Raw genomic sequence first — 127,961 nt, forward strand, 5'->3', positions numbered from 1 at the left:
TTTGAGCAACAACATTTTTCATTATTTCCACACCATCCTAGCACTGTACGGTACACTAGTTTACGGCAAGGCATTTGATACTGAGTTAGAGACGATGAATAGTTTTGTGTAAATCTCTGAAAGTTATGAAGCTTCGATATCCGGTATCCTTAACCCATCAGGGGAAAACGCAGAGAAGCTAAATCTGGATGACCGGACGAGGTATGAGCCGTCGTCTTCCCGAATACGAGTTCAGTGTCTCACCTTCCTCGGTGATTTGTTTATTGTAAGACAGGACACTGTTGTTGAGCTCGAAGTGGGCGACTTGCTCGGGCAAAGTTCCTCAGAGATGACCCCCTTTCGCTGTGGGTTGTGCAAGCGTAATAGGCGATCAGTGTCAGTCGTGCCGGACAGCTCGTCCTAACGGCCCCACCGACGCCGCGACAACCTCTTCCACGCGCGGAAGCCTCAGGACTGCGCCGGCTTTTCTTACGCAACTAGAGGACGCGGATCAGCTGCTCCGACGCGACTCGCGCGCCTCTAGCGGCCAAGCTGGCAGGCGCCGGCCGGCGCCTCAGCGGTCCTGTCCCGTTCCGTGGCTCAGTGCGTTGTCAGACGCGGTTGCGATAGGGTGGTTATTGCTGCGCTCGCGATTTTCCCGGTCGCGGCCCGGCGCCGACATGGTGCGTAGCCTGGCTCAGTGGACCAAGACGCTCAGCTTCCCCGCGCGGCTGTCTCCCAACAAGCAAGCGACGACGACCACGCAGACACAGACGCCGCCCCCGCTGGACCTGCAAGTAAGTGTGGCGACGACATTTCTCGGCCGGCGCATCCGCTAACGGACACGCCTCGAGGAGCAGCAGCACAGCACCGTGTGCTCTTTGTCTGCAACTAACATCTCGCTGGCAATTCGCCAGCCGTTAGTTCCTCTCTCACTGCGGTTCAACGCTCTCTCGAGAAAACCTACGCAAATGGGCAGCCAGATATCTCCGATCTCTGGGGACCTGGTCGGCGCAGCGTACTTGCTAGGAATCTGCTTTTTGTTTCCAAGTTTACAGACCCTCCCTCAGCTTCAATTTCCTACATGTATTGAGAATGTGGAGTTGGAGCTTTCGCTAGCCTTCTTACGAATTGTTGTTGTGATACATTCAAATGCAACAATACTGCTGCTCACAAAAAGCACATGCGGATTGTAGTTTGATTCTGAATGGATTAACCCAGTAAGAAGAGTCGATGTGCAGCAAAGAGCTTCGGAGATAACCGTTTCTTTTTTTTTATTTCTGTTTTAAGTTCCATGTATACTTCTAATCTTCCGTTTCAATCTTGTGAACTTCCTGCTCGTCATTACTGCAGATAAATTCTCGTTTGCACAAATAAATATTCAGTGTTAGTAACACTATAATTTGCTCTGTTTAACATTCACACTGTCACATCATCGTCATTGAGGGGATTATTTCCGCTTTTACATTTTGAATTGTGTTAGTGTCATGCGGTGCTTTTTGAAGCCGCCAGTGGTACGAATAAAAGATTGTGAAGTTTCCCCTCGACTGTTAGAATACTGACGCTTGTTTCGTATATTGTCATACACATCAATAACTTAGTAGACCTGGTATTGCAATATTTCGAAGACATTACAAAATGAGTCGTTGAATTAATAAGTCTTTTCTTCGGAAATTTCGTAACGTATTAATGTCCCAAATTTATTGCTGCTGTACGTGTCAACATTGCATTGCTCCAACGTTCAGATGATTTATTTTGGTTTTTAACAAACTGAAGTATGATTAAAAAGAGTTCTTGGTATCATTCCGCATTGTACAAAATTCATGTGGTAATATTTTACTATCGAATAAACGTGCCTAGGATGGGTCACACGCTGCCGTGTAAGAGCGAAAGTATAACGTTTCGTTTCGTAACGATAAAAGATTCTCAAAGTGTGAGAATGAACGTGTACAAAAATTATGCTCGTAATTTACAACTTCGTTTTCAAGACACATTCGTCAGTAAACCAAAGTAAGACGTCTAACTATGAAGCTTTTCTAGACTAAAGTGTATTCAGTCAAAAACTGAGAACATTGTGCAGTAGACTTATTATTAATGCAGTCGTGTAATGAAATTTAAAACTGGTATTTGCTTACAACACCTGCAAGACACAGAAATGTTATGGAAACCTCATATTTGCCGTTGCATCTGTCTCGTCACGCGATGTGTCACACTTTAATGATTTGTTGAAAGTTCCCACAAAAGAACAGCGCATGTTGATCCGGGTTACATCTTCAGAACTAATCGCTACGGAGGAATTGGAAGTGTGAGTTAAAAGGTGGCTGCAGGAAGCTAACTCTGTATATGTTTCCCCGAGGACCCCTTTTTCAATGAAAGATTATTTTGGAACCCCTATCACTTACGAAGTTCTGGTCGGAGAATGCATAAATTATAACCGTGATGAGAATAACGAGGTTATTGTAGTGATAGTGGTACCGGACTGAATCACTTTGCCGTGGCGTGAATTTCGTGGACACAAAATGGGCTGAATCCTTGGTCTGCGCTCCGTGCACCGGTGTCACCTGCACTGCGAGATGCAATCTCTGCCACCCAGCGAGTTCTTGCGGTTACGAAACTGCTCCACAGTAATGTAATACGGCGCGGTCGTCGTCGTATCCGATCACACCGTCCGCACAACCCAACTTCGGATGCCAGCGAGTGAGCGTAATTGTATCAAGCAATTAATGTCAATTATGTCCATCTTACTCTACACAGCTACGCCTACGGCCCTGACGAAACTATCCAGGCACGTCACGATCCAAAGCACTATTTAGCAGTAGATAAAAATAGTTTTCACTCAGCACCCTGGCACAATGACGTGTTGGCTTTTGCAGTAAACGTTACTGATCTAAATCGCTACAGATTAAACATAATGTACCCAGCAGCAAACCAGAAAGGATTAATTGAACTGCGTCTTTTTTGTGATCAATTTGCAGCCAGTTGTGAGAAGTTTAAATACTCCTATCCAAAAAGATACGAGACTGGATTAATAAAAAATAGAGAAATGTTAAGATGTGTTAATACTTCAGATGTTCTACATTGCCCCCCCCCCCCCCCCCCCCAACGTCCACTCGAGTACAAAACACAGATCGTCCATACAATCATTGTGAAGCTGTCAGAAAAACCCTTTAGGGCGCTGTTCAGCTCGCACTTTGCTTTGGTTTGATTGTCGGTTGTGTCGTCAAAGGTTTGACCTTCGTGTGAATTTCTGCACTCTGTCGTTTTGTGGTCGGTTCGTATTAATAACACCAAGTCTCAACTCTCATCGCCCGTGACATCAAGTCGCAGCAAGCGTCGCTGTTTTCGTTTGAGAGTCAGGGTGTGGGCGTTGGATATTGACACTCGAGTGGCAATAGCCTCAAAAAAAGTTGAAGTGTCTTTATGTTGGTTCAAATGGCTCTAAGCACTGTCGGACTTAACATCTGAAGTCATCGATCCCCTAACTAACCTAAGGACATCACACACATCCATGCCCGAGGAAGGATTCGAACCTGCAACCGTAGCACCAGCGCTCTTCCAGGCTGAAGCGCCTAGAACCACAAGGCCACAGCGGCCGGCGATTGATGTTGTTGAGTACTCCGTCTTATTTCTATATATTATTTTCCTGTGCTTGTCAGTGGCAAATTATGAGCCTAAAGGACTTCCATCGAGTGCCTTTTGAATTTTGCAGCAATAATGAATTCCTTGGCCTCTAGACAGTGTCAGTGGGCAGACTGTGTGTGAATCCGTAAATTCATGAGAGGTTGCACGCAAGTGAATTTTAAACCAGACGCCACATTCGTGCTGTTGCCATTTGTAGTTTTATTTTGTTGAAACAGACTGCGAGAAACAGCAAAACATAACGTTTTCGTGATTTTGTAATCGTTGTTTTTTTAACGATCTGTTTTCAAACACACCACATCATTTATAGCTTGTCCGACACCTACTGTCTTTGAATACACAAAACGGTTTAGTTTGCTCATGATTATTTCTGTTTCATTAAATAAAATGTACCAACCTCCGTGGCCGAGGACGCGCGAAGTGGAAACATCCTTGTTTCGCTATTTCCATTCGAGTGGCAGTATCCACTGCCTAAAGTGTGCGTGACCTAACTATGCAAACAATCTGAAGAGTATCTTGAACATTTGATTTAGAGATGTTGCTCCGCTGCGATTTATGACCCAATAAGGTTGACACACCAGGCTACACGTCTATTTCTTAACACTGCCAGCGCACATCTGAATGATCGAATGCAAAACCGCTGTTTGTTGTTGTTAGTTAAAGCTGCCACCGTATTTACTGCTCTGACGTCGCTTATACCCCAGGTATAAGATCAGTCTCTGAACTTTTTGGACGGACAGTGTATATTTTGAGCATTCCACTTTGGGCAATGCACAGTTTCTCTTTTTTGTCCGTGAATGTTTCAGTGCTCTTGCACCACCATCAGTCTGTTCCCCTTCATTCTGTTGCCAGAACATTTGGTTGCTCATATCTACTCCAGTACAGCACGTATTTTAACACACCTTGCCATCGGCAGTCTTCTTGCTGGTGGTTATGGTTTCGACGTTGTCACAACTGCACTGACAAACTCGCGCTGTTCCATTGTTTACAATGGGTTGATTTGTTTGCTCAAGGCGGAAGGCTCAAAATAAATTTAGAGCTCAAGCTGACACGTACAAAAAATGTGGGCTTTCCGCGAAAACTTTCCGAAATGGAGATATCGTGCATAGCCCAAAACCTGGATGCGTGAGTGAACGGCTCATTCCAAAGACGAGTCAAGTGTGTGAACTGTCGCGCCAGGTAGCTCGGTCTTACGCAGGCGAAGCCGTGTGTGTTTCCGCAGTCCTCATCTTGTTACGACCCGTCACTGTGGTGTTAGAAGTGATCGTCGGTGTGAGGTCGCGCAGACGAGGTCTGCAGTCACCTCGAGGAAAGCCTGCGAGGATTACCCCCGGCGCTAAGTACCTGTCCCGCACCCACCCACGCCAGCTTTCCCGCTCCCGTCTTTACGTAACGAGCGCTGTCTGTCGTCTGTCTCCTTCAGTTATTCCTGCTGGCTGTTGCTTGGTCTGGCCTCGCAGGTTCCTTAGTGAAATGTGATGTTTTGTGTGCCAAAAGCGATCAGCGAAGTGTCTTAATGAAATATCAGGCGACGGACGTGACAAAACAAAAATTGTGCACTTACAAATTAAAATTATTGTTAAGACTCCCACTCCTTCATCGTGACTTACACTTTCAGGTACATCTGCTTAAATTGAACGATATTTTTCAAAAATCGAGTAATATAAATTCACAATACTGAACTGCTGGGTATTTCAAATATTTTTCTCCGGTTTCGCCAGACTATATCTTCTATACGAGTGAAGAGAGAAACTTGGAGCTTATCTAAACTTACGCTTACGACCACAAAGTTTTGGTTTTCAAAAGAACCATATGTTCAGATAATACTTTAGTCATCTGACAGATACATCTACATGACTACTCTGCAATTCACATTTAAGTGCTTGGCAGAGGGTTCATCGAACCACAATCATACTATCTCTCTACTATTCCACTCCCGAACAGCGAGCGGGAAAAACGAACACCTAAACCTTTCTGTTCGAGCTCTGATTTCTCTTATTTTATTTTGATGATCATTCCTACCTATGTAGGTTGGGCTCAACAAAATATTTTCGCATTCGGAAGAGAAAGTTGGTGACTGAAATTTCGTAAAAAGCTCTCGCCGCGACGAAAAACGTCTATGCTGTAATGACTTCCATCCCACCTCGTGTATCATATCTGCCACACTCTCTCCCCTATAACGCGATAATACAAAACGAGCTGCCCTTCTTTGCACCCTCTCGATGTCCTCCGTCAATCCCACCTGGTAAGGATCCCACACCGCGCAGCAATATTCTAACAGAGGACGAACGAGTGTAGTGTAAGCTGTCTCTTTAGTGGACTTGTTGCATCTTCTAAGTGTCCTGCCAATGAAACGCAACCTTTGGCTCGCCTTCCCGACAATATTATCTATGTGGTCCTTCCAACTGAAGTTGTTCGTAATTTTAACACCCAGGTACTTAGTTGAATTGACAGCCTTGAGAATTGTACTATTTATCGAGTAATCGAATTCCAACGGATTTCTTTTGGAACTCATGTGGATCATCTCACACTTTTCGTTATTTAGCGTCAACTGCCACCTGACACACCATACAGCAATCTTTTCTAAATCGCTTTGCAGCTGATACTGGTCTTCGGATGACCTTACTAGACGGTAAATTACAGCATCATCTGCGAACAACCTAAGAGAACTGCTCAGATTGTCACCCAGGTCATTTATATAGATCAGGAACAGTAGAGGTCCCAGGACGCTTCCCTGGGGAACACCTGATATCACTTCAGTTTTACTCGATGGTTTGCCGTCTATTACTACGAACTGCGACCTTCCTGACAGGAAATCACGAATCCAGTCGCACAACTGAGACGATACCCCATAGCTCCGCAGCTTGATTAGAAGTCGCTTGTGAGGAACGGTGTCAAAAGCTTTCCGGAAATCTAGAAATACGGAATCAACTTGAGATCCCCTGTCGATAGCGGTCATTACTTCGTGCGAATAAAGAGCTAGCTGCGTTGCACAAGAGCGATAATTGACATGCATGATAATTCAACGTAGAAGCACATCTTTTCATTCAGTACATGAGAACCTTTGACAATTTTGTGATCCAAGAGATGTATGAAGCCTTCAAAATTGCCATTGACGTAAAAGAAAATGTTAGGGCAACCACATATTTAAGCCCACGACAAGGATGTAGTTAGTCTCAGATACTTTTTAAAATATCCATGCGATGTTGAGGCAATAATTACAAGAACTAGTTTCAGTCTTATAGCTCTAAACAACAAAATTATCTAATAACAAATTTTGCTCCTGACCATCTTCGTATAGCTGACAATGAAGACACCTTTCAGAAAGACATCAATAAACTAAATATAACTGCCAAGAGCTGTGAATGTGAATCAACAATTCGGCCAAATAAAAGCAATGATTTTTACATGTCAAGATAGATCGTAAGTAAAACGACCAGAACACAAATGTGAATGAAACCAGTTTCTTGAGAAATACCACTTGTTTCACAAACGACGAAGACGCACCGAAATATTTTGAAAGATTCGGTAATGTTAAAGGGACCTAATAGGAAACATCAAATGAAACAGTAAGGAAAGGAACTCTAATAAAGACCAACAAAACGTTGGTAATAGCATCTATACTTTAAAATAGTGAGACTTGGACAACGACAGCTTGAAATGAGCGAAGACTACAAATTGCAGAAGTGAGGTTTTTAAGAAGAGCAGCTAGCTCTAAACCGATTAATACAATCGGACGAGAAGTTGCACTTAAAAGTATGAATGAACAAATCAAGAAATTGAAAAATAAATAGCGAGATCATGTCACAAGAATAAATGCAAGCAGCATAACTAAAATAATAGTGAATTTATTAAAGGACATTCACCCCAAGTTTCTATCTTAATTGAGGCAGAAGAAATAGTTTTGTGGAATCGGGTAACACTCTTTGAGAAATGCTTTATATTAAATGAGAAAAATGTGGTTGAGTGAGCTTATCACCGGCGGTTTAAGCAAAGAGTCACTGGAACTTGCTTGTCAATGAACTGCCAAAAGTGCTTCCCTATTGTTGTGGATGAGTATGGAACTAAAGGAAAGGATACTAAGAAACCTTGTGCCAGGGCTTGGCATATTCCTCTCTAATGGTGCGAAGAACGTCACAGAATTGGATTTTCCTATCCCACGGATAAATTATCGCCAACAGTACGCGTGCTTTCGCTTCAGAGATTTGCAATTTAACTTATGGTGTTGGCAGAATGTCTGGTGGATCAAGAATTATTCGCTACCACCTCTACTTCCATCGCCGGCGAAGTACTGTAGACGAAAATCGTTTCCAGCTTCAGTATACGAACAGCTGTCTTTAGACCTAGCACAGGCTTGCGTTAGTGACCTCGATTCCGGAGAGCTGATGATGAAATCAGGACTTAGATACATTCCTGGCGAACGCCGATGTCGCGAAAGCTGAGGCACCGCTGGAATGCCACGGACGAAGAGTTAGTTGTGCGATGATTCAGGACACGTTTCGCGTCTTACGAATGGGAAATCTATTAGAGAGGAACTTTCTGGTTGGAAGTGAAGTACCAGGAGTACTTTTAAATTCCCTAAGGAGTTAAGTATAGTCAAAGTCAGTGAAAGAGAAAAATCAGGGTCTAACAGGTTTCCAGGACAGACTCAGTCCCACAGCAAAATCATCTTCGAGAGAAGACCGAAGAAGATTGCAAAGTGTGAAAAGGAAAAATAACTAGACAAAGATAAAAGGCAGAATAATAGAAGCCGGTCCGAATTCTGAAAGGAGTAGAAAGAGAAGTAGTTAGTAACGCCCCATAGAAAGTCTACGTTTAGGGCGGTAAATATTAGTAGTAGCAAGAATTCTTCCATCTAGGAAAGAAGTCCTTTCGAGGCAGCCAAGGCTAGAGGCTTTTAAAGAACAGAATAGTACGAACAAGGACGCCATTTGTAAACACAAATTTCTACTGTCATCAGAAATCTCTCTGATAAGAACGTTTCGGACACTCTCTTTAGTGGACGAATGATCCACGAAACGAAGAGCTGTTAGATACAGTATCAAGGAAAGAAATCTGAGGGAAATCTTTACCAGAAGGAAACCTTAGATATTGGTTGAATTTGTGTTAAAATACTCAGGAACAGCTAGTTTAGTGATAGAAGGGGCAATAGTAGGGAAAAGCTGAAGACAGTCCGAGCATCAGAGTTTATCAAGAAGGTTGAATGTAGCAACTATTCAGAGATAAAAATATCAGTGGTGCCTCTCAAGACGCAATGAACATCATCAAATAAACCTTAGAGACGGGTGACAAATAGATTATGCAATATATTACGCACGTCACCCCTGTAAGCCTTCAAGTGTCTTTTCTCTGTGTTTCTGATTGTAATTAAACCCGATACGTTTTCCGTTTGCGCACTAGGCTCCAGATGAAAAATGAAATGACTCCTGAAAAGTGTTTAGTGCAACATCATGCTACATCGAATGGGGTGTTAGTGTTTAGTAGGTTGTAAACATGGATATCATATCTTTTGCACAGTTCTTTTACAGGTTTTGCTGCGTTTCTTCCTATTGGCCGCATTCTTCTTGGCTTTGTTTACACGCTACGTTCAACATTCTTAATAACATGTGCTACATAATGCAGCCTTTTACGTGCCCCTGTTCATTGTCTTTCTTCCTCACAGACACGTCTCATTTCGTGATTTTCCTATTGCTTTCGTTGCTTCTCGTTCTTAATGCGGATGAGTCATCTCATCAGATGTGAAAATAATTCCTGGAGCAATCCAAAGGAGTTTTGAAGGGCTGTTACGAAAGCTCCGTGACGCTTTTCGCAGATGATGCTCTTGTTTATGGGAGAGCCTTAATGTCAGAAAAAGTAGCGAAATGTGGGAAGACTTGCAGAGGATCTGTGCTTGGTGCGTGGGCTGTTAATCTACTTTCGATGTATATCTTAACTGCATCTTCATCATACTCCGCAAGCCACCTAATGATGTGTAGTGGTTAGTACTTCTGGCACCATTCACTGATCCCCCTACCTTTTCCTTTCGCGAATGGCTCTTGGAAAGAATGATTGCCTTTAAGACTGTGTATTGGCTCTAATTTTTCGAATTTCCCGTCGTGGTCATTACGCTCGTGATTAACCTAGAAAGCTTTATTATTGAGTATGAGATTGAAGATCACAAAACAGTCTCAGGGAAATTATGTGTCAGATTGACATTAATTCTAAGAATTCTTAGCAAAAGTGTTTCTCCCACAAAAGTGGTAGCGTACAGAATTTCCGCTTGACCGTTTCTTTTGAGTACTCTTTGTCAGTGTGGGAACCTTACCAGTTAGCAATAACAGAACAGGTATTGCTACCCCAATAAATTACGCTCACGAAAAAATAATAGGAGCTCATACGGAGGTTTTGGGGAGAAGATATGCCGAAGCATCCTCCAGCACATCCCATAAAATGCTGTATATAAAAGCACTTATTTTGGAAGTCCTCTGTGACAGAGTATATGAATACGTTCCAGTATCCTATTCTTTCTCAGTTATATGGATCGTATCAGAAACATATTTTGGATCGTATCAGAAACATACGTATTGTTGTTAATCCAAAAAGGTCTTGCGCAAGCGGATCCCAGAGTTACGTATTGAATCAAAAATAATACAGTTTATCTGACGCTGACATATATTTTTACTGGTGGAACTACTATAATTTACATCGTATTACTACATTTAATTAAACAGTAGGAAGCATCTGGTCAGCAATGAATGAAGCAATGAACGAGCTGAGTTTAGCGGGGGCCAAAGAGGAAGTTAGAATCACAGTCAAACTGGGTGATGTATCGTGATCAAGTGGCTTGCAAAGACATCAGAAACTAAGCGTTGAAAAAGAAAAGACAGAAGCGCTTGAGAAAGAACTATACTGGAATGCGCAGAGAATGTTTCAAGATAACAGGGGGTCAGTTTTACTGTTACGATCGGGTAAAAGGTTTTAATCACAGACATTCAGTTTTTACGTTTGGCCTTCGACGGCTACCGCAGTTAACCTGGGGCTGAGGGTTTGTTACGTGGCATTTATTTCCCGTTTGAGAACCACTGTCCTTTGTTGCAGCAAATGTCATGCATCATCTTCGAAAGCAGATAACAGTAGCACTCTGTTAGGCAGCAGCTTACGCAGAGGAGCGGAGAACGTAATTGTGTATTTACTCTGACGAGGATAACATACCCCCCCCCCCCCCCCCCCACTCCTTCCATCACCCTCTCTCACTCTCTCTCTCTTTCTTTCTGCGCAGAGACCCCACCTTGCAATACATTCGTCATGACTGCGTTGTCTCATTTACCGGTTGAGAAGTTCTATTGTGTTTGACCTATACTACAACAGGTCTTAACATGCGAAGGCTGGTGGTCAACGTTCTGTCGCGACATCGGGGTCAGTAGCAGTCGCGGATCCAAATTTCAAATAGGACTGTGAGTTATTCTATTGGTGTACAGTGTGAAGGCTATTTTCACTGTAGAACAATCACGTCCACATCTATGCCCCACGCTCATTGCGAATGTGGGGTCGGGCTGCACTGTAGTGTTTTTTTCCATGCAACTGTGAGCTAAATTATTGCGGCGCTGCTATTTCACCAGGGCCACACGCATTCACCTACAAAGAAAAATTATTACGTAATCATATTTTTTTGAGGCGACAGATTAAACCATACAGGGTGAGTCACGAGGTTTTCCCTCGTAATGTGATCAGATCCATAATTAACGAGCTACACCAGAGTTCAGAAACATGCCACTGTGTATAGAGCGCTACACTTGTTTGTTCACAGAACACACGATCGGTTCCAACCGATTTCTCATACACAAACAGCAGTTGACCGGCGTTGCCTGGTGAAACGTTGTTGTGATGCCTCGTGTAAGGAGGAGAAATGCGTACCATCACGTTTCCGACTTTGATAAAGGTCGGATTGCAGCCTATCGCGATTGCGGTTTATCGTATCGCGACATTGCTGCTCGCGTTGGCCGAGATCCAATGATAGCTAACAGAATATGGAATCGGTGGGTTCAGGAGGGTAATACGGAACGCCGTGCTGCATCCCAACGCCCTCTATCACTAGCAGTCGAGATGACAGGCATCTTATCCGCATGGCCGTAATGGATCGTGCAGCCACGTCTCGATCCCTGAGTCAACAGACGGGGACGTTTGCAAGACGACAACCATCTGCACGAACAGTTCGGCGACGTTTGCAGCAGCATGGACTATCAGCTTGGAGACCATGGCTGCGGTTACCCTTGACGCTGCATCACAGACAGGAGCGCCTGCGATGCTGTGCTCAACGACGAGCCTGGGTGCACGAATGGCAAAACGTCATTTTTTCGTATGAATCCAGGTTCTATTTACAGCATCATGGTGGTCGCATCCGTGTTTGGCGACATGGCGGTGAACGCACATTGGAAGCGTGTATTCGTCATCGCCACACTGGCGTGTCACCCGGCGTAATGGTATCGGGTGCCTTTGGTTACACGTGTCGGTCACCTCTTGTTTGCATTGACGGCACTTTTTGAACAGTGGACGTTACATTTCAGATGTGTTACGACCCGTGGCTTTACCCTTCATTGCCGGCCGCGGTGGTCTAGCGGTTCTAGTCGCGCAGTCCGGAACCGCGCGACTGCTACGGTCGCAGGTTCGAATCCTGCTTCGGGCATGGATGCGTGTAATGTCCTTAGGTTAGTTAGGTTTAATTAGTTCTAAGTTCTAGGCGACTGATGACCTAAGAAGTTTAGTCGCATAGTGCTCAGAGCCATTTGAACCATTTACCCTTCATTCGATCCCTGCGGAACCCTACATTTCAGCAAGATAATGCACGACCGCATGTTGCAGGTCCTGTATGGGCCTTTCTGGATACAGAAAATGTTCGACTGCTGCCCTGGCCAGCACATTCTCCAGATCTCTCACCAATTGAAAACTTGTGGTCAGTGGTGGCCGAACAACTGGCTCGTCACGTGTGGTATCGTGTTGAAGCTGCATGGGTACCTGTACACGCCACCCAAGCTCTGTTTTGACTCAATGCCCAGGCGTATCAAGGTCGTTATTACAGCCAGAGGTGGTTGTTCTGGGTACTGATTTCTCCGGATCTATGCACCCAAATTGCGTGAAAATGTAATCACATGTCAGTTCTAGTATAGTATATTTGTCCAATGAATACCCGTTTATCATCTGCATTTCTTGTTGGTGTAGCAATTTTAATGGCCAGTAGTGTATTAGGTGCAAGGTGTCTTTGAGCGTCAGTCATGATCGTCTTCCTGTTACATCTACTAAATCGTGGATCTTTTTAGAAGACTGGGAAACAGACAACTTTTTAAATCACTTCAACTTAACCGTTAAAGGCAGTGGGACCATACATCTATAGCCACGATCTTCGACTCGGACGCATCCACAAAACTTTCGTAATAAGTGAATTATGAACCACTGTCTTCAAAAAAATGGTTCGGATGGCTCTGAGCACTGTGCGACTTAACTTCTGAGGTCATCATTCGCCTAGAACTTAGAACTAATTAAACCTAACTAACCGAAGGACATCACACAAATCCCCGCCCGAGGCAGGATTCGAACCTGCGACCGTAGCGGTCGCTCGGCTCCAGACTGTAGCGCCTAGAACCGCACGGCTACTCCGGCCGGCCCACTGTTTTCCTGCGACCGGGGAGGCACCTCGGCCTGCGAGACATGAGAACTCCCGTCCTGACGTGGAATTATTATTGTGTAGCGCTAGTTACTTGGACAACACTGTTTTAAGCAGGTAACAGTGATAAAGTACAGGGAGTGAAAGGTTATGTGCAGAAAACAGACTGTCCAGTCACATTAATGTGACCACCCGCAAAAAGCTTAAATAACCACCTTTTGCAGTGCGGACCGTTGTAAGACGTGCAGGAGGAGAGACAGTAAGGTTCTGTAAGGTACCGTATGGGGTGTGGAATGCCGATTCCAGTGCCGTGACGAGCTGCGCCATGTTTCTCATTTGAGGATCCATGCGACGAACAGTCCAACCGAGGTGATTTCACAGATTCTCGCTTGCGTTTAGATTCCGTTACTGACAGGGTGGGTACGGTAAATTCATTCTGGTACTCTTCGGACCCCGAACGTAAGCTGTGATCTGTGACACGTTGCATTGTCCTGCTGGTAAATGCCATCGTATCGAGGAAATATAACTGCATTTAACTTATTTTCATACCTGCCGTAGAGTATCATACAAGGAACATGTTATCGAAGAAAGAAAAAGGAAAATCTGTATGCGTATGTTTTATCTGTCGACATTGAGAAACAACTTTTTCTTTCGTTATAGAGCACTCATAATGGAAATATCAATTTTTCGAAACACGTCTGTGATTAAAGATGAGAGAAAAATTGCAGTTGTTCCGAGACTCTTCTCCTTCTCCAAATTCTACAACAGTTCCTATTTTTCTCAGAGAATCCCGTATTTGGGTTTAAGGTTTGGCACATACCCATAGTAAACAGAGTTAAACATGACATGACGGAAGAGCAGCAGTTAAGTTACTCCCATACGTCACTGGGAATATCAGGAAGGCATTGCTTCCCGTCAGAGCATCCTGGAGTCCCGGAACGGTAGTGGAAATTTCACAGGGAATAGTGTAACACGGGAAATGAGATCAGTCAGGGAAGTACAAATATTTTGGCTGTCTATTGCCAGTCTGCAGTCTAGTTAATACTTCGGAAGTCGGAACTTGGTAACACAGTTTTACTCCAGTTTGTCTTTGAAGTTCTCAGGGTGTTTTCATCGTTTAATGAACCGATCTTTCGTGTCGCATTAGTTTCGCACTAGTTACCTTAATAACTAGTCAAAGAACGCTGTGTTACAAATACGTGACTTTAGAACATGTTCATTTAGGCGAGCGAAAGGAACATTGTGACAAAAGAGCCCAGCGGCATTCACCTCGGCTGCCCTTTGCCTCGCATTCCGATCTTTTATGGGTCGAGAGGCTCCTTTGGCGGCTGTGGAGGAGTGGGGTGGCATTCCAGTCCGCTTCTTAGAGGCGTCGGGGGTGTAAAATCTGACAGAAAAGGGAACTCCACATTACAGTCGTATGACTGTAATCATGTTTTGTACACCTGTTAACACACAATCCAACCGTACACATAAAAAAGTTAACTTAGACCGACAATTGTACAGAAACACCTTCTGAGAGATTACACCCTGATGAACCTACCAGCTTATTGAATGTACTCTTCTTTTTTTAATGTACATTCAGTCCGTGTGGGCGTGTAGTTTGTTAACCCGAAGTACGTTCCATAGACCCTCCATTCATGAAATGTGAATCGGTACGGTCCCAAACAGGCACTTTCCCATTGTCAGAGCGGCCCAAAAGCATAATTTAATTTCATTTGGTTTAAATACTAGCACGTTCCGTGTATCGTAATTGCGATCTCTCGATATGAGTCGATTACACAAGTAACTCTCCAAACCTCCAACTCTTTAAAGAACTAAATTCCCATGTGTAAAACATCTCCAAAGAAAGCTAGTTTTTCGCGCATCTGAATGTTTATGACGTCGTGTACCCGGAATTATGTGTCCTACAATGATATTATTTTGCAGGTAGGCCTAAGTCTTGGTGTTATCTGGGTACCAGTCTGCAAAACTGGTTGCGAAGAGAGTTCGTAGTGAAGAAACGACTTGCCTAAAGATGTTTTACTGCATGAACAGGGAAAATATAACAAGCGAGAAAGTTTCTTGCTTTCATTATTTTGTACGGGTGTCAGCGATAACAACTTTGGTGAAGGTGTCAAAATATGGGTAAAGTTTGTTGGAAGTCGCCAAACGCTCTCACTCTCAAACACAGGGTTAATATTGAGCAATCTGTTCGCAGTGAATTGCTCTTAATTTCGACGTCTGTGAAATCCACTACATCACTGGGTAGATTGTTAGAGATTTTTATTGCTGTAGACCTCGTTCCTTACGGCGCAACACTGAGGCAATGTTGTGGATGGAGAAAGCCATTTCTCCTTCTAGAATTATATTTACGAGTATTACTATTGTTTTCAAACTGAGATTGACTGTTGCCAAAAAAACTTCGTAAGGGAATGTACTGTGAGGCTATAGTCAATAGGCAAAACCGTTTAAAGAGCTGCATACTTGAGGTTCTAGGTTGGACACCACACATTGTTCTTGTAACGTGCTGCTGTGCGATAAACTCTTTAATGACGTGTTACCACAAAATATACCTGAAGACGTTACTGAACGAAAACTACATCAAGTTTTTCACATTTTAGTCGGCAAAAACTGAGTTTATCTGTAACGCAGTAGGATTGCAAAGTATAGACGTTTAAGATGTGTAACAGTTGATTGCCATTTCTGGTTCTTACCAATATAAACGCCCACTAATTTGGAATAGTCTGCTTCATTTGTTAGTTTACTGACATACATTATTTCAAATGGTGTGTCATCAGACCTTAATGCAATACAGTACTGCATGTATTCATAACACTTACATCGTCAATAAAGAAAACTATTTCAACTTTAATCTGTGGTAGAAGATCATTTATATTTAACAAGAACAAGAGCGTATGCAATATCGTTACTTTTGGTGATTACTTGCTGTTTTGAAGTGGCATAAAATAACAGAGGATTTTCGATGGCATCCCGAAGAAACTTTGACAACCAAACAGCCAACATCGCATGTGCAGTGTAAGCCAAATATAATTTACAAACGTGAACAATCGTCTGATGATGCACCTGTCTGAAACATGTACGCGTGAATTTTATTCTTAATAAATAGCATTATCAACAGTGGGTGGTTGCTGTTTTTAGTTTTATTGTAAAGATTAATCCATGTACTTAAAATACGTTTCGCACAATGAATCATGCTGAACATTGTCAAGTATGTACGTAAGATAGTGATAAATCATTACAAGCTAAAATTTCTCTATGAACGGACCCAATCAACCGCAAAATCATTTTTTTATGCCGTGACGTGCGCACAGATTAAACCATATGGAGAAACGTGACTAGCCTTAAAACTAAGTTGGTGCTTATGAGTGACATATTTTGGAAATATTTATACTGAGTATCCGCCAATATTTGGTCACATCCAATATTCTAGGATGTACCACTTCTTCGTGTTTCTGTTGGAGCTCACTATGTCTTTTAGAAGCCTGTTGGGCGATTTCCTTACGATACACCAGTGATCATTTCCAGTGGGTAATCCCTCGAGATCTGCACCTACGCGAACGTTGGGAAATTTGTGGTTTCAAAGTTGGACCTTGGTTTTGCTTACATTGCGTTACGTCACGTCCTGTTGAGAAGTACAGAAAACTATTCCTGCACTTCAATCATGTTGGAGAGGAGATGTAATACACGTAAGGGATGGTCTGATGAAATGGAAACCTTGAGCCTAACCTTGTCCGTAACAGGTTGTCAGAGAGCTAATCGTGCAAGGGAGTGTAGTTTTTTCGCTTTATTCGTCTGGGGTATTGATTTGTTAATAAGAAGAAGACCAAGCTGAGCTTGGTTCGAACTCTTCGTTAAACCGTGCATCTCACTACAACAATATGGGTATCAATTCAGCTGTCTTGAGGAAGGTAGGTAGCTTTTGGCGCGGGGGAGGATATCGACAACATTACTTTGTGCTACCCACTGCGATTCACTACACAGCGTTCAGTGCTTCGTGGACAACTTCGCAGTACCAGAATAGAGATTTGCAGCGATTAATGTTTTAAAATCTTCATGGCTGCAAATCAGCAACTGTATAAATCTGAAGAGGTTGAAAAAATGAGTCAACCAGTTGCTTTTTTTCAACCTCTTCGATAATGTCTCACTACACACACACACACACAGAGAGAGAGAGAGAGAGAGAGAGAGAGAGAGAGAGATGACGGAGTTGTCTCATCTTTGGTAGTGTAATAGTCTGTAGTTCCGGCAAGCGTTGTATTGCGTTGTTATGCTTTGTCAGATGACAGTCACCAGACAGTCAGTGTTTTGTTCTTAGTTGCACCTAGTTACTCGAGTAAACATGGCTGGCGCAAGGCTTACATTCCATGAAAGAAAGTTAGTTTTGAAGTACGAAAACGTTAATGAGGTTTAACGGAATGGCGAAATGAGTATCAAACAGAGCCATCGACACATTTAACGATTCGTCGCATTGGAGACAAATTTGAAGCCGAAGGCTGTGTTAAAGATGTACACGACCTGGACGACCTGTAACAGTGACAAGTCCAGCTAACTCCCGTCGTGTGTTAACAACAATTCACTCGCTCACCACACAAGACGGAAGAGTTTACTTTCAACAAGATGGTGCCCCAACCCACTACCAAAATCGTGCTAGAGCGTATCTCGACGAAAATCTACCAGGAAGATGGATAGGCCGTAGAGGTGCTGTGGAGTTTCCACCACGTTCCCCAGACCTAACTCCTCTGGACTTTTACCTGTGGGGAACACTAAAGGACGTCGTTTATCGACAAAAGCCACGCACACTGGATGAACTTCGAGAATCCATCGTACATCCATGTGCAAATATCCAACTGAACACGTTGCAGTCAGTAGTTCGTGCTGTAGTTCGGCGGCATCGTTTGTGTGTGGATGTATATGGTGAGCATTTCGAACACCTACAGTGATATCTTTAAGTTGGACTTTAAGCTACACTTTCACCAAAAGTGAGACAACTCCGTGAATTAGTTTGCAAGTTATGGACTTTTAAACAGTGGATACATTTTTTGGACCCGTCTGTATAATGCGTGGATTGCAAGTCATGGGTTTCTGTGTGCGTGCGCATTACTTTTCTATCGAGCCAACGCTGCCTGTATTGCAGGGCGCTATTCGATGAAACCTCTTCAGTTACGATTGCACAGTGGTTTCGATCCACATCTACACTTCGTAAGTTATGAAGTTTGTGGCAGAGGGGACTTTTATCGTACTGTACGTTAAGGTTTCTTTTCGTACGTTCACGGCCGGAGCGTCTCTGTGTGAGTCGTTATTCGCCTATCCGCGTCTGCTTGAACTCGCTGTCATAGTAATTGGATAGTGTGTTGTTAGTGGAGAGCAAAGTTCTCCACGTTTGTCGGGAGCAGTGGAACACCCGTGGCGCATCTGCGCTGACCGCTGCGTGGAATGCGTCCTTTGTTGCGCGCGCTGCCCCAGTAGGATGTCCCTCGGGTAGCTGCTATTCAGGGCCTCTGCGGGAGACGGGTGGTGCTTCCAAAGCTCTGCAGGCCTAGCTGTGCGGCACGTACTTTATGTGGAGTGCAGGAGTGTAAGTTGCGCTGCGCAAGTCGAGAGATACTACCTTTCTAAGTTTAATACTGTGTACCGTCCCATAGTTAACGCTAAGTTCTTTTGAGAACAGAATATAAGTTATGCAGGGTGTTCTGGTTAAACATGTGATACAATCGAATGTAATAACTTGAAGTAATTGAGATATTTATTCACGGTATGCTTCCACAACTATAGTAACTCAAAATGTTTTTTATACACCACGTACACCCCGACGTGCGCACCATTAGTACCGCGAAAGACATTTAATCTGTATTCCACCTCACTCCATTTTTTTCAGAATTGCAGGCGTGGTGCATGCGATAGCTGCACGAATGCGATGGCACAGGTCTGGTAGATCACGATCTGGCGTGAGGTACACTTGATTCTTGATAAACCCCCAACAGAAAAAAATATCGTGGCGCAGTGTCTCGACTTCTAGAGGACAAAGGAATCGGTGGTCTACCTCTCCCAACCCAGTGATATGGGAACTCGATATGGCATCGTGCGCCATACTGCTGAAAGATGACGTCATGAGGAAACTGTGGCACAGTATACAGCTCCAACATGGCTACGTGCGTTGTTGAATTAATTGTAGTCTCGGAGAAGAAGAATGGGCCTATAACCCTGCCCTTCAACAATGCACTCCACACGTTCACATTCAGAGAGCCATGTTTGCTTGCACTCTCACTGTGTGAGAAGAGCTTCAGTTACCTATACGCGCCAGTCGTGCATTTTTACCTTGCCGGAAACGTAGAATGTAGCCTCAAATAGCTCTGAAGACTATGGGACTTAACATCTATAGTCATCAGTCCCCTAGAAATTAGAACTACTTAAACCTAACTAACGTAAGGACATCACACAACACCCAGTCATCACGAGGCAGAGAAAATCCCTTACCCCACCGGGAATCGAAACCCGGGAACTCGGGCGTGGGAAGCGAGAACGCTACTGCACGACCACGTGCTGCGGACAATGTAGCCTCGTCCAAGAAACAGAAAAGATCGAGGAATGCTTCGTTTTCATACATTTTGGTCAAAATTGCCGGCCGGTGTGGCCGAGCGGTTCTAGGCGCTTCAACCTTGTCGGGTTGGTTTACGAGAGGTCCGCAGTAAGGACGCACGCATTAATTCAACAGTAGCCTCTGAATCGGCAAAGTGACCCGATATCGAAAGCAAATTCCCAGTTTCCCGAATCTGCTTGTCGCATTTCTCGGCAGCGTGGTAACATCGTCTGTTTGTCGCAGTCCATAGTCTCGCCGAGAACAACGTGTCAGTGTAGCAGGCACAGCCGACCGCGAGAGAAAGCATCCAGAACACTTGGTGTGAAGCCCACAAGGCTACTGAGGCGCGTTCACGTGAATAAGGGAGTTACCCGCATGCGCATGAGGTACCAACTGCCGCAAGCAAACATAAACAAACGTTTTTAGTTGCCACACTTGTAGAAGCAAACCGCCAATAAACATCTTCCTTACGTGTCAAGTTATTACATTTTATACTATTATATTTTTAACCCGCGCTCCCTATATATTTATGTACCGAATGAAATGAATTAAACATGAGTACAAATTAGAAATTAAAAACAAATCAACAATGTACTTGGGATGATAAGCATCAAAACATTCAACATACCGTCATCTTTTGAGTTCCTGTATTCTCAGAATCATGCGTCCATTCCATTAAACCAGAGCTCATCTGCCACAGTCCTGGAGTGCGGTGTTCGTCCGTGTACTCTCAGTGGCGTCGCATTCCTTCTTAAGTACACCTGCAAAATTCTCTTTGGGAATATGTGAGAGATGGTATTTCCATTTCTGAGGTAAGGTATAAAGGCCTCATGTGCAGTGATATACAATAACCACTGAAAATGAACCCAGTACCATTTCCTGTTATGGATATCTGTACTGTACTGATTCACATGAGTTGCTGCATTCACAACAGTTGTATTTGATGCTGCAAAAGGAGATGCCATGCCATTTACGCAGCAACCGACCATTTTTGTTTTGTATAGCAGAATGAACATGGCATGCTCCGTCTTTCCTTCTTCGGAAGGGATCAGGTTTGGGGGATACGATTTTCTCTCGCAGTCCCAGTTCTCCCTAATCCCACCCCCACCCTCCAGAAAACTTGTTCTCTGCAAAAAATTAACAAATTGAACCATATAAACAAGTTGTCAGAATATAAGTAAAAATTATCAAAGTAGTCTCATTAATGCTTAGCAATACTTTTACGTAAAGCTGAAAACATAAGATGTGTAGATGAATACAGATAATGTTGCATAAAATTAAATAAATGACGTTTGAGTGTTTGGCCATTTAGAAATTATTTACAGTTTTTGAACCTTAGTGATAAAATAGTTGAATTGTACTCACTCCAATTTACATTTAGTTGCCAATAGTTCCCAGTAATTGACCGCTTCTCACAACTACTAACACAGAACTGAAAGAACAGATGTTCAACAATCCTTAAATACGCATAAAAATATTGTAGAAGTTCATTGCTCTCAGAAAAAAAATCTGTGAAAGTTCAGTCATGTCCCATGCGCCATTAATGTCACACTGGACCCCATGGGGTTTTGGAGAATTTTTTCGACTTATTACTCAGTAGTTCCAAGACTGAACTGTTTCCGTGAAGTCAAACCCATTTTTTTAATACCATTTCCAATGTCTTACTATTGACCTACTACTATTAATAAAAAAGGAAGTATTAGCTACGAGCAATAAAAGGATTTGCTAGGGTAAAAGAACGAAATGGAAATGCCGTGTGGCCAGGGCCTCCTGTCGGGTAGACCATTCACCTGGTGCAAGTCTTTATAGTAGACGCCACTTCGGCGACTTGCGTTTCGCTGGGGATGAAATGACGATGACAAGCGGAGAAAATCCCTGACCCAGCCGGGAATCGAACCAGGGCCGTTAGGTATGACATTCCGTCGCGCTGACCACTCAGCCACCATGGGCGTACAAGAACGAAATGCTTTACTAGTGATGTATAAAATCTGAACTGGCGTCATAATTCAACTCAGTTCACGTCGTATGTTGTCGATCTGGACAATTTGGTTTTCGGTTAGTTGCTGCCACGACTTTTCCTAGTACTGGCGTTGTTATCGCGATCTATAAAGGATAGGATTATCTACCATGTGCACAATTTTGAATCTCAAGGTTTGGGACGCACTGCGTGCTACTCCGCAAGTACACGTGGTTGGGTTCGTTTGTGGTAGCTGTAGCGCTGCTTTCTTATCAGCGAAAGAGGTACACCAGCGGCCAAGACGACGGGAGGTTAATACCTAGTGGTGGTATCAGTAAGTGAACTGATCCCCTCGTGGGCTGCGGCGGTATCGGAAGTCCGGAGAGACCATCGCCGAGTGGCTTCGTTCCGGTAGAAGCGGGCGTAACACGAAACCGGACGGGCCACCCGGGGTTTTCGCCACTTCCATTTCCATCCCGCCCCCCAACCCTACCACCGCATCCACACACGCACGCGGCGACGCATTTCTGTACACGCTTTTGATCTGTTGCTGTGTGGTACCGCAGAAAGGCCAAGACGAAAGTGAGGACTTAAAGTTGCTGCAAGACAAGCCAGCCAACTGAGTGACTGCAGTGTTCTGATCGACCACGACGGCACCTTTGACAGGCCAGCAAGGCATCAACGGAACTGCCTAGTGACGAGGTGCAATAGGGAAAAGTACTGGACTTGTAAACCGATAAAGACGGGACTTGCATTTAGATGGAGGATTTCACTGAAATGAAATTGAAGTAAGTGAATCATTGCTAGGAAATTATCGAACTGAAATTACAATTATTGACACCAGTAAAATATGTTCAGGCGTGTAGAACATTTATTGTAACTAATAGGAACGCCTATGTGTTGGACGATAATTTGTGCCGAACCAGGATTTGAAGCTGAATCTGCAGTCATCTTGCTACTTTTAGGCCATCCTAGCGGTCCTTCAGGTACGACTCAAATTTCCAATGTCACTGATGTTTCACTCGTATTTTTTTCAGAATATTGCATTCAGAGGGGTTGCTATGTGAATAGCACCACGACAGAACCGATTTTATTGCGGAACCGAGCTCGAATCCCGATTTGGCACACAGTTTTAATCCGCCAAGAAGTTTCAAATCAGGGCACTCCGCTGTAGAGTGGAAACGTAACAAAAATGTTCAAATGTGTGTGAAATCTTATGGGACTTAACAGCTAAGGTCATCAGTCCCTAAGCTTACACACTACTTAACCTAAATTATCCTAAGGACAAAAACACACACCCATGCCCGAGGGTGGACTCGAACCTCCGCCGGGATCCGGCCGAAGTGGCCGAGCGGTTCTAGGCGCTACAGTCTGGAACCGCGCGACCGCTACGGTCGCAGTTTCGAATCCTGCCTCGGGCATGGATGTGTGTGATGTCCTTAAGTTAGTTAGGTTCAAGTAGTTCTAAGTTCTAGGGGACTGATGACTTCAGATGTTACGTCCCATAGTGCTCAGAGCCATTTGAACCATTTTTATATTCAAACGATGCAAGGCATCGAATACACCAACGGTTCAATGAATCTTTAGCCCGCCTCGTGTGCAGAACTGTGTTCAGACTGGAAGTGGTTGTGTGTGGCTTTGGGAATGCTTTCGTACAGTGACTTGGGGCCCATCACTCATGTTACCATAAACATAAACCACAATGTTTATTTTAACTTTCTCGGCGAGGAAATTTCGCCCTTTCTGTTACATCTCCCTTCTATCAAGATGACAACAGCCGTGTTCAGAAAACTGCATGCATGATGTGATGAACACTCAGGTAGCGTATCGCATCTTGAGTGTCCCGCCAAATCATCCTATCTTAATCACGTAGAAAATATGTGAAACCGTTGTTTAAAATAGCAGATGAAACGTTGCAGTCAGCATCCATGCAAATTGTTAGCTCTACAGGATCAGTAAATTGCTACAGCTGCATGTGACACACTTGAAAAAACTTTTGGACACACTCTCTCTCTCTCTCTCTCTCTGTCTCCGAATCGTGACCATTCAAATCAAAAATGGTTCAAGTGGCTCTGAGCACTATGGGACTCAGCTTCTGAGATCATCAGTCCCCTAAAACTTAAGAACTACTTAAACCTAAGGACATCACACACATCCATGGCCGAGGCAGGATTCGAACTTGCGACCGTAGCGGTCACGCGGTTCCAGACTGTAGCGCCTAGAACCGCTCGGCCACTTCGGCCGGATCCCGGCGGAGGTTCGAGTCCACCCTCGGCCATGGGTGTGTGTGTTTGTCCTTAGGATAATTTAGGTTAAGTAGTGTGTAATCCTAGAGACTGATGACCTTAGCTGTTAAGTCCCATAAGATTTGACACACATTTGGATACTCCGGCCGGCAATCGTGGCCACTATTGGGACTAGAGGGGGTATGTCTCCAGGGGACGTTTAATTTTTTTGTCCTGGGTGTTCACTAAGACATCGAAGAACCGCAAATCATACTAAAGCGGGCAGGCGCACTCAAAGCAGGGAGACAAATGTGTAACGGCTGTACCTGCGCGAGCTGAAGGAGACAGTCGTCGTCTGTACGTCAGCCGTATTGTCGTCCTCGCAGGAAGCTCCAGGTCTTTAGTGGTGCAAGACAACACCAGGCAGGCGCAAAAAAGAGCGGTGTTTGTTGGACGGTGCTCCCGCAACATCCTGTCCCTTCATCGCTCGCTGCTGGCCGCTTTTGAGTGTATCGCGGAAACCCTCCGAGACGCGAGAAGAAGACAGTCCAGGGTGCAGTGGGCGGGCCGTGCTGACACAACGGGATACCCGGCTACGGTTTCGCCTGTCCGAGGTGGCCCTACTCCGTGGGCCCGCAATCCTCCTTTAAAGGAACGCTTTGTGCGCTGTGGAGGTATCCGCTTACTCCGCTTCTTCAGACATTTAAACTATGTGCCCGGTCGTAACGGCGACGCTGCGTACGTAAACCCACTACTAACGTATGCTTACAACAAATTCAACTGCCGGAAACAATTTCCGTGACAAGACTGAGAATTAGAGTTATCATAACATATTGTCAAACCATCTGGAAGATCGATTAAGGAGACTCGTTTTCCAGTGCTCACTGTTCTTGCACATTCGATTGTAGTCAGATGGAACCTACAAAGATGTATGGAACCACCATTTTACCCAAAATTGGAGGTAATGCTTCGCGCTGTTGTGTGGGTAACATGCTAAACCGAGTAGTGAGATGGCGCAATGGTCACTCAGATTCTAGAGGATCAGGGTTCGGATCCTTGTCTGGTGATCCAAGAGTTATAGATCGCCGTCTTTCACTTACTCACTCCAGCTGATTACTGCGATTGTCCCTTTGACTAGATCGTGCGCAAATTTCATCTCTGTTGATGCAATTAAAGACATGAAAGAGTTAACGACTGTGTAGGAGGTGACTAGTGGCTGCATGGCACAGAGTACGTACCAACTATTTTTGTCACTGTACAAAGCCAGTCATTTATCTCGAGGAAAGCTTATGAAAACATTTAAAGAATTTGTAGTCTAGATGTACTCCGAAAATTAGGGTTCCCCAACGTATCTGGCGCAACGACCATAAGAACAAGATAAGAGATGACCCGCTTGACCTCCGGGGTGGCATCGACGCATTATCATGTCAGTTTTCTCCGTCCCGTTCCAAGCAGTGGCTCCAGCAATGAGAATGTGCCTGTGCTTCTGTTCACAGTGTAACGCGGACGAAACTAGGACAGCAAAGGCTCGCAAAACAGGGCTGTTACGTGATGTGGTGGTGCCATCGCTGCCGATATGCGTAACTCAACGAAGAAGTTCGCCCTTGCTTTGCCGTAAACTGCTTAGCATAATCAGATTTTGCGGTCGATGTTGGAGGCGTCCGACTTAACAACTCTTTCTCTCTCTCTCTCTCTCTCTCTCTCTCTCTCTCTCTCTCTCTCTAAACATCCTCCTCCCTTGTCGCCCTTCCCATCCCTCTTTTCCTAATCCTCTCTCTCCCTCTCTACATCCTCCTCAATATGTGCTCCCCTCTCGCCTTCCCCTCCCACGTAATACACATGCAAGCACAAACACTTTCTGTATAAAACACAACTGCGCTCTAAAATTCGTAATTCGTACACAGGCGAGTCAGCAGGAAACGTACATGCCCTGAGGGCTGATATTATTTAGCAATTCTGAGCAAAGACTGCCAGATGAACATATCTCGTGTTCTTTAGTTTCCAAGGGAACATGTCAACATTGGGGAAAAGGACAAATGCATGCGATAGTAAATGAAACATTGTGGTCTACTGTTTTATGTAATTCAGTATATTTCCTCACTGAAGATGTTCAAAAAGACGACCATCAACTGCAATAGATTTTGTAACTCTTGTTGACAGACAGCTGCTATGTTACTGATCGTACGATTCTTTACTTGAACAGTCGCATGTAAAATACGGATGAGAAGTTCATCCTTTGTATTCACTCTGCGCTAGTAGACTTTGCTGGTAAGCCAACCCCACAAACAGTAAGCTAATGGAGTAAGATCGGGGGACCTCGATGGCCAAGATATGACCCTACGGCGACCGACCCAATGCCCAGGACACGTTTCGGTGAGATATTGATGTCACTGGCCGCACGGAATGTGCAGCTTAACGTACTACGTCGTGGTGCCAAAGGGATATCCTTCAAGTAAGTTGATAACATATTTTGAAGGAAATCGGTATAACTTACTAAGTTATCAAGATTATCTAAACCACTGGAACAACGAGAAGGTCATAAATAGTACCACACCACATTACACTGAAATGGTCAGTAAAGACGAGACTACATAGCCTAATGTCCCTTTGGTTGTATTCGTATGTGAGTGCTAGTGAAGGAGGTGCGACTGAACCCCCTTATTTTCAAATAGCTGCCGCAAAACCTGGAAGACTATTTACAACACATCCGCCGGGAAAGCTTGAAGAGTCATATTTTCAAATTGTTTACAAAACAACCTTATCCCCTTCAAAATACTCTCTATTACAACTAATACATTTGTCCCAACCGTGCTTCCACTATTCGAAAAATTTTATGTAGTCATCTTTAGAAATGGCTGACAGCGCCTCCCTTGTTTTTTTTTTTTTTTTTCTCGACTTCTTCAGTGTTATTGAAACTATGCCCTTTGATGCCTGTTTTCAGCATGGAAATAAGAAAAAGTCGCACGGAGTAAGGCGAGTAAGGTGACGGGGTGCAGCGGAATCAAATCATTTACAGCCAAAAACTTTTTTTTTTTTACAGAGATGGCTGTAGGTGCGTTGTTGTGGTGGAAGACCCTGTCCTCTGTCTGCCACGAATCGGGTCTTTTTTGACGAACACTGTTGCGCAATCTTCTTAACACTTCCAAATAAAAAGTGAACACAGGCTCTCGCATTTTTTCAAAATTTTCATCGATTGTAGCAGTTGATGGGCGTCCATAACGAGGTTTGTCATCAATCGACATGTCGCCATTTTTAAATCGAGCAAACCAGTCGGCCACTTGAGTTTTTCCCATAGCATCATCTTGGTAAGCAGTATCAACAGCATTTTTACCGAGTAGGGAAAAAAAATTTAACGGATGCACGTTGTTCACTTAAGCTTGCAGTCGTAAAAAACGAAACAAGAACAAGACGGCGCTAGCAAAAACCATCATTACACGTTAACGGAACAAGCCAGGTTGACAACACAGGCGTTACTGAACTAACAGTGAATTGCGCTATACATGCCTAGCGGCAGAAATGCTTACTGCACAAGCCCCGCCCACGGCAATGTTGTTTCGTTCTTCTTTTTGCCGTTATATATAGTACAGGCTGTAATCATTTTTCTTTCCCGTCAGCTTTGTATAGTTTGGTTGTTTCCTCGCCTTTCGCTTGGGGCACGTCATCGTAGTTTTCTCATTTTCAAATGACTGACTTTTCCTTAAATGAAGCAGCCTTTCCCGGTAGCAATCTTCAAAGTTTCATCTCTTCGTTTGTCCATGAACTTTCCCAAAGAGAGACATACACGGATGCGCAACATAACATTCTCGCGTGTGAAGGCTAATTGGGTAGTGTGATTCCTAGCACAGACCTATTTTACTTTAAAACATATAAGGAAGGATGGATTTTGGCATCTCGTTGACTTCGAGATCGTTCGAGATGGAGTGTCAGCTTAGTTGGACGTGCGTCATAACTTATGACAAACCCAGGTGTACCAACTGACATTAACGCGACGACAGTGGCACAACATGTTTTTCAACACTGGTGGGTTTCTCGCCTCGGTATGTGTTTCGCGGCTGCGAGTGGCATAGTGATTTCGTTGTTGCCCGACGCTTCGGGCGTCTTATCGTTACTACCATACCGTATGTTCCGGCTTACGATAGAAGCGTATCACCATTTAAAATACAGACGAGAGATGTTGGACGATGGACGCTAAACATATTACAACTCATGTGAAGGAAATGTCTGTATTCGGACAGATGAAATAACGTAGCTTCCTAGTAAAGACAGGTGGAGGATTGTGATTCCTAACGGGTAGCAAGAAAGAACAGGACGTGCATTTTAAAGGATCCCATTGGCAGAGGGTTTGGGAAAGAAAGACTGAAAAGTAGCATAGAAGCATAATAGGTTGATAAGACCAGCTGTAGAGAGAGCCGTAAAAGGTTCAAATGGCTCTGAGCACTATGGGACTTAACATCTGAGGTCATCATTCCCTTATAACTTAGAACTACTTAAACCTAACTAACTTAAGGACGTCACACACATCCATGCCCGAAGCAGGATTCGAACCTGCGACCGTAGCGGTCGCGTGGTTCCAGACTGAAGCGCCTAGAACCGCTCGGCCACATCGGCTGGCGCCGTAAAAGGAAGTAAGTTACTCGAGATTACGACGTCCCATCGAAGACGTGTTCATTTGGATTAAAACTGGAGGCATCTGACTTTTAAAAAATAGCGTATTGACGGCGAGAGCAGTTATTGCGAACTAGTGTATTTTGATGTGCAGTATATAGGACTGACTTTGCACTCTTGGAGAAATTTGTCGTCGTTGTGAGTCAATTGAGCAGCCCTCCGTGAAATCGCCCGGTAAAAGAACAGCTGAACTTAAAGTACCAAGGTCAACGATGCATGATCACATAAAAAAGATTTGAAAATAATGGTATCTGCGTCGATCTTTGTGAATAATTATGGGACAACAACATAGAGCAGCGAGTTGCAGCATGTCGTGCTTTGTTGACACAGTATTTCCAAACGCCGTGTTTCGCTCAAGAGCGCAGTGTTCTGATGAATGTGCGATGTATCGCAATTCAGATAGGAATAATGTGGTTTGCTGTTACAAGGAAAAACCCCATTACGCGTAAGTGTTGGAAAGGAAGCCACCTCATGTTACATGTTATCACGATTCGTGACCGGACTTTAACATGGCAGACAACTCATATTGGGAATAATCAAGTCTCACGTGGCAGACCGTTGTAATATACCGAGTCAGTACTGTTCATGAAATTACATCTCCATGGAACGGATGTTTGTCATTGTTCTGGATATGATTCCATTGAAGGGCACATTCACTTTACTGAAATTTGGTTTTTATTTAGCTTATTGTCTTGAAGTTGCATTCGTTGTCTTCTTATGATTATACCGCTGATCGGCTTTGGACAAAGAATATCCATTGATGCTAGAATTCTAAAAGTCTGGTGCAACACTATGACATGAAAAAAAACCTGCACTTTGAATATTTGTATTTTAACTCTTCTTCCAGAAGCAATCAGTTCCAATGTCTGCCTTCTACCGAATCGCACACACGACTTCTCCATTGTTACACAACTTCCCGCCATGTGTTCACATAGAGGCGCGCGGGGTTAGCCGCGGGGTCTAGGGCGCCTTGTCACGAACCGCGCTGCTTCCCCCGTCGGAGGTTCGAGTCTTCCCTCGGGTATGTATGTTTGTTTGTGTGTGTGTGTGTGTGTGTGTGTGTGTGTGTGTGTGTGTGTGTGTGTTGTTCTTAGCGTAAGTTTAGGGACCGATGACCTCAGCAGTTTGGTCCCATAAGACCTTACCACAAATTTCCAAATTTGTTCACATAGAAGCAATTACAAAAATGATATTTAAAGCGTATAGGTTTATAGCAATTACAAAAATGATATTTAAAGCGAATAGGTTTACAGCGTTGTGATGTCTTTGTATATTTAAATTTACAGATTTTTATGTTAAATCTCCAAAATTTATTCTGAACATATAAGATAAAAGTAGTTATGAAATAACGAATTTTAGTGGGTTTAATATTATGCGAATATTTAAATTGATAAAATGAAATTACAGATACTCAAAAATGCCGAAGAATTCTGAATATGTCTCAGGTTAGATTACAACTTCGATACAAGACTAAGGCCGGTATTACACTATCAAATTTCTTTGTCAAAGATTTGATAAAATATCCATCAAATATATATGACAAAGATCTTTGACGTGGCGCTAAAAATGGGTATTACACTGTCGTCATAATTTTCGTCAAAGTTCAAGATGCCTGCCCACAACAACTTGTTATTAACTGCAGCATTTGCATGTACCACAACTGCCCTGTGTGCACATGCGGAAGAGAAGGGGGGGGGGGGGGGGGGAACGTACCTGAGTGAAGCCGTGGGTTTTACGACACGATAAACAGAACTTGTTACGTGGGCTTATATTGGAGGACGTGAAGTTGTACATCAATACTTAAGAATGGATGAGTATACATTTCAGTACGTGCTCAGTGAAGTGTATCATCATATCACAAAGCACAATACTCACTTCAGGAACTGCTATATCTGCAGAAGACAGGCTCACTGTAACACTCCGATACCTTGCTACAGGAGAGAGTTAGGTTAGTTTGTATTCAGGGTGCCTCACGTTGTAAAGCGCCTCATCAGCTTCATACATCTGTATTAATTTTGTAAATGTCGGTACACACCAACTATATTTATTGGCAATGTTTATAAGAACACTACAGATGACAGAACGCTGTAGCGATGCTAGCGTTCCACGTGGTAAACATGTCACTTTGCAGTGGACAGAAGACAAGCGACTTCTACAGCGACCCCCAGATTTGATCAAATTTATTTGACGACAGACGAGGTTTAACAAAGTTCCTTATTACACCATCAAATTTCTTTGACAAAGACATTTGACAAAGAAATTTGATGGTGTAATACCGGCCTAACGAAGAATTGCACGAAAGTGCTGAGGAAGCCTTTCGTACCGCAACTCCTGACATGCTCCGCAAGATGTGAAGGACATAAGACGCATAGGCCTCTGTGATGTGAATGAAGCACGATAGTGCACATATACACCAGTTGGATACCTAGTTTTCTGTGTAGGTATTCTAGTGTACAGTATACTGTTTTAAAGGCATCATGGCACTGTCAACGCAGGCGTACCCCAAGGGAGTGCTATAGGACCATTACTTCTCACAACATATGTAAATGCCGCAGTTGACAAAGACAGAAGTTCCATGAAGCTTTTCGCGGACGATGCTGTTGTATACAGTGAAGTAGCAATGCTCTAAAATTGTAGCGAATGCAGGAATAGCTGCAGAGGATCGATGTTTCGTGCAGGGATTGGTAGATACCCCTAACCATAGATGCTTTATTTCATGATTACATGATTCCACGGCAATCACTGGAAGCAGTCTAGAATGTGCGTACGAAGTGATTTAAAGTGGAAAAACCGCATAAAACTAATTATAAGTACGGCAGATGCTAGAGTGCGCTTGAATTTGACGACTGTGAAGATACCTTCCGTTACCTGATTTATGCGATTCGGGAAATGTATGGGATGGCTGGATTGCGTATTTGAAGCCCCTGTCTCCTAAATGCTTGTCCAACGGCTTACTACTGCACAATCGCCCTCGGTGAAAGGTAGGACGAGGAATAGGGTGACCAGACGTCCGGATTAATCCGGACATGTCTTCCTTTTTAGCACTTTGTCCGGAGTCCAGGGGTATTTTTACAGTGTCCGGCTTTTTCGCAAAGTTGAGCGTAATACAGTTAAATTTACAATTCATCCCGTTCTATTGCTCTTTTCTTTTAAACTATTGGCACAGCCTTCATGATAAACACTCACGAAGGCGGACTTAGTAGGTGGCACCAGGATCGTCGATGTTATCGTTGATCGACCTATAAGTGAATGCAAATATCGATTATTTAAAATTTTCCTTTCGTATCATCACTTTGTATTGACTTGGCTTCCTGTAGTGCACGTGTGATTTGTGAGTGTAATTTTTAACCTAGTGAGTTACGTAAAATATTTGGCTATGCCTAAACGAGAGTGTACATTTTCTGATGTCCTTTCCTGCAAATATATGGCTTTCAAGAAAGGGAGAAATGAATTTGAAGCGGAATGAAAGATAATGTAGAGCTGGAACGTACGTCTCAGTGGCCAATAAAGGTAAGAAATAGCTCGACAGATTAACTGTCATGGTTTTATTTTATTGTTTCATAGTCAGTCAGTTCATTTGTATTCGGAAGGGTAAAGTGCAGTTTACATGTCGTCAGCTGCTGCTGGAGTTGTAGATGTTGGTAGCGGTGCGTCGAGTGCAGGGAGTTGAATGGTCTTACGTTTTTCGCTTTGTAAACAATTCCGTGTTGTTGACATAACAAAACAATTGACGCCACACTGTCCCCACAATCAATGTTTTTAATTATTTTATATTGCGCAGTTAACCACCATCTGACCATGAGTAATAATTGACAACTGGTTTTGATTCCCGGCAGAAACACGCAATCTTATTGGCTGCCTGAACGCTATAAAACGAAATGCACGTTGCTTTGTTACTGAAATGTTAAATTTCTTGCATAGGTGGCCAAGATCTTGAGCATCACATTGATGTGTCCTCGTTTTTGTTCCTTTGTGCTCCTTTTTGAAGCTGTTTGTACTCCTTTTTAAACAATTGCATCTGGCCACCCTAACGAGGAAAAAGGAATTTATTGTAGAATACGTGAAAATAAGGCGATTGCCGCGCAGAAGGGAGAGGTGTTGATGACGAATATTCGTCGTTCACAGTGACGATCAGTCTGAGAGAGTCGTTAGCCGCTGGACTTTGGTGTGGCTAACGGCTGTGCGCGTTGGAGCGGAGTGTTTGTATCCGTCGCTCCCCCTATGTTTTGTGCGCCGTGAGGTGCGGTATGAGCAGCTGCGGGCTCCCAGACAGCGCAGCTGTTGCGAGTATTGGCCTGCCTGCGAGTCCCTTGTCCCACATCCCTTCGCCCTTCCGTCCCTGATCCTTCACGCCGCTGCTGTAGCAGCCACGTGTTCCTGCCCGCGGCACCACTGCATGCAACCGTAACAGTTGTCGCGTTCGCTCTTCATCCATGAAATGCACTGTTCCATATTCTCTTAAGCTGTCGCCCATCTGTTTTCGATAGTCACTTCTGCTGCATAGATTTTGTTGTGCACTATAGTTTGAATTCGAAAGTATCTATACGGCATACTTCGGAGTAGAATCTTGTCTGTAACAGGCAAACAATTTGGCGCCCCAGGGAGACACTAGTACCGCGTAACATTGCGGCCCATCACTGAAGACATTTCTACTTCAGTCAATGAGATTTCTCGCCGAAGCCGTGCTTGCCAAACCGTACCTTAGCCAACAATGTTGTCGGATCTCAACCCAATTGAGAACGTTTGGAATGTTATGGCCAGGACACTCCAACCAGCTCGGGATTTTGAAGATCTAAAGCAGAATTCGGCACTACAGCCATGGAAATAAGTATTCATACAGTTGGTGGTGACAAACAACGATGGTGTGTTGCGATAGTAAATCACCCACAGCGCCGATAGGATTAAGTACGATGGTGTAGCGTCAGATAACCATGTTCTTGGTAATGAAGCTTCCCGTCTGCCATGAATCTATTCTGGGAAAATAAAATATGTTATACTCGGCACGGTCTACGACAGGGCAAAATGCATTCATACAGCGGACTACATTCAACCAGACAGCTGATGCAGCCCCGGAATGCATGCCACACTTGTGTAGTCGTGTGGCGGCCGTGAAGCAACAGCACGTCGGACGTGGGTACCGTGGAACAGCAGAATGGGCCGCAAGGGGAAGGAAAGGACCATTGAGGAACGAAACATCGTTGTCGCCCAATATCTTCAAAACAAGTCGTATGCCGAAATTCCGAACATCATACGACGAAGACGAGCGACTGTACAGTCTATCATTAAGCGATATGAGGACGGACATGTAGTAATAACCAGTGAACGACACGGTCGTCCACAGAAGCTTACAACAAGAGAGACCAGAATGCTAATAAGAATCATCAAGAAAAACCCGAAAACGACAGCGTCGGCACTGTTCGCGTATGTACATGACCACTTCCGAAAGGACTTCACTCCAAGAGCAGTTCGTACCATTCTCAATCGTTCGGGCTACAGAGCCAGGGCTTTCGTTTTGTTATGTCAACAACACGGAATTGTTTACAAAGCGAAAAACGTAAGACCATTCAACTCCCTGCACTCGACGCACCGCTACTTCCTGTTCTTTTTGCTGATGCACCGCTACCAACATCTACAACTCCAGCAGCAGCTGACGACATGTAAACTGCACTTTACTCTTCCGAATACAAATAAACTGACTGACTATGAAACAATAAAATAAAACCATGACAGTTAATCTGTCGAGCTATTTCTTACCTTTATTGGCCACTGAGACGTACGTTCCAGCTCTACATTATCTTTCATTCCGCTTCAAATTCATTTCTCCCTTTCTTGAAAGCCATATATTTGCAGGAAAGGACATCAGAAAATGTACACTCTCGTTTAGGCATAGCCAAATATTTTACGTAACTCACTAGGTTAAAAATTACACTCACAAATCACACGTGCACTACAGGAAGCCAAGTCAATACAAAGTGATGATACGAAAGGAAAATTTTAAATAATCGATATTTGCATTCACTTATAGGTCAAACAGAACTTACAACAGAGTGTTGACGCCTTGGGTCTTCCTAGAAATTATTACTTCCAACGGAGCCGGCCGCGGTGGTCTCGCGGTTCTAGGCGTGCAGTCCGGACATTCCAGTACTCTTGTTCTACTTTTGACACACTATACATCTCATTCAACGGGTCCTTATAGTCCTTAGCCCTCTATGACCGGCGGCCGGGGTGGCCGAACGGTTCTAGGCGCTACAGTCTGGAACCGCGCGACCGCTACCGTCGCAGGTTCGAATCCTGCCTCGGGCATGGATGTGTGTGATCTCCTTAGGTTAGTTAGGTTTAAGTAGTTCTAAGTTCTAGGGGACTAATGGCCACAGCAGTTGAGTCCCATAGTGCTCAGAGCCATTTGAACCATTTGAACTTCCAACGGGACAATGATTCCAAACATACGGCACAAATTGCCCGGCTGTGGTTGCTCTACAAAACTCCACATGCTCTTAAAACACCAGCTCAAAGTCTGGACCTGAATCCCATCGAACACTTGTGGAGTGAGCTGGAAACACGAGTGAGAAAACACGACATCCGTAGTAAGGCCTCTTTGAAAGAGGCTCTCCTTCGGGAATGGGAAGGTATCACGTCGGAAACTACAAGAAAATTGGTCCATTCCATGCCACGGAGGTTGCGAGAAGTAATACATCGGAAGGGTATGCATACAAAGTATTAAACATGTTCTGGCTTTGTTATAAGTGTCATTTTCTGTTGGTGTATGAATACTTAATTCCCATCGCAGTAGAGAACTTGGCAGACATTTTTGTATTTTGTTTTGTAAAGGCTTGTTCATTCTCGTTCTATATACCAGCAGTGTTTTTGGTTTCGTAATGTCAATAAAGGCAGTTTTACTTTTCCACGCTCTAGTGTATGAATACTTATTTCCAATACTGTGTATCCCGCTGGAGGACATCCAACCGCTCTTATCAATCAATGCCAGACCAAACAGTTGTTTGCATAAGGACCAGAGGTTGACTAACGATTTAAGACTTGTACAATTTCTGAAACTCTTTCTTCTAAAATTGTAATCATTTGTTTGTATGCACATGTGCATCACGTCCACCGATTTCCCTCCCATTCGTGTAATTCCTTCGCGGTGCGTCGTTTTTTTGTCTTAGAGTGTGTCTGTGTGCGTGATTTTGTGAAGTACAGCAGTTATGAACACGGAAGTTGGCATGAAAGTTACATGGCCCTGATAAGCTTCCGTAGTCTTCCTCCAAAATATTTGCAGACTCAGCCACCCAATTAAGCGAACATGTGCAGTTAATACAAAATTTTAAGTTTGCCTCTAAAGTAAGATTCCTTTCCACACAATACCACTCGAGCAGCAACGGTTCTATCAAATTTCCACCTAGTTCGTTTCCTTAACAATTAATTCTTTACATTCTGCGGGACTTAGACAAATTTGCACCTACAGTTTGACGTTGTATCCAAAAAACTGGTACCCGAAACAGTTAAAGCTAATGACAGATGGAAATTGTGTGCTGAACAGGGATTCGAACTTGGGAACTTCGCAAAGAGCGAGCAACTGCTGTGCTGCCTGAACTATCTTCTACCAAAGTAACTATTTATAGAACTGGAACAGAATGAATTACAACGTTTTACAAGTGTTGATCCGTAGCTTTAACATCATCTGTACATCGTTCACGTAATTTTTTAAACACGAATTACTGTAAAAGTTTTATTGTTGAACCTTTTCTTTAGCTGTATTAATATGTTTTTTGAACTGCGTTTAGATGTAAATTAGAGAAATTAAACGGAAGAACTGCAACGATTTCTACAAGCACGACTCACGACTCGTCCTCACTAACCTTACTTGTGCCAGTACTTCTTCCCCTACCTTCCAAACAGCACAGAAGTGCGGCAGGAAATGACCTACTGGAGCCATAGCATTGCTCGGTAATGCACTTGCGAAAGGCAAAGGTCCCAGGTTCAAGTCTCGAAGAGGCGCACAGCTTTAATGTGCCACGAAGTTTCGTAACACACGCCCCTGCAGAGTGAAAATTCATTCTGGTAAATCTAACCATTTATCATTGACAGTAATTTTAGCTCTTTACACATAGTTTCCAATAAAAGCGTAAGATTTTATATGCTTCCGTCTCGTTCAGGCGCTATTATTGAAAATTTATCTTCCTAATATATATTTTATTTTAGGGGTCTTCATTTTAAGATATGTGGTTTTCTTAACTATTGCGAAATAAATAGACTCTTCTCGTTATAACGCAACTAGAGAAGACATGCTTACGATTTTATCACAGTGTGGGGGCGTTAAGGAGAGCGAAAATCCCATTGCGCCTTTTTTATCTTTACAGTTAATGTAATATTTACGAAATATTCCCGCTTCTGAGAAGGGTTACCATCGCCTAAAGGTTAAAAATCATTACATTTAACATACTTCAACATTTCTGTACTACTTCTTCCTAACGAACTTTACATTTCGGTTTTGTTTAGTTCATGCGGATACTTGATATGCTCTGTGAGACGAGAAATGTGTCAAAATCAAAATAGACATGCGACAGAACTTATCAGATGTCAGAAACTACAATACATACTTCAAGACAAGAAGTTAAGAGTGCGTTCTGAATATTGATAGAATAGAACAGAACAGAACAGAATTTCACCTCCGGCGGACACAGTGTAATAGCTAGTTCAAAGATTTAACCAGTTTCATTTAACAGTTTTTACTTTTGGTGGCCTCGTTTCGTTTCGGGACAGTGGACTACCTTATGACTTGTAAATAAATTATGTCACATTGTCTTACCTCGTAGTTGTGAGTAAAATACCTATCTTTTCAAATGGCATATTTCAAGTTACGTCAGATTCGATGAAAATAACTCATCAAAAACGTGTTGAAAAAAAACACCTAAACTGGCCTAAAAAAACTAATTCCAACCGGTGGACTCTGTACCGTTGAGGATGCACCCGTCACAACGCATGTTCAAATGTGTGTGAAATCTTATGGGACTTAACTGCTATGGTCATCAGTCCCTAAGCTTACACAGTACTTAACCTAAATTATCCTAATGACAAACACACACAACCATGCCCGAGGGAGGACTCGAACCTCCGCCGGGACCAGCCGCACAGCCAATGACTGCAGCGCCTTAGACCGCTCGGCTAATCTCGCGCGGCTCACAACGCATGGTGGCAAATGTCATATAGGACTAATATGTTGAAGCCTATCGAAAATAGGCGTAATTCTCAGTTTCAATGACTACTGTCGTCGGTCACTAAAATCAGCTGTAATTTTCCTTTTATGCGAAATTGGGCTTTGCTACGCCGACGTACGAACTAGTTACATGTGAAGCAATATAACAGGGAAATTTTGATGAAGATGCGACAAAATTCAGGCTACTGGAGCGCACTAGAGATGGCACATAAAACCTGATCTGTTTTCTTCCCAAAAGCCCCCACAAACCCCTAAACAAATGCAGCAAAGCACAGATATGATAGATAATGGCTTAAAATCATGTTGGAAGCAGCACTATTATGTTTTATATTCAATGAGTTGAGCACAAAATATATCAAATATGTCCATACACGCAACCCTGCTGAAGGCAGTGTCAAAAAATATCGGTCCAACGATGCGCGTTCCCGTTACACCGCACCAAACGCCGGACCGAGCGAGGTGGCGCAGTGGTTAAGCACACTGGACTCGCATTCGGGAGGACGACGGTTCAATCCCGTCTCCGGCCATCCTGATTTAGGTTTTCTGTGATTTCCCTAAATCGCTTCAGGCAAATGCCGGGATGGTCCCTTTGAAAGGGCACGGCCGATTTCCTTCCCCATCCTTCCCTCACCCGAGCTTGCGCTCCGTCTCTAATGACCTCGTTGTCGACGGGACGTTAAACACTAATCTCCTCCTCCTCCTCCAAACGCCGATTTTTTTCATCATGTAGTTGTTGCTGATACACAGTGTTAGGGTTCTCAGTTGCTAAGTACCTCGTTTTCTATGAATTCACATAACCAGAAAGGTGAAACCGTACTTCGTAACTCATGATGTAATGGAGAGTGCTTAAAAAACCATCTTTATATTATTCAAAAGCCATTTGCAGTAAACTACAAGTATCTGACTGTCCACCTCCCGTGATTGCTGCATAACCGTCACACGATATGGCTTCATATAAGACTTTTCAATATCCGCTGGCATCTCCTACTTACATGTACGTATGTGGCCATTTTACGTATACACTTCTTTGGGCTCTAAATAATTCTTCGACGAATGTCTGCAATAACTTCTGGTATGCGAACTGAAGGAGTTATTTGTCGCTTTACAATTTGCCCATATCTGTAGGTGGGCCAGTTCTTATGCAGAATCCGTGTTGCTCTCTCGCTGATAGTTCTCTATCCGGATACTCGGCCATGAAAACTTTGCTATAATCCATTACGGCGCCTTGTCGGCTTGCTTTTGTCAGCAGTCACAGTAGCAGGGCAGGTGAGTCACCCAAACGTGTTTATGGAGGGACAATAGAACACCGATAATGTGCATTTCAATATTTATTCAATATGGTATCATGAAGTAAAGTTTATGGTGCAAGCCTGGTCTGTCGTCTGCGTCATTTGCTTGACTCCACGAATTCTATTTTGACTGATTCATTGAGGTAGTTGTGCGAAAATATGACCTCCATCTGTCGTAACGTTAACACTTACAAAAACGAACCAAGCGAAACGCATGCTTTCTTTCTTTTGTTCACCAACACGGATGTCACAACAGCGGACAATATCAGTATTGGAAACACGCTTGCTTGGAATCTTGGTAAGGCTATGGCAGTGGCAGAGGCAGATGGGGTGGTCTTTCTATCTTGAGCAGCAGCCACAGCGCGCGGCGTGTCCTTCCCCCTCCATCGCTCCTCAGTTCCAAAGAAAGAGCATCTGTATGCAGCCGCCTCTCGCAGCCCAGCCGTTTCTGATTGTGAGTGCAAGACGCGTGACCGTTGCTACCCCTCCCCTCGTATTCCGCCCTCCCCCCTCCCCCTCCTGCCACACTCACTCCGGCACTAGCCACACCAGTTGCTTCTGTCTGTACAGCACCCCGCTCCTTTCTCTTTAAGTGTACCGCCATGCTTTGCCCAGATAAGTTTAACTGCCTCCGCTGTCTACAGACGTTCTGTACGTATTAGCTCAGTATCTTTCTTAGCGCTGTGGGTGAATAATTATAGAGGTCACTAACGTCAATTTTTATTTCAAATTTTTTTACCGAGTGTGGTTGAAATCTCAACGCCTCTAGGCGACGTTCCCGTCACAAACGTCAAGTGTTGTGGCAATTTAGCAAGATTTTCATGTCTAGATCTGCCCTCACAATTGGGTATAGAGGATAAAAATATTGATACCTGTTTGAAATGGTTATTCCAGACACTCCTTAGCGCACTTTCACACACAAGCATTCTTACACGTAAATCCTGAATGGGAAACGTTCTTGTCTCAATGTGCCTTATTCGAAATACAGATGCTCACACGGAAAGCGCTAACTAGCGTGAAATACTGCATAAAGCAAACGTTAATTGTAAAGTACTTTTTGTGAACCAGAGAACGCAAATAAAGATGCGTCAAAACAGATGTTACCGTTTGGAAATTACACTACTGGCCATTAAAATTGTTACACCAAGAAGAAATGCATGTGATTACATTTTCACGCAATTTGGGTGCATAGATCCTGAGAAATCAGTACGCAGAACAACCACCTCTGGCCATAATAACGGCCTTGATACGCCTGGGCATTAAGTCAAACAGAGCTTGGATGACGTGTACAGGTACAGCTGCCCATGCAGCTCAACACGATACCACAGTTCATCAAGAGTAGTCACTGGCGTATTGTGACGAGCCAGTTGCTCGCCCACCATTGACCAGACGTTTTCAATTGGTGAGAGATTTGGAGAATGTGCTCCCCAGGGCAGCAGTCGAACATTTTCTGTATCCACAAAGGCCCATACAGGACCTGCAACATGCTGGCGTACATTATCCTGCTGAAATGTAGGGTTTCGCAGGGATCGAATGAAGGATAGAGCCACGGTTCGTAACACATCTGAAATGTAACGTCACTGTTCAATGTGCCGTCAATGCGTACAAGAGGTGACCGAGACGTGTAGCCAGTGGCACCCCATACCATCACGCCGGGTGATACGGCAGTATGGTGATAACGAATACACGCTTCCAATATGCGTTCACCGCGATGTCGTCAAACACGGATGCGACCATCATGATGCTGTAAACAGAACCTGGATGCAGCGTCGAGGGTAACCGCAGCCATGGTCTCTGAGTTGATAGTGCATGCTGCTGTAAACTACGTCGAGCTGTTCGTGCAGATGGTTGTTGTCTTGCAAACGTACCGATCTGTTGACTCGGGGATCGGGACGTGGCTGCACTATCGATTACAGCCATGCGGATAAGATGCCTGTCATCTCGACTGCTAGTGATACGAGGCCGTTGGGATCCAGCACGGTGTTCCGTATTACCCTCCTGAACCCACCGATTCCATATGCTGTTAACAGTCATTGGATCTCGACCAACGCGAGCAGCAATGTCGCGATACGATAAACCGCAATCGCGGTAGGCTAAAATCCGACCTTCATCATAGTCGGAAACGTGTTGGTTAAGATTTCTCCTCCTTACACGAGGCGTCGCAACAATGTTTCACCAGGCAACGCCGGTCAAGTGCTGTTTGTGTATGAGAAATCAGTTTGAAACTTTTATCATGTCAGCACGTTGTAGGTGTCGCCACCGTCGCCAACCTTGTGTGAATGCTCTGAAAAGCTTATCATTTGCATATCAAAGCATCTTCTTCCTGTCGGTTAAATTTCGCGCCTGTAGCACGTCATCTTCGTGGTGTAGCAATTTTAATGGCCAGTAGTGTATTTCTAACAGCAGCTTAGGCTAAAGATTCAGTGCACACACTTTTGTTTTTATCACTTTGATCACTCGTTCCAGTCAGGGAATTCACAGGTAACAATATAAATTCGTCTTTACTTTCACACTGTGCGCTTCTGAACTACGATCAATTTCAATTTCTTTGTCACTGTCTGGTCTAACAACACTTCCCAAATTGTCATCAAATCATTTTAGTATTTGTAATGCCAGCGTCTGTAACATGAACAGTAAACGAAGATCTGGCTGCAGAGTCCATAACGCTTGAGTCTCAGGTGCGGTATCAGAGACCGCTAGAACGAAAGTAGCAGTAATACTTTCGGTCCACGTCATGTTCAAGTGGTTACTGACACAGGCAACGACGAGAGTTTCAGAAAAGAACTAGAGAACACTGTAGTCTCCTGCCTCACCGGCCATCCTGATTTAGGTTTTCCGTGACTTCCCTAAATCGCTTCAGGCAAATGCCGGGATGGTTCCTTTGAAAGGGCACGGCCGATTTCCTTCCCCATCCTTCCCTCACCCGAGCTTGCGCTCCGTCTCTAATGACCTCGTTGTCGACGGGACGTTAAACACTAATCTCCTCCTCCTCCTCCTCCTCCTCCTCCTCCTCCTCTCTCCTGCCTCACCCCCGTGCATTAGCAACAGATAACAATAAACGTGTGAGAGACCGCATCTGAGACTTTAAGGGTTAATGTTTCTCGGCCCAGCCCATTTGTGGGATAGTCCGGACACGTGGAGCGCAGCTGGGTTACATTTTGAGTGACCGTGGCGCCCTCGGGTCCCGACAGGAACTGCGGTGAGCGCGCCTGCGTCCTCGGCTCACACGCTCAGCAGACGTGCCTCGTTCTTTTGTCCTCCGCGGTCGCTGAGCAATGGCGGAGGTTCTGGTAACGCATCGCGCCTCAACCCAGAATCCTAAGCGACCACCTCCTCACGGGCAATGGAGTTCACAACTATGGTTTGCGTTTCTTACGGCCGTCCTCTGTCAACAGAGTACAGCTAGTGCCTTGCCGTTTACCATTCCACGTGCTGTCCACAGAAACATACGGGGTCTACTCAAAAACTTCCGGAACTTTGTCCACAAAATTTTTCTACGGGTACCTTTTACTTATTATGCATGGCCTCATTCTAAACAGTCCCCTTGTAATGGTTCTTTATTTACGTGACCATTACGGCACTCCAACCCCAGTTCTCGATACCAGTAATATCGTACTACTTTTCTGCGAAATAACAGACATATTTTTGTGACAATATTCACATTTGATTTTATTACTGTATAGGTACTCCGATGTATCGATATATTACAGTGATATGGTTCTTGTGTGTATTCATTTCTGTGAGACTGCCATAATCTTTGATTCACTTTGCAGAATTTAAGTTATTATTTCGCTTTGTAAAAGAACAGTCAAGTCTTGTGCTTGGTTAAAGTGGAAATTAAATATATGAAGATTGATACAAAACTGTTTTCTTGATTATTTGTTAATTAAGAAGTAGTATATGTGAATTTACAAGAAGTTTAATAAAAATGTGGATCGTGAACACCAAGTCAAAAATTATTTCTACCATACCATTGTTCTGAACTGGGATTGTTTGATCGTTAAGAATTTCCTGAGAAACGCATTTGTTAGGTCTTCAAATATTGCTAAAATACAGATCTGGACCTTCTAGCAGTCAAAGTGGTATCACCCTAGAATCAACAAGATTAGCCATGACAATTTCGACGAAATCTGCGTGGGAACCATTCAAGATAAGTGCCAAAATTAATGACTTTTTTACAGTCACTTCATTATTTCCATTCTGACGATACCATCGACAGTCAATAACTTTGTTCTTGCCCGATAAAGTGAATATATGCTGCGTGAGCAACATTATTAATCTGATTTCTAACCTATTTTGCAAGTCATGGTATTGTTAAACCCTCCACAATTGAGACACCGCTCCCAACGCTGTTTCCATTGTTAGAAGTAGTCTTGGTACGCCTCTTGCTGGATAGCGCGAAGCGCCGTCTGCGAATGTTCTTTTATCTCGTCTATTGCAAATCTTCGTCCTATCAGAGGGATTTTCAAATTAATAAATAAAATGAAGTTTGCAGGGGTCAGGTCTGGATTGAATGGAGGTTGAAGCAGCACAGTGATATCGTCTATCGTGCAATACTCACGCACCAACAGGGATGAATGTGCAGGTGCGTTATCGTGATGTAAGCGCCATGAATCGTCTTACCACATTTCACGCCGTTTCCTTCTCACATTTTCTCGCAGGCGTCGCAACACATCCCGATGATACCGTCGATTAACAGTTTGTCCCTGTGGTACGAATTCACGATGAATAATCCTTCAAAGTCAAAGAAAACTAACAGCATGGCTTTGACTTTTATCTTGAGGAGCACCTTTCCCGACCCTTCGTGAAGATTGAACCTTGTCCTCAACATCATAACCGTAGACCTTCGTCTCATCACCAGTTATGATTCTCTTAGAAGCTTTCGAAATGTGGCGCTACAGAAGAATGCTGAAGATTAGATGGGTAGATCACATACCTAATGAGAAGGTATTGAAAAGAATTGGGGAGAAGAGGAGTTTGTGGCAAAACGTGACAAGAAGAAGGGACCGGTTGGTAGGACATGTTCTGAGGCATCAGGGGATCACAAATTTAGCATTGGAAGGCAGCGTGGAGGGTAAAAATCGTAGAGGGAGACCAAGAGATGAATACACTGAGCAGATTCAGAAGGATGTAGGTTGCAGCAGGTACTGGGAGATGAAGAAGCTTGCACAGGATGGAGTAGTATGGAGAGCTCCATCAAACCAGTCTCAGGACTGAAGACCACAACAACAACAAAATGGTTCAAATGGCTCTGAGCACTATGGGACTCAACTGCTGTGGTCATAAAAAAAAATGGCTCTGAGCACTATGGGACTCAACTACTGTGGTCATTAGTCCCCTAGAACTTAGAACTACTTAAACCTAACTAACCTAAGGACATCACACACATCCATGCCCGAGGCAGGATTCGAACCTGCGACCGTAGCAGTTGCACGGTTCCGGACTGCGCGCCTAGAACCGCGAGACCACCGCGGCCGGCTGTGGTCATCAGTCCCCTAGAACTTAGAACTACTTAAACCTAACTAACCTAAGGACGTCACACACATCCATGCCCGAGGCAGGATTCGAACCTGCGACCGTAGCAGTCGCACCACCAACAATAACAACAACAACAACAAGGGTCATCTCTTTCTCATCCTCGCGATGCAGATTGCGAGGCGAAAGTCTTTCTGGTATTGATTCATGAGCTTTGGGACGAACTTGGCGACAACACAATGCATATCGAGGTACTGTGTCAGGATTTCACGACATGATCCACCTGAAATGTTACACTCTTCTGCAGTTCTCCGACAGTCTGTCTTCGATTGACACGCACCATTTCGTTGGCGTTCGTGACATGAGCGTCGTCGGTAGACGTCGAAGGGCGTCCTGAGCGAGGGCCATCTTTAACTCCCATTCTACCATTTTTCAACCGTGTGAACCATTCGCTGTAACACAGTGTATGGCTTAAGTACTGATCAGCGTAGGCTTCCTGCATCATTTGTTGTGTCTCTGTAAAGGTTTTCGTATGTTTGACGCAAAATTTTATGCAGACGCGTTGCTCCTCTTAACTGTGCCATCTCGAAATTCGCAAACTGTGCGACACAACATCCTACTCAGGACAGCAGTGTACAATAACTAACAGACATAGAACAATTACGCATTAGACACGGCATGTGCAGGGATGACAACCGCATTTTACTCAAACACACCACTGGCGCGAAATTACGAATGTTCGGAATTTTTGAACAGACCTCTTACAGTGCCTAACAAATAAAGAAGTAAGTAAATAAAATGAAGCACCCAGAAGACATGGCCGAATGTCAATGTATCTTCGTACACGTACACACCATCGGCAGTTATGTAAATAATCGGAGCTGCAGATCTCTGTGAACAGTTAGAACGGCCACCACAGTGCACAGTTTACTGCTGTTAGTACATCTGCTGGGATATATAAGGGCGTGAACGGCATCATATGTTGAGTGATCGCTGTGATACATGTCGAGATGCCGCGTACAAAGAGGGCTGATAGTGGATCTCCTGCAGTCATGGACTGTGCGGCTGATCCCGGCTGAGGTTCGAGTCCTCCCTCGGGCATGGGTGTATGTGTTTGCCCTTAGGATAATATGTTGCCTCTCATGCATCACGTGATAGTGCCGTTTTTCAACAGGATAATGGTCTTCCACACGTGGCCGGTGTCTGTATGAACTGCGTGACGTTGACGTACCCACGTGGTCAGTAAGATCCCAAAGTTGCCCTCGATAGAACATAATTAAGCCGAGCTCGGACATCAACGCCGTCAGTACCAGTATACAGGATATCGAGGACCAGATACAACAATTGTAGACCAGCGTGTCTCAGAAAACAATACAGTGGCTTTGTGACAACCTTCCTAACCGAATCAAAGCTTGCGTCCTTGCCAGAAAGGGTGCAACATCATACTGATAAGCGGGCTCATACGGACCAGTTCTTTGTATATTTGATTCGATTTTCTAATCATTATAATAACATCACATATTCCTCTCAGCTTGTGAAATTTCATTTCGTTTTGTCCTCCCCTTTGGGTGCTTCACCTAGCTAATATTTCCCAGTGCATTGAAGTACACAAACTGCATGTTACATAGGTTTTACAACCTGTCTCACCACTGTGCCATATCGCTCGGTTGCTACCATCATCTGCTATTTCAGCGTCGGAAGCCTCTGATACACTGGTCACAGTTCCGTAATCGTCGCAGGCCAGTAGGTGACTGTGGCAGGTGGTTGGGAGAAGTACAACAGAGCTGTGGTGGTGGTGGTGGTAGTGGTTAGTGTTTAACGTCCCGTCGACAACGAGGTCATTAGAGACGGAGCGCAAGCTCGGGTTAGGGAAGGATTGGGAAGGAAATCGGCCGTGCCCTTTCAAAGGAACCATTCCGGCATTTACCTGAAACGATTTAGGGAAATCACGGAAAACCTAAATCAGGATGGCTGGAGACGGGATTGAACCGTCGTCCTCCCGAATGCGGGTCCAGTATGCTAACCACTGCGCCACCTCGAACAGAGCTGTGTTGGTCTACATATCAAGCCGTTTTTACACGATCTATCTTATTGTCTCCATCGACTAATCATTGCAGTTGAGTCTGCCTCGGCGGCTCTTGGTGTTTTGCCTGTCACGAGTGGTGGTTTTTCTTTACTCGTCAGTCCAGAAGCTGCGTGTTATGAGAAGTGTCGTCCGTGCACTTTCGCACCCACACGGTGAAAGTGACGTTACGATACGAAAAAGGAGACTATGGTAACTATTGAGAAAGTAGCAATTAAAATGGAAATATGAGATAAAATCGAAAATTATTTTTCTCGTCCAATTCGTATGGCTTAATCACGAGAAAATATTCACTAAAACACGTTCTTATTTATGCCCAGTGTCGGGTTTTTCATTGCTCATATATTGTAAACGTTAAATACGTTTTTGCTTTGAGGTATCTGGTCTCTGCTGTCGGAGAACACAAGTAGGAAAAATATCACATCGTCAAGCAACCTTTGCAAAGCTGACAAAATTTTTGGTTATAATCACAAGTGTTATCTGACGCCACCATCCCCTCTTCAGCGGACGCGCAGGCTGCATCATAGTCGGGCGTCTAGAAATCTGCACTCTTAGACATTGTCAGTGACGTCACTGACTACTCGCGACTGGCTGTTGATTTACACGCTGGAATTTGATGCACGCACCCACTGCCTCCCCCCCCCCCCCCCCCGCCCCCTTCCACGAGTAGTCGAATGCGACCACCATGTCACTCATTTAAAAGAAACTTTAATTCAGATCCTCGCATCGCCGCCGCGTCAAACATGGCGAGACAAGCGTCACACTGTGGAATGCGGAGCACGGCGCAGTGCACCGAACAGCTGAGCGGGATGAAATGAGATGGGAGGGGGGGGGGGGAGGGGTGGCGGGTGCGGGCGGAAGTGGTGACCGTGTAGGCATGCGGCGACGTCACGTCCGGCTCCCTCGCGTCTGTCTCCGGCATTCCCCAGCCTCCCTCCCCCCTCCCCCGCATACAGCACCGTCTCTCAGGATTGGTTCGGTGCTCTCAAGGAGTCTGCGCTGCCACTTGTGGAAGCACTGCTCCTATCGAACTGACCTCCGTGTGAACTCCTAGCCACCGAAAGGGCACTAAGATGCAGCGACATCATCCCACCTATCCATGTCGTATTTATTACAGGCTCACTTCCCGCGTTGCAGACAGTGAGATCAGTTGGTGAAAACAAAGGGCATTGTTGTCTATCTATACTGCTGCATTATAGCTGCAAAGAAGCAGTACAGAGTTATCATTTGTATGGACTAAAGGACATCCCGGTATTATGAAAAATGATGAACTGGGAAATAAAGCAGCAAAGAATTGGAATACATGATTGATGAATTCCAGCGGATGATCTCGTTGCTGTAGTCAGACACATGGTCAAAACCAAATTCAAGAAGGCGTGGAAAAAAGATCTGCACAAGGGTACCTCCTATAGACAAATGCCGCTCGGGGTTAGCCGAGCGGTCTGGGGCGCTGCAGTCATGGACTGTGCGGCTGGTCCCGGCGGAGGTTCGAGTCCTCCCTCAGGCATGGGTGTGTGTGTGTCCTTAGGATAATTTAGGTTAAGTAGTGTGTAAGCTTAGGGACTGATGACCTTAGCAGTTTAGTCCCATAAGATTTCACACACACACATATAGACAAATTCGCCCACATTTACCGAAGATCCAACTGTACGCTGAACAGTGGGATATGAAACGTAACTCATCCGGCATAGGGAACAAGAGGCAGTTCTTAAGGATCACTGCCAGATTAAAATTCATCTACGGCCGCTACCTTTAAAACTTCTATAAGATCTACATCATACCATCACTGTACTGCAACTATGGGAAGATTCAGGACATCATCCACACCTACTACACCACACCAGACCACATCACACCACACCATACTACGCTATAGAAGAGAATCAGACTGGCTACTGTGTATGTCTATTTAGATATAAGAAACGTGTCAGTTAACGTAAGAGGACACTGTATTTATCTGTTATCAACTAACAAGATTTGGAGATCTTGAAAAATTCAAGAAAGTTGAAAGAAGTATTCTAAGGAAAATATTGTGACCTAGAAGTAATAGTAATGTTGAATATAGATTAATATAAGCAGAAAGATCTGTTTAAAAAAGGAAAAGCCAACTAATGTAATGAGGAAAAGAAGACAATTTTATAAACACACACACAGAATGGATAATAACATACCAAGCAAGTGGATCTTCAACTTGCTAAACATTTCTCAAATCCAAAACCATATGGCTCAAATGGCTCTGAGCAGTATAGCACTCAACATCTGAGGTCATCAGTCCCCTAGAACTTAGAACTACTTAAACCTAACTAACCTAAGGACATCACACACACCCATGCCCGAGGCAGGATTCGAACCTGCGATCGACCACTCGGGCCGGCTAAAACCCATGGTTCAACCAAACTGATGAGATATGAAAAACATTGGATTTAGAATGGTCTTAATAGATAGCAATGCTTTTTAGAGAAGCAACACAAGAGGCAGGATTTCGGGGAAGAAAGAGGACCGTAAAAGGAAGAAAGTGGACGCAGGAAGAAAATGAACATATCTTGAAGGATGATGGAAGTCTGGGAGCCACGAAAATTATGCGCGAAGAAGGAAAACCAAAGTTGATTTATCGCACCTCTCCCCCCCTTCCAAAAGGGTTGGACAATAAATAAATAAGCAACGTATTGGCGCCGCGGCCGTCACGGGTCGACTTGAGCGCAGTGCAGCCGCGTCGCTGTGGGTTTGCTTTCCTTGAGATAACCTCAGGCGCTCCCGCTATCTCAGCTGCTCCCCTTGTCGCGTGGCAGGATGTCGGAGCTGACTCACTTCGCCGAAGGCCTCCAACTGTTGGCGCGGCGCGGCCACTCGGAACAACCCGCTGTCGAACCCGTCTCCGCAGACACGAAAACTGTCAGGTAAACCTCTATCCTCTAATGTTAACTACTCGTACAGTGGAGCTGCGTTACACTGGCTGACATGACACTTCGCAGACTAAATGCAAACCGAGGAGTGTTGAAACTTTAATTCTTGCATAATTTTCAGGAGTGTAGCAGCGTATACTATGTAAAACGTACAAGCGGAGAAAAGGCACGAAAGTCTGAAACAAATTCGGCTTCAAAATCCAAAGAGTTTGTAAACTTGTTTTAGCCGCTTGTTATACAACAATGGTTGTATGTTTCACCACAGCACTGGAACGCCTGGAGCAGTTTCGACCCTTGTTCAAGTATTATGGTATGGTCATCATCATCATCATCATCATCAGTGTTTTGCCTAAAGGCAGGTTTTCACATGGTAGTTCTCCAGACTGTCCGGTCTTCTGCCATGCTCTTCAGGTCTGCATAAATTCCTCTTCCATTTATGTCGTCTATCATCTTGTATCTCCTTCTTCATCTCAATCTTCTCTCACAAACCAATCCTTCCAAAGCATCTACTAGCACGCACTCCCTGATTAATGAATGTCCCAACCAGTTCTTTTTCCTTTCTCTTACAACCTTCAGCAGACATCTTCTCTCACCAACCCTTTCCAATACTCTTTCATTACTCACTCTTTCCATCCAGCTTATTCTCTCCATTCTCCTCCACATCCACATCTCAAATGCTTCTATCCTTTCTTCATCCTCTCGTCTCAGTGTCCATGTTTCTGCCCCATATAGTGCCACACTCCAGACAAAAGATTTGCCAAGCCTTTTCCTTAGTCCTTTATCTCATTTGCCACATAAGAGTCTCCTCTTTCTGTTGAATGCCTCCTTCGCTATGGCAATTCCAGTTTTCACCTCCTGGTGACATCTCAAGTCTTCAGTTATTGTGCTTCCGAGATATTTAAATTGACTTACTTGGCTAATGGTATATTGTCCTATTTTAATACTGGACTGTCTGCGTCTTGTACTGATGACCATACTCTTTGTTTTTGCTGTGTTTATTTGCATCCCATGTACCACACAAGCTTCATTCAGATCTTTGAACATGTTACTCATTGTCCGCTCCCTTTCTACCACTAATACCATGTCATCAGCAAATCTTATACATTCTATTCTCTTTCCACCAATACATATTCCTCTTTTCCCATCTAAGCTTTTCGCAATAATCTCTTCATGGTATACGTCAAACAACAGTTGGGAAATGCAACAACCTTGTCTAACACCTCCTCCAAATGCTGCTTCCTTCTGACATTTCATTTCCAATCCTTATCCTTCCTTTCTGGTGTAAATATAGATTCTGTATCAGTCGTCTCTCTTTCCAATCTACTGCTTTCCTCTTCAAGATATCCATCAGCTTGTTCCACTGAACTCTGTCAAAAGCATTTTCTAAATCTATAAAAACAGCAAAGATTTCTCACCCTTTTCCATATATCTTTCCCCTATAGTTCTTAGCAGGCCAATAGCATCTCTAGTTCCTTTTCCTCTTCTAAATCCGAACTGCTCCTCTGCAATCCCTCTATCCAGCTTGCCATATAACCTTCTATGGTCATATATCTTTCCCCTATAGTTCTTAGCAGGCCAATAGCATCTCTAGTTCCTTTTCCTCTTCTAAATCCGAACTGCTCCTCTGCAATCCCTCTATCCAGCTTGCCATATAACCTTCTATGGTCATATATCTTTCCCCTATAGTTCTTAGCAGGCCAATAGCATCTCTAGTTCCTTTTCCTCTTCTAAATCCGAACTGCTCCTCTGCAATCCCTCTATCCAGCTTGCCATATAACCTTCTATGGTATGGTCGGGCACGCATATTTGTAGAGTTGGAGTTGAGAAAGTGGTAACATATAAGCCAAACTTTATATAACGTTATGATCGCTTGGAGCAGTTTCAACTAAACGTGGTATTCATTAAAAAGTAAACTTTGAAACTACGACAACTGTAGCACCCTTGAAGAAGAAGGTAGGTTCGGAATGTGATAACCAAGCAACGACGGGTAGTACATTAGATGAGAAATATCTCTTTCATCGTACACAATAGCACTTATTCATCACAATACATGAGTGTCGTATTTAAACTAACGTAATTACGTAAAGAACGGCTGATATGTTTGTGTGGTGTTGTTGATGATGGGAGATAGAGACGGAACTTGGTGGTAGCACTTGGTAGTTGCCTTTCTTATAGAACCTTGAGGCCTCTGCGCTCCTCATCTGACGAACGGACTATTATTAGTCCTGTCATCTGTGTTACTAAACGACTAAGCCAGCCACCTGTTAATCCTGTCCCAGTTGCGAGTTGCCTATTAACACCTCATAGGTGCAAGAAAAATGTGATTATCAACATTTCATATAATTATCGACGTAAATTGAAAATTTAAAATGCTGTCATGATCTATTCATTAAGAGATATCATTTTCCGTTACAGGTTTAACACAGTAATGTTAAAAACTCTGTGCAAATCTTAAGGCAGTGTAACACATGGCGCGCATATTACCCAGGCTATACTCATCCAGTATTTGAGAATAGGAGCAGTTCCAGACTTCCGAACTTACACATAATTTCAAACATTTTCGAAACTTTTCCTCGCTAATACCCCAACAGAATCAGGAAAGGAAACAGTTTATCACCCACCTACATTTTCGATGTTCGTGCGGTAAAACTACAGCATCAATTTATTGCGTATTTATTACTAAATCTGTTCGCAACACATTTTGCCGACAGTAACCACATATAACACTGAATGCATCTGCAAAACTATGTCGTTGTATGACACTAGCTCAGGAGATATTACGCTGTAGAGATTGAGGTGTGTGAAAAAGTAGCTTTTCTTGAAATGTAACACAAATTGTGTAGCCGATAATATTCCAGTCTTTGATTATGAGATCACGTAGCGACATCCAACAATCATTAAGTTGAATTTCGTTGCAGCCCCCCAGGATATGAGTAATAAAGGGAAAACGATTTATCTCTTACTAAATGTTCCGTAATCGTGCCGTAAAACTTAAGCATCAAGCACGACGTGTTAATTTACCATTTCTTCATTACGAACTCGATTTGGTACCCATTTTCCACAAATTATCCACTACTGAAGGTACCTGCACAATTATAACACTGTAAGACAAACAGTGTAGGAGAAAAGCTACCTATCTCATTTATTAAGTAATCAAACATTAGACCCTCTTTATATACTGATGATCGATATTTTAAATAATTTGGATCATTTTTATAGTAAAACTGTATTGAGCCACACTCTGTTCACAAGTTTGGAAAGATCGATACGTTATCTGACAAGGAACTGTACACCGTTATCTCTCCTTTTACTATAAAAAAAATTGTAGTGAAAACTCCTCCGTTAACAGCAGTTGGTTCAAATGACTCTGAGCACCATGCGACTTAAATTCTGAGGTCAACAGTCGCCTAGAACTTTGAACTAAGTAAACCTAACTAACCTAAGGACATCACACACATCCATGCCCCAAGCAGGATTCGAACCTGCGACCGTAGCGGTCGATCGGTTCCAGACTGTGGCGCCTAGAACCGCACGGCAACTCCGGCCGGCAACAGCAGTTGTATTAATTATTATTATTATGTTTCTGGAAGTGTGGCTCGTCTACACATCAACAAGACCCCAAAAAATCTTACATACTCCAAACAGTGATTTAACCTTACGAACTTGCGCCCCAAGAATTTGTTTCTTATCTAAACATGAGAATAGCTAAAAAAAAAAAACTTTGAAAGCATAATTTATCTCGTAACATTATGTAACACTATCACTATATGCATACCGCTAACGTATATTACAGGGGAATGATTATGCCTCGTAAATAAAAGGAAGCGTCACGTGTGTGGTAACTTACTAAAAAAAAGTCCTGTTTTTTAGTCATCTCGAAGAAGGTAATAATATAGAAACAACTAAGGAACGAAAGAAAACATAAAAATGGTGCATTTGTATATATATAGTAGAGTGCCATAGCGATAATATGCCTTAGTCACCCGAATACGGAGGCAAGAATGTGCGCTATTCTACATAAATGTTAATTATGTGGTCACCTACGTTAAAATGCGTTGCTGATTTTCTAACGAACAGAGATTAAAATAATAGAAGAAGTCAGTATAGAACTACAATTATATTACGCACGGTTGGTTCAGAAAAAAATAAAGTTTCTGTTAAAGTTGGTTGCTCCAATACTACGAGTTTGGATTGTGCTGTTTGTGACTGTAGAAACTTCGTAATTCTCTGTTTCGCAGTATTGCCTTTACGATATTGCTCGTAAAATTTCAGTACTAATAGACCGAATCAAACGTAGGTGTACCTGCGTCGGTCCGCTTATATATTATATGTGCCTGCGCACGCGTGTGTTACGGCATAGGTCGTAAAATAGAGGACTTCTGTCATCGAATAGAGCATTTTACAGACCCATAAAGTGTAAGTAGGACGCAGAAAAGCGTAGAAGTACTTTCCGCTTTTGCTCAATGAAAGTTTTGCTTCTCGTTCAACGTTTTGAAATTACAGGATCGCGCGAGTCTATTCGCTGTTCGGTGGCGAAGAGACGGTTAACTCGAAGAACACAGCCATGAGCAGATAAATATTGTAGTCTGATTTAAATTAATTGGAATCTGACGTTTAGGGTTAAAGCGCTGTCTTAAGGCAGCTGCCACATCGCTCCACTCTCAGCATATTTTAAATTGGCTTTGAAATCTCTGTTTCCTATGCCAGATTTATTTATTCTGAACCGGTGGAAATTTTCGCTTTTAGCTAACAATCACAAAGTCGTTTTAATTTTATCCGTAATACATATGACGTAATGGTTACAGAAGTCAGCCGGCCGGAGTGGCCGTGCGGTTCTGGGCGCTACAGTCTGGAGCCGAGCGACGTCTACGGTCGTAGGATCGAATCCTGCCTCGGGCATGGATGTGTGTGATGTCCTTAGGTTAGTTAGGTTTAATTAGTTCTAAGTTCTAGGCGACTGATGACCTCAGAAGTTAGGTCGCATAGTGCTCAGAGCCATTTGAACCATTTTGAACAAAAGTCACTGTTAAAATGTCGGCTCGACAACCTGTTTACGGTGTAAGAATAGAATTTTTGTGTTTAAAAGCTCAAACCTTCATCCTCCGAATTACTGTACAAGAATTTCTTAAAGCGACCAATATAAAACAGAAACAAGTGCAATTAAAATAAAATAACGTGGCTACTTCCCTTCCTTCCATGTCTTCTTAAAATGTAGCTCCACATCCACGTCAACTGATAAAATAAATGCACTGGAATGGCATAAATATATTGTCCAAGAGTACTGGCAGCTCTTGTTGTTGCTTAAGTTTTATATTGGTCACTTTTAGAGTTTTTGTGCAGTAATTTTGATGATGACGGCTTGACGTTAGACGCGGGTAAATATTATAAATAGAGGAACGAGCTGATTTTATCATCGTGTCGTATATGGAACTCAGTCGAACTTACTAAAACATTTTTTTTGTTGATTACTAAAACACCTCATCCGGCAACGGATTTGTAAGGGGCGATAAAAAAGTCTCCGTTTAAGAGCGTTGCTGCAGCGTATGTGCCATGTAGCGCGACTCCGGTGCAAGTTTATAACCACCTTCATGTAGGCAAGAAATTAGTGTGGCATTCGCGTCTTCTGACGTGCGTGCTGGAAATGCGGAAACGTGAGCTGTTGTGGTCTTCAGTCCATAGACTGGTTTGATGCAGCTCTCCATGCTACTCTATCCTGTGCAAACTTCTTCATCTCCCAGTACCTACTGCAACCTACATCCATTTGAATCTGTTTATTGTATTCATCTCTTTGTCTTCCTCTACGATTTTTACCCTCCACGTTACCCACAAATACTAAATTGGTGATCTCTTGATGCCTCAGAATATGCCCTACCAACCGATCCCTTCTTCTATTCAAGTTTTGCCACAAATTTCTCTTCTCCCCAATTCTATTCAGTAGCTACCCATCTAATATTCAGCATTCTTCTGTAGCACCAGATTTCGAAAGCTTCGATTCTCTTCTTGTCCAAACTACTTATCGTCCACGTTTCACTCCCATACATGGCCACACTCCATACAAATATTTTCAGAAACCACTTCCAGACACTTAACTCTATACTCGATGTTAACAAATTTTTCTTCTTCAGACACTCTTTCCTTGCCATTGCCAGTCTACATTTTATATACTCTCTACTTCGACCATCATTAGTTATTTTGCTCCCCAAATAGCAAACCTTATTTACTACTTTAAGCGTCTCATTTCCTAATCTAATTGCCTCAGCGTCACCCGACTTAATTCAACTACATTCCATTATCCTAATTTTGCTTTCGTTGATGTTCATCTTATATCCTCCTTTCATGGCACTGTCCATTCCGTTCAGCTGCTCTTCCAGGTCCTTTGCTATGTCTGACGGAATTACAATGTCATCGGCGAACCTCGAAGTCTTTATTTCTTCTCCATGAATTTTAATTCCTACTCCAAAGTTTTCTTTTTTTTCCTTTACTGCTTGCTCAGTATACAGATTAAATAACATCGGGGATAGGCTACAACCCTGTCTCACTCCCTTCCCAACCTCTGCTTCCCTTTCATGCCCCTCGACTCTTATGACTGCCATTTGGTTTCTGTTTACCGCTGCCACCTTCAGAATTTATAAGAGAGTATTTCAGCCAACATTGTCAAATGCTTTCTCTAAGTCTACAAATGCTAGAAAAGTAGGTTTGGCTTTCCTTAATCTCTTTTCTAAGATACGGCGTCGGGTTAGTATTGCCTTAAATGTTCCAACATTTCTACGGAATCCAATCTTCCCCGAGGTCAACTTCTACGAGTTTTTCCATTCGTAACGTTAATACTAAGTGCTTAGCTGCGCGTGATAGCCGTGCGGTCTTAGGTGTCTTGTCACGGTTCGCGCGGCTGTCCCCTCCCGTCGGAGTTTCGAGTCCTCGCTCGGGCTTGGGTGTGTGTGTGTTGTCCCTAGTGTAAGTTAGATTAAGTAGTGCGTAATCCTGGGGACCGATGACGTCAGCAGTTTGGTCCCACAGTCCTTACAACAAATTTCCAATTTTACTAAGTGCGCCCAAACAGGACCAACGTGCTATTGTTCTTTCCATAGCTGCCGAAGGATAAACACCGGTAGACATCCATCGGAGAATGAATTATGTGCCTGAGGTAGCATGTCAGTCGAAAGCCACCGCTGTGGAATTGGGCCCGACAAGGGGGTGCTGGATGTCGAACTCAGAAGTTACACTAACTAAAGTGGGAAGCACTCGAGCACCTCCCCCCCCCCCCCCTCCCCCCCTGTGGTTCTGGTCTCTCCCCATGCGATAATCATGCCTGTGGTCCCTTAAGAAAGTACTTGACGGGTCGACGAGTCTTGTCGGGAGAGGATATGCCACAGACACGGTAGCCAATTACGGAATTTTCACGCAGGAGGACACAGTGTTTTATCAGACGGGTATCTTCAGCTTGGTGCGTCAGTAGGATGATGCTTAATGCTGAGGGCGCTTTTGCCAGATTGGTGTACCTATTCTGATGGACTGTACGACCTTCGAACGGAAACTTCCCCTTATATCCAAAGCTTCGTGTCCATAGCATTTGCTATCTATAAGCTTCGGCAGATTGCATTATTTCCAATTTTGTTAACATTTAACATGCATCGACTATAACGTTTACGACTCTGTCTACTTCAGAAATAACGCAAAAATTCTGAAATTTACTTGCGATTGGCCTATAGGTCTGGTCATTGGTGCAAAGCGTGTTGAAAATCTGTTCCTATTGTAATTATGGCTGCAGTTCATTGTTTTTTTCTTGAAACCGGCATGAGTTTAGATTTCGAAAAAGTTTCAAACTCGAGAACTGGGTACCACTCATGCAGACGGCTGTTAAGTGGCCGCATAGTGCCAGTCTGCCGCTGGTGGGTGCTTTCTAGCTTACTCGCTGTTCCAGTCCCAACGAATTGAAAGAATGCAGGTTGGCAACGTCTGTATTCTCCACTTTCTGCATAGTCTAATGCAATGTCATTCAAACATACAAGCATGTTTTCTGCTGATATCCCCACTTAACAATATCACACCGAGCGAGGTGGTGATGTTGGTAGCACACTGGACTCGAATTCGGTAAGACGGCGGTTCAAACACGCCTCCGCCCATCCAGATGTAGGTTTTCCCTGATTTCTCTAAATCGCTGCAGGCAAATGCTGGGATGGTTCTTTTGAAAGGCCACGGCCTACTTCCTTCCCTAATCCGATAGGACCTATGATCTCGCTGTTTGGTCCCTTCCCCCAAATCAGTTAATCATCAACCAACGTACCAACCAAAATCACACTGTCGACACCTTCCTTTGCTTCGTTCAAAGCTATATTACAGTTGACAGTTACATTGGAAGTAGTAGGGGGTATTTGCGGGAGGCATTCTACTCATTCGGCCGGTCCCACGAGACTTGTTAATCGCGGCAACCACTCGTCTTAGCCAAACCTTCACATCCACCACTAAAACACTGGCTCTTACGCTCCATTTTACGTCACATTGCTGTCCTGTCAGATCGTTCGCTGTAATTTTATTTTGATTTCTTACGGTCGCAGGAGTTGTAATTTTATTTTTGTGTGGTAATAATGCGTTAATTATAAATGTAGCGGTATGTTTTCATTAATGAAACGAAACGGGTGATGGATTAACTGTTGATGTGCGAGCGGAGCAGCGTGTGTAACCGGGTAACTCAAATTATCTCGTGTTAGAGGAATGATAGAGTATTCTGTATTTTTTAATGATTGCCTGTCTTCGATAGTAAAAAAGTTTCTCCCTTGTCGAAAATTTGGTGATCCCATCAGGAAACACTTGTCGCTAAACTCTCCGTGCGTTCCCAGAATGAGTTTTATCGCTGACGTGAAACTTCCTGGCAGATTAAAACTGTGTGCCGAACCGAGACTCGAACTCGAGGCCTTTGCCTTTCGCGGGCAAGCCCTCTTTTCTTTTTTTAAACTCATTTTGTTCGTTTTCGTTCGTTGTATCTGCTCGGGGCGGACGTCGCAAGACACCCATTTCAGTTCGTCGTTGATCCATTAACTCAGTTTTTTATTACAGAGGGCAGCTAACCTGCTGACCGAACACGCTGAATTACCGCGCCGGCGCCTCTGAGCTACCCAAGCGCGACTCACGCACCGTCCTCACAGCCTTAGTTCTGGCAGAGCACTTGTCCGCGAAAGGCAAAGGACCCGAGTTCGAGTCTCGGTCCGGCACACAGTTTTAATCTTCCAGGAAGTTTCCTCTCGTTGTGTTATTTTTAAGTTTGTCGTAGATGAATAAATGTAGCCTTAGTGCATCTCTTCCGGAACAAACTGAGGCCATTTCCATTTTTGTTCGTTGAATACTTTGCGAGTTTGGGCGAGTTCCGTGAAATGTGAGATTACGCGTGTGTTTCGTGCATTGTTGCGGCGACTGCTCCACACCACCTCGTGCCCCATGCAGAAGTAACACGAAATCCCTCTTCCCCTGAAGATGAAAATTATTTATTGTTTATGGACTACTCGTTGTCGGTGGGATCTTAAACCCCTATCTTCCGTTTGATTTCATCATCATACAACATTTCGCCACAGCAGGAAGCGTCAGACCCGCGACAAGTATCCCGTGCCGTCTTCTGAATCTCCGACAAGTGGATAACCTTTCCCGCGCACGCGTAACGGGGCCGCGGATGACAAACTCGGACGTCAGGTCAGCATTGGCACGAGGCCGCGCTTCCCGTATTCTGCTGCATGTCTTTTGAGTCACGCTCTGCTCGCGACTGTAGTTAGAACTCCTGACGCAAGCATCCGCATTGCAGATTTGGCCCAAACTAGGTTACCCTTTCCACGTTCCGATGCATCAGAGCTATTCGTAAGCTCCTGGGAAGAAACGCTTTTGCACCGTTCACTTACTGTCTCAAGGAAAGACTCAGCTGCGACGGAGCTCTGGCATTCGCGGTTTCCGCTTACTGTTCACGGTCTTGGAATTTGACGCGTCACCACAGCGAGGCCGCAGTAGACGGATTGCAGTTTTTTTTTTTTTTTTTTTTTTTTTTTTTTTTTTTTTTTTTTTTTTTTTTCATGGGCTGCTCACTGAGCAGGATTCTCTATTCGTATACAGAAGGAACAGTGCCCAAGTTCACGTCTGGCCACATCCAGGATTAGGTTTTTTTGCAGTTGCCTACAATTACTTCGCCGTAACCTCTGGCACCTTCCTAATGTCGTAGTTGGCAATCTGAACAAATACTGTCTCTGATGACATTGCTGTCAATGGCATGCTAATCTGATACATTCGTTCAGATTCTAGTGCACTGTAGCGTGGCCCTTAGGGCTCCCTTCAACTGACTTCCGTTCCATACTGCGATTGCCACTACTATCATCTGAGAACACGTTGGTGGGTAGATGAAAATAAAACGCCTACAGCCGTCCCTAGGACTTTATTTGTGCCGTTGCAACCAGTTTCGGCGCTCCAGTGCCTCCAGGTTGTAGTTGACACGGAAAGGGTTGACACGATCCCCATATACCGGATGATCAAAGAGTCAGTATAAATTTGAAAACTCAATAAATAACGGAATAATGTAGATAGAGCGGTAAAAATTAACACACATGCTTGGAATGACATGGGGTTTTATTAGAACAAAAAAAATATTGCTAGACGCGTGAAAGATCTCTTGCGCGCGTCGTTTGGTGATGATCGTGTGCTCAGCCGCCACTTTCGTCATGCTTGGCCTCCCGGGTCCCCAGACCTCAGTCCTTGCGATTATTGGCTTTGGGGTTACCTGAAGTCGCAAGTGTATCGTGATCGACCGACATCTCTAGGGATACTGAAAGATAACATACAACCATAACTCCGGACATGCTTTACAGTGCTGTTCACAACATTATTCCTTGACTGTAACTATTGTTGAGGAATGATGGTGGACATATTGAGCATTTCCTGTAGAGAACATCGTCTTTGCTTTGTCTTACTTTGTTATGTTAATTATTGCTATTCTGATCAGATGAAGCGCCATCATTCGAACATTTTTTGAACGTTTGTATTTTTGTGGTTCTAATAAAACCCCCATGTCATTCCAAGCATGAGTGTCAGTCTATACCTCTCTGTCTACATTATTCCGTGATTTATTCAGTTTTCAAATTTATACTGACTTTTTGAACTCCCGGTATATCGCATCAGTGGCCAGCATAACTGGTTACACAGATTATCTGCAAACTTAGGTGTCAGCACTCTAACCATCAACTGCAATTGAATCAAAGATCCCGTCTCAAAAGGGTAAAAGGGAGAGAAATTCCATAAACCCATACTCCGATGCTGCGTGACCGGAAACACAAACAGGTCGCGCAGCACGCGGGAACGGTTTTCAAGCAATTTATGCACGTTTTATACCTTTAACTTGGGGTATTTGGTTCCGTGACAACACTGGACTGAGAAAGATCTCAGATGGCTATTTTTAACACCAGATGATGTTCCGAAACCCATCATGTTCGTAATAAAAGTTTGCGGATTAAGCAACTGATGTAGTGTTTCGTCATTTTACGAAATGGACCAAATTGTTATTATATATTATTTGCGAATAAGTCCATTAGAGCCACGAAAAGTACTGAAAGTAACATTGCCTACCATTGTTTCCATACACGTATCACTCTCTTGTTGTAGTGTTCCTTCCCTCTTCAGACCGTGTCGTTCCAGTCTTCTTTGGTTTTTCCTCTTTGGCAATTCGGCGTTTGTGAATTTTGGATATGAACGTTTCATGGTTTTGGACATCATATTATTATCATTTTTTTCAATCGTATTGACCAACTAGGATCACGTTAAAAACTTCAGTTTCTCTTCCTCCTTTGTTGTTGTTTCCTATTTTTCCACTATTCCCTCATTTTCTCTCCATGAAATCTCTTTCTTTCTTCTGTCCATGTTGCGCCCGATTTTTTATTAAGCCTCCAAATTTAGTATTTTGTTTTTAAAACGGTTTCTTTCTGCTGATTCTGATTCTTTGATGTTGTTTCTTTCAAGACCTTTTCTTACTTCTGTAATCCATGCTATTGTCGATTTCTTCTTACAGAAATACAGGAGTATTTGTTTTGTTAGTCTATTTCCATCCATTCGGTAGAGATGTCCAAAAAAGGTTAATCTTCGTTTGGTCATTACTTCAGATATTTTCTCTATATTTTTGTAGATCTCCTCATTACTTCTTGTTTTCCAACCATCTGCAGTTTTGATTGCACCCATTATTATTCTAATAATCCTTCTTTCCAGTACCTCTAGTTTGCCCATCTTATAGTTGATCGTTAGGCATTCAGATCCATATAAACGTTCTGGTCGTACCACTGTGGTATTATTATTATTATTGTTATTATATTAAAACATTATATCCATAGTGGATAGGGGTACAGACTTAGGTCCTGCAGGACAGGGGTTGAATCTCAGACAGGACGGTCCCTGGGCCACTCAGCCTGCTATAATATGGTTACAGGAGACCTCTCCTGTAGGTAGAAGGCGGCCGGGGACGTGGGACTTTCTGTCTCCCCCCCCCCCCCTTTGTGCCCCGTCGAACTAAAGGCTGCACTCTACCTACAGTCGGGCCAATAGCCCGGTCTCAGGCTTGCGCCAGAGACGTTACCTTTTACGTATTTTCTCATTATTGTTATTGGAATCGTAATTCTGGGTGACATGTTAAAAGCGAAAAGCCGGCCAAAGTGGCCAAGCGGTTCTAGGCGCTTCAGTCTGGAACCGCGCGATCGCTACGGTCGCAGGTTCGAATCCTGCCTCGGGCATGAATGTGTGTGATGTCCTTAGGTTAGTTAAGTTTAAGTAGTCTAAGTTCTAGGGGACTGATGACCTCAGAAGTTAAGTCCCATAGTGCTCAGAGCCATTTGAACCAAAAGCGAAAATGACAGGTTATACTTGGGGAAGGGGGATGGAACTACGGTAAGAAAGTGTGAGCCCCTCCCTCCCAGATCCGATCATGAATTAGTGTCTGCTGTTCATTAATAGGAATGGAATTTTTTTCTCTACTGGATATCATCTCGCGTAAGGATGAAATTTCAATCATCACATTGCACAAGCACGGAAGTAGTGTACGAGCGTGGTAGCGTTCATTGAAGGTGCTGGTGGCGTAATACTATATTTCGTTCATAAAATAACGACGGAGGTTCGTACAGTGGACTCGTCTGGAATGAGGCACAGTTATAGGAGAGCCAGTTCAGCCCGGGCCGGCACCTGCCGCTTTGTGCCCACGCAGCGGCGTGGGTGGCGCCGGCCGGGGGTCGAGACCGGACTGGGCGCTGACGTGGGCCGCGTGGAGCCGGGCCGAGGTGGCCACCTGCAGCTGCCGGCGCGTGTTCCTGCGGTGTCGCACCGTAGCGCACCACGAGCCGCAGGTGCAACGACCTTGCCTGCCACCGGTCTCGCGGCCGCTCTCTCAAAACGGGCATGACGGGGCTCCTTGACGGGGGACTCCTCGCAGCTAGCCCTCTTTCGCAGCCTCAGCAGAAGCTCTGCCGCTCATTCACGTCATACTGTATCTTTAGAGACTAAACATCAACACTGATTGAAGACAAATGAAGGAAAGTGTTGTTGGGTACTGTTGAACTGTTGTTATTGTGGTCTTCAGTCCGAAGACTGGTTTGATGCATGACTCCACGCCGGTGAATCCTCTGTGCAAGCCTTTCGACTCTTTCTAACTGCTGCAAGCTGCATCCATTTGAACCTGCTTATCACGTTCAGCCCTTGGCGTCTCTCCACAGTTGCCCCCCCCCCCCCCCCCCCACACACACACACACTTGTCTCCATTACCAACCTCACTATTTCTTGATGTTTTAGCATGTCTCCTATCAACCGATCCCTACTTTAGCAAAGTTTCCCATAAATTTCTTGTTGCCTCTATTTGATTCAGTACCTGCTCATTTGTTGTTCGATCTACGCATCTAATATTCGGCATTCTTCTGTAGCCTCACATTTCAAAAGCTTCTATTCTTGTGTGAACTCTTCGTTCTCCATGGTTTACTTCCGTACGAGGTCACACTCCAGTGAAATACCTTCCGAAAAGACTTTGTAGCCCTTATTTATCCACGGTAACGAGGTAAGCAATGAATTAAAATTTGTACTAACGCCAAGATTCGAACTCAGGTTTCTTGTTTACTCGCCAGGTGCGCTAGCCGGTATGCCACACTTGCATTGCGGCTACCACCATTGCACGGACTACACTGGTACATCTCCATCGCCGATACAAATTCAAACTCACGCCTCATAGCTATTACACATATAAACTCGCATCAGTATTGCCTAGGCTCTCCGATACTGGAATAGTACCGGGTGATCAAAAAGTCAGTATAAATTTGAAAACTGAATAAATCACGGAATAACGTAGATAGAGAGGTACAAATTGACACACGTGCTTGGAATGACATGGGGTTTTATTAGAACCAAAAAAATACAAAAGTTCACAAAATGTCCGACTGATGGCGCTTCATCTGATCAGAATAGCAATAATTAGCATAACAAAGTAAGACAAATCAAAGATGTTCTTTACAGAGAATGCTCATATGTCCACCATATTCCTCAACAATAGCTGTAGTCGTTGAATAATGTTGTAAACTGTACTGTAAAGCATGTCCGGAGGCATTGGCGTCGGATGTTGTCTTTCAGCATCCCTAGAGATGTCGGTCTATCACGATACACTTGCGACTTCAGGTAACCCCAAAGCCAATAATCGCACGGAGTGAGGTCTGGGGACATTGGAGGCCAAGCATGACGAAAGTGGCGGCTGAGCACACGATCATCACCAAACGACGCTCATCTGTCGGACATTTTGTGAGCTTTTTTGTTTTTGTTTTTGGCTGTAATAAAAACCCATGTCGTTCCAAGCATGTGTGTCAAATTTTACCCCTCTATCTACATTATTCCGTGGTTTATTAAGTTTTCAAATTTATACTGACTTTTTGATCACCCGGTACCTTAGTCAAGGTGGAAGTGAGGTTAATTCTGCCTGTACCTCACACATAGGTGATTTATTAGCAATATACGTTGATGTTTCTGAGACAGTCATCTTTATCTACGCTAATGATGTAGATCGAAGCAATGATTTATTTGGTTGCTTCAGCCTACATCATAATCGTAGATAAAGATGAGACTCAAAATACCTCAGAACATCAATTCTGTAGAACTTAAACTTATATGAAATGTTAACGAAACTTTTTCATAAATGATTTTCTTGCTATAGCTGGTCTGTTGTTTATATCATCTCTACTTTCGCAACATCGGTTATTTTGCTGCCCAAATAGCAAAACACATCTACTAGTTTTAGTGTCTGACTGCTCAATGTAATACCTTCAGCACTCTTGATTATATATGACGACATTTCAGTACTCTTGTTCTACTTTTGACACACTATACATCTCATTCAACGGGTCCTTATAGTCCTTAACCCTCTATGACAGGCGGCCGGGGTGGCCGAACTGTTCTATGCGCTACAGTCTGGAACCGCGCGACCGCTACGGTCGCAGGTTCGAATCCTGCCTCGGGCATGGATGTGTGTGATGTCCTTAGGTTAGTTAGGTTTAAGTAGTTCTAAGTTGTAGGGGACTGATGATCACAGATGTTAAGTCCCATAGTGCTCAGAGCCATTTGAACCTCTCTGACAAAGTTACAAGCAGATGATCTTCTGTGCGAGATGCAGTGCGCAGTCGATAGTAGGTCAATGGTCGATGGTTGTCCGCAGTTACAGTTCGCTGTATTCACGGGAGAGTGCCATTTCTGGAGGTTACTCGTGGATGTTCCAAGTCCAGGATGAAGACAGTTCTGTGACCTCTACACGATCTGATTCTATTCATGCCCAGATGGGAAGGTTTCTGAAGGGAGATGCGAGACAGTTTATCAAGTCGAAAAATCCACAGTTCTTTCTGTAGCAGCAATTGCAATCCTGAATTGGTCTTGAGGACCGTAGCTGTTTCACGACGAATATCTGGTGGCGCTATTCCTTTCAACCCTGATGCCAGAATGGCCTCTCGAAGGTATATAAAGGATATCATCTGTAAAACCACCTCACATCCCATCTTTAGTCGGACTTATCTGCCATTTCGATTCAAATTTTGTAAGTAATGTTTTTTTACAGGTATTGTTGTTGCATTATGTTATCCACCTTCAGCAACTGTCGTCGTATGTAAAGAATAAATAAGCAACCAGTTGCACAAAGGAAATTTAATTTCTTTACCGGTTTCGGGCATTTAGTGCTCTTCTTCTGAAGGTTATGCCTGTCGCATTATTTGCGAGTGTCAGTAACAAAGTGCATAGAGGAAAATACCATGGTCCTAAAAAAAGTTTATGCAGGAACAAAAAGTTATACAGTACTGAATCCATTAACACAATGAGAGCTCTACATGTATTTCACAGTGTCTGCATTCGCAAATAATGCGATATGCATAACCTTCTGAAGAAGAGCACTAAGTGACCGAAACCGGTAAAGAAATTAAATTTGTTTTATGCAACTGATTGCTTATTATTTCATTACATGTTCGCGGCCGTGGTCTTGCGGTAGCGTTCTCGCTTCCCGCGCACAGGGTCCCGGGTTCGATTCCCGGCGGGATTGGGTGTTGTGTGTCTTTCATCATCATTTCATCCTCATTCACTCGCAAGTCGCCTTAGTGGCGTTAAAGAACGTGTGGAGCGGCGGCCGAACCGCCTCGCGAGGGGTCTCCCGGCTACCAATGCCATACGCTCATTATCATTATTTCATTATATTGATGTCAATGTTAGAGAAAGCATGAAAGCCAAATCGAAGCACAGGATTCGAAGAAACTTTGTGCAGGAGGTAAAAATTAATAGTTCAGTGCGTTGCAACAGACCAGCAACTTAAGAAAGATTTATCTCCTGCTCTACAACGGCTTTGTACCTTCCTGTTGAACTGTTTGGACGATGAAATTTCTGTTTTCAATCTACTGCGTTGCACCCCAGAATAGGCTGAAGTCGTACAAAACGTGCTGGAGAATGAAGTGTAAATGTACTGCAGTGTACATTTTTATTTTTAAATGAGTTCATTTCTGTTACTGTGATATAGCGTGTTACTGGCGTTCGTTATTTATTGATTAAATTTAGTTGTAAAATACTCTGTAAGCAGTCTATTCGGGGTCCACTATTTGGTCGGTCTGATTTTTTTTTCCTCTCACTGATCGCATCTTCCACTTCTGATATTAATTTGTTTGAAAAATGCCAAGTTGTACTAAGGTTTGGAATCCACTTCAAACTGTAGAACCCCCGTGTAACTGACAGGGCGTTACCTCTTACAACCAACCTACGAGCTGAGGACAGCTTTATGTTTACGATGGCTGTCAAGAAGTTTTTCGGCTTGTTTGTTGCTTTTATTGGTGCGCTCTGTCCTGCTGTGGCGCTGGATGAACACGGAGAACGGGAACTGGTTGTATGTCAACGGAGGCGAGCATTAATACACAGAGCGCGGCACTGGACCGCTAGCTGTACGCATGTTCCCTTCCCACTCGCTTCATTGCCGGTTCATTACTCTACAAGTGCGGAAACGCATTCCTCGCGGCCGATGCAGTCCTGCCTGGTAAATGAGCGGCCCGCTCATTCATTATTCATCGGGCAGCGCTTTACGCGTTGTTGCAGCTCTGTTTCAAAACCGTGCCGCCCACGGGCCGTAATAGCCACCCCCTGGGACAGAAACTCACGCTTGCGCAGAAGGCTCGCGGTCGACAGATTCCAGCCGCTCCACGTGCCGTTCAGCGCTAGATGTGAGCCAGCGGTTTGCGCCGCTACCGTCTAGGGGCATGTGGCGCGGGAGATCCGCGTGTCACCACCGCTGAGTGACGTACCCCAGGCGTCCTAGAAGGCAGCTTTGCCCTTTGTTTCTGGATCTCGTTAGGAGAGTGCAGAAAGTTTCTGCAGTGAGCAAGATGCTTGATTCCTTCGAGGACCCACACAGATTTGATTAACGAAAAGTTTCGTGTCGAAACACCTTCTTAGATGATTTGATTGGTGAGTGTAGAGTGACCAGACGTCCGGATTAATCCGGACATGTCTTCCTTTTTAGCAGGGTCCGGGCGGATTTCTACAGTGTCCGGCTTTATCGCAAAGTTGAGCGTAATACAGTTAAATTTACAATTCGTCCCGTTCTATTCCTCTTTTCTTAAATACTTTAAATATTGGCACAGCCTTCGTGGTAAACATGCACGAAGGCGGTGTTAGTAGGTGGCACCAGGATCGTCGATGTTATCGTTGATCGACCTATAAGCGAATGCAAATATCGATTATTTAAAAAAAAATCGTTTCGCATCTTCGCTTTGTATTGACTTGGCTTCCTGTAGTGTACGTGTGATTTGTGAGTAACGTAAAATATTTGGCTATGCCTAAACGAAAGCGTACATTTTCTGATGTCCTTTCGTGCAAATATCCAGCTTACAAGAAATTAAAAAAATTAATTTGAAGCGGAATGTAAGGTAAGAAATATCTCGACAGATTAACTGTCATGGTTTATTTTCATTGTTTCATAGTCATTCAGTTTATTTGTATTCGGAAGGTTCAAGTGCAGTTTACATGTCGTCAGCTGCTGCTTGCATTGTAGATGTTGGTAGCAGTGCGTCGAATGAAGGGAGGTGAATGGCCCTACGTTTTTCGCTTTTTAAACTATTCCGTGTTGTTGACATAACAAAAAAATTGACGCTACAATCAATGTTTTTAATTTTTTTATATTGCTCAGTTAACCACCACCTGACCATCAGTAACAATTAACTACTAGTTTTACTGGTAATTTCCGGCAGTCATGTGACTTGTCCAAAGCTGACGGGTGGTATCCTTGTCTGCAGTTGACCCGTTTGATGTGTCCTCTTTTTTCTTCCTTTTTGAAGCTGTTTGTTTTTCTTTTTAAACAATTGCATCTGGTCTCCCTAGGTGAGTGGATAAGTGAAAGAAGCGTACTTAAGGATCGACGACGAAAACTTGAGTATTGGTGGAGACAGTAGAAGACAGCGCAAATGTATGTAACCTAGTGGCAGCTGTTGCTTTTCTCCCGGAAAATATTCGATTCCGTCTCGCTGCGAACGAGTGTTCGAAACGGCATCGATAGAAAACAACACTGACAGTATTTTTGTTCGATATTTTTTTTACTACCGCTGTGTTTCTATAATTCACATCTGTGTTATAATTAACCCTAGAGCGGGCAAGGTAAGTCAGAAATGATCAAAATCACAGTTTAATCTTAGTTTATTTAAACAAGGAGAAAATAAACTGACATAATATGAGCTAAACTACTGTTTTATTAAATAATAATGAAATAAATTTTCACTGTAACTCTTTGTTGCCAAGGACAGGTGCTAAAGAGACAGTAATGACGCATTCGAAGCATTAAGCAGTGAAGTTCCATCAGATCTTGGTCAGCTGTTTATTCGATTACTAACTATCTCGTAGACAACTGCCTGAAGTGGCTCCGAGCACTGTGAGACTTAACATCTGTGGTTATCAGTCCCCTAGAACTTGTAACGACCTAAACCTAACTAACCTAAGGACAGCTCTCACACCCATGCCCGAGGCAGGATTAGAACCTGCGACCGTAGCGGTCTCGCGGTTCTTGATTGAAGCGCCTAGAAGCGAGACAACTGCCTCAATGTGCGGTTATGTTGCTGGTTCGTAACTGGGGTCATTTTTTTTTAACTGATTGTAATTTTTTTCTCGCCTAACTCGCTTTGTATTTTGTATTACTGCTGCTCATTTGGACGTACGACAACACAATTTATCGCTGTGTTACCTGAAGCAATACCAAAGGAATAGGTATGAGTTTGCAGTTGTTAAACAAAAATGGATCCGCAGAATATCATTTTACGTTTGGTTGGTGCACTTTATACACAGGCGCGCCCGCTCGAGGATTAATTTCTTTGTCGATAGGTCTTAGTTGGAGGAAGTCGACGGATGCCACGCCATAACATGTAGCTTTGCTATTGATACTCAACAGATCAGATAGTGATAGATACGAGGATCGGGGCACAAAGGTGATATATGTCAATTTTAACTCTGGTTCTGTATGGTGTACAACAAAATCATATTAATCGGTCTGCGAGTATCTGGAAAACTTTAAGGATGACGACTGTTGGTTTCATATTTTCACACCGCGTACGTCAATTACGCCGTTGGTTCCGCCATTTTAAGTAATACAGCAGCTCTATCTGCAGAAAACTGCAATACATCATTGTGCAAATTTAAATTTTTAACCAATTATATGTCAAATAATATTATTACAAGCAACATGTATACTTTCTATGATTATTTTAGTAGGATAAGAATTTACATAATGAATTTATCAACTTCCAATTTATTTCTGGTTGTTTTCTTAAATTTTACCTGTTCCAGTTTCAGCATTGGACTCTATTGGCTCTGAGCACTATGGGACTCAACTTCTAAGGTCATCTACCCCCTAGAACTTAGAACTACTTAAACCTAATTAACCTAAGGACTTCACACACACCCATGCCTGAGGCAGGATTCGAACCTGCGACCGTAGCGGTCGCGCGGCTCCAGACTGTATTGCCTAGATCCGCTCGGTCACCTCTGCCGGCCTTGGACTCTATTACAAGGACTTTTTTTCTGATATTTACTTGAGTATATTTTTTCGTATTGTACCATTAACGGAGAAAGACCACTGGTTGCAGATTAGGGAATTTTGTCATGGTTTTAATGCGAAGAAAGAAGTTCAAATACTCCCCACTAACATTCGTAATTACCCTTCTTTGTATTTCGAGATTGCGACCATCATCAGGTACGGATTTTTCGAAATTACTCCATTAAATATGGAAATGTTGTTTCCAAACACAAATGCTTATTTTAATATCCAAAATATGAAACCATATTTTCACATTATATACTACTAAGCGAACGCGAACAAAAAGACAGCCTGAAGCACAAATGAATACTCTTTGAAATCTAATCAAAACAGTGAGAATTTAGTGGGCGACGAGAAGGAAACAGCAATTGGTCTTTCTTTAATGTGAAGGAATCACTTTTCCAATGTGACTATCATATCTGACTATACCATTTTGTTATAATGAGCCATCAATAGTTATGGACTTTTTTATTCCAGATTTAGTATGCGTTATTGAAACACACACAAAGACACATTAGAAGATCACAGATTTTTGTTTCAATAATATTTGACACTTTCCGCTCCTTTTAGGGAGTAAAAGTGTATACAACTCCTTCTGGAAAATAGTAAGCTATATTGTGTGTGTTTCAGTTTTAAATTGTTCACGTAACGCGTACATGAAGCGGAAATTGAGACACACTCTCCCATCCGCCTAAATGAGTGTTATAAACAGTCGGTTTGAGCTACCGCGACTTCTAAATGCAGCTCCCCTTCCTCTCGTTCCGAAACAAACCGTGTTTTGTGTTCCTAATGGTAACATTTGCTCAGGCACGACGCTCACAACATCTGTTGGAGCAAGCTCTTGTCGCGTGGTTCATTAGAGAGACAACCGTATACTTCCGGTGGTTTCGGAACCACAGAACGAAGAAACTGTGGACCTGTAGCCAATAACGAAGGCACTTGCTACTGCTTTTAGACTAGCGTGAGTATTGCGACACCCAGACATATTCAATTCAACTTCACGGGAAGTGTAGATCAGTAAGTGGTTAAGATTGCAGGGAAATCGTTCAGGCGCGGAGCAGCTTCGTGACCAGAAATCAGTGAAGAGCTGTCCGTCACCGTAGCTGAGTAGATAGCGCGCTATCTTGTCACGCGAGGGGTGGGTTCGATTCCCGGTTGGGTTGGAGATTTTTTTCATTCAAGGACTGGGTGTTTGTGTCGTCTTCGTCATCATTATTTCATATTCATCGACGCGCAAGTCGCCCAAGTGGCGAGGGAGTGCTGAGAAGTAATGCCTCCGAGGTACTGGCAGAAGTGAAGCTGTGAGGATGGGTCGTGAGTCGTGCTTGGGTAGCTCAGTTGGTAGAGCACTTGCCCGCGAAAGGCAAAGGTCCCGAGTTCGATTCTCGGTCCGGCACACAGTTTTAGTCTGCCACGAAGTTTCATCTTTATTATTCGTTACATATTTGTAGCCCTCTGCTGCTAAAAGACGTGTAACTTGGCGTACCGTATCCTGTCTCCGCCTCCTCCGCCCCTCTGAGTTTTTAAGGTCACGTAATTAACGGATGGCCCCTTAGGCAGCTGTGACGCCCGTGTTGGCGAACGCGCGCGGTCTTAAGCCGTAGGCACACGGGCCGTGCATACGGACGCTGAGAGGCGAGCGTGCCGAGTTTCTGACGTCATAGCGTGGAATAGCACGTTCGGGAATCTTTCCGAACGTGCAGAGTAATATCTGGGATGTCAGATATTTTGAGCGTGCGTTTGAGCGTGACCATTGAGATGGCAAAACGTAACCTACGTCACACGCACGCCGTCTCCCTTCAGTAGAGAGTTGTGAGGCGCCATATTGGCATTCATTTCAAGCCTATATGTACAGGGTGTTACAAAAAGGTACGGCCAAACTTTCAGGAAACATTTCTCACACACAAATAAAGAAAAGATGTTACGTGGACATGTGTCCGGAAACGCTTAATTTACACGTTAGAACTTATTTTAGTTTCGTCAGTATGTACTCCAACGTGGACAAATTGTAATTTTTCACAATCAACATGTGTGGGCTGACGAGAATCCGCACGCAATTGTGCAATCACGTCATCAACACAGATTTTCTGTGAACCTTTGGGCAGGCATTGTTGGTGATGTCTTGATTGGGCTCCATGTTCTTCCACATCCGCTCAGTGGAGTACGTTATCATGATTTCATACGGGATACTCTACCTGTGCTGCTAGAACATGTGCCTGCACATTTCAGCCGAAGTGTTCGTACGCTTCCCAACAATAGATTCGGTGACCGATGGATTGGTAGAGGCGGAACAATTTGATGGCCTCCACGCTCTCCTGACCTCAACCCTCTTGACTTACATTTAAGGGGGCATTTGAAAGCTTTTGTCTACGCAACCCCGGTACCAAGCGTAGAACCTCTTCGTGTTCTTATGGTGGACGGCTGTGATACAATAGACCATTCTCCAGGGCTGCATCAGCGCACCAGGGATTCCATGCGACGGAGGGTGGATGCATGTATCCTCGCTAACGGATGACATTTTGAACATTTCCTGCAACAAAGTGTTTGAAGTTACGCTAGTACATTCTGTTGCTGTGTGTTTCCATTCCATGATTAATGTGATTTGAAGAGAAGTAATAAAATGAGCTTTAACATGGAAAGTAAGTGTTTCGGGACACATGTCCACATAACATATTTTCTTTCTTTGTGTGTGAGGAATGTTTCCTGAAAGTTTGGCCGTAACTTTTTGTAACACCCTGTATATATGCCGTTTCTGAGCACCAGCAAATTGGGAATCACTCGAAAACACGTTGTTAACTGGGTGATTCGTTCCAATAAAATTATGAGAAACATCATATTCGTGGAAAAAGAATTACTGTAACTTGCGTATTATGAGAGTAGGCTATTTAAAGGCAGCGACACCCTGAAGTTCCACCCAAAACGCATTGTTCTTGGTACAGTTTGCTATAATTAAATTTCAAGTAGTAACATACAGGGTGTTTCAAAAATGACCGGTATATTTGAAACGGCAATACAAACTAAACGAGCAGCGATAGAAATACACCGTTTGTTGCAATATGCTTGGGACAACAGTACATTTTCAGGCAGACAAACTTTCGAAATTACAGTAGTTACAATTGTCAACAACAGATGGCGCTGCGGTCTGGGAAACTCTATAGTACGATATTTTACACATATCCACCATGCGTAGCAATAATATGGCGTAGTCTCTGAATGAAATTACCCGAAACCTTTGACAACGTGTCTGGCGGAATGGCTTCACATGCAGATGAGATGTACTGCTTCAGCTGTTCAATTGTTTCTGGATTCTGGCGGTACACCTGGTCTTTCAAGTGTCCCCACAGAAAGAAGTCACAGGGGTTCATGTCTGGCGAATAGGGAGGCCAATTCACGCCGCCTCCTGTATGTTTCGGATAGCCCAAAGCAATCACACGATCATCGAAATATTCATTCAGGAAATTAAAGACGTCGGCCGTGCGATGTGGCCTGGCACCATCTTGCATAAACCACGAGGTGTTCGCAGTGTCGACTAAGGCAGTTTGTACCGCCACAAATTCACGAACAATGTCCAGATAGCGTGATGCAGTAATCGTTTCGGATCTGGAAAATGGGCCAATGATTCCTTTGGAGGAAATGTCGGCCCAGACCAGTACTTTTTGAGGATGCAGAGACGATGGGACAGCAACATGGGGCTTTTCGGTTCCCCATATGCGCCAGTTCTGTTTATTGACGAAGTCATCCAGGTAAAAATAAGCTTCGTCAGTAAACCAAATGCTGCCCACATGCATATCGCCGTCATCTATCCTGTGCACTATATCGTTAGCGAATGTCTCTCGTGCAGCTATGGTAGCGGCGCTGAGGGGTTGCCGCGTTTGAATTTTGTATGGATAGAGTTGTAAACTCTGGCGCATGAGACGATACGTATACGTTGGCGTCATTTGGACCGCAGCTGCAACATGGCGAACGGAAACCCGAGGCCGCTGTTGGATCACCTGCTACACTAGCTGCGCGTTGCCCTCTGTGGTTGCCGTACGCGGTCGTCCTACCTTTTCAGCACGTTCATCCGTCACGTTCCCAGTCCGTTGAAATTTTTCAAACAGATCCTTTATTGTATCACTTTTCGGTCCTTTGGTTACATTAAACCTCCGTTGAAAACATTGTCTTGTTGCATCAACACTGTGTTCTAGGCGGTGGAATTCCAACACCAGAAAAATCCTCTGTTCTAAGGAATAAACCATGTTGTCCACAGCACACTTGCACGTTGTGAACTGCCCACGCTTACAGCAGAAAGACGACGTACAGAATGGCGCACCCACAGACTGCGTTGTCTTCTATATCTTTCACATCACTTGCAGCGCCATCTGTTGTTGAAAATTGTAACTACTGTAATTTCAAAAGTTTGTCCGCCTGAAAATGTACTGTTGTCCCAAGCATATTGCAACAAACGGTGTATTTCTATCGCTGCTCGTTTAGTTTTTATTGCCGTTTCAAATATACCGGTCATTTTTGAAACACCCTGTATGTACGATTAAGGTTTTTATGAAGGGTAAGACAATATCATTAGGTACACAGACAGTGTTGTTGGTTTAGCGTCATGAGTTGCTTCGTTGTTTTGTATTGAGTTGTTTGTTGGGGCGGTGGTTCGTGTTTTGACCCTTCTAAATTTTTTCCTAACATTCGCGTTTTTATTAGGTTCTGATACTTTATTATTAGTTTAATATAAGTATATACTATAATATTTGATGTTAAGTAAATATAAGTTCAACTTTTTTTGAAGGGTGACTTTGTTCGATTGGCTTAATCTACAGGAGAGCTTGCGCTACTTGTATAAAGATATTTTGCTCCTTTTTCTTTTACGCTTCGTAATTCACATTTGAAAGATTCTGCTGCTGGGTAGGAACAGTGATCAAGTAAGGGTTCTACTAAAATGTGGGAATGATGAAATAATGTTTATCTTATGTGGAGAAGTATTCGGAATTTGTACCGCACTGTTTGTAATGGGGTTTTTATAAGCCTTTGTCGTTATTGTTGGACATGGTACTTTTCTTTTCGTGGACGATGGAAGAAATGTGCGTTTTAATAGAGCTAACGTGGGAATTTTACGATCGCCCATTTAGTAAACAGTGTGATTTACGAACTAGAAACATCCCGCAACTGCCGCTGGAGTGCGTTGCCATCGCGTATACCACGTTGGGCCCCACGTACCGTATGCACAAGTCGCATCATTCCTGAGCGTTCAGCAGCACGTTGAAACTGGCACGCACAACGTTAACGTTCGACAGCACGGTCCGTGCTCCATTAAAACGCACATTTCCTTCATCGTCCACGAAAAGGAAAATACCACGTCCAATCAATAAGGACGCAAGCTTATAAAAGTGTCATTAGAAACAGTGCGGTACAAATTTGGAATACTTCTCCGCATAAGATAAACACTATTTCGTCATTCCTACATTTTAGTAAAACCTCAAGGTCAGTCTTAATTGATCACTGTTCTTGCCAAGCAGCAGAAACTTTGCAATATGTGAATTATGAAGCGTAAAAGAAAAGTTAGGAAAACATCTTTATACAAGTAGCGCAAGCTGTCCAGTAGATTAAGTCAATCGAAGAAAGGCTCCCCTTAAAAAAATAAAAAATAAAAGAAAAAGGTGAACTTATATTTACATGCCGGCCGAAGTGGCCGAGCGGTTCTAGGCGCTACAGTCTGGAACCGCGCGACCGCTACGGTCACAGGTTCGAATCCTGCCTCGGGCATGGCTGTGTGTGATGTCCTTAGGTTAGTTAGGTTTAAGTAGTTCTAAGTTCTAGGGGACTGATGACCTCAGATGTAATGTCTCATAGTGCTCAGAGCAATTTGAACCACATATTTACATAACATCAAATATTACAGTGTATACGTATATTAAACTAATAATAAAGTATCAGAACCTAATAAAAACGCTAATGTTAGGGGAAAAAAACATTGGAAGTGTGAAGACGCGAACTAACAACTCAATACAGGTCATTGACGCTACGCGTTACACTGAACCAACGACACAGTAATAATAGTGTCCTAGCCCTTACTGAAAACCTTAATCTTAGCTAAGTTACTAATTGCAATATGTTGTTGTTGTTGTTGTGGTCTTCAGTCCTGAGACTGGTTTGAAGCAGCTCTCCATGCTACTCTCTACATGCTACTCTATCCTGTGCAAGCTTCTTCATCTCCCAGTACCTACTGCAACCTACATCCTTCTGAATCTGCTTAGTGTAGTCATCTCTTGGTCCCCCTCTACGATTTTTACCCTCCACGCTGCCCCCAACACGAAATTGGTGATCCCTTGATGCCTCAGAACATGTCCTACCAACCGATCCTTTCTTCTGGTCAAGTTGTGCCACAAACTTCTCTTCTCCCCAATCCGATTCAATACTTCCTCATTAGTTATGTGATCTACCCACCTAATCTTCAGCATTCTTCTGTAGCACAAAATTTCAAAAGCTTCTCTTCTCTTCTTGTCCAAACTATTTACCGTCCATGATTCACTTCCATACATGGCTACACTACATACAAATACTTTCAGAAATGACTTCCTGATACTTAAATCTATACTCGATGTTAACAAATTCCTCTTCTTCAGAAACGCTTTCCTTGCCATTATAAGTCTGCATTTCATATCCTCTCTACTTCGACCATCATCAGTTATTTTGCTCCCCAAATAGCAAAAATCCTTAACTACTTTAAGTGTCTCACTTCCTAATCTAATTCCTTCAGCATCAGCCGACTTAATTCGACTACATTCCATTATCCTCGTTTTGCTTCAGTTGATGATCATCTTATATCCTCCTTTCAAGACACTATCCATTCCGTTCAACTGCTCTTCCAAGTCCTTTGCTGTCTCTGACAGAATTACAATGTCATCGGCGAACCTCAAAGTTTTTATTTCTTCTCCGTGGACTTTAATACCTACTCCGAATTTTTCTTTTGTTTCCTTCACTGCTTGCTCAATATATACATTGAATAACATCGGGGAGAAACTACAGCCCTGTCTCACTCCCTTTCCAACCGCTGCTTCCCTTTCATGTCCCTCGACTCTTATAACTGCCATCAGGTTTCTGTACAAATTGTAAATAGCCTTTCGCTCCCTGTATTTTACCCCTGCCACCTTCAGAATTTGAAAGAGAGTATTCCAGTCAACATTGTCAAAAGCTTGCTCTAAGTCTACAAATGCTAGAAACGTAGGTTTTCCCTTCCTTAATCCAGGTTCTAAGACAAGTCGTAGGGTCAGTATTTCCTCACGTGTTCCAACATTTCTACGGAATCCAAACTGATTTTCCCCGAGGTCGGCTTCTACTAGTTTTTCCATTAGTCTGTAAAGAATTCGCGTTAGTATTTTGCAGCTGTGACTTATTAAACTGATAGTTCGGTAATTTTCACATGTGTTAACACCTGCTTTCTTTGGGATTGTAATTATTATATTCTTCTTGAAGTCTGAGGGTATTTCGTCTGTCTCATACATCTTGCTCACCAGATGGTAGAGTTTTGTCAGGACTGGCTCTCCCAAGGCCGTCAGTAGTTCCAATGGAATGTTGTCTACTCCCAGGGCCTTGTTTCGACTCAGGTCTTTCAGTGCTCTGTCAAACTCTTCACGCAGTATCGTATCTCCCATTTCATCTTCATCTACATCCTCTTCCATTTCCATAATATTGTCCTCAAGTACATCGCCCTTGTATAGACCCTCTATATACTCATTCCACCTTTCTGCTTTCTCTTCTTTGCTTAGAACTGGGTTTCTATCTGAGCTCTTAATATTCATACAAGTGGTCCTCTTTTCTCCAAAGGTCTCTTTAATTTTCCTGTAGGCAGTATCTATATTACCCCTAGTGAGATAAGCCTCTACATTCTTACATTTGTCCTCTAGCCATCCCTGCTTAGCCATTTTGCACTTCCTGTCGTTCTCGTTTTTGAGACGTTTGTATTCCTTTTTGCGCGCTTCATTTACTGCATTTTTATATTTTCTTCTTTCATCAATTAAATTCAATATTTCTTCTGTTACCCAAGGATTTCTACTAGCCCTCGTCTTTTTACCTACTTGATCCTCTGCTGCCTTCACTACTTCATCCCTCAAAGCTACCCATTCTTCTTCTATTGTATTTCTTTCCCCCATTCTTGTCAATTGCTCCCTTATGCTCTCCTTGAAACAATGTACAACCTCTGGTTCTTTTAGTTTATCCAGGTCCCATTTCCTTAAATTCTCACCTTTTTGCAGTGTCTTCAGTTTTAATCTACAGGTCATAAGCAATAGATTGTGGTCAGAGTCCACATCTGCCCCTGGAAATGTCTTACAATTTAAAACCTGGTTCCTAAATCTTTGTCGTACCATTAAATAATCTATCTGAAACCTGTCCGTTTCTCCAGGATTCTTCCATGTGTACAGCCTTCTGTTATGATTCTTGAACCAAGTGTTAGCTATGATTAAGTTGTGCTCTGTGCAAAATTCTTCCAGGCGGCTTCCTCTTTCATTTCTTTGCTCCAGTCCATATTCACCCACAACGTTTCCTTCTCTCCCTTTGCCTATTACCGAATTCCAGTCACCCATAACTATTAAATTTTCGTCACCCTTCACTATCTGAATAATTTCTTTTATTTGGTCATACATTTCTTCAATTTCTTCGTCATCTGCAGAGCTACTTGGCATAGAAACTTGTACTACTGTAGTAGGTGTGGGCTTCGTATCTATCTTGGCCACAATAATGCGTTCACTATGTTGTTTGTAGTGGCTTACCCGCATTCCTATTTTCCTATTCATTATTAAACCTACTCCTGCATTACCCCTATTTGATTTTGTGTTTATAACCCTGTAGTCACCTGACCAGAAGTCTTGTTCCTCCTGCCACCGAACTTCACTAATTCCCACTATATCTAACTTTAACCTATCCATTTCCCTTTTTAAATTTCCTAACCTACCTGCCCGATTAAGGGATCTGACATTCCACGCTCCGATCCGTAGAACGCCAGTTTTCTTTCTCCTGATTACGACATCCTCTTGAGTTGCCCCCGCCCGGAGATCCGAATGGGGGACTATTTTACCTCCGGAATATTTTACCCAAGAGGACACCATCATCATTTAATCATACAGTAAAGCTGCATGCCCTCGGGAAAAATTACGGCTGTAGTTTCCCCTTGCTTTCAGCCGTTCGCAGTACCAGCACAGCAAGGCCGTTTTGGTTATTGTTACAAGGCCAGATCAGCCAATGATCCAGACTGTTGCCCCTGCAACTACTGAAAAGGCTGCTGCCCCTCTTCAGGAACCACACGTATGTCTGGCCTCTCAACAGATACCCCTCCGTTGTGGTTGCACCTACGGCACTGCTATCTGTATCGCTAAGACACGCAAGCCTCCCCGCCAGCGGCAAGGTCCATGGTTCATGAGGGGGGGGGGGGGGGGAATTGCAATATAATTATAACAAACTGTACCAAGAACAGTGCGTTTTGGGTGGATCTCCAGCGTGTCGCTGCCTTCAGTTAGCCTACCTACTCCCATAATAAGCAAGTTACGATAATTCTTTTGCCACGAATATGGTGTTTCTCATTATTGTATTGCAACGAATCACACAGTTAACAAGAGGTTTTCCAGTGATTCTCAATTTCCCCGTGCTCAGAAACGGCAAATATACATATAGGTTTGAAATGAATGCCAATGTGGCGCCTCACTATTCTGTACTGAAGGGCGTGTGACGTAGGTGGAGTTGTGCCATCTCACTGGTCAACGCTCAGACGCACGCTCAGAATATCTCACATGCCAGATACTGCTCTGCACGTTCGGAAAGACTCCCGAACGTGCTATTCCACGGTATGACGTCACAAACTCGGCACGGTCGACGCTCAACGTTCGGATTCACGGTCCGTGTGCCGACGGCTTTAGCGAGGGCTGGCCGAGGCCGGATTTTCCTGGCGGCGGCGGCGGCGGGGCGCACTTTCCCAGGAGCCAGCCGCTCCCAGCATTCCTGGCGGCGTGCGTCTCGCTCGGGCTGACTCACCCACGCCGGCGCACCGGTGGGAATCGGAGGTCGGCAGGTGCGTGTCCCACGCGTGGCAGAGGCCAGCCAGAAAGCTTCGATCCAGCTGAACTGGCGTGGTAAAACGTTAGGATCCCATTGGGAGGATTCGTCATCTATCGCTAGTCAAGCAGTTAAGCAGTCGTAGTACGTCCTGGTTACGATTGCCACGTGTCCGGCTTTAGCCGAGCGTGCCCGGCTTTTAATGGTTATGTTCGGCCAGATATATACGAGTCCGGCCTGTCCAGCTTTTTAGCGATGAAGTAAAGGACGCATAACAAAGACCAAGGACCCGTTCCAACCTGTTGACGTAAGCACGAGCAATAAACATGAGGATTGAGGGGACATATCAAAACTATACAGGCTGGTCCATTGATAGTGACCGGGCGACATATCTCACGAAATAAACATCAAACGAAAAAACTACAAAGAACGAAACTCGTCCAGCTTGAAGGGGGAAACCAGATGGCGAGATGGTTGTCCCGCCAGATGACGCTGCCGTAGGTCAAACGGATATCAAATGCGTTTTTTAAACAGGAACCCCCATTTTTTATTACATATTCGCTTAGTACGTAAAGAAATATCTACATCTACATCTACATCCATACTCCGCAAGCCACCTGACGGTGTGTGGCGGAGGGTACCCTGAGTACCTCTATCGGTTCTCCCTTCTATTCCAGTCTCGTATTGTACGTGGAAAGAAGGATTGTTGGTATGCTTCTGTGTGGGCTCTAATCTCTCTGATTTTATCCTCATGGTCTCTTCGCAAGATATACGTAGGAGGGAGCAATATACTGCTTGACTCTTCGGTGAAGGTATGTTCTCGAAACTTTAACAAAAGCCAGTACCGAGCTACTGAGCGTCTCTCCTGCAGAGTCTTCCACTGGAGTTTATCTATCATCTCCGTAACGCTTTCGCAATTACTAAATGATCCTGTAACGAAGCGCGCTGCTCTCCGTTGGATCTTCTCTATCTCTTCTATCAATCCTACCTGGTGCGGATGAATGTTTTAGTTTTGCCACTTTTTCGCTTTGTCATAGATGGCGTTGTAATATCCACAAACATCTAAGTACGTGGTATCGCGTAACATTCCGCCAGTGCGGATTGCTTCGTGATACATTACCCGTGTTAAAATGGACCGTTTACCAATTGCGGAAAAGGTCGATATCGTGTTGATGTATGGCTATTGAGGTCAAAATGCCCAACGGGCGTATGCTACGTATGCTGCTCGGTATCCTGGACGACATCAACCAAGTGTCCAGACCGTTCGCCGGATAGTTAACGTTATTTAAGGAAACAGGAAGTGTTCAGCCACATGTGAAAGGTCAACCACGACCTGCAACAAATGATGGTGCCCAAGTAGGTGTTTTAGCTGCTGTCGCGACTAATCCGCACATCAGTAGCAGAAAAATTGCGCGAGAATCGGGAATATCAAAAGCGTCGGTGTTGAGAATGCTACATCAACATCGATTGCACCCGTATCATATTTCTATGCGCCGGGGACTGCATGGCGACGACTTTGAACGTCGTGTACAGTTCTGCCACAAATTACGGGACGATGACAGATTTTTTTGCACGCGTTCTATTTAGCGACGAAGCGTCATTCACCAACAGCGATAACGTAAACCGGTATAATATGCACTATTGGACAACGGAAAATCCACGATGGCTGCGACAAGTGGAACATCAGCGACCTTAGCGGGTTTATGTATGGTGCGGGGCGAGCGTAACGCATAATGTCGAAAAAATACTCAACGCGCAGGGAAAGCGAAGTACCGTGCTCATAATTAAAATGCACCTAATCACAGAGTTCCAGTGTGGGCTGTAATTATCGTATGGCAGCGGCATTTGCTAGATACTCTGATGCCTTAATGCAAAACCAAAAATTAGTTGCAATTTTGGCGCTGTTGTTGCAAGAAAAACTGCACAATGTTTCAAATGGCTCTGAGCACTATGGGACTTAACATCTATGGTCATCAGTCCCCTAGAACTTAGAACTACTTAAACCTAACTAACCTAAGGACAACACACAACACCCAGCCATCACGAGGCAGGGAAAATCCTTGACCCCGACGGGAATCGAACCCGGGAACCCGGGCGCGGGAAGCGAGAACGCTACCGCACGACCACGAGATGCGGGCAATTTGCAGAAATGTGTCCATACGTTATGAATTAAGAACAAGACGTGGGCAGGAAATGTCAAATCAGTGATAAAGGCATGCTGTTGGTTTTATTGTAAGCGGCTGTTTACACAGTTTGTTCAATATGCGCAGCTGAGCCGTCGATGACATGCTGCACAGCGCCAGATTTGCACCTGATGCCCTAAATTGGAACTAACTTTTTTCCAGTGTAAATCAGTTCTGCATCAGCGCACTAGCATATTTACCAGGTTCCGCTGCCACACGATAATTACACCCCACACTGAACTTTCGTGAGTAGCTTGACTCTTTAATTCCAACCACCGGCCGGCCGCGGTGGTCTCGCGGTTCTAGGCGCGCAGTCCGGAACTGTGAGACTGCTACGGTCGCAGGTTCGAATCCTGCCTCGGGCGTGGATGTGTGTGATGTCCTTAGGTTAGTTAGGTTTAAGTAGTTCTAAGTTCTAGGGGACTGATGACCACAGCAGTTGAGTCCCATAGTGCTCAGAGCCATTTGAATCCAACCACCCTGTGCCGATGACACGATGCCAACCAGTCCCCGACGATCGCGCGTCGCTCCCCTTCAACCTCTGTCAGTCGCTGATAACGCTGTCACGTTGGTGCATGGCATCTCCGTGCCCTTCATAGTGACCATCCAACGTAATTCTCTTCACGCCACTTGTACCATTCTTGCTAACAACACTAAACACAAAGAACACTATCGTACTCTAGTCTCCGTTCTACTTGTCACAGAGAATTGTAAATCTAATCAGTGACTTGCTCGTCGCTGGTGTGTCCATATACGAATTTTTATTGACATCCGACCATGTCTTTTGGGTGCTTCACTTTTTTGTCAGGCAGTGTACTTCATTGTAATTTCTTAGAAAGGAAAGAACGCGAAATGGATGGAAGAATCAAAGGTAGCAGCGATATCACACTAAAGCCCGTTCGGCATTTGTTCAGGAACTGTCATCTTCCGAAAACGGAGAAAATAAATTTACCACCCATTAAAATGACATCGGTGTCCGTAGTGGTAAGATATCCGAGCACGTTTGATGATAGACTTGGTGTCATTGGTTTGACGAATTCCTGAAATGTTTTTTTTTTTTTCAGGCGTTAAAATACGTGTCGTATACTACAGAAAATAAGGGAGAACACAGCTAAATTTTGATTACTGTCACGTTTATGGCTGCAAAATTAATAGGTGAAGAACCGCTATTCTAGAACGTTTATGTGAATATTTATGTTGCTAGTGTTTCTATAGTGATTATCACCATCAAAATTATAAAACATACGAATAAATATGTGTGTGCCTGCGGATACATGGAATCGTTTGTACTTTATCTCCTTGTCATCTATGTTATAACCAACATATGGCAGTTATCAGCTGTTGTCAAAAGTCAACGTAGAGCAAGAATAAATAAAAACAAAAATCACTTTGACCAGCATCGAACCCACGCCCCACTGCACACCAGCCTAGCACCATAAGCACACTTCTTTTTCCGTGTTAGCGAATCCTATTGCATGTAGAATAATAAGGAAACCGTAGCAATTTGGTGTAGCGTTGTTTCCAGGTGCCATTTTAGTGGACAGTAAATTCAATCCATCGTCTTATCCCGGGCACAGCGTACTAAACTTGTAAGATAAAAGAATCGGCACGTTATGTTATATTTGGGAAAAAAAACTCAGTTGTCCTCACTCAGAGGTGTCTGTTAACATTGACGAAAGAGCGTATATGCGTCTCGACTCAAAAGTAACGGGACGCAAGGCATTTGTTGTGAAGTGAGCGACTGTTTGTTGTTGTTATTGTGGCGTTCAGCCCGAGGACCGGTCTGATGCACCTCTCCATTTTAGTGTATCATGTGGAGGTCTCTCCGTCTCTGCATAACTACCGCAATCTACAGGCATTTGAACCTGCTTACTGTATTCGAACCTTGGTGTCCTAAAAGGTTTACCTCCCGGATTTCCTTTCAGTAACAAATCGACAAGTCCTTCATGATGCTTCAGGAGGTGTCCTATCAATCTGTCCCTTCTTTTGGTGAAGTTGTGCCATAAATATCTTCCTTTAATTCGATTCGGTACCTCCACGTCTGTTATTCGGTGGACCCGTCTAGTCTTCAGAATTTTTCTATAATACCGCATTTCAAATGTTTCTATTCTCATCTTGTCTCAACTACTAATAGTTCACGTTTCACTTCCATGCAAGGTTACACAAGCGACAAATACCTTCAGTGCTTGATTAGCGGTGGTACGCCGTACCAGTAGCTCCAGCGAAAAAAAATCAGAAGCACAGATTTTGAATCCGATACGATAGAACTTTCGTACTCACACTTCTAAAGTACTCGGAAACGCGTTAAACAATTTGAGAGGTTTAAATTTCATAGCCAGCTGGTGTGGCCGTTCGGTTCTAGGCGCTGCAGTCTGGAACCGCGTGACCGCTACGGTCGCAGGTTCGAATCCTGCCTTGGGCATGGATGTTTGTGATGTCCTTAGGTTAGTTAGGTGTAAGTAGTTCTAAATTCTAGGGGACTAATGACCACAAATGTTAAGTCTCATAGTGCTCAGAGCCATTTGAACCACAAAATTTCATACACTTCCCTCGGATACCTTCATATAAGACATCGTGACACCGAAACTGATATTGGATGTTTGCAAAGTTTCTCATTTCTCAGAATGCTTTTCTTGCTCCAGGCAACCTGCACTTTATATCGTCTCTACTTTGGCCGTAATCAGCATTTCTACGGCCTAAATAACAAAACTCATGTACTGCCTTTAATTTCTCATTTACTAATCTATTCCCTCAGTGTAGCATGATTTAATTCGGCTAAACTCCATTACTCCTGTTTCACTTTCCTTGATTTCATGTTATAATCTGTCTTCGAGACGCTTCTCTGCTTTCAACTGTTCTTCCAAATCCCTTGTCATCTCTGTTCTTCCAAATCCCTTGTCGTCTCTGACAAAATTATAGTGTCATCGGTAATTGGCGAAGTTTTTCTTTGTTTTTTTTTTTTCACTATGAATTTTAATTCTATTTCTAAATTTGTCCTTGGTTTCCTTCACAATTTGCTCACCGTGCACATTGAATAACGTCGTGGCTAGCCAACAACCCAACCTCGTTCCCTTCTCATTTAAGTCTTCTCTTTTATGTCCTTCAAATCTTATAACTGCGGTCCAGTTTCTGTACAAGTTATAAATAACCTTTCGCTCCCTTTGTTTTACCCCTGCTACCTTCAGAATTTCAAATAGTGTTTCCCTGAGCCTTTTATCGACTTAAAAATGTGTCCTAGCCCTGTGACGAGTTTCGTCAAAAGCTATCAGTGCATTAGCGTCGGCCGAGCGGTTGGTCGTAGGAGTGTACTGAGGAACGTGGTGTGTCTGTGTTGCAGATCTACCCGGACCCTGACTCCGAGAAGGCCATCATGGGCTCGCTGGTGTACTGCATCCACCACAAGCAAGGCTGCAAGTGGATGGACGAGCTCCGCAAGCTGAAGGTAAGACCGAGCACAGCTCTACCAACAAAAAGTGGCGCATTCCCTGTAACGCAGCCGGCTGCGGCCGCGTGGGGGTACGGGGACACGAGCTAACCGGCATCTGGCCGTCGACGCCGAGGGACACTTCGCCTGCTTTATCTGTGCTGAAGGAAGACGAAGCTGCTTCCAGAAATGAGAATCGGGACTGCAGTGCTGTATACAAAGAAGGGACAGAATGTTAATAGCAATAAATGATAAAACCATCAAGTCTTTAGCGAAGCTTTCCAGAATGCCTGTTGTTGTCTTGTACAGGGAAGCTACTGATGACAGCCGAAGATATAACGGAATGACACAGATGAAATTGCTGTAGTAGTACGCACGGAGATAACATTGGCGCCAAGCCATGTGCGCATCCGCTGTATCCTTGTTTCCATCTTTGTATAGCGGATATTCGAAAAGATTTGTCCGATTTAAACTATATATGACAGCAGTAAATGTTCCCGAAAGAACAGTTACCGTTGATGACCATGCAGCTTTGCTAGAAATGAAATAAGTAAATGGGCATCCTAGCTGCAAACAGGCGTTGTGTACTTCATTGGGGGCATGATGAAATTGTGTGCCCCGACCGGGACTCGAACCCGGGATTTCCTGCATACACGGCAGACGCTCTATCCATCTGAGCCACCTAGGGTACAGAAGTTAGTGGGCCTGCGGGGATTTATCCCTTGCACGCTCCCCGTGAGACCCACATTCCCACCATGTCCACACCACTACATTCGTAGAGCGCCTAATAGATGTTTGCCCATCATACTCATTACTCGGGGCAGATTAATCTACCAAGACCCGTACGAATTTGGGCATATCGTGTGCGTTCGCACACAAGAAGGTCAATGGCCGGGAAGCCATATTATAACTATATATGACGGTAGTATGATGAGTAAACATCTATTAGGCGCTCTACGAATGTAGTGGTGTTGACATGATGGGAATGTGGGTCTCACGGGGAGCGTGAAGGGATAAGTCCCTGCAGGCGCACTAACCTCTGTACCCTAGGTGGCTCAGATGGATAGAGCGTCTGCCGTGTAAGCAGGAGATCCCGGTGGGAGTCCCGGTCGGGCCACACGTTTTCATCATGTCCCCAATGAAGTACACAACGCCTGTTTGCAGCTAGTGTGTCCATTTACTTATCATTTCATTCCTAGCAAAGCTGCATGGTCATCAACGGTAACTAATGAGGAGGTATTGATAGAATTGGGGAGAAGAGAAGTTTGTGGCACAACTTGACCAGAAGAAGGGATCGGTTGGTAGGACATGTTCTGAGGCATCAAGGGATCACCAATTTAGTACTGGACGGCAGCGTGGAGCGTAAAAACCGTGGAGGGAGACTAAGAGATGAATACACTAATAAGATTCAGAAGTATGTAGGCTGCAGTAGGTACTGGGAGATGAAGCAGCTTCCACAGGTTAGAGTAGTATGGAGAGCTGCATCAAACCTGTCTCAGGACTGAAGACCACAACAACAACATCGCTATTCCATGACTTTTGTCACCTCTGTGTTCGTTAATAATGTGTTGAGCGGCAAATGTTCACTATTCACCTTGTAAAAACCAGCGATCAAGCCCCGAGCAATGTGCAAAGAGACCGGCGCTGTGTCATCCTCTGCTACTTGACGTCATGCTTATGCTGTATGGAGGAGCATGAAGTAAACAAGCTTTCCTCCCGTCCACTGTCGTGTGTCTCGGACGTTGGAGCCACTGCTTCTCATTCAAGTAGTGCCACAATTGAATCACTAGGCCAAGTAGACCTAGTTACAGTTCTTCAACTGAGGAAAAGTCCCTGGCAGTACTGGGAACTGAACCGTGGCCCTCTCCAGAGCTGTGAGACGTGCTGATCATCCAGCAACGGAGACGGGTCTATTAATGTTGTTATTGGACACTACCAGGCTCTTTCTCCTTGTATCGGATTTATCTGCATTTGAAGAATTACTGTTCATAAACAAAGTGGAAGTTGAGCCCGAGTTTTTGTGCTGCCACTCATCGCGAGTAGTTGACAGACGTGGCTACATCTATTGAGTAGCTGCTGAAGCTGTGCTTCATAGCTTGAAACAAGTGCAGCACGATGGAAACATTCATGGTGTCTGCTCCCACGACCAGTTTGTGTAACAAGAAGTACACGTTTGAACTTGTCAGCGAACTTTTGACGCTCCAAATACAGAGTAGACTTTTTGCACGCAGAAGATGTGCAAATGGAGAGGCAACGTGTCCACGGTTTTGTCAGCAGCGCGCATTAGCGGTTGAATCGTAAAGAGCGAGCCAAAAGCTGACGCGTGCTTGCAGTCGCACACCGAGTGCCTGCCTCTTTGTGACGACATCCCGACGTGGAATCACTGCTGCTGTGGTTAGTATGCAGGCTAGCTGCGAAATCAGTGTACAGAGGGTTCCCAAGAGGAATGGCCAGTATTCGTGTTTAAGGCAGCAACGATCATTCGAATCAGAAATGGCCGGTAAACTTGGACTCTAAAGTGCATACCTTAAGAGCACTTTTCTTCGTCGCTACCGTGAAACACATCCCTTCTGTGTGAGGGCAGGCTTTCTCGGCGAATTTCATATATGAAGTCTTCACGGGTTGTCAGCCGAGTAGCGTCGTCGTCTTTCCATCATCTTCGCCTGAAGATCATGGAGACGCATTCCATCGAAACGTTGCTACGAGACGACTACGCTACTCGGCTGACAACCCGTGAAGACTTCATATACATTGCTTCTGCTGAGCAAGTGCCGATAGTTCTTAAAGTATGCGATTTAGAGCCTTTATTTACCAGGCTTCTTTTTTCGAATGTTCGTTCCTGTCCCAGAGAAGGAAACAGATGTGTCGGTGCAGTGAATTCACTGTTGGTTGATTTGGTGGAGGGGACCAAACATCGAGGTGATCAGTCCCATCGGATAAGGGAAGGATGGGGAAGCAAGTCGGCCGTGCCCTTTCAAAGGAACCACCCCGAAGTTTGCCTGAAGCGATTTAGGGAAAGCACGGAAAACCCAATGGCCGGACGGGGATTTGAACCGTCGTCCTCCCGAATGGGAGTCCAGGCGCTAACCACTGTACCACCTCGCTTAGTGACGCAAAATCATTGATAGCTAGAGAATAAGCAAAGATAAAATCCGCACAGAAAGGCGAATAGCGGACGTGCACCAACTACGATGCGATCCTGTAGTAGACGTAGGGCACAGTGAAATGTCGTCTTTCTGCAAATCTCATGTTTTGGTGACAATGGTGTTGTCGGTGCAAGAAATTTCCAGATTCCTGTTTTTCCAGGAGTATGGCACTGTTGGCTGATAGGGCCCAACGGGTAGGTTCAGCCTCCTAATGTGAAAGAGATTTATTCTTCGGCGCGCAGTGCTCTCCTTGTTTAGCGGTATGTGAGAGGTGTGTCTTGAATATAGGCGTCGTACGATGATGAGAGATAGGAGAGGATAAAACCCAGCGACACCGGCACGTGCCGTACTCCAGCTCTAGAATAGCGCCAAGGGAGCTACCGAGCATTACGCTCCCATTATAGGGATCCACCGCCAATGAATGATTTCACTTCGATTCATATGTGGCATTAAAAGATTACACAAAGCATTCACGCAGACAGTCAAAACCGAACGGTACTTCACCATCAACGATTCTCGGAGAAAAAAAAGTGTTGACGTTGACAGGGCGACGTCGTCGACTGCAAACATTATTCTCGTTTTCAGTTTGGTTGTAGTAGTGGGTTTGTGCTTCAGTGGCTTCTTAATCTTTATCTTATTTTTTGCTGTGTTTTCGGGACACACTGGGAAGGTTGCGTAGGGTCGTGATGTTTTCCCCATAAAAGAAAGTAAATACCTGAAAGAACAACAATGATTTACGTTTCACCATAACTGAACAGACTAAAAGTAGGCGTAAATAACATTATAAATAGATAAGATTTTTAAGAAAAATTGTTTCGAAAGTAAAAAATAAGCTCTGTCGAGGGAGAATTTCTTTTCCTAGCGTTGTTTTCCACTTATGACAAAAGCAAGACACAAAGCCTAACTTTCTGGAGAGATAGACGACGGAAAATCACATGGCGAACTCAAAACACAAGAATGGAAGGACACTAACAGAATGATAAAACATGTTTATTATGCTTAGTACAGCAGAAACCAAGAATCAAGAACAAAAACAGACAATGATAATCACCAAAGAAGGTGCTCAAAGTTACAACCCCTGGCTGTGATGCAGATCTCTCACATATCTGCCGCACGGAGATTGTTAGGTCTTCCATGTGTCGGAGTTGTAACTTCAGACACCTTCTTTGGTGACAGTCGTTGTCTGTTTTTTTTTTCTTTCTTATTTATTGGTTTCTGCTGTACTAAGCAAACAAACGTGTTTTCTCACCCTGTCCGTTTCCTTCCTTTTTTGCGTTTTGTGCCATAATTAAAGTGCCAGGAAAACGTTTCCGATCATACATTGCTATGAGTTTTTCCATCGCTTATGTGCACTCTCTTTCTCCTCAAAGTTTGTAATCGCTGTGCTGAAACACCCATCATGCTCTTTTTTTTTTTTTTACTTGCCATAAGACCTTTGCTAAGAACTTCTGTGATGATTTTGATACTATTTTCCGACTTTGTGTAAGACGTCACTAACCGTTCAGTACGGTCTCAGCGAGAAGACATTGCCGGCAAGAGTAGCGCATCGAATCCGACCGGCGGCTTAACGATGGAGGCCGGTGTGTCGCCCAGCCTGGATGTGGTTTTTAGGCGGTTTTCCACATCCCACTAGGTGAATACCGGGCTGGTCCCCTCGTCCCTCCTCAGTTACACGGCTTGCAGACATCTGACCACATTCGCACTCTTCCATGGATTACACTCGACACAGACAGTTGGGGTACACTAATTTCGTCCCGGGGGGTACGGGGTGGCGGCAGGAAGGGCATCCGGCCATCCCTTCAATTAACCTTACCAAATCCAAACAATGTTGATGGTGATTAGTCCGTGGGATGGGGACAATAAGTACAGCAGCCACCTTGGTGCCGTTCGGTAAGAGTAACTAACCTATGTACTGGGATCGAATTTCACCCGTTCCCTTCTCTCATCGTCATCGTCATCCTACACAAGAAACCACTGCGCTATAGACGCGTCCATTACATTCACCAACACTCTACAAATACACGTACAACACAACTCCCATATATCCGCCAGGAAAGGGGCGCCGAGGAAGAACATTCTTTCCGACAGACGGCCGAATCTACTTCGTGCGATACCGCAAGCCAACAATGACATACGACGTATTCATTTTTACACCACCGTTCGGCGGTAGGATTCCGTTCAATGACGGACCGTTGACATCCATTCTGTGGATCGTCCTTAATTATCTGCTAAGCAGGTTCTCGTTGAGCGCCTTTGCAGATGGGCAAACACGAATGAGGTGAGAAGGTGGTGGCCACAGAACAGAGGGACGTCTTGGAGAAGAGCACCCAGCGGGAAGCCAGCCGACGAGACAAAGGAGGAGGACGAGGAAGAGAGGCAGTTCCCACGGGAGGAGACACGCTGCGTGCCTGGTCTCTAGGCCGCCCTCCCCCGCCGCTGTTACACACACACACACACACACACACACACACACACAACTGGGCTCCCAGCTTCTTCGGCCGAAGTATTCCAACGTTTCTGGCTTTTCTTCGTCTTCTTATTCCCTTATTTAAGACTAACAATTTCTTTAAATACCTCCCCCTCCACCATCCTCTTCCGCCCATTGTATTTAGTGGAGTGAGCATCAACTTCAGGCCGGTGCACAGTTTTAACTCTCAGCAAATACTCCCATTAGAGCGAAAGAGCTCTTTCTCAACAACAACCGCACCTTCCTTCACCCCCCCCCTCCCTTCCTCTCCCGCAGTGTGTGTGTGTGTGTGTGTGTGTGTGTGTGTGTGTGTGTGGAGAGAGGGGGCGGGGGAGAGATAGTAGCGAGTCCGTGACATTTGGTAGCTCACTGCCCGTGAAAGAGATAGGGGTTCGAATCCTTGTCCGGCGTGCATTTTTAACGTGTTACATATAGCATACATAGAAAGATTAAGGAAAGGCAAACCTACGTTTCTAGCATTTATATACTTAGAGAAAGCTTTTGACAATGTCGACTGGAATACTCTCATTCAAATTCTGAAGGTGGCAGGGGTAAAATACAGGGAGCGAAAGGCTATTTACAATTTGTACAGAAACCAGATGGCAGTTATAAGAGTCGAGGGACATGCAAGGGAAGCAGTGGTTGGGAAGGGAGTGAGACAGAGTCATAGCCTCTCCCCGACGTTATTCAATCTGTATATTGAGCAAGCAGTAAAGGAAACAAAAGGAAAATTCGGAGTAGGTATTAAAATCTATGGAGAAGAAATAAAAACTTTGAGGTTTGCCGATGACAATTTATCGCCCACGTCTCACTTCCATACGTGGCTACACTTCATACAAATACTATCATAAACGACTTCCTTACACTTAAATCTATACTCGATGTTAACAAATTTCTCTTCTTCAGAAACGCTTTCCTTGCCATTGCCAGTCTACATTTTATATCCTCTCTACTTCGACCATCATCAGTTATTTCGCTGCCGGCCGGTGTGGTCGTGCGGTTCTAAGCGCTTCAGTCTGGAACCGCGTGACCGCTACGTCGCAGGTTCGAATCCTGCCCCGGGCATGGATGTGTGTGATGTCGTTAGGTTAGTTAGGTTTAAGTTGTTCTAAGTTCTAGGGGACTGATGACCACAGACGTTAAGTCCCATAGTGTTCAGAGCCATCAAGTTATTTTGCTTCCCAAATAGCAAAACTCCTTTACTACTTTAAGCGTCTCATTTCCTAATCTAATTCCCTCAGCATCACCTGACTTAAATCGACTATATTCCATTATCCTCGTTTTGCTTTTGTCGATGTTCATTTTATATCCTCCTCCTTTCAGGACACTGTCAATTCCGTTCAACTGCTCTTCCAAGTCCTTTGCTGTCTCTGACAGAATTACAATGTCATCGGCGAACCTCAAAGTTTTTATTTCTTCTCCATGGATTTTAATACCTACTCCGAATTTTTCTTTTGTTTCCTTTACTGCTTGCTTAATATACAGATTGAATAACATCGGGGAGATGCTACAACCCTGTCTCACTCCCTTCCCAACCACTGCTTCCCTTTCATGCCCCTGGACTGTTATAACTGCCATCTGGTTTCTGTACAAATTGTAAATAGCCTTTCGCTCCCTGTATTTTACCCCTGCCACCTTTAGAATTTGAAAGAGAGTATTCCGGTCAACATTGTCAAAAGCTTTCTCTTAGTCTACAAATGCTAGAAACACAGGTTTGCCTTTCCTTAATATTTCTTCTGAGACAAGTCGTAAGGTCAGTATTGCCTCACGTGTTCCAATATTTCTACGCAATCCAAACTGATCTTGAGAGCAGACATCGCTCAAACTACGAGAGACGTACGTTGTTATTCAGTAAGGGGGTTGATGATCGTGCTGTTGAACGCCCTAAAACCATCATTGTATCATCTTCTTATGACAGTCTCTTTGCATGTGGCAGCACACAGCAAGAAGCCCCGCATTCTTTACGAGCCGATGCAGCGTACCCTGAGGCAGGGAGCGCACGTGCACGCCACGTGTTGCCGTGTTGTGATTTGTGTCGTGTGTTGCAGGCGCACCTGAACACGTGCCGGCACGACGCGGTGCCCTGCACGAGCCAGTGCGGCGCTCAGATCCCGCGCGTCCTGATGGAGGACCACCTGCGCTACACGTGTCCGCAGCGGCGCGTGCACTGCCAGTTCTGCGGCAACGACTTCACCGGCGTCACGCACGAGGTAAGCCACCAGCTAGCGCACTGCTGTACCGCGAGCCGGTCTAGCACTAGGAATGGCGGTTATCGCTCAAAAAACCAGTTTTCGGTTATATCGTTTTTTTAAATGCAAGTTTAACCATACTATTAAATCAGCTCAAATTAACCGATTTTCGGTTTTTTAAAATTCCGATTATTTCCTGTATTAAAGGTAGAAATTGAACAAAGATTGAAAAATTTTGACTACCGCAGTTTTAAGATACATAGACTCGAAATATTAAATCAAATACGTTAACAAAAGAAAATTTAGTCTGCCCACCGTTCGCTGCTTTTCTCGAAGACTAATAAGTAGTTGTCAAAAACAAACGAACTATTCAAAAATGTTCAAATGTGTCTGAAATCTTATGGGACTTAACTGCTAATGGTCATCAGTCCCTAAGCTTACACACTATTAAACCTAAATTATCCTGAGGACAAACACACACACTCATATCCGAGGAAGGACTCGAACCTCCGTCGGGACCAGCCGCACAGTTCATGACTGCAGCGCCTTAGACCGCTTTTTGTTCGCTTTTGTTCGTTCTATCTGCTCGGGGCGGACGTCGTAAGACAAGGGCAGCTAACCCTCTGATCCCACACGCTGAGCTACCGTGCCGGCTACCGCTCGGCTAATCCCGCGCGGCAAACAAACTATTTGGACATTACTAATAGTCAGTGCTAAAGAGTGAGGTTAAAGGACTCTAATTTTTGTGGAAATTTGTCTGTCTTCAAGGGCTACAAGTAGACAAGACATGTTATGTACACACAGGTAGCAGATCAGGTATCTATTATTGCAAACTATAAATGAACTGTTAAGTTTTCTCCCTATACTCTGTCACAAGTTTGTTGTGGCTCCTCCCCTTCTTTAATATTTTAAAGCAAGTAGGACATTGTACTTCATTGGTGCCCAATTCGTAAAAATTTGCAGACTAGGGATGGTGCCATTTTGTAATACAACTAATGTCACCACGACGACAGTGAGATACTACAATTAATGATGGGGAGCTCGAGAATGAGTCGTTCAAATGAACGCTTCATGCCAGTGAAGTGTGAACTAACCACTCAATTTCAGTGAACTGGTACTTCAAACTCTTCACTGATAGCACACTCCACACTTTTTTCTAGTTCACTTACTCTCTTCCCCTTTCCCTCTCCCACTACATCGGCGCTACGTCACTTATTCTCCCTTTGCTCCAGTCCTTCCTCTACTACCTGTCGACGAATCGCGCGGTGTTTGTGGGGAACGATAGGTTTACGAGGGGTTGCCGAGGTGAGGGGCGAGGCGAAGGCAGCGTCAGCTGCTTCCTGCAGTGCTGACATCACATTACCCGTGACTATTTGTGCAGTTCTACTTTGCGTCTACGGATAGCCTACCGTTGGCAGCGCTTGCAGAGAAATGAATATTAAAGGTATAAACGAAGAGGCTGGCTGTGTGAGCACGCACAGCCAACATGAAAATAAAAGATTTGTTAGTAACACTGAAAAGGGATTTACCTGAAATCGTACCAATGACTACAGGTGACAATTTACGTTTTGAAGGAGGGTTATTATTCTCAACAAAAATAAAATCTACAGGAGAACGTCTGAATAATTACTTAACGTAGGTACATTGACTTTGTGACACTGGTAAACATACTCATTCTATTTTGGATTAAATTTTAAAAGGAACATAAAATTGGACTGCATTTCGTTGGTCGCCCTAGTTTTCAGTCCATGAATACAACAAATAATGTTTCATTTGGCAGATAAAGACTTTTTTTGGGCGCTTCATGAGAAAATGTCGAGCAAGATTAAATGTAATACCTTCTTTATATGTGACAGGCTTCTCTGTTTATCTTTCCTTTGTCCCCTTCAACCATGCTCTATTTAACTCAGACGCTGTAAGAGCTTAAAACGTTGCGTGCACGTTACTGCATAGTTCGGCCATATGTTGGTAAAAGTACGAGTGAGGCGAAGCGAGCGAGCCGCGGCTGTGAGGATGGGGCGTGAGTCGTGCTTGGGTATCTCAGTTGGTAGAGCACTTGCCCGCGAAAGGCAAAGGTCCCGAGTTCGAGTCTCGGTCCGGCACACAGTTTTAATCTGCCAGGAAAGTTAATATCAGCGCACACTCCACTACAGAGTGAAAATCTCATTCTGGTATCTTCTCTTTGTTTTCATGCCTGATCTGCGATCAGCTTTCGACGGGCTATCCTCTGGCCCATGTTATCACTAAATCTGTAGGGGGTGCGACGGGGATCCCTTGTTAGCTCACAGCGGAATTCACGAACGCTATTCAAAATTAACTACATCTGAAAATTTTCCTGTTTCTGTAAGTATTTTTGTTTGTTACTAAGCAGAAAAATTATGCTTTTATGAAGCTCTTAACGTTAGTCGACGTTTATGGAATAGGCTCTTAGTTGGTATATCCATTTTCTCATAAAATACGGCTTAGAACCGCGGGCCGCACAAATACTTGATTCGGGCAGAATGCTGCCCGCGGGCCGCAGTTCGACGATCGTTATTGACCTTGTAACGTTCCCTCTTTCTGTTTATTTAGGTTTGATTTGTTTGATTGTTATTCTTTATTTCTATTATTCGGAATCTTTTTTTTTCTACTAAATTGAGCCTGAAACTTACGTAATAAATACTTCGCGTGAAGTACGATTTGCAGCATAAACAAAAATTAATTTCGGAAATGTAATCCACTGAATATTAAAAGTAAAGCTTTTGAACAACGCGCGTGACTGACTAGATACATTCAGAGGGTACGTACATTCGCGTGCGAGTGGTTTGCCGTCTGATGAGAAATTTTCATTGTGAAATAATTTCGTCGTAACACACTCGGAGATTGCGAACGTACATTCAGAGTAGAGGCACGTACGTTCTATCATTCCCCGTGGCCTGGGTAAAAGAATGGCAATTATTTAAATCTAAGAGTATTTCTTTTGCATCGGAGTAGTATTTTTATAAGAAAAAGAAGATTGCAGGTTCTGAATGTCTCGGCAAAACGAATCGGAAGTAATTTTAGCGGCCACGAAAGGAAAGTAGAGAGCACAATCACCTACCTCTATTGTTGAGCAGCGCCGTTTTGAAGATCTTCGGTTCCATCTAAAACTCGCCTTCTCTGCTTAACATAAATACTCCATAGGCATGGGAATAAGGCTTGTTGTGCGATGAAAATAATATAAAACACATCTTGCGTCTTTTAACTCAATCATTTACCACACACACACACACACACACACACACACTAGTAATTAGACAGTACGACATCCCACCAGACCATCAGAGCAAAAAGTAGTCGTTCATACAAGAAATAAAAAACGAAGGGCGAAATTGTTCCTATGTCTCTCAAAGATAAAAAGTTTACCAGATATTTCTCTGGTGTGTCACTGGAACAATTTTTCAGCACCTCTGCGATTAAATCACAATATTTTCAGTTCCTTTACAACCTATACGAAGGACAAAAAGATCTTGCAAATGTTCACGAGGGAACCGGGATCATAGGCCCTCCGATTTTCGCGCAACCATGCATGAACACAGAAGGACGAACGTGCGAGAGTGACCTCCACTTGACTAGCAACAGTGCTACCTTCTTGACTAATGAGGCCGGCCTGTCGCGTGACTAACGCTGTTCCGTGAGCTTTCCGTACAACAGCGACATTTCGTTTCTCATTGTTTAGCTCTAGTGTATTTCCGACAGTGAGAGAAGCTAGGAGAGAAGACCACTGTACGAAGGACCTAATGAATTTGACCGCGGACTACAACAGAGCGTCTTGTACAGTTGCATACCTGAACCTACTGTATGTTCTCTGCAGAACGTATTTCAGATTTGTGTGCCGCGTGGTTTGAGGCGCCTTGCCACGGCTCGAGCGGCGCCCCTCGTCAGAGCTTCGAGTCCTCCCTTGGGCATGAGTGTGTGTGTTGTCCTTAGCGTAAGTCAGTTTAAGTTAGATTAAGTGGCGTGTAAGTCTAGGGGCCAATGACCTCAGCAGTTTGGGTCCCATAAGAACTGACCACAAATTTCCAAAATTTCAGATTTGTGAAAAATGAAACATAAAGTATTACCAGATTAATGCCGAATGAGAAAATGACGCGAAACACTATTATAGTAGCTGAAGTAATAAACCTGGTAGATGAAGACAGTCACTGCAAGAACGTAGTTCCAGCAAGTAGGAGATAATGGCCTGTTTGTGTGCGTGCATTGGACCAGAAATTTCGTACCTACATACACTCCTCTGCTTTTGTTCGTTACGAGACTCTCACAAACGGTTTCTTGAAGACCGCTTGACTTTTGAGCATTACCGGTACAGTATCAAGAGAGATTGAGGGTGTATCGATATCAGTTCTTTCTCTATCTGCAAGCCACTGTAAATGGGAAACAGGGTACTTTCTATTGCACCACTTATCAATATAGTTTCGCGCTCCATTCTCGTGTGGAACGCGGGAAAAATTATTGCCGAAATCCATATATGCGCACTATAATTACCCCAGTCTTGTCTTGCACGTTTCCTAAGGGAAGAATAAGTAGGGTATTGTAGCATATTCCTAGATTTCTTACTTAATATCTCCAGAAACTTTGTTGTGTTTATGAGGGATAGCCTGCGTCTGTCTTCAATCGCCTGCGAGTTATGGTTTCACGTATCTCACTGACGTTTTCACGTCGGTCAAACAAACCTGTGACCATTCATCTGTCATGTGTATCCCCTGTCCTATATGTTCTATATGACATGGGTCCCACACAGGTGAGCAGTATTCTGGGATGTGCCACATGTGTGTTTTGTAAACATCCTGCTTCGTAGACTGGTTGCATTTTTCCAGTATCCGATCCACGATCGAGCCTATGTTATCATTCCATTTCATATTCCTACAATTTTTCACGCCAAGTAGTTATATAACTTGACTGATTCTATTTGCTGTGCGATTTACGTTTTGTGAAGTGCTAAATTTTACATTTCTACACATTTAAAGCGAGTTGCTAGTCTTTCCACAATTGTTCTGACAGTGCTTCATTGTAGGTGACTGAATCATCAACAAAACGTCTGAGATTACGATTAATACTATCGAACAGGTTGTTAATATACAGTACGGGCAGCAAGGATCTCAACACACTTCTACTTGCCCGTTTGAAGTTATTTGTACACCGGTCGGTGACTTTCCATCCAAGCTAACACCAAGAAAGTTGAAATAAAGTCACCAATCTTATTTGACCCTCATACGGTATTAGTTTCTTTAATGAGCATTGATGTTGCCCTAAGTCAAGTACTTTTCGAAAGTCAGGAAATATTGCATTACCTGAAATATTACATGACCTGGCTTAGAGAATATCAGGTGAGAAATGCGCAAGTTTGGTTTCGGATGATCATTGTTGTCAGAATCCATCATGGATGCTATGGGGGAGACCATTGTTTCATGGTGATGTACATGTTTTTATCGGGATTGTAATTGATCATTTGTATTGTCATCATCATTTGCAGCGTTTTGATTGGTTCTTATTTTGTGAAAAATGTTTAGCGCCAGGCTGGCAGTGAAGCCAGGTGAAATCTTTTGAGAAGAGATGGCTCTGCACTTATTTTTTCGATTACTCTTAGGCTGGAATCTGCCCTTCCCGCTGACGCTACATGTAGAGCAGAAGACCGTCTCCAGAAGTTTCTGCGGTAAACAGGCCGAGAGAACGCGTATTTTTTGTCTCTGTTAGCACCGGCGCGGGAATTCGCGAGATGATGTTGACTGAACCTTGCAGGGGCCTTAGCTCTGTCAGCAACTGGCCGGCTGCATTCTCCATTTGCGCAACGTAGGACAGCTCCTACAACGGTGTCACGTACGACTACCTTGCTTTTTAGAATGCATCTCATATAGGATACTGCCTAGCTTAGCTTGGAAGATTGTTTTTAACGTGTGTGTGTGTGTGTGTGTGTGTGTGTGTGTGTGTGTGTGTGTGTGTGTGTAGCGTTGGACAAAAATTTGGAAACATCCCTAGAAATGCATGCTTGAACATAAACACAGATCCCAACGAAGTCTGCAGTTTGCGCTTTTGTATTTGGCCACGAACAGCAACTGTAAAATGCCTCCAGTATGCTGCAAGCGTGAATCGTGAGCAGAACAGTGATCTGGGTAGTTGAGAGAGTGTTAGGTCGGAGCGAAGTACACTACTGGCCATTAAAATTGCTACACCACGAAGATGACGTTCTACAGACGCGAAATTTAACCGACAGGAAGAAGATGCTGTGGTATGCAAATGAGTAGCTTTTCACAGCGTTCACACAAGGTTGGCGCCGGTGGCGACACCTACAACGTGCTGAGATGAGGAAAGTTTCCAACCGATTTCTCATACACAAACAGCAGTTGACCGGCGGTGCCTGGTGAAACGTTGTTGTGATGCTTCGTGTAAGGAGGAGAAATGCGTACCATCACGTTTCCGACTTTGATAAAGGTCGGATTGTAGGCTATCGCGATTGCGGTTTATCGTATCGCGACATTGCTGCTCGCGTTGGTCGAGATCCAATGATTGTTAGCAGAATATGTAATAGGTGGGTTCCGGAGGGTAATACGGAACGCCGTGCTGGATCCCAACGGCCTCGTATCACTAGCAGTCGAGATGACGGCATCTTATCCGCATGACTGTAACGGATTGTGCATCCACGTCTCGAACCCTGAGTCAACAGATGGGGACGTTTGCAAGACAACAACCATCTGCACCAACAGTTCGACCACGTTTGCAGCAGCATGGACTATTAGCTCGGAGACCATGGCTGCGGTTACCCTTAACGCTGCACCACAGACAGGAGCGTTTGCGATGGTGTACTCAACGACGAACCTGGGTGAACGAATGGCAAAACGTCACTTTTTCGGATGAATCCAGGTTCTGTTACAGCATCATGATGGTCGCATCCGTGTTTGGCGACATCGCGGTGAACGCACATTGGAAGCGTATATTCGTCATCGCCATACTGGCGTATCTCTCGGCGTGATGCTACGGGGTGCCATTGGTTACACGTCTCGGTCACCTCTTGTTCGCATTGACGGCACTTTAAACAGTGGACGTTACATTTCAGATGTGTTACGACGCGTGGCTCTACCCTTCATTCGATCCCTTCGAAACCCTACATTTCAGCAGGATAATGCACGAGCGCATGTTGTGGGTCCTGTACGGGCCTTTCTGGATACAGAGAATGTTCTACAGCTGTCCTGGCCAGCACATTCTCCAGATCTCTCACCAATTGAAAACGTCTGGTCGATGGTGGCCGAGCAACTGGCTCGTCACAATACGGCAGTCATTACTCTTGATGAACTGTGGTATCGTGTTGAAGCTGCATGGGCAGCTGTACCTGTACACCCCATCCAAACTCTGTTTGACTCAATGCCCAGGCGTATCAAGGCCGCTATTACGGCCAGAGATGGTTGTTCTGGGTACTGATTTCTCAGGATCTATGCACCCAAATTGCGTGAAAATGTAATCACATGTCAGTTCTAGTATAATATATTTGTCCAATGAATACCCATTTATCATCTACATTTCTTCTTGGTGTAGCAATTTTAATGGCCAGAAGTGGAGTTCTAAATAATCGTATTTTTTGGTGTTCGTTTGGTCTCGGTTAAAACAGGTATTTTTATTTTTTACTGATAACTAGACATGAAACCGATGTATTGTTTTTAGATAAAACTTTAAAAAAAGAGGTTGGTAGGAAGTTTTGTAGCTTCTGAATGATTTGTGTCTTCTTTAAATACTGTTTCTGTTGAAAGAACGTACAGATCAACACATTATAGAACGAGTATTTATGAACAGATTGGACTGTTATTTCAGAAACCGGTTACTTTGAGCAGTTTTAACAGTTATGTTATAATGTAGATGAAAAAACAGATTGTTTCAGCGATAACCACCATCCCAACTTCCCAACCAAGCCAGCAGATTCTCAAATGGCTGGAGGAGTGTGATCGAAACTTTAGTGCACTTCCTTCGTGCTCGCTCCCACCCCATTTCTCAGATGCTGATCGTCGTCGTCCCTCTGTTCACACGTCTTGTTACCTTACATACTAATGGGTGACCGCAATAATTTAATTAAATGTGGAAGATGTCTCCTTTTGCGCTGTATTATAGACGAGGAACTATAAATTGATTGGCGTCTGACGTTTGAGATGATAAGTTGCGAAGTTGTCGGGAAAAGTACTGTTTGCAGGCAGCCGCCACAGCGATCCGCCCTCCGCGGCCATAAAAAAACGGGTTTAAAGTATCCGTCTCCTACAAAAATCATGTAAAAAATCAGAAATTCATATATGACACAGATCTTTATACAGGGTGTTACAAAAAGGTACGGCAAAACTTTCAGGAAATATTCTTCACACACAAATAAAGGAAATATGTTATGTGGACATGTGTCCGGAAACGCTTAATTTACATGTTAGAGCTCATTTTAGTTTCGTCAGTATGTACTGTACTTCCTCGATTCACCGCCAGTTGGCCCAATTGAAGGAAGGTAATGTTGACTTCGGCGCTTGTGTTGACATACGACTCATTGCTTTACAGCACTAGCATAAAGCACATCAGTACGTAGCATCAACAGGTTAGTGTTCATCACGAACGTGGTTTTGCAGTCAGTGCAATGTTTAATAGCCGTGGTGCGGTACGTTTGTATCGAGACAGATTTCCAGAACGAAGGTGTCCCGACAGGAAGACGTTCGACGCAATTGATCGGCGTCTTAGAGAGCACGGAACATTCCACCCTATGACTCGGGACTGGGGAAGACCTAGAACGACGAGGACACCTGCAATTCTTCGTGTAGTTGACGATAACCCTAATGTCAGCGTCAGAGAAGTTGCTGCTGTACAAGGTAACGTTGACCACGTCTCACTGTATGGAGAGTGCTACGGGAGAACCAGTTTTTCCGTACCATGTACAGCGTGTGCAGGCACTATCAGCAGCTGATTGGCCTCCACGGGTACACTTCTGCGAATAGTTTATCCAACAATGTGTCAATCCTCATTTCAGAGCAAATGTTCTCTTTACGGATGAGGCTTCATTCCAACGTGATCAAATTGTAATTTTTCACAATCAACATGTGTGGTCTGACGAGAATTCGCACGCAATTGTGCAATCACGTCATCAACACAGATTTTCTGTGAACGCTTGGGCAGGCATTGTTGGTGATGTCGTGACTGGGCCCCATGTCCTTCCACCTATGCTCAATGGAGCACGTTATCATGATTTCATACGGGATACTCTACCTGTGCTGCTACAACATGTGCCTTTACAAGTACGACACAACGTGTGGTTCATGCACGATGGAGCTCCTGCACATTTCATTCGAAATGTTCGTACGCTTCTCAACAACTTATTCGGTGACCGATGGATTGGTAGAGGCGGACCAATTCCGTGGCCTCTCCTGACCTCAACCCTCTTGACTTTCATTTATGGGGGCATTTGAAAGCTCTTGTCTACGCAACCCCGGTACCAAATGTAGAACCTCTTCGTGTTCTTATTGTGGACGGCTGTGATACAATAGACAATTCTCCAGGGCTGCATCAGCGCATCAGGGATTCCATGCGACGGAGGGTGGATGCATGTATCCTCGCTAACGGATGACATTTTGAACATTTCCTGCAACAAAGTGTTTGAAGTCACGCTAGTACATTCTGTTGCTGTGTGTTTCCATTCCATGATTAATGTGATTTGAAGAGAAGTAATAAAATGAGCTTTAACATGGAAAGTAAGTGTTTCGGGACACATGTCCACATAACATATACTCCTGGAAATTGAAATAAGAACACCGTGAATTCATTGTCCCAGGAAGGGGAAACTTTATTGACACATTCCTGGGGTCAGATACATCACATGATCACACTGACAGAACCACAGGCACATAGACACAGGCAACAGAGCATGCACAATGTCGCCACTAGTACAGTGTATATCCACCTTTCGCAGCAATGCAGGCTGCTATTCTCCCATGGAGACGATCGTAGAGATGCTGGATGTAGTCCTGTGGAACGGCTTGCCATGCCATTTCCACCTGGCGCCTCAGTTGGACCAGCGTTCGTGCTGGACGTGCAGACCGCGTGAGACGCCGCTTCATCGAGTCCTAAACATGCTCAATGGGGGACAGATCCGGAGATCTTGCTGGCCAGGGTAGTTGACTTACACCTTCTAGAGCACGTTGGGTGGCACGGGATACATGCGGACGTGCATTGTCCTGTTGGAACAGCAAGTTCCCTTGCCGGTCTAGGAATGGTAGAACTATGGGTTCGATGACGGTTTGGATGTACTGTGCACTATTCAGTGTCCCCTCGACGATCACCAGAGGTGTACGGCCAGTGTAGGAGATCGCTCCCCACACCATGATGCCGGGTGTTGGCCCTGTGTGCCTCGGTCGTATGCAGTCCTGATTGTGGCGCTCACCTGCACGGCGCCAAACACGCTTACGACCATCATTGGCACCGAGGCAGAAGCGACTCTGATCGCTGAAGACGACACGTCTCCATTCGTCCCTCCATTGACGCCTGTCGCGACACCACTGGAGGCGGGCTGCACGATGTTGGGGCGTGAGCGGAAGACGGCCTAACGGTGTGCGGGACCGTAGCCCAGCTTCATGGAGACGGTGGCGAATGGTCCTTGCCGATACCCCAGGAGCAACAGTGTCCCTAATTTGCTGGGAAGTGGCGGTGCGGTCCCCTACGGCACTGCGTAGGATCCTACGGTCTTGGCGTGCATCCGTGCGTCGCTGCGGTCCGGTCCCAGGTCGACGGGCACGTGCACCTTCCGCCGACCACTGGCGACAACATCGATGTACTGTGCCCCACGTGTTGAGCAATTCGGCGATACGTCCACCCTGCCTCCCGCATGTCCACTATACGCCCTCGCTCAAAGTCTGTCAACTGCACATACGGTTCACGTCCACGCTGTCGTGGCATGCTACCAGTGTTAAAGACTGCGATGGAGCTCCGTATGCCACGGCAAACTGGCTGACACTGACGGCGGCGGTGCACAAATGCTGCGCAGCTAGCGCCATTCGAAGGCGAACACCGCGGTTCCTGGTGTGTCCGCTGTGCCGTGCGTGTGATCATTGCTTATACAGCCTTCTCGCAGTGTCCGGAGGAAGTATGGTGGGTCTGACACACCGGTGTCAATGTGTTCTTTTTTCTATTTCCAGGAGTGTATTTTCTTTCTTGTGTGCGTGAGGAATATTTCCTGAAACTTTGGCCGTACCTTTTTGTAACACCCTGTATAGTGTCTCCCTTATGCCCCTATTTCGACTACTGTCGTAGTACGTCGTAAGTCGAAAGGAACGCGAAACTAAACGTTACGAGAATCCCATACTGCAGCGGGTTTGTGTAATAGAAGTGGGATCTTTTATCTGACAAGAGAAGTGACTCTTAGTACTGAACGAGCAAAGCACGGACTAGACGGCAGCCGTGGTCGTCACACCTGGTGGGGTAGAAAGGTTAATGTGGCGACCTCAGTGACTGCCCGGTGTGCGGCGTTCGCACCTGGCGTGCGGTGGGAAGGCGTGCGCCGGATGTGGGCTGGCGCGGCTTCCGCTGGCCACGCATTCCGGCCGCGTCCCGGCCGGCCGGAAACCGCCAGTCGCGCAGCACGCGTCGTCTGCTGCCGAGGCGTCCTCTGCTGCACTCAAAACAACAACAATAACAGCTGCAGCTACTGCTTCTGCTCAATAACAGACTGTCACACATTGTGTGCCTGATCTCTTAAAAGACCCGCGTGTTCCGAGTCTTCTTAAACACAAATTGTTCAACTCCAAAATTACTAATCGCAGTTGCGACGCTCACTGACATTGAAGGCACACTAGCGCCATGTTGCAAGAAAGCAGTGATCTTTATACAGGGTGTCCCAAAAGTCTTTCCCTGATTACATAAATTGCCTGAGTTCAGGCTAGGTGTAAATACAAATATGAAACTGGCGTCTAATTGTTTACAAACTATCAAAGTTTTTTTCACACATCTGTAACCTTCCACATGAGCACCCTTGGTAGCATGTAGCAAATCTAGGCGATATTCAATTTCCTTCCACACATTAGCCAACATCACTGGAGAGATCGATTCAACGACTGTGGTTATCCGTTGCCACAGGGTTTCAAGATCTGGTACACGTGTTCAGTAGACCTCGTCCTTGACATAACCCCATGAAAATAAGTCTAATGGGGATATATCAGGAGAGCGTGGAGGCCAAACCGTTGGCCTATCACGACCAGTCCATCGCCCAGGGAAGGTCATATCGAGATATGCACGGGCGTCCAAACCCCAATGAGGCGGTGCACCGTCTTGCTGAAACAAGACGTCGGGGTGATACTGAAGCAGCTGAGGAACGGCATACAATTACAACATGTCCAGATACACTGCAGATGTGATGGTAGCCTCAGCGAAGAAGTATGGCCCGATAATTCGATCGTGCAATAGCGCGCACCAAACATTCACCTTTGGACTGCCTCTGGTGCACTCCATGACCTCGCCAGGGGGTTGTGGACCCTAAATGCACACATTATGGCGATTCACTACTCCACTGACAAAACAGGTCGCTTCGTCGGAAGAGGCAATTCGTCTGAGATAACAATCATCGTCCTCAATACGTGATAGGATTTCGACCGCAAAGTCATATCGACGTGTACTGTCATTGGGCAACAAGGCCTGAACGATGTGCACTTTGTATGCACGAAACAATAAACGTTAGTGTAGAATGTCATAGAGAGCGCTTTTTGGCATCTGTAATTCACGTGAGACCCTGCGCACCGATTTCTTCGGACTTCGCAGAAAAGACTGCCTTACAGCTTCCACCCTGTCTACTGAGGTCCTTGGTTGACCAGACCTCGGAAGGTCAGCAACTGATCCTGTGTTCTTGAACTTATCATACCAAGCTTTAATGCTCTTGAAATCAGGTGGATTCCTTCCAAATGTTGTCTGGAAGTGTCTGTGCACTGTGGTTAGTGATCGTGTTTCATGGTACCACAGGACACACTGTGCCTTCTCCTGATTGGTTAACATGGCTTCTTGGGCACTGCACCTCATCCACTACTTACGTACTGTGAACCTAAAACAGAAAAAAACTTTGATAGTTGTAAACAATTCGACACAAGTCTCATATTTGTATCTTACTTCTAGCCTGAGTTATCAATTTACGTAATCAGGGAAAGACTTTTCGGACACCCTGTACTACGTGGATGTTTAACTTCAGCTATCTGATCTTGCCGCCCGTGTTTCGTTTCTTGCCAAACTACAACATGACTGCTAGGAAATTTCACTAGTTCTTTTTTTTTTTTTTTTTTTTTGGTCAAGTCTACTGACTGGTTTGATGCGGCCCGCCACGACTTCGTTTCCTGTGCTAACCTCTTCATCTCAGAGTAACACTTGCAACCTACGTCCTCAATTATTTGCTTGACGTATTCCAATCTCTGTCTTCCTCTACAGTTTTTGCCCTCTACAGCTCCCTCTAGTACCATGCAAGTCATTCCCTCATGTCTTAGCAGATGTACTATCATCCTGTCCCTTCTCCTCATCAGTGTTTTCCACATATTCCTTTCCTCTCCGATTCTGCGTAGAACCTCCTCATTCCTTACCTTATCAGTCCACCTAATTTTCAACATTCGTCTATAGCACCACATCTCAAAAGCTTCGATTCTCTTCTGTTCCGGTTTTCCCACAGTCCATGTTTTACTACCATACAATGCTGTACTCCAGACGTACATCCTCAGAAATTTCTTCCTTAAATTAAGGCCGGTATTTGATATTAATAGACTTCTCTTGGCCAGAAATGCTTTTTTTTGCCATAGCGAGTCTGCTTTTGATATCCTCCTTGCTCCGTCCGTCATTGGTTCTTTTACTGCCTAGGTAGCAGAATTCCTTAACTTCATTGACTTCGTGACCATCAATCCTGATGTTAAGTTTGTCGCTGTTCTCATTTCTACTAATTCTCATTACCTTCGTCTTTCTCCGATTTAATCTCAAACCATACTGTGTACTCATTAGACTGTTCATTCCGTTCAGTAGATCATTTAATTCTTCTTCACTTTCACTCAGGATAGCAATGTCATCAGCGAATCGTATCATTGATAGTAGCATAAGGAAAGAAAATACCTTTGGATTCTGCTCCCACATCAAACGTGTTTGGTACCGTGCTGTCCATGTTGTACATGAATGATCTTGTGGACGATATTACTATGAACCTCAGACGTTTTGCAAATGATGCTGTTATCTACAGTGAAATGCAATCTGAATGAAGCTGTAAAAATATTCACTCAGAGCTTTATTAGCTTTCAGAGTTGTGCAGTGATTGACAGTTTCCTTTAAATGTTCAAAACTGTAAAATTGTGCTCTTCACAAAACAAAAAACATAGTATCTACGCGTATAATATTAGTGAATCACAGTTTGAATATGTAAACTCATACAAATGCTTGAGTGTAACAATTAACAGGGTCACGAAACTTGGTTGCACATACAAAAAACTGATTCAGTGTGGTAGTACATAAGGTAATTGGAAGAAATGTGCAGCGAGAGGAACTGAAACGACACTTTGTTTCATAGACAATGATACACTGAAGTCACCGTGATCCATGATTGTTCCCTGATTATTACAAAAGCTGGGATATGGTTGTTAATAGGGTGTGTAATCACCATGGACGGTAGTGCGCGCTCTGCAACATGTTCCCATGCTGGGCACAAAGTTGGTAAGGAGTTCTTGTGGTGGAGCATTCACTTCCTCCACCACATTGGTTGACAACAGCTGGATAGTTGTTGGTGCATGTGGATGTGCTGTAATAAGTCTCATCAATGCATTCCACACATGCTTCATAGTATTTAAATCAGGGGTATGGGCTGGCCAGTCCATTTGCTGAATATCTCATTCCAAGAAATCGTCCATCTGTGCAGTTTGATGTGGTCATACAAAGTCATCCATGAAAATGAAATTGGAGCCAAATGCACCCCGGAAAAACGCACATGGGGAAGGAGTGCTGTGTCACAGCAAGGTTGACTGGTGAGCGTACTGTGTTCAAAGATTTGGGGGTCAATGCCACTCTTACGGCTCCCCCTCATATGGCGAGATGTGGGAATATGTAATGCATCCAGGAATTTTGTCGACCTTGGAGGCCGTCCCAATCCAGCCAACTTAAACTCCAACAATTATGTGTGGGGCGTTTTGGGGAGACATATTGCAGCATGACCACATGCACCAAAAATCATCCAGCAGTTGTCTACTGCAGTGGTGGAAGAATGAATTGCTGTACTACAAGAACTCCTTGCGCGCACATGTGTGTGTGTGTGTGTGTGTGTGTGTGTGTGTGTGTGTGTGTGTGTGTTATATCCTATGTCCAGTAGGATTCACAGCTGGGTGAGGACCTTCCTGTTGGACGCGATTTTGGAAGTGTATGCCTGCTTATATATTTAATGCTGTTTTCTCAGACTAGAGGTAGATTGTATAATTTACTTTTTTTATTTTTTTGTTGAACAGGTGCATGCAGGCAGCTGTGGCTACGAACCAGTGTACTGTGAGAACAAGTGTGGTACAAAGGTGCAACGCAGGCAGCTAAGCCAACATAAGGCGGCAGACTGCACCAAACGGTTGGTGCCTTGCTGCTATTGCACTAAGGAGTTTGTGGCCGACACACTAGCTGCACATCAGGCAAAATGTGGACGTGTTCCAATTCCCTGCCCCAATCGGTGCGGGGCGCCGCATCCTGCCCGCGAGGATCTGGAGGCCCACTTGAGGGACAAGTGCAGCTCCTTGTCAATTGCTTGTGCTTTTAAAGAGGCAGGATGCCGTTTCAAGGTAAAAACAATAATTGTCTTTTGAAAATATTTCAGCTTGAAAATAATAAGATTTATAATAAGGAAAAGATGTTTGTTTTGGACAAACTTTGGCTCTGGAAAGAATACATGTTATATCCTATGTCCAGTAGGGCTCACAGTTGAGTGAGGGCCTTTCTATTGGCCTTTCTATTGTGTGTCTGCTTATTCATTTCATGTTGTTTCTCCATTTGGCTGTATGCAATATTACCATGTTCCAAACTATTCTGCTATCTGTAGAAAACAGTTTAGTGGCTTCTGCAAGATGTTAGTTTGTCAAAATTTGGTTAATAAAATTTCACAGCATTGAAGCCCCAAAATATTGTGAGTGATGTACAAGTTTTCTATGTGATTCAGAAGTCAGCAGTAGTATGCAGTTGACTTCTCATGATGTTATCTGCCCAAATGATACTTCTTGCTTTTTTTTAAAAAAAATCTTTGATACTTCTTGCTTTTTTTATCCTTTTAGACCTCATTTACATCAGAAACTGCTTCGATCATTTCTACTTTCAACCCTATTTTTTGTTCCCATATGTTTATTCATACTTGTACTAATTAGTTCTCACTGTGTGAAATGCCTGCAACTGTCTTGTAAATTTCATAAAAGAAAATTTTCTAATAAATTGCAGTGTGACAAACATGTTGGTTGAAGCAGCAGTGGGACCCTTCCTCAATTAATATAAGTTGTTAGTTGATATGGTTCATTATCTAGGTGGCAACAGCTTTCACAGTTTAGTTAGCAACAGAGAATATTTCAGTTCTGGGATTGTGTCTAGGTTGAAAATGAAGCAAGAGACAATGTCACTAGTTTGTCCATTGAGAAAATAGAAATTCTTTAGAAAGCATAGTGTCAAGGACCTGTGAAACTTTAGAGGAATGGATTAAAATGAGACTGGGTGACTTAATATCTGTTGGGTATGGGAAGAACTTGTTTCTGTGCTGCAGTTGGTTTGGCTGCAGTATGGAATCACTGGGTAAGAATGGACATTGGGAATAAGCACAGATTAGAGTAACAGATCAAAAACAATAGCAGAAGGAATGTCTTTTAAAAGTAGTTAAGAATGTAAATACCAGTGTTTAATTATAATTTTACAACATTGAGCAGCTGTGCACTGTACACCAAAGACTTTTTAAATCTCTTGTACTTGGACTTCAGTTTAACCTCCTATGGTAGCCGAGAAGTTTACAAATGTTCATTGTATACTACTCTACTAGTAGCTCATTAAATAAATTATCATTATATTTGAAAGGAAGATGGTCCCCCTTAAGTCACCAGTAGTGATTCTAATTGAAGAATGAAGGTGAATTTTCTTTAATTCCATAATTTTTCAAAAGTAGAACACTTATGGGTTTCATACAAGATACTATGAATGAAAGTAATTCAGATATAATTTTAAGTTACATTTTTATTTTTTGAGTTTTAAATAAATGGCTGGTGTTTGTTACAGGGTACCAGATATGCACTGGAAAAACATCTGGATGAAAGCACAAAGCAGCACCTTGCTCTCATGTGCAATATTGCAACGAAACAGCAACATCAAATTGCAAGTCTTAAGAATGCAGTGTCTAGATTGTCTCTGAATTATTCAGGTAATATTTGAATAAATGTGTATACAAAGTATATTAACACACATACATAAATGTTAAACACATGCATCCATAGCTTTCATTTTTCACCATCTTTCATATACAAGATCATCTTTTATCCCTCCTTCCGATGTGTGTGAACCAGTCTGGCAAGTCAGATATCAGATTTGCCAATTTTATATGTTTAAAACAACATAGGGTTACAAAATCCAAAAGCCCACTATACTGTACTACTGCTTGCTTTATAGTTTCTCTCTTCATGTCATAATCAATTTGTTGCAGAAGTAAGTGTGGTGGTCATTGATTAAGGAGACTATTCCAATATTGGGAAGCTTTGCCAGTACTGATGGTTTAAGAAGGGGTAATCAAGGTGGGATGAAGCGTGAAATGAAATTTGTGTTAGGGAGGGCATTGCAGTGCAACTGTGTTTGTCTTAATGACAAAGTGGTGTAATTGATAGCGCATCTGCATAGTTACCAGGAGACTCAGATTCAAGTCCCAGATTTGGCACAAATTTTAATTAATTACTTCAGCTTCTATTCTTACCAACGGTAAAGGTGAGACTCAATATGTCTCCAGGAAAATGTATTTCCATCAGATTAAGGAAACTGTTTTTCTTCCTGTCAACAGTGACAGAGAATAAAATACTGTTCTTCAGTACATACAGAGGGTCTCAGAAAAATGTAGCCACTCTTTGATAGTCAGTATTAATGAAACAAAAGTCTTGCACGGGGGAAAGTTATTTTATGAGTCCAGAGTGACCCCTAGTTGAACAATATCCATGCCGCTGAACTCATGACAGAACTACGGCTGTCACTGTTGCCAGTGTGATAGCTGCATGGAATGCCTTGTTGGTTCCTCGTAGCTCATTCAACGTTCTTGACTTGTGTTGATAAACTTCATTTTTTAAGGTCCCCCTTTGGTAGAAATCAAGAGGTGTATTGTCTTGGAGACCATGGTGGGTACTCAGAAGCTCTTCAGCCTAGCCATCATCTAGGCAGATTTTCATCCAAGTAGGCTCAGACATCTCTGCAGTTGTGAGAGAGTGCCATCTTGTTATAGGTAAAATCTTTCATTTCCAAACACCTCTCACACGGCAGGTAAAATTGATGTTTGCAGCGTACAATGATACACGTCACCAGTTACGGTACCTTCAATGAAGAATGGGCCAATCAAGCCATGTGATGACAAACCTCACCACACATTAACACCCGGTAGAATAACATGTTTGTCCATGTGAACATGAGGATTTTCAGGAGCCCAGTACACGCAGTTGTGGTGGTTTACAGTACCACTTGTATTGAAATGCGCATCATCTGACCAGATAACCATCCCTGCAAACCGTTCATCCTCACATAGCTTTGAGTACTCCATCCTTTGATCTTGGTTGTACTCTTTCATAGCATGCAGCAACCTTGGAATGTCCACATTCCAATTTGTAACCTTCAGAAATTGCCGTACTCTTGATCAGTATACCCACTTTCACATTCACCCTGTGTCACAGATTTTTGAGGTGACTTAATAAAAGGTTGCAACACAGCAGTGCTGGAAGCTGCACTTGTCCTTGTTTTCCATCGGCCAGACCTATTGTTGTGCACATTCTGAACAGTACCGTCGGCTTCAAATTCACCCCATAAAAGATAAATTGTTGTATGTGTTGATGGCTGAGTTCAGCACACATTATGCCATTGATGTTGTGCTTCCATCATGTTTTCATACTTCCAGTGCCACTTCCATATGGCCTTACATTAATCAAACAACAATATTACCTCAGTCATTGCTGCACTGCCATCTGCTGGAAAAGACACACCAAAATCTGTTGAGAAAAAGATTGAGTACATTACTATGCAAAATTGTAAATATATTTAATTTTGTTTGTGAGATATTAACTGTCAAAGAGGGCCTACATTTTTCTGGGCCCCTCTATATTTGAGCATCAGTTAGTCAGAGCATTAAGTAACATACTAAAACTACTACCATCAAAGTTGGAAGTGTGTTCTTGAGAGTTAATATAATGCAAGAAATGTCATGAATAAAGTGTGTTTTGCAGACTACAGTTACAATTGGAGTACTGCAGTCACAGGGAAGGAAGCTATTACTAACAATACAGATAGCATAAATTTCAAGGTGAGAAAATAAAAAAAGAGGACAGCAGAACGACGAGAAGAATCTAAGGGATGCAAAGAGTAGGCAATATAGACTCTCCAAGACTCATCAAAACTTGTTGCCAGGATCACTTTATATACCCTTAAGAGTTTTGCCATTAACATTTCTTTCTGCTGCCTACCCCTCTCCGCTCCAAATAATAATTTTTAAAAAATCTTATGTTTGTACAAAATGCTTCCTGCAACTTATTTGAGCTTATATGCCGTCTCCCCCACTTGACACTTGGATCAGAATAACACAGTGGTCGACAGCTAGATGTTGAGAGGACAGTTACCATAGCAGCAACCAGTCAGAAATATGTATGGGCATGCCTGATCACTATTGTCATTAAGTTCGTGCAACCACAGGTGCCAGTAACCTGTCAGTTGCAGATGATAGTTGTGGCCAGTGATCTATCTCTTCTAATTATTTTTGATTGCCTACTTTATTTCTGTGTCGAGGATGTTCAGTGCACAAAACAACAAAAGGTAGGAGAGAAAGTTTATAGAAAAGTTATGTAGGTATTTTGACTCTCTAAAGCAAATTCATTATTGCACAGTGACAGAGAGTGTGCCTATGCAGTGTCGTAATGGATACACAGCTGTTGCTGTCACAGTCGATCTGTGCAAGCAAATCACGTACATCTGCATACATATTCCACAAGCCACCACACTGTGCGTGGCATAGGATACACAGTACCACTGCTAGTCATTTCCTTTCCTCATCCACTTATAAAAGAGTGAAGGTAAAATAACTTTCTATGTGCTTTTATACATGCCCAGATTTCTTTTATCCTGTCCTAGCAGTTCTATGTCAGTGGCAGCAGAATCTTTCTGCAGTCTTCATCCTACAGGGAATCCCATTGCAGTTTACAGAGCATTTCTGTAATACTCACATGTAAGTGTACCTGTAACACATCTAGCAACATGCCTATGAGTTGCTTCAATATCTTTCTTCAATCTTACCTGGTGGGGATCCCAAACACAGGAGCAATTCTCAAGAATTAACTACGCTTTCCTAGAATAACTACACCATCAGAACACACGTATTTGCTAATGAAATTTGTCATAAATAATCCATCACCGTTTGAGAATACCAGTGATGTCTGTTCCTACAACACTAGAGAAAAAGTGACCTTTATTACCGATTATGGAAGTTGTCAATGGCTCAGAATGGAGTTCAATATGCAGCAACAAAATTTTTTGTTCATTTGCCCAGTAACGAAAAATGTCTGACAGGTAGTGAAGTTAGTTTTAAATCTAAAGTAACATCACTTCTCTTAGACATCTCCAGTTTCGTGGATGAATTTCTATTTAAAAACTTGTACTTAATGTCAACACTAAGTATATTTACATATTGTGGAACTGACTCACTCCACATCACTTTGATAAAAGAATTGTTCAAGTGATCTTTGGAAAATGTAACTCACTTTGTCTCCTCCTTACACGAAACCATCATCAACAAAGTCACAATTGCTGTTCTCCCTATTTTTCAGATCATTTATGTATATAGAAAACAGGGATGATGCTATTAAATTTATGTGGGGCACTTTTGCTGATACCTTTCTCTGTAATTAACACTAGCCATCCAGGACAATATACTGTGGGTTGTATTACTCCAGTAGTCTTATTTCTTAAATAATAGTTAACTGGCAAAATTGGCCTCTTCCCATTTAATTGTGTAAGAGTATCCGTGACTGTATTACTTTTTTTTTCTTTTGAGATGTATTGTCTCCCATTTATTCATTCATGCTAATTCTTTCAGTTTCATCCTTTTCATGCTTAAACCATTTTATCATTTTCTTTGTGTCTCAACATTATCTCATTTTACTGGGTATGGCCACTTTTCTTTTTCAAAATGAGAGGTCATCATTACATCTGTTTTTGGAGTAAATGAACTTGATTCAGAAGATTTAATATTACCCTCCTTATCTTCTCTCACCTTTATTCCTTTGTGCTGTTAATTTAGCTATTGTTTCCCGTACAGATGATTGCAATCTTTGTTAGTTTCTGAGCAACAACAGTCTCTATATATGAGTGTTTAATGGGATCAGTAATGGAAAAAATACTAGCAGCAGATATGCCAGTGATTCAACACCAACACATTGATTGGTCTTAAAAGTTTGAACTTACATATTTTTCAAGACCTGGCTGCAGAAGAACTTACACATAAAGACCAAGTGCATAATTATTAGTGTTCCGAAATCTCATGATTATTGTTTTTCAAACCTAGAAATACCACCAGGAGGCTGGGATAATTGAAACTTGTCCGTGAAAGCTATTACAGTCACAATTGTCAAATCCTGGTACTGTAATTTACAAATTATCTACAGTCATATTATTTACTTTTTCAGGTACTCTTATTTGGAAAATCACAGATTATACTTTGAAAATGGCTGAAGCAAATACCAAAGATGGAATGGAATTAGTCAGCCCTCCATTTTATACTAGTCAGTATGGATACAAATTGCAGGTAAGCTCCTTGACAGAGTGCAATTCTTGCAAATGGCACTTGTTAATTTACTCAAAGAAGAATAATGTAAAAATATATTCAAAGTTTGTATACATAAAAGATATTACATTATTGAAACAGATATCCTGTTATATGTAACTTACAGAACAATGATATTTTTGTAATCAGCTTATTATTTGTATTCCTTTTTAGGCATCGCTGTTCCTGAATGGTAATGGTGCTGGTCAGGGTTCTCACTTGTCACTGTACATAAAAATTTTACCAGGAGAATATGATGCGCTCTTGCGGTGGCCTTTTTCTCATTCTGTTTCCTTCACGCTCTTTGACCAGGCACCTGTGCCAGAAATGGTAAGCGCGTGTACCATTTGGCTCAGAAGCAGTATCCGAAGAAAGTCTAATACAAGAGTTAACTTATTTTTCTTTGTATAAGTTTATGCTGTAAACGTATTTATACTGAAAATAGTAATTAGTGACACTAACTGCTCAACGTCATTCTGCTGCTTGTGTTTAATTGTAATAATGATTTCCCACTCAAGGTAATTTGCATATATGTTTCTCAAATACTCAGCAAGTCACTTAAATTATTAGCTTAACTTTTGTTAAAATGTGTTTAATTGATGAGTATATTAATTATAAATTTGGAGTAAAGATAAATCCTACATTTCACTTGCTATTTGCTACCCGTCTCCTTTATCATGAAACTTTGATTTCTGTTCTAGGCTTGCAACATTGTGGAAAGCTTCATTCCAGACCCAACATGGAAAAATTTCCAAAGACCAAGTAAGGAGCCAGACTCACTAGGTTTCGGTTTTCCTCGATTTGTTTCACACGAGATGCTCAAGAAACGACATTTTGTCAAGGATGATACAATGTTCATAAGAGTTAAAGTGGACCCAAGTAAGATTGTGGCAGTGTAGAAAGACATCACGCTGTGTCAACAGGCTCAGTGTGCGCTATTTTCAGGACAACAATCTGTGAGGACATTCGTGTCATGGACATCTGAAGCGTGTGGTGCATTGGCACTATTTGTGATCAAAATGTTAGTAATTACCTATTGTAGATAAGTTTATGCCTGTGTCTTTCTTTGATATTTCTCTACATGTAAATATGTACAGCCTCCCTGTTAGTTGTATATTTGTGATAAATCCTCTGTTCGGAATAATGAGTGATAAAAATAGTCATACTGTGTATAGGTATCAGTTATATGGTAGCCATTAAGCAGTAATGAAAAAAACACTGTAGTAGTTTCAAACTATTTGTTTCACTGTACATATGATCATAAAGCACAACTCCAGTTTCGTACTAATTTACAACAACAGTTTGTAGACAAAGGATGTTTGATTTGAATAGTTTCATATTTCATAAAAAAAACTGCCTCTCCATTAAACAGTTTCTCAGGGAATGAGTAGTGTGAACAAATAGTTATGCAACTGTAAAGTGTTAAAGTCATATTTTTATGCAGAATCTTTATGTTAAAAGATCAGTTAAATGGTGAGTTGTAAATAAATTAGAATACAATGAGAGATAAAAGTTCTCCAAAAAAAGTTTATTTAATAACAACAAGTGTGAAAAATGAAAGCATAAAATACTACATTGTTCTTTAATATACAATGCACATGTTTTACTTTTTAGTGCTGACTGACAAAGGTAAAAGAATTGTAAAACTCTATACTGAAGAAAACCACAGATATATTGTTCTTAACAGCAAGGTAATTTTGTAAGCTGAAAGTCAATTTCATCTAGTGAGTATTAACCAGATACTGATATAAGGGTTTGTAGCCAAAGATAATGCACATTTTTTATGGTACATTGTGCAGTCATAGAAATATGTGGTAGTTAGAATCTCAGGAGATGGTGTCATTCATCATTCCTGTCATCAAAGCTGGAGACAAACCAAAGGACCTGTAGTTGATTCTGTATGCAAATTCATGCATGAATTCAATATGTGAGACAGTTATAATGTATCTTTTTTTATGATGATTAAACTTTACTGCAAGTATCTTTTGCTTAATAAAGATGTTGCTCCGAAACCACTGATGTTATACTATTTCATTGGCCACTGCTATAAGCTGATATCCAACATATTATATATTTCAGTAGAAACTGTGATTTAAAATGTAAACCCCTCAAGCTGGTAACCTGATTATGTACTCTCCACCTCAAGTAAAACGTACTGCTCTGCCTTCTTCTGACTACTTGTCAATTACGTGTAGTGATATTTGTGCTGACACACCTTAAGGACTTGGTTGGAAAGTGAGGTGGAAAATATGAGGAGCTACACAATCCCCTTGAAAAAGAAAGTGATACATGAATGTATTTAGAGGACTACTAAATATTCCAATGCACAGAGCATTTATTGTTCATCAAACCATAGATAAAAAACAAGGGAAAGTGGACATATAAAAGTGAGACTTGTAACAGAACTACTGGTTACCTACAGGAAGAGACGGCAGCATACATTTTTTTCTTTTTTAAATATCTCACACTCAAGGTTATTTTATGCGGTCTTGTATGTTTTAAATGTAATTAAGATGTATTGTTAATGCGTCTGTAAAATCAAAGTGTTCGAGGAATAATTGCTACATCAGAGCAATTAAAAAAAAAAAAATGCTACTGTCCTGTACCATCCAGCCATGTCATCTTTAGCTAGTGGGCAAGCATGGAAGCTACTGGCTTGAAGGTTTAATAGAGATTTTGAGAACAGGAAGGTAGATTACCACAAAGATAAGTTATTTAAAAAGACACTGTCTTTGCCTCCTAACAGCTGCAGGTTTGAAGCAAAATTCCACTGCAAGCTATAAAGGGGCAATACATACGATTTTTAGCAGGAGTGAATGGATCGCTTGAGTAATGAGAAAATACCATGGGTTGCCATGTTTTGTAGTTTCTTGCTCCAGATTACACAAGTAACATTATTTCTTAATGGTCACCTAAGTTCCCTTCGAGAATGTTCATCCAAATTGCAAACTTGACTGTATTTTGGCTATTCTTCACTAATTATCTGTTTTCCTGACTATCCTTCCAAGTATACTAAGGTCTGTCTTGACCACAACTTCATTTAGACCTCTCCACATTCCCTGTCTGCTTACTTACCAAAACCTCACATATGAAGTGTGTCATAACATGCTAACACACCATACAGAGCGTTCTCTTGGGTGATGCCTTCAGACTTAAATAAGTCTCTTTTTTTGTTGTTGTTGACTCTACAATCCTCCTCAGTAGATTTCTTTAATTTTGAGAAGCCTAACCTAGAGACACAAAATAGTAACTATCTTCCACTGACATGAATAGACAAAAAATATTTTTGATGTGCAACTTCAATTAATTTATTTATTGTACTTCCATGAACTGCTTCAGATATATTCACTCTAATTATTATTAGTAATTGTCTTTTAAGTCATACCTATCCCAAAAGCCCAGGCTTTTAAATCTTTATAAAATAGTGGACCTCAACTCAGAGGTTTGAATCTTTTTAATTCCAGAATAAATCATCTGAATGGGAGTTGCCAAATTTAATGTCCCTTTTACTTTTTAAGAAGAGTGCACCATGTTTTAGAACAAGTTGCTGTCCTTTCCCTTCCTTTATTTTTTAATCATAGCATAAACACAACACTGTACATGTCACACACATCATCATCATCATCATCATCATCATCATCTACACTACAATATTACATGTGATCTATAAAGGGATGGACAAAAAAAAAACATGGAAACACCATTAGAAATGCATGTTGAACATAAACGTGGATGCTAGCCAAACCTGCCAGTTGCGCTGATGTGTTTGTCCATGAACAGCACCTGTGTGAAGTACTCAACACATTGCAAATGTCAGTTGTGGTCAGAACACTGAGTGCCTTACGTTGGGCCTATGTGAAGTTGAATGTGGGCTAATTGTTGGTGCGCGTATGATGGATGCTTCCATAACCAAAGCAGCTGAAGTATTTTGCGTTTCAAGAGGCAACATATCAAAGATTTATACCACATAGAAGGAAAGTCAAAAACATCATCCATTAAATCCCGATGTTGGCAGAAGTGTGTGTTGGATCATCATGATGAATGGTCATTGAAGAGGATTGAGAGAAACAATAAGACGACAACAGCTTCAAAAGCCACTTCAGAACTGAATGTCACACTCGTGAACCCTGTCAGGATTAAAAAAAAAAAAAAAAAAAAAAAAATAAAAAAAATAAAAAATAAAAATAAAAAAAAATAAAAAAAATGAAAATAAAAATAAAAATAAAAAAATGGAGCTCCCTAAGCAGGGAATTGCAGGGTGATTTGGAATTTCAAAACATTCATTACTGATGCAGATTCCCGTAACAGGAAATGTGGTGCTGAAGCCATAAAAACTGGGCTGTGGAGCAATAGAAGAAAATCATTTGGCCAGGCGAGTATTGTTTCACACTGTTTCCAACATCCGGCAGAGTTTACATCCCAAGAGCAAAACATGACAACCATATCATAGTATTCAATGGACTCCATGGTTTCTCTGTGAGGTCACATCACTACCAAGGGTTATGTGACCATTTTGGCTGATCAAGTTCATCCCAAGGATCAATGTTTGTTTCCCAATGGTGGTGGTGCGTTCAAAGATGGCAGGCTCCCTGTTTATACGGCACTCATTGTCCAGAACTGATTCTGTTAGCACGAGGATGAATTGCCTCTCCGCTGGCCACCACAGTCACCAGGTCTCACTCTTATTAAGAGTTTATGGTCTACTTTGGAGAGAAGTGTGCATGATTGCCACCCAGTTTTATTGTTGTTATCTGAACCTGCCAGTATTTTGCAGGAAGAATAGTATAGGGAATCCCTCAAAAATCATACACGACCTATCCATTCTGTGATAAGTGGAAGCTGTCTAGAATACCAACAGTTTTCCTACACTGTATTAGGCATGGTAATGTATTGTGTTTTTTGGTTTTTCCATATTTTTGCCCATCCCTGTAGCTTAAAGGCTATCAGTTTCTCTTTTCAAGTTATCTAATTCATTCAATACAATGAAGGGCTCTAGAATTCCATATAATGACTAGTAGAATACAATATTTGTATTTTCTTTTGACGACATCACTTGGAGTAAGGAAAGCAGTAGTTGAAAAATAAGTGATACAGGATTCTAACCATTCCTGTGTGTTATTCAATCTGTGAACAGAGGAGAAATCTAAGCAAATATTTGGAAAAGACTAAGGTTTGCAGCAGAGACCAAGTAAGTGGAATGGATAGTGCCTTGAAAAGAGGTTAAACAGTGAGATGGTGAGAGTGAATTATAAAAGGAAATAAGACACAAGGTAGTAGATCAGTTTTGCTATCTGAATGCTGGAGACAAGATAACTTGGATAACTCATAAAGAACTACCAAATTGAATCAGAGAAAGCGTTGGCACAACTTTTCCAAAAAAAAAAAAAGAGAGAGGATAGATTGACAGGAAACATCATGAGGCATTAAAAAGTAAGTAACTTAGTACCTGGGAGAAAGTGGAGGGGTATAAATTATAAAGGAACCCATCTGTTTGCATATACAAGGGTTGTCCAGAAAGTAAGTTGCAATCAGTCACTAAACGGACACCACAGTCAAAACCCAGTGAAGCTTTGCACAGATGTGTGGGGTAGTATCTCTAGTATGACTGTCGATCGCATCAAGATGCTCTTTTCAGTTGTGAGCGTACTGTGAGTGAGTAAAGGTGCCTAGAACAATGATGTGTCTCCTGCCAAGTAGGAGGGCCTGCTGAGAGGCTTCACCTTAATGATTGCAGCCCACCTAACACAACTGCCACGCACTTCTTTCTTCATGGCAATTCTCAGCCGCACTCTGCAGGGGCAGTGAAGACGCTCCTGCAGCCTTTTCTATAGGAAGTGTTCCGTCACCCACAACACAGCCACAATTGACTCATCCTAAGTATCATCTCTGTTCACATCAAATGCAGGATACAAAGACAACACTTGGGAGCAGGCTACACACTACAGACCAACGTAGACAATTATCGGAAAGCACAGGTGGCTGCCTTCTATGACGATTGTGTTGGAAATTTGGTATAACGCTCCTACAAATGTCTAAGTCAGAGTGACGACTATGTAGAGAAGTATCTGGAAAGTGTAGCTAACTCTTGCAAATATAATGTTTCTGATTTTCACTGTGGTTTCCATTTAGCGACCAGTCAGAACTTACATTCTGGACAACCCTCGTAATTATAGGTTCAAATTGGTGCTGGTCACAGTAGATATAGATGAAGGGACTTATACAAGAAGGAGTAGTATGGAGGGCTGTATAAAAGCAGCCTTTGTTCCAGATTCATTCACTGTGTACTAATCTATGCTGCTATATGAGGACAACGCATAGTTTAACATTGTTACCAAAAATCTCAAAGTTCTTGTCTGATTAACTTCAAATTTTTACATGGTACTGTAGTAAATGCACATATGGACGTAGGCTATATATGTTTTAAACAGGTTTTTTGTTAAAACAAACTGCGACTAAGAAAATTTTGTTCTATAAATATGTGTGCTTTCATTTTCTTTCTCACAGTCGGTCTTAACTACAATAGTAGAAGTTTTAAACTGTCAGACAAATTGTTTTCCCCATATATATGTTTTACATCTACATGTTTGCTCTGCAAATTGCACATAACTGTGTGGCAGAGGGTTCAGCGAATCACCTTCACAATCATTCTCGGTTATTCCACTCTCGAACAGCATGTGAAAAAAAGGAACATCTACATCTTTCAGTGCGAGCTCCGATTTCTCTTATTTTACTATGATGATCATTTCTCCCTGCATAGGTCGGTTCAACAAAATATTTTTGCATTCGGAGGAGAAAGCTGGTGTTGAATTTCATTAGAAAATCCCTCCACTACAAGAAGCATCTTTGTTTTAATAATGTCCACCCCAAATCCTGTATCATGTCTGTGATGCTCCCCCCCCATTTCTTGATAATACAAATGTGCTGCCCTTCTTTGAATTTTCTCGATGTAGTTCATTAATCCTATCTGGTAAGAACCTCACACCATACAGCAACACTCCAAAAGAGGACAGGCAAGCATAGCACAGGCAGTTCTTTAGTAGATCTTTTGCATCTTCTGAGTTTTCTGCCAATAAAACTCAGTCTGTGATTTGCCTTCCCCACAATATTTTCTGTGTCCTTTGCAAATTAAGTTGTTCATAATTGTAATTCCTAAGTATTTAGTTGAATGTATAGTCTTTAGATTTGACTGATTTATTGTGTAACTGAAGTTTAACAGATTCCTTTTGGTACTCATGCGGATGACCTCACATTTTTCATTATTTAGGGTCAATTGCCAATTTTTTTAACATACAAATATCTTACCTAAACTGAATATGAAACTGTGTCAACATTACTTGCAATGTCACTGCACCTTCACTGTGATGTTAGGGTTGGGATTCAGTTGCTGCTGTCTATCGCAAGGTGGCCCACACTGCTGTAGTAATTGTGAGGAAGATGGGGTCAATGAAGTATGGAGGGGCACCTTTCTTTAATGCAAGTACAAGCTGACAGCCAACCAGTGCTGCTGACAATGCTATCTGAGAGCACTACATAGAACACCCATTCTGGCTCCAGGTCTGAGGGCCAGGTACGTTTCTTTATGTAATCTTGGGCATGCTCCCAGATGTCTTCAATCTCATTGGCAGCCTCAAGAAGACAGAGAGAAGCCAACTGGTGCCGCCACGACTAACATATCACCATCAGCACCAAAATGGCAAAAGAAGCATGATCTCCCTTCACAGAAGAGACGACACAGTCAATGTGAGTCAGCAAGATGCCAACAGTCCTCCATGTGGGGTCTCTCCTGCAACAGCTGCTGACCTCAAGGGCCTGGTGACTTATGGGCCAACTTTTTCTCCAGGAAGCTCAACTTCAATGTGGGTCTCGTTGGCAATTTTCTGCTGCACCACTCGAGTCCCACAGTCTGTTAGAAGCAGTGGGAGCCCATTACAACTTCACTGGGCCTAGGGGTTCTACTGCCAGTCCAAATGACATCAATCCCATCTTACCATGATGCATGCCAAAGGAGATTCTGTAGAAGAGACAAAACTTGTTTATCCTCTGCAGAATGCTCCTTTTATATCTTCTTCATGTACAGATTGCCCTGATTCTCAAGAAGGCCACACCATCAATTCTTGCAGACATCTGCCTGATCACTGTTGGGTCATTGTTCAACCAGACTTCCCACAGTCTCCACATTGTATGTGCTACGATTATGCGCGTTGGATGACTGTTGGTGGGCATTCATCCTTCAGGATAAAATGTTGGAAAGTACCTCCCTCCTCTTGTATCCGCAGATGGAGCCTGCTCCTGTAGATCAGTCATGTGGCATCCTTGGAACGTGTTCGACTCATTGGATCATGTTGCTCTAGGCATTGTACTAAGATCTAAAGGACTACCTTTGTTACATCTTGTGATGCAACAAATACAGTTTGACAGTTTTTGTATGTTCTGGGGATGAAGTGTCCAGAATCAAAACGAATCCATCACTGTGGTCTGTTCCTATTAAATGTGTATTGATTTGATTTTAACTCGCATGTCTTCCCACATTGGAATCCAGATACTTGGCCACAGTTGACATCATGTTGTTTGCTTCTATGCCAGGAAAACCATAAGGCCTTATTGATTCAGTTGTTGATGTCTAGGTCATCTTGGGCTGTAAGTAAATGGAACAATATACAGGGTGGTTATAGTCAAACTTTTGCTACTTGAGCCAGTATAGATTGAAAACTATTTAACATATGGGTACCCAAGTTTATAGGAGTGATGATCAGAGTGTGCACTGCAGGATTTGTGTTGTTAGTGTCATGGTATACCGTTTAGTACCAATACTAGACAGCCAGCATGAGTGGACAAGGTGATCAGGGCTTTATTCGTAAAGCTGTTTTATCAAAACAGCAGAAATAGTGCTGCTGATATTCGCAAGTGTCAGTGAATTAAGGAATATGAAGACTTTATCTTTCCACACTGTAGAACATAATTTGGAAGCTCAAATTAACTGACGATCTGCAAATTGCTCCTGGGAGAGGCCAACAGCCAATTGCACCACAAATTGTTCAAGAAGTTACAGTTGTTACAGTCGAGAATGCTGGATGCAGAGTGTGATCTTCAAGCTGTTCGAAAAGTGCTGTGTGAAATTGTGTGGTTGCAGACTGTTGTGGATGCAGGTGATCATCAAATTGAGCACTGTTTGTAACCAGGAACATAAAAATGGTACGCAATTAACAAATGTTATATTTTCACATAAAAATTAAATTGTATTTGTTTCAAAGGTTTATCGGTTATTTGTCTTCTGCATGACATACAAACGTTTCCACAGTTTCAGTGTCCTATGATTACTTGTTTTTCACAGGAGCCCTCTCAAGCGACGAAAGTTTCGATTATAACCACCTTGTATCACTCCCTCACACTCATAGCCTCTGGCTGTGACAGGAAAATCAAATTTCATGGTTTATTTAGAGCTGGCCACACAATCATGCCAGGGAAGCGAGTTATGGTGAGATTGGCTGTGGGGAGATAAAGCAAGAGATCACCTCATGTGTGAGGGCTACCTCGTCACACCTTCCCAGAAGGTAGAAAAGATGTGGGTAGCAGATTTTCATGTGGTCATTTGAAGGTGCAGTCCTCTTGGCATCTGCCACAAGACGTGAGCAGCACCAGCTGCTTCTTCAGTGGACATCATTAAATCTCTTGTATCCAGGCTCACATCAATACTTTACCAACAAAAATTCCACATAGTTGTTACTGAGAAATAGCCAAGAGGTGCAGGGTGGCTACAATCCCACTGACACTGCCAACCACATTGTCCAGTATGGCTCCTAGATCAAAGACATCCACACGAAGGGACACAATGCTACTATTTTATACACCAAACAGAGCATGATGCAGAAGGGGTTCCAGCATACGAGGGCTATGCCGAAAGTTTTTAGAAGCCCTCAAACCGTAAGGCGGAGGAAACTGGGGTTGTTTTCATTCGAAAGAGCGATGCTTTTTGACCTTGGGACGTGCGCATGCAGCCCCTGGCTAGCAGTGATCCCCCAACAGCGCGGTAAGAATGCACAGGCAGTGCTGAGTCAGAGACAGTGCAGGATGCAGCTGTCGCGCCGCGACTTCCGCGCCATGATTTTTTACTATTATGGAAAGGGTTTAAGTGTCAAAGAATGCCATTCTTCTTTGCTGCGTGTTTTGGTGATGATTCCCCTTTGAGGGTCACAGTTGGAAATTGGTTTCGCGAGTTTTCGAGGGGTCGGCAGTCAATTGAAGATGACCCTCGTCCCGGTCGGCCAGCAACAACTGTGACTCCTGAAAACATTGATGCTGTGAGGAAAATGATCAAAGTAGATCCACATCTTACATTTTGCAGCATTGAAGGGACCCTAAATATTGGATCAACAGCAGCACAGACCATCGTTCATAGTCACTTAGGCCTTACTAAGAGATGTGCCGTTGGGTGCCACATTCCCTGACAGAAAGCCAAAAGGAGGCGAGAGAGGACTGGTTTCATTTCATTTAATGGAGGGAAGTCCCAAGACATCTACAATAATGTCACATGTGATGAAACATGGGTCTACCATTATGACCCTGAAATGAAGAGACAGTCTTCTGTGTGGTGCTTTCCAGGGGAGGAACTACCCACAAAAGTTCGACGAAGTCGGAGCTCTGGAAAAAGGATGGTGGCAACTTCTTTCACAAAGATCGGGCATCTCACCTCTGTGACTTTGGACACATGTCGTACAGTCAATGCTGAATGGTATGTGAACAATTGTCTTCCAAAAGTCATCGCTACATGGAAGTCACAGCATCCAAAGTTCAAGAGTGAGCACCTTCTGCTGCATCACGACAATGCATCTGCGCACTGGGCTGCCAGAACAATGGACGTTCTGGAGAAGGAAAAAGAGAGGGTGTTACCCCATCCCCTGTATTCACCTGACCTGGCCCCCTGTGACTTCTTTCAAAATTGGAGAGCAGCGGTTTTCATCAGATGAAGAGGCCATTGCAGCGTACGAGAGTGCACTAAGTGACATCTCAAAAGAAACTTGAACTGACACATTTTCTAAGTGGTTTCAGAGAATGGAAAAATGTATATATGCTAACGGAGAGTATTTTGAAAAGTTGTAAACGTTTTTTTTGCAAATAAATTTTTTTCACACATTCTGCTAAAAACTTTCGGCATAGCCCTCATATATCTTTAAACCAAGGGATTTGAGAAGACAGATGTTGTGGCAGTCAGTGATGACTAAGCCCATGTCATTGATACACAAATTGTTGGCTATTACCTGCACTTTCGCTTATGTCACGAAATACAACAATCACAAAATCGGATGGGACCGCAAAAACTGAACATTTAGGTGGTCACCATTTGAACAGCAGTGGTGAACTGGCATGGCACTTGGGCAGCAAGATCTGCCAATGAAATCATCAACCTTGGATTTCGGCATCACGACCAAGTGCGATTTCAACACATATGTTGACTGTTACAGTGTTTAGTTTAAAAGTTTTTCAGCACATGATGGTCGTGATCTTTCACTCGATGGCTGGAGTTGGCATTGGGTAGTGCACTAGACTTTTTTTATTACCCTAAAACCTGGGGAGCTGGAACACTTTTTGCTGGCCTGTCTTTCAAAAGGTGACACTATGTTTCTGGTATTTAAGATGCAATAATTCTCTTTAGTCTGTGTATAATTGTGGAACTTTGTATATTTAGAAGAGAACAATAATGTATTTAATAAGCAATCATCTCACAGGAAAAATGTTTGACAAACTGCATTTACCTAAGAGGGGACTGTATACAAATAGATTGCATTTTTTATCTAAAAATGAGTACAGTATTCCATTGCTTGCTCATAAACTTACCACTTTGTCCTTGTACATCCTGTTTGGTTCCAAACAAAGTTATGAATTTCAGAGGTTTATAAGTCATATTATACATTAAACATATTTTACTCTTTCTTCCTCATTTTATCTACAGGCACATGCAGAAGGGAGGAAAATAAATTTAAAGCTTAACAGTCCTGTGATTACAATGTCTTAAGAGACAGAGGAGGTCAGGGTGAAAAACCATCTGCATCTTCTCTGGCAGGTTATGAATGCCTCATAAAAAACAGTTCTTCTTTTGAACCGAACCACTCATCGAGCAATTTTTGTACATTTTCATACGAACTGAAGTGCTGTTCAGTGAGAGTGTGTCCCAGTGATGAAAACTGAAGGTAATCGGACGGAGCCAAATCTGGAGAATAAGCTGCATGCTCTCATATCTCCCAACTGAACACCTCGATTGTTTCCCTGACCTGTTTTGCTGT

General features: G+C 43.4%; 1 protein-coding gene and 1 non-coding gene across 2 annotated transcripts; both read left to right on the plus strand.

Moving 5' to 3' along the window:
* Positions 1-585: 585 nt before the first annotated feature.
* Positions 586-117,695, plus strand: LOC126339564 (TNF receptor-associated factor 4). The gene is made up of 8 exons (XM_050001642.1): positions 586-776; positions 85,771-85,875; positions 93,519-93,680; positions 109,127-109,444; positions 110,910-111,051; positions 115,547-115,665; positions 115,858-116,013; positions 116,385-117,695. Exons 1-8 carry the CDS (start codon positions 660-662, stop codon positions 116,580-116,582), a joined length of 1,317 nt encoding a protein of 438 aa, XP_049857599.1. The 5' UTR covers positions 586-659; the 3' UTR covers positions 116,583-117,695.
* On the plus strand, positions 71,541-71,615 carry Trnas-cga (transfer RNA serine (anticodon CGA)). The gene has a single exon. It is a non-coding gene; the product is annotated as a tRNA-Ser (tRNA).
* Positions 117,696-127,961: the final 10,266 nt, after the last annotated feature.

The sequence above is a fragment of the Schistocerca gregaria genome, chromosome 1 (assembly GCF_023897955.1).
Source record: "Schistocerca gregaria isolate iqSchGreg1 chromosome 1, iqSchGreg1.2, whole genome shotgun sequence".
Lineage (NCBI taxonomy): Eukaryota > Metazoa > Arthropoda > Insecta > Orthoptera > Acrididae > Schistocerca > Schistocerca gregaria.

Bases quoted from the DNA above. Each gene is read 5' to 3' on its own strand.
- LOC126339564 (XM_050001642.1), top strand. From the start codon at position 660: ATGGTGCGTAGCCTGGCTCAGTGGACCAAGACGCTCAGCTTCCCCGCG. The intron at 111,052-115,546 runs GTAATATTTGAA...TTACTTTTTCAG, and splicing joins ATTGTCTCTGAATTATTCAG to GTACTCTTATTTGGAAAATC. The intron at 116,014-116,384 runs GTAAGCGCGTGT...TTTCTGTTCTAG, and splicing joins AGGCACCTGTGCCAGAAATG to GCTTGCAACATTGTGGAAAG.